This window comes from Ovis canadensis, chromosome 13 (genome assembly GCF_042477335.2).
Source record: "Ovis canadensis isolate MfBH-ARS-UI-01 breed Bighorn chromosome 13, ARS-UI_OviCan_v2, whole genome shotgun sequence".
Classification (NCBI taxonomy): domain Eukaryota; kingdom Metazoa; phylum Chordata; class Mammalia; order Artiodactyla; family Bovidae; genus Ovis; species Ovis canadensis.
The window spans coordinates 52,884,548-53,025,991 of record NC_091257.1 but is presented as its reverse complement, the minus strand read 5'-3'; the positions used below and the strand labels follow the sequence as shown (position 1 = coordinate 53,025,991).

The 141,444-nt window shown below is 49.9% G+C and overlaps 3 protein-coding genes across 5 annotated transcripts; 1 reads left to right on the top strand and 2 right to left on the bottom strand.

The window, feature by feature from the left end:
* Positions 1–38,415: 38,415 nt before the first annotated feature.
* On the top strand, positions 38,416–86,332 carry RRBP1 (ribosome binding protein 1). 2 transcript variants are annotated; one of them, XM_069547761.1, is made up of 24 exons: positions 38,416–39,104; positions 59,242–61,597; positions 70,670–70,818; positions 71,858–71,980; positions 72,534–72,686; positions 73,255–73,373; positions 74,240–74,393; positions 75,797–75,935; positions 77,412–77,581; positions 77,694–77,728; positions 80,252–80,342; positions 80,693–80,785; positions 81,150–81,242; positions 81,326–81,409; positions 81,531–81,620; positions 82,065–82,157; positions 82,497–82,568; positions 83,047–83,142; positions 83,556–83,639; positions 84,129–84,215; positions 84,728–84,811; positions 84,959–85,057; positions 85,384–85,527; positions 85,795–86,332. In XM_069547761.1, exons 2-24 carry the CDS (start codon positions 59,263–59,265, stop codon positions 85,828–85,830), a joined length of 4,623 nt encoding a protein of 1,540 aa, XP_069403862.1. In that variant the 5' UTR covers positions 38,416–39,104; positions 59,242–59,262; the 3' UTR covers positions 85,831–86,332. The 2 variants fall into 2 exon arrangements, with proteins under 2 accessions (XP_069403862.1, XP_069403863.1); XM_069547762.1 differs by lacking the exon at positions 83,047–83,142.
* Positions 38,719–40,141, bottom strand: LOC138416849 (basic salivary proline-rich protein 1-like). Its single transcript, XM_069546339.1, has 2 exons — positions 39,675–40,141; positions 38,719–39,589 (listed from the first exon to the last, which is right to left on the bottom strand). Exons 1-2 carry the CDS (start codon positions 40,139–40,141, stop codon positions 38,719–38,721), a joined length of 1,338 nt encoding a protein of 445 aa, XP_069402440.1.
* Positions 86,333–90,167: 3,835 nt separating the features above from the next.
* Positions 90,168–116,889, bottom strand: DSTN (destrin, actin depolymerizing factor). Of its 2 annotated transcripts, none has more exons than XM_069547759.1 (4): positions 115,973–116,889; positions 95,775–96,082; positions 93,180–93,256; positions 90,168–91,369 (listed from the first exon to the last, which is right to left on the bottom strand). In XM_069547759.1, exons 1-4 carry the CDS (start codon positions 115,973–115,975, stop codon positions 91,260–91,262), a joined length of 498 nt encoding a protein of 165 aa, XP_069403860.1. In that variant the 5' UTR covers positions 115,976–116,889; the 3' UTR covers positions 90,168–91,259. The 2 variants fall into 2 exon arrangements, with proteins under 2 accessions (XP_069403860.1, XP_069403861.1); XM_069547760.1 differs by having other exon boundaries at positions 115,671–115,982.
* Between the last annotated feature and the right edge of the window lie 24,555 nt (positions 116,890–141,444).

The following is a 141,444-nucleotide window of genomic DNA, read 5'->3' as shown; positions in this document are numbered from 1 at the left end:
CTGCTATCCTGCTCCTCAGACTCGGGGCATCTGACCACATCTCTGAGATGGGGAGGCACCCCAGATTTCCTCCTCACCCCACTGCATCCCAGGGGGCATCTTCACAGGAAGGCAAATGCCCCATTTATCAAGCATGACCTCCTTCAGACAAGATTGCTCAGGAGAGACTTGGGAACCTGGGGGCAATGTTCTTCTGGGCCCCCCTATCCTTTCTCTTACTGAGTCACCTGACTTGTCCCTCATGTTCTAACTTTAGTAGGTTACATCCCCTCTTCCCAACCCAACAGGACATGCTCAGGTCACAGGTAGAAAGGCCCTCTCCTAACAAAACTGCATTTTCATCTCTCCGCATTTTCCGATGGACCTCCTTCCCCTGAATGTGAGCCTCCTGGGGTCTCAGTGAGGATGCAGATGTAGCCAGTGTCCTGAGTACCCCATCAGATCTCCAGGGGTCCAGTCTCCATACAGGGTGAAGCGGGCCCACCAGAACCTGCTGCTTTGCTCCACGAGGGTCGCTGTCCTTCTCATTTGAGGGCAGAGAGACACAGCATTTCTGAGCGGGAGGAGGAGCCCAAGAGTGCAGGCCGGGTCAGCCACTTTGCCCAGGGAAAATTCCACTCACTGTCTGCACTGGCCATCTGTTAAGTTAAACATCTCTGCCTATTTAAAGAATACACGGAAAGTACAACATTGTTATCAGAGCCCCAGTGGCACGAAAGAGCCACTGAAGAGCAGCACCTGTGTGTTTGCTTTTTTCGCACACCTGACTCCACTTTGGTCCTCAAGACACTGGCGCATAGGCGGCGGTTTTTACCCTCCCCAGGCTCACTGAGAAAACATCCTTGCATTTGTTAGGGAGCCTTTGTCTGCGACAGGGGTTCTCAACTGGGGGTGAATTGTCTCCTAGCCCAACACTTGGCAACGTGTCTGGAGACGCTGTCACAGCTGAGGGGGAAGCGCCACTGGAGTCTGACGGTAGAGGTCAAGGTTGCTGCCACACACCCTGTAATGCTTGCAGAACCTGTCCACAGCAAAGGATCATCCAGCCCCAAATGTCCACAGCGCCAAGGCTGAGGAACCCTGGGGTGACCTCAAGGGTGACCCTCGTGACCTCAGATGGCCTGTCCCTCCGGCCAGTCTCTGAGCTCGCGCCCACAGAAGCAGAGTGCTACAGCAGTGGCTCTCCTTGACGGTGGCATTGACCCCAAGCCCACTAGGACGTTAACCAGGCAGTGGACACGGGAGATCCACCAACATCCAAAACCGGGGGCTGCCATCTTGTCTGATGCCATCTTGTAGTCTGAGGCTGGGCTACAAGGAGCAGAGAACCCTGACTCGACCATACAATAAGTACATTTCTAATCTCATAACCAAGAAACCCACAGTGAGGTGGACCCAGGCTCTCTTTCTCAAGAACGAGGCTAGCTTGCCCCCGAGGTCCCAGTATGCCTACAGAACTTGCTTGGGACCCTTCCTGACGTGGGAGAATCCAAAGGAAGGAGGGCCGTGTCTGCGTGGATGTCTGTAGCACCTCTGCAGCAAAACTCCCCTTCCTGTTGTTGGCCAGAACCAGACCACATGCCAGCCCTGAACCAGTCACTGGCCAGGGGAGTGGGATCCCAAGAGGGGGATGAGGTCAGCCTCCTGAGCATGTGGCCTCTTAGAAAACACTGGGTTCTCCAGGAAGTAGAGAGGGAGGGACGCAGGTAGACGAATGACCTTGTTGGCTCCATATTTGAAATCCTGGACTAATGGTCACACTAACTAAGGTACACACCAGTCACATGGGGGGTCTTGTTGAGAACTGCAGGTTTGGATGCAGCAGGTCTGGGGTGGATATGAGAGGCTGTATCTCTAACTGGTTCCTGGAAGATGTTGATACAGGGACCCACACATCACACTGAGCAGCAAGGCATGGCGTGATGCCACTTATTCTTTTCATGTTATTTGATGTTTAATTGTGGCAAAATACACAAAGCATAAAATTTACCATCTCAACCATGTTTAAGGGTACAGTTCAGTAGGGTTAAATACGTTTATGTTGTTGTGTGGCCGATCTCCAGAAGTCTCTTATCTTCCAAAACTGAATCCTTTTTTTCTGGGGGAGGGGAGTCTGTTCAAGTTTTATTTCATGTGCAAGTGGGGTGTGCCCATTTCTGCCTTTTGGCTATTGTGTATAACGCTGCTATGAATACAGGTATACAAGCATCTCAAGACCCTGCTTTAGTTCTTTTGGGTATGTCCCCAGAAGTGGTAGTTTTGGATTCCATGGTGATTTTATGTCTAATATTTTGAAGAACCATCATCCTGTCTCCCATGTTGGCTATACCAATGGCATTTATTCTTAAACTTGACAGCACATTAGATCACATTGGGAAATTGACACATTACTGATGTTTGGGTGCCTCCTTCTGCACTTGAGTTAATTAGCATGAAGTGTACCCTGAATATTGGAATTTTTAAAAACTCTGCAGGTGATTTCAGTATGCTGCAAAGTTTGAGAACCACTGCTGCCTTGTCACTGGCTTCTTTCTCATAAAATTATAAGCAGGTTTTCTAGGAGGATGGGGTTCCAGCTAAGAGGCTTTGCCAAGGTCTCTGAATCATCTGTGTCGCTAGATGGCCCAAGAGCGATGACACAATGGCAGTGTCTACACCCTGCCCCGATCACCAGACATCAAATCCTCACTAGCCATCAACAGGAAGATTTAACTGTGACCCTGACAGCTTTGAAGGGCTTCCTCAGTGGCTCAGATGGTAAAGAATCACTTGCAATACAGGAGACCCGGGTTCGATCCCTGGGTCGGACAGGGAATCCCTGGAGACAGAGGATGGCTACCCACTCCAGCATTCTTGCCTGGAGAATTCCATGGACAGAGGAGCCCGGCTGGCTACAGTCCATGGGATCACAAAAAGTTGGACATGACTGAGTGACTTTCACTGATGGCTTTGATGTCAGAGAATTCCAGAGCAAGCAGATCTCAATAATGACCTATGCCCCCCTTTTCAAACTTAGAAAAAGGGGGGGATCTTTACTTCAAAGGAAATTATACCTGGAATCTTTTTTATATACAATGGATCAAGACAGAATTATTCTGTTGACTTGGGAACAAGCCGAGAACACCAATGCTCGCCCCAAATGTGGATCCATGGCCTGGTCCCCTGGTGCTGCCCGCCGGTCCCCCTCTTGTCCAGCCTAAACCCTTCATCTCACTCATGAGAACACGGAGGCCCCAAAATGCATGTAGCCAGCTCGAGACCACGCACCCAGCAGAGCATGGCTGGCTCTGGTCCCCGGAAGAGCATCCCCTTCTAGTCAGTGGTATTTCTGGGCAGTGGGGAGGGGTGGAGGGGGAGGTCAGGAGTGGAGGCTCCAGTAGGGTCTGATTAAGAGCTAGACGGTCATGTGAGAAAACCACTGCAAATGCCTTAACAAAACCCCGTCCCATCAAAGACTCCTGTATTACAGGGTGTTCTTTCCAGTGACTTCATTCTGAATCTCCAAGTGCTTGGGGAGGACACAAGGCGGAAAGGGCTTCCCTGGTGGCTCAGCGGTAAAGAACCTGCGTGCCGAGAAGGAGATGCGCATTCAACCCCTGGATCGGGAATTTCCCCTGGAGAAGGAAATGGCAACCCTCTCTAGTATTCTGCCTAGGAAATCCCATCAACAGAGGAGCCTGGTGGGCTACAGTCCATAGGGTCGCACAAGAGTCAGACATGACTTAGCAACTAAACAAAACATCACCTAGAGAAGCTAGCATGGAATAAAACCTCCCCTCTTCATACATATCTTGTTTGCCTCTTTTACTCAATGCCTCTATTCTCTCTTTCTATGTTTATTTTATTTTTTTGGCTGAATGGCCTGCGGGATCTTAGTTCCCTAACCAGGGATTGAACCTGTGCCCCCTGCAGTGGAAACGCAGAGTCTTAATCCCTAGACCACCAGGGAACTGCCTCTACCTTCATTTAAAAACTCAAATCCAAAGCTCTTACACTCTGTATCAAAAAGCTGTGCAATGCCTGAAAGTTATGGAGAACATAAATAGTTCCTAAATTAAGCAGAATTATGGATAAATTCAGGATCCATCCCTATGTCCTCAAAACATAGCAGCCAATGAAACTAGTGATCACTTTGGCCACAGGGACTGGTTCATAGGTGAGTGCATTCCATAGCTGGAGCCAATTCTTTTTCAATTGCTGGTAAAGAGGCTTCCTTTCTCTGCAACGGTTACTCAGCTGGCAGAATGTCACACCAGAACTGCTGTAACCATCTCTGCCATCACCTGTTCTCAAGAACCTTCCCTTGATGGAGGATGACATATAGGAAAGTCAGATCTGAGATAAGGAGAGAGATTCCCCAGTAATCATTTGCAGGCCTGCATCTAGCCATGCCTAAAGGCAGGAGCCCCTCAACTTTTTAACTACATCGGGCAATATTTTCCACTTTTTAAAATTAGTTTCAGTTGAAATTGTATTTTGTCAGCAAAGAGTCCTAACTAAATTCACCCTCTGGTGTTCATTCCTTCACTCACTCATTCAACAAGCATTTGTGGTGCACTGGGGCTTCCCTGGGGGATCAGATGGTAAGGAATCCGCCTGCAGTGCAGGAGACCTGGGTTCCATCCCTGGGTCAGGAAGATCCCCCCGAGACAGGAATGGCTACCCACTCCAGTCATTCTTATCTGAAGAATTCCACAGACAGAGGAGCCTGGCTGGAAATAGTCTATGGGATTGCAAAAGAGTTGGATATGACTGAGCGACTAGCACTTTCACTTTTTCACTTTACTATGTGCTGCTGCTGCTGCTGCTAAGTCGCTTCAGTCGTGTCCAACCCTGTGTGACCCCATAGACAGCAGCCCACCAGGCTCCTCTGTCCTTGGGATTCTCCAGGCAAGAATACTGGAGTGGGTTGCCATTTTCTTCTCCAATGCGTAAAAGGGAAAAGTGAAAGTGAAGTCTCTCAGCTGTGTCTGACTCTTCGAGACCCCATGGACTGCAGCCTACCAAGCTCCTCCATCCATGGGATTTCCCAGGCAAGAGTACTAGAATGGGGTACCATTGCCTTCTCCTACTATGTGCTATGTACTACTACAGGTATGAAAGCATCTTCATTCTGCCCAGTCTTAGGGCAGAATCAGTCCCATAACTTAGGCATCAGGGATGGAAAGATCATTTTCAATGACCATTAATGTTCATCATTCAAAAATAATGGTGAGGAACTTCCCTGGCGATTCAGTGGTTAAGACTTCGCCCTCCAATGCAGGGGGTGAGGGTTCAATCCCTGGTTGCGGAGCTAAGATCCCACATGCTTTGGGGCAAAAAAACCAACAAAACAAACAGCAGAAGCAATATTATAACAGAAGCAATGTTGTAACAGATTCAATAAAGACCAAATCTTAAAAAAATAAAAGTAAAAAGAGAAAGTCCTCGCCCTTAGCTCCAGTTCTACAATAGCAAACATCTTTGGTGGCTGTCTTACACATGACCTTTTAATTACAGCTCTTTCTCTGGATGGGTCTACCCCTGATGCATACCCAAATAACTTCAATGATTTTGCAGGTCTTTACTGAGCACCATCTGTATGCAAGGCTCTGTGAGCTGTCTATGAACCTGTAGGACAAGTCCTCCCATAGGTGCCTTGCCCAGAGGAAGCCTGACTGGCCCGTCCAATAAGAGAGGCTGTTCCCCGAGGCAAGAGGGCCACTCTTAAAGGAACTAGAAAGGAGGAGGCGGGTTGGCTCCATGGATTGTAGACCCCACTCCAAAGGCAATCTGGGTCTGAAGGCCATGGCTAGCCCCCTGCTGGGCATCCTGGTTGGGTGTCAGAGACTTACTTGAGTCTCAGCCCAGCTCTGCCCATGACTAGCAGTGTGAACCTGGGCAAGAAACTTTCATTTCATATTTATAAAATCAGAATGTTGGGTTCACTGGAACACACCATTCTGGTCCCTTCCAACATGGTGTGTCTTTGTTAATTTACAGTCTGTGGATGGTACGGAATTCACACAGGTTTCCAATCCCTATTCTGCCATTTTCAAATCCAAAATCCAAAAAGCTCTGGAAACCAGATTTTTTTTTTTAAACTTCTTGGCAGCAAAACCTAGTCTGAACTGACATGAGGCTATTTATAGTCTTTATTATGCCACTTGGTGTGAATATTTATACATTTTGCCACAGGCATATTAATGGCTTTGTTTATAGGGTACTGAGCCAGACTCCACTGAGAACGGTCTCGGATGCACAGAATAGGCACTGTATTGCTTTTCTAAAATTAAAAAAAAAAAATCTGAATCCCCCAAAACTTCCACCCCCAGCGGCTCTGAGAAAGGCTTTACAGACCCTGAGCTAAGATCACTGCCTGCAGCCTAGACCACCTGCGACGGTCCCCTGGAGAAGACACCTATCTCCCCTGCTCACCCAGACATCACCTCTCTTGTCCATGACTCTCAGCCTCCTGACCCCCTTTCCCTAAAAATACTTGCCCCTTTGTCTGAAATCCTGTCTGCCACACAGCCTTTGTCTGAGGGTGGTTCTAGCTGGGACTGTTCCTGGCTATACTTTTCTTTCATGAAAATATTTCCTCTTCTTCGGGGGCCTGTTCTTTCCAAAGGATCCAGGGATGATCTAATAAAAAAAAAATCACCTAAGGAATAGATGAGTATATTAACTACCCTCCATAGACAAGACATCTGCTTTGGTTACAGATGCCTTTTTTCCTTCACTTTTAATTTTTAATTATGCTACAAAATTAAGTAAAATTTACCATCCTAGCCAATTTTCAAGTGTACAATTCTGTGATATTAAGTCTACTCACATTGTTCTGTGACCCATTCTCAAATCTTTTTCATATCCATTAAACACCAGCTCCCAGGCCCTGGCAAACACCACGTTAGTTTCTGTCTCTAAGAATGTGACTACTCTAGGGACCTCACAGAAATGGAATTGAACAGTATTTGCGGCTGCCTTAATTCACTTAGCATAATGTCCTTACTGCCCACAAAGGTCCGTCTAGTCAAATCTATGGCTTTTCCAGTAGTCATGTATGGATGTGAGAGCTGGACTATAAAGAAAGCTGAGCGCCGAAGAATTGATGCTTTTGAACTGTGATGTTGGAGAAGACTCTTGAGAGTCTCTTGGACTGAAAGGAGACCAAACCAGTCAATCCTAAAGGAACTCAGTCCTGAATATTCATTGGAAGGACTGATGCTGAAGCTGAAACTCCAACACTTTGGCCACTTCATGCGAAGAGCTGAGTCATTTGAAAAGACCCTGATGTTGGGAAAGATTGAAGGCAGGAGGAGAAGGGGATGACAGAGGATGAGATGGTTGGATGGCATCACCGACTTGATGGACATGAGTTTGAGCAAGCTCTAGCAATTGGTAATAGATAGGGACTGGCATGCTGCAGTCCCTGGGGTCAGAAAGAGTCGGACATGACTGAGTGACTGAACTCAACTCAACTAATGTCCTTAAGTTCATCTATTTGGGTTCCCAGGTGGCTTTAGCAGTAAAGAACTCACCTGCCAATGGACACATAAGAGACTTGATGCCTAGGTCAGGAAGATCCCCTGGAAGAGGGCCTGGAAACCCACTCCAGTATTCTTGCCTGGAGAATCCCATGGACAGGGGAGCCTTGTGGCCTACAGTCCATGGGGTCGCAAAGAGTTGGACACGATTAAAGTGACTTAGCATGTATGCACACATGCTGTATCATGTGTTAGAATTTAACGCTGAATCATAATATTTCATTGTGTGCACGGACCATGTTTTAGAATCATTCACCCGTTGATGGACTTCTGGGTTGATTCCACCTTCAAGCCATTGTGGATAATTCTGCTATGAACATGGGTGTCCTATAACAGACACATTATTTTAACTTCTTAATTTATACAAAGCTTTCAGATTCCTCCTCTCACTGCCACTATAACCCCAGAAAGGAGGGGGCAGCAATGCTGTCTTGGGAGAAGCTTCCCCAGATGTAAGAAGATTCTAGAAAGAGGAAAAAGAGAGCTCACCCCATTATTCACCAGAGGAAACGGGATGTTTGAGAAGCAGGTAATAAGGGACAAAATTCTCAAAGTGGGCAGACACATTGGATTCCAGAGGGAAAGTTCTGGCTCACTGGCTGGGCCATGGTGATACTGCATGAGACCCAGTGGCCTGCTTCCCTGGGCTTCCTAGGTGATGACGAGAACAGGCTCCTGCCAGGGGTGCAGCAGCCAAGAGCAAGGGCTGGGTAGGTGAGCCTGAGCACCAGGCAGAAGATCCTATAAGGGCTGATGGGTGAGCCAAAGCCTGGAGTCAGGATGAAGCAGTCCTAGGATCGGGGACCTAACAACTAGGGCAAATGGCCGAGCCATAGACTACAGCACTGGGTGCCAAAATATCCCTAGAAGACCAGAAGGGGCTGGTCACCCCTGCAGACCTCAGGGGTCAGGCCATCATCCTGCAGATACCACGAGGACTCAGAGCTCCCCGCACCCCCAACCACTGCCATCAAGACCTGTAAGTGTCGTCCCAGCCCCACAGCCCGGAACTCCTTAGGGAGGCTGGCGAGGGGGAGAGGAGTCGTAAGAAGACTGTCTCTGTAAAGAGACCTTTTAAATTGGCCTGGACAGTGGACCGCTCACACTGAAGGGACACAGCCTGAACTTGAACAGAGAATGTGCCTTAGGTGCAGTTGGCGCCAGGCCCAGATCCCCTGGACCGGCCCAGCTGCTAAAAGCGCTGCCTCCAACAATCAGCGGAGGCTCTCCCGGGGTTATCTGCCTGCAGAGGATGTACCACACCCAGAGACGCCTGGGAGGCTGAGGGCAGCAGCGACCCTGACACTGAGTGCAAAGCCCGGTGCCCTCGTCCTGGGGCGGGACCAGCTCGCTGGCGTGGCTCCCACTCCCGGGCTCTTGCGAGGTCAGCCTCCCAGCCCTGCTCACTCCTCCCCCTCCTGCTTCTCTCCTCCCCTGGGCCAGGTGCACCTGCATCCTGGTCTCAGGTCGGCTTCCAGGAACTGACCTCTAGCCTGTGTTTGCCTGGATCCCAGTGCGGAAGAACAAAGTGCATTTTCTTTGAACATCTAGGTGCCGTGGAGTGCGTTTGTGACCGACAGTTCAGTTCAGTCGCTCAGTCGTGTCCAACTCTTGGTGACCCCATGGACTGCAGCACACCAGGCACACGACAATACGGTCACAGTGACCCGGTTAAGGGGTCATAGGCCCTGGGGTGAAGCCCCTGGAGACAGAGACGCTGTCAGGCGGCCGATGACCCTTCTCACCTGCCTCGGACTACAGGGCTAACTGGATGGTTGCTGGGCTGATTTCAAACTCAAACCATCGGTGAGGGTTTGTGCCCCCCTGACGAGGGTGGCCAGGTTTAGGAAACAAAGACACAAGGTGCCCAGTTTAATTTAAATTTCAAATAAACAAATAACTTGTTAGTATAAGCCTGATCAAGAATTTCACAAAGTATACTTACTCTAAAGAACTTATTTGTAGTTTATCTGAAAGTCAGATTCTACCAGTGCCTCCCACATGTCTCCGAGCCGCCCTCTCCCCACCTCTGACTCCACGGAAACCCCTCCATCCACCCACACTCTGGCCCCTGAGCTGCCCAGTGAGCTGCAGAGTCAGGAATTCTTCCAGTTGGGATTTCACTCCTGGCTTGGCCTCCCTCAGGCCAGCATTCTGCCTCCCTCTCTGCATCTGAAAGCCACAGACCACGGAGCTGGAGGGGAAACCAGCTGATAATACAAGGCTGGGGAGATAATTGCGGTTGAGCACACAGATGACCCATCACTTAGAAGTCGCCTCGGAGGCAAACACGAGTCTGGATTTAGCATGTCCTGCTCATCTGGAGAGACGTCAGTGCCAGCCCGGCTCCCCCTGGGGAGGGAACAGAATGTCTGCGGTGGGCAAGTGAGGGACACAGAACCCAGGGACTCACGTTTGCTGGGCACCTGCTGCCTCTTCACGGTCATGGTCACACTTAATCCTCAGAATTAACCTGGCAGCACAAGAGGACTGTTCCCCTTCTGAGCGATGGGGAAACTGCGGCCCAGAGAGGCAAAGAGGGTCACGAAGCCAGTGAAGGGCCACGAGGGGATGTGAGCTGAGGTCTGCTGCTCTAGGGTCGGAATTCGAGTAATCAGAACCATGAAGGCAATTTTCTCAGAGGCAGTCCCTGCCCCACCCACATCCCCTGGGGCTCGAAGCTTCCACCGCAGGGACCTGCAGGTAGATAAACACCCAATTCCTCCCCCATCCTGACCCCCCCAACTCCCGCAGGTGGACAGCCCCAGGCAGCCACCTGCTCTGAACGCAGCTCCACCTTCCATGGGCTTCCCAGTTGGCACTAGCAGTAAAGAATCCATCTGCCAATGCCAGGAGATGCATGTTCAATCCATAAGTCAAGAAGATCCCCTAGAGTAGGAAATAGCCACTTACTCCAGTATTCTTGCCTGAAAAACTCCATGGACAGAGGAGCCTGGCCGGCTACAGTCCATGGGGCCGCAGAGAGTCGCACATGACTGAGCAAGCATACAAGCCTCCCACCCTCCCTTCCCGGGCGCCTCTGCCCCCACCCCCCATCCCCGTATCCCCTCCCAAATGGCTTCTTGCATTTAAGTCAGATTCAGTGACTGCTAACTAACAGCTGGCTTCCAGTGTTTGAAACTCTTCTCCTATATCATCTCATTTAATCTCCTCATCAGGGTGTGGAGGTAGGGTCTACAATGATCCCCTTTTATAGATAAGATTGCATGAACAGGCCCTGGGCACCGAGCGGCCTCAAAGCCGCGTGTGCTCAAGCTAACATCTGGTTCCCAAACACTGAGTCATCAAGAAAGGCTTTTGCTGCATTCCTGGACAGTCACTCTCTCCCCCTCAGCTCTGGACTGAATTCCTCTGCTTGGGTGCAGATAGATACCAGTGAGGTCTGCAGCTGTCAGCCGTGGGACAGGAGAGAAGCAGTGATGTACTGCGCTGGGAGCCGTATAGTCAGTCAGACACACAAAGCCCGTATGTGTGCATCTTCCACTTGCCCTTTGGCAAGATTCCTAGACTCTAGTCCAGGTTCTGGTCTAAGACTCCTCTTTATCCCTTGGCTCACATGAGTGCTCCTGCCCATGTCTGGTCCTCAGCACTGCAGGTCCAGCCCCTTCCAGGGGCTGTGAGCCGGGGGACTATGCTCCTGTGAGTCTCAGTGTGAAATTAGCTGGGAGTGACTCGCTCTATCTTCCCAAATGCAAAGTCCTGCTTAAGACTCAGGGCTTCCCAGGTGGCATTACTGATAAAGAACTTGCAGGAGACTTATGAAACTCGGATTCAATCCCTGGTTTGGGAATATCTGCTGGAGAAGGGCGTGGCAACCCACTTCAGTATTCTTGCCTGGAGGATCCCATGGACAGAGGAGCCTGGTGGGCTATAAGTCCATAGGGTCGCAAAGAGTCAGACACAACTGAAGAAGTGACAGCATGCATGCTTAAGACTCAGAGTCTTGTTAATTCTGGCTTCAGAAAGCTGCTCTCAGCCAGAGAGTTCTGTTCGCTTTCCAATCTGTCCCCTTTCAAAAGTCATAAAGAAAGGATTGCCCAAAGGTTACCATTGGTTTCACTCACTGCTTGATTATCTGAGTAGAACATGAACTACCTGTCTTGTACATAGGACCCTTGCAGAGACTAGTTTCAGGAATTTCTGGACACCTTTGGGTGTTTCGTAGCCATCCCGAGATAAGCCTGCCCGTTTGTAAACACACATTCCTTAAAGGGAAGAGATTCCAAATGCCCTGGCAGGGCTGTAATCTGCACCTACTAAGGGTCAGTCTCCATCCTGGATCAACAGGGAAGAGTTTAGGCTGGAAGCAATCTCAGTTGACCAGACACGATGGGGAGCCTCTATTCCAAGTTCATATTAAGAGGTTACAAAAGCAAAAGCCAGAGGATCCAAGCAAGTGAACATAATAAACCCGTGAGGAAAAACAAGGTAAGAGTGATGGTAAGTGTGGGCTGATGTTTGGGGTTGATCGGGGAGGCCACAGAAGGTGCAGATGCCCCACCAGGGGCCCCGCCCCCACCTCAACCAGGGAGCCCTTCTCAGGGGAGTGGGTCCCAGGTGGCCAGAGCTTGTGAGTTATTTCGAGAGACACCAAAATTTTTATGTACAGGTTCCTAATTTTTAAATGTTGGACCTGAATTCACATAATTGAAACACAGTGTGGACCCAACAAAGCTGAGCCGTGCCACCAGCTTGCCTCTCCTACTATAGACTTTCCTTTCAGAAAAATGCCCCACTCGCACATAGAAAGAAAATTTGATGTCCATTTTCAGGGTTTGGGAACCAGTGCCTCAGACTGGGCACCCCTGCTGCCATGTCGATCTTTCGAGAAAGGCACTCATTTTCAACTTTGGACGTGGCTTCCTGGGGACATGTCTGACCTTCCCCAAGCAGTGTATCCTCAAGCGGGTAACCACCGTGCCTGCCTCTACTCCCTTCCCCACTCAGTGGCTAGATGCTCACAGCACCTCCCCTTCAATCCCACTGGGACTTTCACCCGAAAGCATCCGCCAGTGAAGCCTTGACTTCCTGGGCTTGCAAACCAGGCCTGAAAGGCTAAGGCAAGGTCCCCGGTCCCTTCCCTCTGGGCGGCCTTGAGGGCTGATGGCCAAGCATTAAGCCATGCTTGGCGCTTGGCTCTGCTCTAAGAGGTCAGATACAAACACCCAACTCTGCTCATGACATCTGCTTCCCTGCCTGGCCTTTGGACCAGGTCACTTCAAAGTGACCAGAGACACATATCCCACCCCCTGCACCCTGCCCCGTATAGAGAAGACTCAGACCAGTCCTTTGTCCTTTCTGGGCTCTAAGCCATCGCCATCTTCTAGTGAAGGCTGCTCCTCTCTGAGTAGCCATGCCAGGGCAGGAGGGAGCCACACCAAGGCTTTGGCTGGACCTGGTCTGATCTTGGCTTTGCCCCTTAGCACCTTGGAAGCTGGCCCTGATCCCACCTCTCTGTTCCCGCCATCCCTTCAGGAGCCCTTGCTGTGGATGGACCAAGAGTGTTCCCGTTTCACAGGCGTAATCTTACTAAGGGCTTCCCCCAGGGTTCAGCGGTAAAGAATCTGCCTGCAATGCAGGAGCCTCAGGAAATGCAAGCTCTGTCCCTGGGCCAGGAAGATCTACCCGGAGGAGGGCATGGCAACCCATTCCAGTATTCTTGCCTGGAGACTCTCATGGACAGAGGATCTTGGTGGGCTACAATCCAAATGGTTGTAAAAAGTGTGGCTACAACCGGTGACTTAGCATGCCCGAAATCTTATTGAATCCTCCCAACAAAACTGGGAGGCAGGAATGCATTTCAGCTCCATTTAACAGATGAAGAAACTGAGGCTTAGAGAGTCTACACAGCCGAGATGGTACGCTCAGCAGGGAGTAAAGCGTGGCTCCTTCTTGTGTGGCTAATATTCGTGAGTCCCACCGACTAACCAACGGCTGTGTTCTCTTCTTGATAAACATGAGTCTTGGAGTGGCAGAGAAGGGCCAGGACCAGGTCCTCAACAACAATGTTGTTGTAGCTTTCACGCACGTCAGCGCTCTTTGGCAGTGATGCACAGCCACTTCTGGATTTAGAATGCATGCTTATCTCCTGAGTGCGACCTTCCCTCGGGGTCCTCCTGCCTGGCGCACTTGGCACCGCTGGCGGTGGCCAACTCTTCTACATCTGCCCAGGCATCAAGGCTCTTCAGCCTCACAATGTAGGCATCTTGCAAGTCAGGTGGCCACGGGCTTCCTGCACTTTCTGCAGTCGTCCAGATCTGCAAGGCTAGGGCCGGTCCCAGGCACAGGAGGTCCTCTGGGCGCCTACCGCCCCTCACAGCACCTTTGTGCAGGAATGTCTGGGAGAAAAAAGAACACTCTCCAGTGGAAGGAAAAACCCCAGGGCTGGGGACGGGGCCCCCGAGGTACAAGGTGATGCTTCTATACAGCGTCACTTAGGCCACTGAGATAGCAGCTGGGACTCAGCCTGAAATTAAACAGCGATATGACCTTGTCCAAGTCACTTCCCTTCCTCAGCTGCTTCGTCCATCAGGTGAGAGGGATGGAGTTAGGTTAATTTTCCAAAGTGCGCTTAACAGGACTATGGTATCTAATCTTCCCCCAACCCTTAGAGATTCGCAGTGTCCGCCGGCTTATTCAAGGCCCCGACAAGTCCTGCACAGAGAGAGAGCAGCCGACGTGGCCTAACCCACTGTCTCCTGACTCTCCTGGACCACTCGGCCTTTGAAATAATGTCAGTTAGCATCCCTGTTAACTGTTGGGTTGCGAGGAAACTGCCATGGCTAATTTCCAAGTCTCTTCTGGAGTTTAAGTTCTTCTTTAAATCTGCAGCCCCTCTGAGTCCATGCTGGGAGACAGGAGGCCTGGGTAGTTCTCCAGAACTGATAGGGGGCCTGCCCTCTGCTTCCCCAGCCGTCACAGAACACCTGTCTCTTGCCAACCGTGCTAATGTCTTGGCTTCCCAGCAGTGTTCTCTCCTTTCCAGTTTTCACGAAGAATCTCCCCTTTCCTGCCCTCATTCCACGAGGCTCAAGGGTTCTGGGCCTCACTGCCTGGCTCCAAGGGCCAACATGGAACCCAGGCCTGGTCACGCGGTGACACAGCCTCCTGGCCACGATGATGGGGACCCCATGAGGTCAACCAGAAAGAACTCTAGCACATTAGCCAGAAAGATCAGTGAAGAAGTGGGGCCTCCTTCCTGCTGTGGGTGCAAAGCAGGGCGAGGGGAGGGGGGCATCTCTCCATTACTTTGGAGTCTGCCAGTGAGATCTCAGGAGAGGCAGATCTGAAGATGGGGACAAACAATTTTCTGGCATCTCTGAGGGCCTGGATCCAGCCATTCCTGAAGCCCTTGCCTGTTCCCTGCTGGGCTGTACTCAAAAGAGAGTTTTGCTACTCCCTGTGTGGGTGTGGACCCTCACAGACTTGGCACCTCCTGGGAGTTTGTAGAGGAATGTAGACTTTCAGGACACTCCCTAGACCCACTGGATCAGGATCTGCATTTTAGCAAGACCCCAGGTGGTCTGGGTGCAGATTCCAGCCTACAAAGGCCACATGGGATTATGGCCATGTGGACTCCTCCCTTTTATTCAGGGTGCATCCTGACTTGCTAGGGCCAACAGGATGTGCTGAAAGTGGCGCTGCTGGGCTATGCTTGGCCCTCCAGCGGTCTGGTGGCTTAGCTTCCTCTAGTAGAAGCCAGCTGCAGTGTGGCTGGTGGCTGAGAGGTGGCCACCTTTTCACAGTGCCACAGTTGCCACACACACAAAAAAACCCCACATGGAGAGGAGCCCTGCCCAAAGAGCTGACCCACAGAATCAGGTGAAATAGCTAATTATTGCTCTTGTAAGCCACCAGTCAATCCTAAAGAAAATCAACCCTGAATATTCATTGGAAGGACTGATGCTGAAACTGAAGCTCCAATACTTTGGCCATCTGATGCAAAGAGCTGACTCATTGGAAAAAACTCTAATGCTGGGAAAGTTTGAAGGCAGGAGAAGAAGGGGGTGACAGAGGATGAGATGGTTCAATGGCATCACTGACCCAGTGGACATGTGTTTGAGCAAACTCCGGGAGATAGAGAAGGACATGGAAACCTGGAGTGCTGCAGTCCATGGGGTCAAAAAGAGTCAGACAAAACTGAGCAACTGAACAACAACAGCAAGCCACTAAGTTAAGGATTATTTTGTTATTTAGCTGAGGAATGGCTGCCCAGCCTTCTGAAGGGTTTCTCTTGCTCTAGACACTGTGCTGAGCACTTCCTACTTGCCAGCTGCCATTCCAGGTGCTGTTCCAGATGTAGGGAGGAGAGGTGAGCGCAGATAGCACCCTGCTCTGGCAGGACTGACATTCTTGTCCAGGAACAGCAATAGACAGGAGAACACACAAACCCAATGTAGGGCATCTGGATGTTTGTGTCACCTCCAAATTGACTGGTTGAAATCCTAACCCCATGTGATGGTGTTGGGATGTGGGGCCTCTGGGAGGTGATTAAGGTGTTCAGTTCAGCCGCTCAGTGGTGTCCGACTCTTTGCGATCCCAGGAACCAAAGCACGCCAGGCTTCCCTATCCTTCACCATCTCCTGGAGTTCACTCAAGCTCATACCCACTGGGTCAGCGATGCCATTCAGCCGTCTCATCCTCTGTTATCCCCTCTTCCTCCTGCCTTCAATCTTTCCCAGCATTGGGGTGTTTTCCAATGAGTTGGCTCTTCGAATCAGGTGGCCAAAGTATTGGAGCTTCAGTGTCAGTCCTTCCAATGAATGTTCAGGGTTGATTTCCTTCAGGATTAATTGGTTAGATCTCCTTGCAGTCCAAAGGACTCTCAAGAGTCTTCTCCAGCACCACAATTCGAAAGCATCAGTTCTTCAGCACTTATCCTACCTTATGGTCCAACGCTCACATCTGTACATGACTACTGGAAAACCCATAACTTTGACTATATGGACCTTTGTCGGCAAAGTAATGTTTCTGGAGCCCTTGCAAACAGGATCAGTGCCCTTATCGAGGGAACTCCAGAGAGCTCTCCCCCTCTCTTTCCACCATGTGAGGGTCAGAGAGAAAGTGGGCGCTTGCAACTTGACAACAGATTGTCACCAGACCCTGACCCGGCCAGCACTGCCAGACTTTCAGCCTTGGGAACTGGGAAACATTAATTTCTATTGTTCAGAAGTCACCCAGTCGATGGGATTGTGCTACAACAGCCTGAACTAAGACACATGACGATTTCAGAGGGATAAGCAGTGATTTGGAGAGGCGGGTGGGCATGACTTTGGACAGTGTAGGGAAGGGCCTTTCAAGGGGACACACTTGACCTGAGGTCCCAATATTGAGCCAGAGGAAAGGGGTGTCACTAAGGGATGGGGAACACGCTTAGGCCTGTTTGGGGCAGGGGCAGCTGGTCTGGTAGGTGAATGCAAAGAGAGAGGAAGTTGGGGGTGGGGAGTAGGTCAAGAGATGAAGTCGCAGAAGCTGGCAGGGCTACAGCGGCACTTTACAGTTTAGCGGCCGCTGGGCACACTGGGCTATTCTACTTTGAAGTTAAACTTACATGAAGTGAAGTGAAGTCACTCAGTCGTGACCAACTCTTTGCTACCCCATGGACTGTAGCTTACAAGGATCCTCTGTCCATGGAATTTTCCAGGCAAGAGTACTGGAGTGGGTTGCCATTTCCCTCTCCAAGCTTACATGAAGGTGAAGTATAATCAAAAATGCGGTTCCACAGCCCCACGAGCAACGTTTCAAAAGCTCAACTGTCACGTGTGGCTCGTGGCTACTGAACAGGGTGGCGTGGATGGGAGTGAAATGCACCAAGTCCTACTGGCCGGCACTGGCTATGGAGCAAATCAGTAGTAAGCCAGGGTTCAAGGTCAGACTGGGTGTTCTGGGGCTTGGTACCTCATTATATCCTGTGAGGTTCTGGGTTTCCCTGGGTTTCACTGAGGTTCCTCCAGCTCTGTGACCCCCAGCAAGAGCCAAGCCCACGGATAGCGGAGCCAGGGTGTCACTTGGAGAGCACATTCTAGGCCTTATCCCAGGTAACTGGCAGCAAAGAGGCTGTTTAGTGGCCTTCTTTGCAAGCTCATTTAAGCTGCCAGTTTGGGGCTCCCTGATGTGAAAAAAAAAGAACAGAGTGTGGCTACTATTTCAGGGCAACTAGCAGAAGGGAAATTACCACAATTAGTTGGAGCTGTTTTCGATTAGCCGTATTTTCTTCCTCAGCACAAAACATCTGCTGGGGTCCCATCAGAGCCAGACGCACGGGCAGTGAACCAGGCGGGTCCATGGGGGACCCAACGTCAGCCAGCTCAGAGTTGTGGGCGGGGGCTAAGGCAGCCCTGAGGCAGTTTGTTATTTGGAAGGGTAGGAAGAACCGTGCTTCCTTGCCCAACCTGGGAGGCAGCAGGTGGAGATGCAGGCAGAGAGCAGGCCTTCCCTCGAGTTAAAGGACTGCACGGTCCTTGGTGTCTGTGACGTCTCCACAGCATCACCCCACTCTGGGCAGGCACCCAACCATCCTCATCTGAGAAACACAGTGGGGATGCCCACCCGAAGGACTAGGGGAGGACTGCATGAAATAATCTCTGTGCACACACTTGATATACAGGAGGTGCTCAGTGAGTGTCGGCCGAATCGTGATTAGATAGGCAAGAATCTTAGGAGAGGAGAGTCAGGCTGAGAGATGTTAGATTCATGTGCAGGCTGGTTCCAACCTGGCGCCGTCACTCCTTCATTCATTCAACAAGTATTCATTTTGCAGACTGGCTGCGGCCTCTCCCTTTAACCAGCCTGGGGCCCCGGTTTCCTACCTGAGGCCCAGCAGAGCTGATCCCTCAGGTTCCTTCAAGCTCTCCCCACTAACCATGTTTGCAGCCGCCCTGGGAGGCCTGACCCAGTTGGACTGAAACATGGAAAGTTAGCCAGGTGCTGAGACCCAGATCCTGCATCCAAGATACAGATCAGCCTTTCAAGATCTTTTTGGTCCAGCTCCCAATTGATTACAAGGGTCCCACCCCAGCCCTGCTGGCGGAAGGCACCCAGCTCGTCTAGACGCTTCGAATGGCTGCCTCGCAAAGCAGCTCATTCTATTTTCAGAGCTCTCTAATGCTGGACAGCTCGCCTGTACATGGAGTATATATAAATTCTAGGTTTAAACCCCTCTTAAAACACAGTTCCTGGTTTCTGTGTCTATAAGCTTTACCTTCCTGTTGGCAGGATTTAAGGCAAGGACATGGGGCGGCAGGTCTGATACACAATGGGTGCCTCATACGTGTTTCCGCCCCCCTCTCCAACTGGGGGCTGGCACAGGGGAGGTGGGAGGTGGGGATACAGGTGGCCCCCGGGGCCCTCTGGCCCCTAGACTATACTTCCCATTCGGTGGACCTCGGGTGGAGAAAGCGTTCTCAGCAGACTTGTTGACAACTGACACCTGGGACCCAAGTGTGAGACGTCAACATCAAGATCTGGGTCAGCCATCCCAGGAAGAGGGAGGCGGGATGGCAAAGCCTCAGGGTCAAAGGTCTCTCCATGAACCCTCCTCGCTTACTGCCTGACGCGCTCAGGTAAAGCCAGAAGCCACTGAAAACCACGGGCCCCAGAACAACCGGCCCGTGGGCACCCGTCACAGAAGGCGAGTGGCCGTCTGGATGCCTGAAACTGATGGATGGGCAGGCAGAGTAAAAGCGTGGGGGGTGGCATGGCGAGGCTGGCCCTGCGCCCTGGTGTCCCTGCACGGAGTCCGGCTCTTGGCTGCAGACCATCCTCAGCCAAGGGCTGCTGGCCCAGCTGGAAGAGCCAGGGTCCTCTTGGAGAGGTGGCTCCGGTCCCCATCACCTTCCTCTGATTTGCTTGCTCTCCTGGTGTGCTGAGCCATCCACCCTCTTCCCACCACCGGCTCACATCTCCCTCATTGTCCTGGAAGGGGAGGAGGAGACCTGACACACTGAGGGCTGTGGCGAGTTGGATTTAAAGCCTGCAGAGGGCTTCCCTGGTGGTCCAGTGGTTAAGAATCCGCCTGCCAATGCAGCGGGCCCGGGATCTATCCCTGGTCTGGGAGGAATCCATGTGCCATGGGGCCACTGAGCCTGTGCACCGCAACTACTAAGCCTGTGTCTAGAGCGCACACTCGAAACAAGAGAACAAGAGAAGCCACCCCAGTGAGAAGTCTGTGCATCACAGCTCCCCTCAACTACAGAAAAGTCCTTGAGCAGCAAGGAAGACCTGGTGCAGCCAAGAATAACAAATAAATTAATTAATTAAAAAAAATCAGAGACACAGAGTGTTCAGAGAGGGCTGGCCTTGGTGCATGTTTCTGGAGGGGTGGTGGTTTTGGCACACCCAAGGCTCCATCTGCTCAGCGCCCATGAGGTGTGTCCTCGACCGAAGATGGCCTATGACCTCCGTTCAGCAGGACCAGGAGGTCAGGGGGTGCTGTGGTGGACCTGCCATCTGACAGCCTGCCTCCCTGCCCCTGGTGTCTATCAAGACATTGCTGGCCTTTGCCCAGGGAGCTGGGGCAGGTGGCAGAGTGGCCTGGAGGTAATTAGAATATCACTTCCTGCAGCTGGTAACCCCTCAGGCAGAGGCTGGAAAGGGGCTGAGGGGTTGGGCAAGCAGCTTCCCAGGAAGGGTCCCCAGGCTGGATGATGCTGTCGTGACCCATGAGACCCCCCCAGTGCTTGGCCCACCCTGCCCGCCTGGTACTCACCAAGGGTGCCTGAAACTCGGCGCTGAAGATCAGCGTATCTGGGTTGCCTGGCCTGTAAGCATGGGCCAGCCCTGGGGAGGGTCAGCTTATACCTCATCCCAGGGGCAAGTCAACTCCCAGACCCTGAATGGACTACATTGTGATGTCACACCCTGGGGCAGCCTCCACCCGACCTGCTGTCCCCACTTGTATCAGAGGATTCCCCCCAACCCCACCTAGAACTGAACCTCATCTGGGTGCTGGCCTGGGCCAGCTCTGCTGAGAAGCAGCGAGGTGTCTGCCCCGCAAGCCTGGAAGCAGCTTTAAACCTTCGGATACCAGGTGTTCTCCGGGCCAGGATCAACACAGTTAGACCAATTTCCCAACACGGTTAGACCGTTCGTCCTTTATACATAAAATTTCCCACATAAACTGACTACAGGGGGTACCTCCCACCTTTACCTATTCCCTTTTCATGTCCTGTCTGATTGATTTAAATATACAGAGCCAACTCTGGTTTCTTTCCCCTACTGCCCACCTGGTGTGTTCAGAGGACAAGCAGCGGAATTTAAATATTAGCTCAGGAAGACAAACAGGAGCAGAGGTGTCCCCCACCCTCTCTGTCACTTGTCAAATCAAGCACAGACCTTTAACTTCCATAGTACTAAACCTTCACCGCTTTCCTTTCGAGGTCACTGGTAATCAGGTAAAACTTCTGTCTGATAAGCCCAAAGAGAAAAGGAAAACACACAAAAAAGGGGCCGAAGTCTCCAAGTTTTCTAGTGATACTATCTCCTTCTGCCTCTGCTGCTGGAGGCTGGGAGTGGGGAACAGTCTAACCAAAGGGCAAATGGCCTTGACTTAGAGACTGTCCTGGATGTTAGAGTCTCAAATAGTGGATTTCAAACTGGGGGGCGGGGAGTGGAGTCAAATCAGCTGCAAAGTGAAAGTGAAGTCGGTCAGTCATGTCCAACTCTTTGCGACCCAGTGGACTGTAGCCTACTAGGCTCCTTTCTCCATGGGCTTCTCGAGGCAAGAATACTGGAGTGTGTTGCCATTTCCTTCTGCAGCAGATCTTCCCAACTCAGGGATCAAACCTGAGTCTCCTGCATTGCAGGCAGATGCTTTAACCTCTGAGCCACCAGGGAAGCCCCGGCGGAGGGCTTGTTAAATACAGATTCCTGGGTCCCACCCTTGAGGATCCTGATGCAGCAGGGTTGGGGTAGAGCCGAAGAATCTGCATTTTTAACAAGTTCCTGGGTGTTGCTGGTGGTCCAGGAACTACACTTTGAGAATCAATTGCTCAAAAATGTAAAGGGTACTACTGATCTCCAGGGTCTGGTCCTAAAGGAGTGCTGCTGGCTGCTGGCCATACTGAGGGGCTCCAGGAGAATGGACAGGAGCTATAGCTTTGAGGGGCTTCCCTCGTGGCTCGGCTGCTAAAGAATCTGCCTGCAGTGCAGGAGACCACGGTTCGATTCCTGGGTTGGGAAGATTGCCTGGAGAAAGGGATAGACTGCCCACTCCAGTATTCATGGGCTTCCTGGGCTTCCTTGGTGGCTCAAATGGTAAAAAATCTGCCTGTAATATAGGAGACCTGGGTTCCATCCCTGTGTTGGGAAGATCCCCTGGAGAAGGGAATGGCTACCCACTCCAGTGTTCTGTCCTGGAGAATTCCATAGACAGAGGAGCCTGGTAGGCTACAGTCCATGGAGTCGCAAAGAGTTGGACACGATGGAAAGACTAAGCACAGCACAGCACACGTAGCTTTCAGCCCTCTGGACTCAGCCACCCTGCCCCTGTTCCTCACTGGTGCTGAGCTGTACTAGGGAGGCACAGCACCACGTGGCCTCCTGGTTCTACCCCTTCAGTGCCTGAGGGAGCCTGACCTCCAGCTGCTAGCACCTGTGTCTCTTTGATGGGTGGCTTTCTCCAGCTGCTGGAGTCCACCCTGCCTGCGGGCGGTGCAGCTGCAAGGCCAGGGATTAAAGTCTCCCAGGGGACATTCTCAACCAATGACTGTTGGTGGTTGGCACCCTTCTGCTTAGGTGTGGTCATTTGGAGGACTGCTGTGTACCATCCCCCACAGGTCCCCCAGGACGAAGCCCCTGGTGCCTACAGCCTACAGGGAACCGTTTTGACTATACACCCTGTCTTTTTGCTCCCTCTCCTGGCTCACTTGCACCCTCCCCCATCAGGACCAGCCCCCTAAATAAATGACTTGCCCTTGAATTCTTATTTCAGGGCCTGCTTGAGGGGAACCCAGACTAGAACATCATGAACAAGAAATTGTTTTTGTCCTTGATAAGGTCACGTTTAGAGGAGGAAAGACAAACTGGCTGAGTAGCATCGGGAGTTTTTGGGAATTGCTGGCAGGTGTCGGGTCTCAGGGCAGAGACAGGTGGTCTGCTGGTGGCCCTTTGGGGCGTCATGAGGGTGCCCCAAGGAAGCGCAGGAGCTCAGCTGAGACTCTCCGGGGGAGGCCAGTGGAGACAAGGACTCGGCAACCTGGCCCGAGGCCTTTTTTTCCACCCAGGAGGCCTGAATGTGGTACCCACAGGGGACTGAGTTGCTGTGTAAATTCCTCCTGCTTTCACCTTCCTGGACAATTCTTCCTGAAAGAAGAATTTGGAGGGGGACCTGGAACCATATAAAATATAGCTCTTGTTAGGTTTGGACAGTTTTCGAATGCTTGGAGGGGAGTTGATAAGAGTCTCTGCTGACCTGATGGGATGAATATGCTTTCCCGGGTGCCCACCTCATGTCTACACTGAGGCAGGATCAACTGGCTGTTTTTGCAGGGGGCTGTGGTCCCCCCAGTTCCTTTCTCTCACCCCTCCACATCGTTACCAGTCCTCCCAGGGTCCCCCAAACAAACATGTAGCTTGAATGAAAACACTGTGCCTGGCATCAAAATATCCTTCAAGGCAAGTTCTCACCCCCTCAGTCGAACGCTTCATGTATGGAAATTCTAGAACTGCCACTGAGGAGCCCAATGGCTGTTTGGCTGGGCAACTGCACAGGTGATTCTTAGGAAACGAGGCACCCAGAGTTCTTCTTGTCTCACATTTCCTTGTGGCTGGAGGGAGAATGAAGCCCATTGTACTGCCATGTGAGGTCAATGAGTCCGTACCTTCTCAGCATCACCCAGGATTCAAAATGTAATTGACTTTCTCTTTCTGATACTAGGCCGTAGGTTCATCTACCTCATTGGACTGACTCACATTCTTTTTCTATAGCTGAGTAATATTCCATTGTATATATGTACCAGAAATTCAGTATGCATTCATCTGTCGATGGATGTCTAGGTTCCTCCCATATCCTAGCTATTGTAAAAAGTGCTGTAATGAGCATTGGGATACACATGTCTCTTTCAATTATGGCTTTCTCAGGGTATATGCCCAGCAGTGGGATTGTTGGGTCATATGGTATTTCTATTCCTAGTTTTTAAAGGAATCTTCACACTGTTCTCTACAGCTGGTGGGAATTTGCTGTGTGACACAGGGAGCTTAATCCAGTGCTCTGTGACAACCTAGAAGGCTGGGATGGGGTGGGAGATGGGAGGGAGGTTCAAGAGGGAAGGGACATGTGTATACCTGTGGCTGATTCATGTTGATGTATGGCAGAAATCAGCACAGTATTGTAAAGCAATTATCCTCCAATAAAAAAAATTCTTTAAATTGCCTACAAAGCTGCCATCAGCTCTGCCTTTCTACAGAAGGATTGCATTCATGAAAGGGGCCCCCTTGTGAGACCCCAGCCCAGAGCTGAGATGGGAAGGGGGCTTAGCTTGTGCCTTTGAAGACATTAGTCTTGATGTTCAGACATCAAGTTCAGACATGCTCCCAAAGCCACAAAAATGCCTTGGACCTGGTCATTTTGTTTTGCTATTAATATAAAATAAATAATCTATAATATGGGGGAAATCTATGTACTCATACATTAATTTCAGTGTTATTCAGAAATGTGGGATGCTGGAAGTCCTATAAATGTCTAATAGAAAGTGAAAGTTTCTCAGTTGTGTCCTACTCTTTGTGACCCCATGGACTGTATAGTCCATGGAATTCTCCAGGCCAGAATACTGGAGTGGGTAACCTTTTCCTTCTCCAGGGGATCTTCCCAACCCAGGGATCAAACCCAGGTCTCCCGCATTGCAGGTGGATTCTTTACCAGCTGAGCAACAAAGGAAGCCCAAGAATACTGGAGTGGGTTAGCCTATCCCTTCTCCAGCAGATCTTCCCCACCCAGGAACCGAACTGGGGTCTCCTGCATTGCAGGCAGATTCTTTACCAACTGAGCTATTAGGAAAGCCCATAAATGTCTAAGAGAGGAATGTTTAAATCAGTTATATAGAATTCCCTTGTTGAAAGATTAGAAGCCATTAATGCAGTGATCATGAACACTATAAGGTAGCAGAAAAGCAGCGAACACAAAGAATTACAACTATGAAAACACATGCCTGTGAAATAACGCTCGACGTCATTAGTGATCAGGGAAATGCAAATTAAAACTACCACACACTCCAAGGGGGCTTCCCTTGTAGCTTACTCAGTAAAGAATCCACCTGCAATGCAGGAGACCTGGGTTCGATCCCTGGGTCGGGAAGATCCCCTAGAGAAGGAAATGGCAACCCACTCCAGTATTCTTGTCTGGAGAATTCCACGGACAGAGGAGCCTGGCAGGCTACAGTCCATGGGGTTGCAAGAGTTGGACACGACTTAGCGACTAAACCGGCATCACCATACACTCCAAGAAAGAGCTAAAATCAAAAAGCAGCCATACTAAGTGCTGGTGAGGATGTGGAGCACTTAGATTCCATCCATTGTAGATGCTGCACCAGTTGGAAAATTGTTGGGTAGTTTTCCACAAAGTGATACATACAGACCTACCCTATGTCCACTCCCAGGTATTTCCCCAAGAGGAAGGAAAGCATCACAAAGAGATGCACAAGAAGCTCATAGCTGCTAGATTCAAAATATCTCCAGACCAGAAACCAGAAACAACCCACATGCCCATTAACAGGTGAATGAATGAACAAATTCTTGTGCATTCTTTAAACGGAATGTTAACCAGCAATACAAAGGAATAAACTGCTGGTGCATACATGCTAACATGATAATCCTCAAGAGCACCCTGAGTGACAGAAGCCAGGGACGGAAGAGCACACACTTGACTGCATTTATGTGGAATTCTGGAACAGGCCGAACTAGTTCAAGGCTATAGATGTGAGTCAGTGATTACCCGAAGGAGGGAGGTAGCCCCGGGGGGAATGGGCTAAAGGGTAAAGGGAACTTTGGGGGAAAGGAAAGTCTTTAGCACAGCAGTGGTTACTCAGGTGCACACCTGACAAAGTCAAAACTTATCAACCTGCACACTTAAAATATGTGAATTTTAAAGTACAGAAATTATACATCAATAAAGCTGAGACTATGTGTGTATTTGTACTTGTAGTGTGTGTATATACAACACATATTACATATAATGTGCTTAGACACTCAGTCGTGTCCCACTCTTTGCGATCCCATGGACTGTGACCTGCCAGGCTCCTCTGTCCATGGGATTCTCCAGGTAAGAATATCGCAGTGAGTTGCCATGCTCTCCTCCAGGGGATCTTCCTAACCCAGCGATTGAACTCAGGTCTCCTGCATTGCAGGTGGATTCTTTACCATCTGATGCACCAGGGAAGTCCCTATCACACACACACACACACATACACGCATACATACACACATTCTTATATAGGTATTCTCTCTATATATGTATAAATACATAAATAGACACACACAAATTACTTCCCTGGGCAAAAAAAAAAAACAAACAAAACAGAAGGAACTACACTAAAATGTGAAAAGTAGTTGTTTCATGAATGAGATTATAGATGATTGTTTTCCTCTTCTTAGGTTTGCCAAAATTTTGTCTGTATGGTTCATTTTTCAGTTGATAGAATAATAAATGTTCATTTTTAAAAATTGGCAGCTGCTGGAGACAGGCTCTTGTGATGGTCTACAACAGACCAAGATTTCATTGCATGTTCCTGTGGTGAAGTTGTATGAGTTTTTTTTTTTTTTGCCTATATGTCCACCAATTAAAATCTTCAAACCAGATACAAACCTCACAGCCCCTACCAAATCACTCATAATGTCTTTGCTGGAACAAATACTGTCTATTACCCACTACCTTTTTTTTATGTTCTTTCTCTTCAGCTACATCCTATGCTCATCAAGAGCTAAAATAATATTTTTTATTCTTTGTATTTTCAATAGCATCAGCACAGAAAAAAAAGAACAGAAATTTGGAGAAAATAGACCTGAGCTGACACAGGGTCACAATGCACAGTGGCACAGGCCGTGCACTGCACAAGCTTCAAGCAATGATACAGACGGCTCCCCCGGCTGTGTGGGTAGCGCCCTCTGGAGTTGTGCAAACAGAGTCCTTGGTCAGAATTCTGTCCCACCACTTCCTAGTTAGTGACCTTGAGGATGTTACCCCCTCAGTGTCAGTTTCTTCATGTGTTTGGTAAGGAATATTAATAAGGAAAACGACTGAATGGAGATAGTATATGTTTAAAGCCCTCTGCAAACTGTAACACACTCTACAATGTTAGACGTGACGATTCCTCTAATAAACCTGGTCTCTGCCTGGTGTTCATCACCACCATTTCCTCATCAGCTCTCACTCAGTTCCCTGAAGTTGTCAAACATGTTGCTGCCTCAGGGCCTTTGCACAACCTCTGCCTGGAAAACTGGTGTGCCTGCATCTTCCCTTAGCTGCTCCTTCAGGTGATTCTAATTTTAGTGACAGTGTCACTGGAAGCTTCCACTGAGAATCCTGAGACAAGCTCCCCCCGCACACTCTCATTTTCTGTCTCACTGTCTTGTGCTATTTATTAGTACCTGAAATTATTTTGATTGTTTAATGCCGATGGTCACCCCTGCCATCCCAAACTTCCTTTCACGGAGGGTCTGTGTCTGTTCTGTTCACAGCTATGTCTCCAGCCTCTGGAGCATAGGTGGTGCTCAAAAACCACATGCTGAGAATGAACAAATACTTATTGATAACTAGGCGACATGTCGTGTTTATTCAGTCAGTCTGCCAACTGTTTTCCGAAAACCAAAGACTGTGAGGCAAACATGGCTTTTTCCTCCTCTGCTGAGAGTGGAAACCACCCCAGTGGCTGAAGGAATCTGCCTGAGACGTGCTGGCGGCCGCAGGTCTGAACATTTGCCGGGGAGGCTCCACGTCAGCTGTGGTGATGACCGGGGAATAAGGAGGGCATTGTGCTGCCTGCAGAGACGGATGGTTCCAGAACAGTTTGGGGAAGCACCTCTGTAGCCAGGTGCTTTGTTCCTCTCTCTTTTCTCTCTCCCGACTGTGAGCGAGGAAACCAGGCCAGCCAGCCTTACCTTTGTTCCTCCTGGCTCTCAACGTGGGCTTTCTTTAACGACTTGGTGTTGGTGCGAGCCTTGCCAAGGCCATGGTGAAATTTTCTAACCCAGGCCAAAGATGGAGCTCATTAACTTTCGTGTCTGCAAGAAAACACTTCTTTAGGAATTGGTGGATTTTGCTTTCTGCTAGAGAGTGAGGCATCTCTGCAAGAAAGATGAATCTAGGTTTATAGGTGGGTCATTAGAGGGAAAAACGCAGTGGACCCACAGAGCTCACAGGCTGGCCAGCGCCGGGCATTGTCCACACCAGAGGCTGCAACTGCAGTGGCCTGATGGCCTTGAGCAAGTGCCCACCCAGTGCATTTCCAGAAAGTCCTCTGCCCTCTCTTCCTTCCTCTTCTAAAATGTGCACAGTTCCTGGAAGGCTCACACCTGAGGCCAGGTGAGCCGTCTCCCCTGTCTGGACCTGACACCACTGTGTAAATTGCCAGGATCTTTTTACATAGCAGTAAATAATGTAAAACTTTATCTTATTTATATATAGATGAAATGTATATTATAATGTTAAATATTTAATATGTACTGAAACAAACTGTGTATTCATTAATAGAAAATAGTATAGAAGGGGGCTTCCCTGGGGGCTCAGTGGTAGAAAATCTGCCTGCCAATGCAGGGGACATGGTTTGATCCCTGATCCAGGAAGATCCCCCACATGCCATGGAGTAACTAAGCCCACGCATCATAACTACTGAAGCCCGAGTGCCCTAGAGCCTGGGCCCTGCAACAGGAGAAGCCACTGCAATGAGAAGGCAGTGCACTGCAATGAAGGCCCAGCACTGCCCAAAATAAATAACATAAGTACAATTTTAAAAATAAAAGAAAGTAGCATAGAAGGGAAAAAGTGGACAATGTCACATGGCGAGGGCTGTGTATTCAGGTGATTTTTTTGGGAATTCAGGTGATTTTCTTTTTAATAGAAGTTTCCATTCCTAAGTGCCTAGCTTTACTTTTGATTAATTAATTAATTTAATTTTTGGCAGCACTGGGTCTTCGTTGCTGTGCACGGGCTTCTTGTAGTTGTGGAGAGCGAGGGCTACTCTCTAGTTGAGGTGTGTGGGCTTCTCAATGCAGTGGCTTCTTTTGTCGTGGAGCGCGGGCTCCAGGGTGCCCAGGTTCCTGTAGTGCGGGCACGTGAGCTCATCTGTCCCATGGCATGTGGCATCTTCCCAGATCTGGGATCGAACTCGTGTTCTCTGCATTGGCAGGCAGGTTCTTTACCATTGGACCACTACAGAAGTCTCTTTAGATGATTTTTTAAGCATTCAATGAAATGATATTTTTGTTTAGAAAATCTGCCTTTGTGTATATGTTGTGGAGAAGAAGAATGCAAAAATCACATGGATCTTTAATATAAACTTGAATGCCTTCCTGATGCAGATGGGTTAGAGGCTGGTGCCCCATTCTCACTGCCTGCCTTCACTTTCCTCTGCCTTTAGGGACATTGCATGGTAAGTCAGTAATACTTTAGTGTGAATTACTCTGAGTTCATCTCCTTCTCTTTTTCTCTCTCTCACACTCAGCCATACACTCAGACACACACATACCACAGGTGGCACCCAGAACTCTTGTGAGAGTCTGTGAACTTACAAAGGAAGAAGGAATAAAAGTTGCCTAAAACTGGCTAATGAAATTCTGCTGAGGACTGAATTTTTCTGCCTGCAGTGGCCAGCAGCAGTCTAAAGAAGAGTGTCAATGGGGCCACAGGCTCTGTCCTCATCCCCGCAGATCTAATTTGTCTGCTGCTCACATTCAGATCGGAGACTGGATGCTTGGGCTGATCTGAGACAGTCTGCTTGATCTATTAGCTGGTGGAAGGGCTTGCCAGGCCAGAGGCAGAGAGCTGAGCCCAGTCACCCTCGTAAGCCCTTTCTGGATTTTCTTTTCTTTTTTGCTTCTGGTTTAAAGACGTTCTTCAAAACTCTCACTAATGATTAAAAAAGGAGAAGAAGCTGATTAACAGAGTTCAAGAAGAGCCACGTGATGATTAAGAGATTCAGGAAAAGACACAGGGGAAAAAAGGCTTAAGGAGCTGCAGTTTTTAGGCCTGGAGAAAAGAACCCAGAGAAGGGGATGGAATAATGATTACTAAGTGCCAGGAAGTCACTAATCAACCAATATGCACTCCATGAACACTGAACAGACACTGGAGTCGTGTGGGCATGCCTTAGTTGTGCCCTAAAGCCAAGAGAAATAAGACTTTAGACAAAAGTACACAGGGAAGTAGACAGACACGAGGAAGGACTTCCCAAAGCGAAAAGCAGATCCTTGGCAGAACCAGAAATCACAGAGGATTCAGCAGGACCAATACATGACTTGGGCCTTTTATAAGTTACTAACAGTAAAGATCCCTGTACACAGAATCTCCCAGCAAACTAGTGCTCAGTTGTGTTTGGGCAGCCTCTCCAGGGGGCCAGTGATGGGGGAAAATGTATTCAGAAGTTTGGTGGAGGAACTAGTCCTATGAGCTGTTCAAAGGAAGAGAGAAACCAGAGTTGATCCAGCTCTGCTCCCACCACGAAGCAGGGTCTGGAGAATGCAGTGATGGCTCCAGAATGAAGCAGCAAAGATAGCCGTTGAAAGGGGGCAGGAGGGGAGGGTGTGAGACTGTGCAGAGGCACGGCGTGGGCACAGGTGGCGAGGGGCAGGGCCTACTGAATGTCTGGGGCACCGGGCTATGGGGAATCCATAGCAGTCAGGCAGAGAAAGGAAGACCTGACATCATGAGAACCATCTGAGTCTCCCGAAGGTGAAGCAGGTGTGAGATGGAGACAGTGGTTTTGGAGGGTTGCATTTGCTCAAAGTGAGGGGATTGATTGGAAAGAGAGAGAACACAGTTGGGCCTTTCCTGGCTCTGTACACACTTCATGCTGTTTACTTTGGAGCATCTACCTCAAGCTGGACGTTAGTCTAATGAATTATTGATTGCCTGCCCCACACCTACCACAAGCTCACTGAGCATAGGATCCTGCTTTTCTTGTTCTCCATTGAGTTCTCAGCTCTGAGCATAGACTCTAGTGTGCAGCAGGGCTCCGTAAATGTTTACCAAAGCAACAAAATCAGGTAGCGGGGACGAAGTTCTGACATCCTGAGCTCTTTGTCGCTGGTAATCTTAGAAGAAAAGAGTCAAGGTGTCTAATGAGCTAGGCTAGTTAAGGAGGCTTTCTGCTCAGGGAGAGCCTTTCAACTTGATGGGCCTCAGACTGTGAATCTGCATGTCCAGTGTGAGGCATCTAGTCAAGCCAGGTGACCTCAGAGCCACGAGGTATTGCTTATGATTGGTGCATCCCACCTGAGACGGAGGGGTATGATTCCAGGATTCCTAGGACAACGGACCTGAGCAGCTTGATAGAGCAGTGTCTGCAGTTCACCAAATGCTTGCTGTTACCTGAGGAGCAAGCTTAACGGGGAATGCATGGAATCCCAGATGAATAGTTGACAGGAGGAAGGTTTCATTAATTCATGTAGGGTCTGTTATACCTGCTCATTATCCCCCTGGCTTTTCCACAGCAATAACTTTGTCATTTATAAGTGTAACGTCTTGAGTGAGCTACTTAACACATCTCTGAACACCAGCTGCCTTACTGTAAGCAGGTAGTAATAGTAATGCTTCTTTCTCATGGTTCTAGTAAAGATTGCTTGCAAAGCACTTTGGAAATAGGAAAGTACCAGGCAAACATCATCCATCTATTTCCCCTCCATATTTTCTTTGGGGATTCAGCCGGCATCGGGATAGTCCTCATTTTCACAAAAGCTTCTATCTCTAAGCTCACTTCCAACATCAGCCACACAACAAACCAAACATTTTTGACTCAAGTTATCTTTTACTACCACTAGCCAGCATAAAAATTAGTAATTTGGGATCTCTCTTGCCATCTATTTTCTTTGTGTGAGTTTTCTTTTTCCTTTTGCCAGTTGCTATAATTTATCTACGGGCTTCCCTGGCGGCTCAGCGGTGGCTCAGCAGTCTGCGTGCAATGCAGGAGATGTAAGAGATGCAGGTTTGATCCCTGGGTCGGGAAGATCCCCTGGAGGAAGAAATGGCAACCCACTCCTGTATTCTTGCCTGGAGAATCCCATGGATAGAGGAACCTGGCGGGCTATGGTCCATAGGGTCCAAAGAGTCAGACATGACTGAAGCGACTGAGTATGCACACGTAATCTATCTACTGAGGTTTTTTTGTAAGTGTACAGCAACATTATTCTGATTTTGAGTAATGCTGCTGCAGAATTTAAATCATCTGGGATGTTGTAGGTCCCCCGCTCGAGATTTTGCAAAACTATAAGATAAATGTGCTGACTGTGGAGTGTTACTGTTTCAAAACCTTTAAATCCTAAATTCGTGTTTAAAGGAGCTCATAGGGCCCTACATGCATTTGTTTATTCAAGAAACATTTATCAGTTTTGGATCAACTCAGTTGGTGTGCTGTTCACCTCTCTTCTGCCACTCCTTTGCATATTCACAGCCTCTGATTGCAGACGCCAGCAACCTCTCTCGGGCTTTTCTCTAGGGGCGTGGGCTGGAAACGCCAGGAGCAGTCTTCAACCAGCGACGGCTGGGAGCTGGTGAATAAGTATTCTGGCTTCCTCAGTTCTCAGATTGGGTACCTCTGAGGCATAAAGCTCCCTGTCTCCCAGGGCTCTTCAGCAGGATTAAGCTTCAGCTGCCCATGGTGGAAACTTGCTGGTGACACACCGTTTACTGGCTGTCTTCCTTCACCAGCTCACTTCTCCATACCCTTCCTAGTGATTCCTGGGATCACCTTCCACATAAAATGCTTTCACTCACATCTTCTTAAGGTCTTCTTTAGAGGAAAGCCAACCTAAGGTGTTTTTTTTTTTTTTAAACTAGAATCAAGGCATTGGGTTAGGGGTTCAGGGCACACAAGGATCCATCAGAACAAGCTATTGCCTCCAACAAGTCCACTGTCCAGAGAGGGTGTGAGACGTGTGTTGAAATGTCACCATAAGCACGTGCCATATTTCATTTTCTGACATTTTCAAATCTTGTTGAGTCTGTCTTACACACACACACACACATACCCTCCATTCCAGTCCAGGTGACTCTTCTTTTTCAGATTTTTTGATGTGGACCATTTTTCAAGTCTTTACTGAATTTGTTACAATTTTGCTCTATTGTTTCTGTTATGTTTCTTTTGTGGGGGGGTGCAGGAGGCATGTGGGAATCTTAACTCCCCTACCAGGGGATCAAACCAGCACCCCCTGCATTGGCAGGTGAAGGCTTAACCACTGGATCTCCAGGGAAGTCCCCAGGTTACTGTCATATTTAGTGGTGTGAAGGAGTCAGCTGCCTTGTAAGAGCTGATTGTTGCATTTTCAGGAATTTTTAAAGCAGTTCATTAAATACAGTCACTATTAAACATTTTTATCATATAAACTTACAATGGCATATATTATATTTTAAAAAGTAATAGATACTCATCCTCATCATATCCTAATTATCTGACTGCATTTTACTATTATATCTGCCTTTAAGATGATTTATGAGATTATCTGATGGGAGTATTCACACCCCAGAAACTGCCAAATGCTACAAATTAGGAATGTTCCCCTACCCCCCACCTCCCATTGCCAACTGTTAAATATTTACCAGCACATCAACCGTATCTTGCCTGGAATCTTACAAAAGCCTTCAAACTGGTTCTTGAATCCTCTATCACGCATCCTAACAATTCTGCCCTCCATGGATAAAGTAGATCTTTTTGTTTTTTTTAGAGTGTTTTTGTTTTTTTTTTAATGTGGACCTTTAAAAAAGTCTTTATTGAATTTGTTATGGTATGGCTGCTTCTGTTTTATATTTTGGCTTTTGGTCGAGAGGCACGTGGGACCCTAGCTCCCCAACCAGGGATGGAACCAGCACCCCCCTGCATTGGAAGTGGGGTCTTAACCTCCAGGACTTCGAGGAAAATCCCTTTTAATATGCAGATCAGATGACCTTACTCTTTTGCTCCAGGTTCCCACTCCCCCTGGCTGGATGGATCCTGAGGCCCCTTATCCTATCTAGCACCTTTCTGCCTCCTGGCCTTTGCCTTCCTCTCCCTTCCTCCTTGAGCTTCAGTCACACAGCCTTAAATAAATGTATGTATGTATTTATCTGGCTGCACTGGGTCTTAGTTGTAGCACGTGGGATCTAGTTCCCTAACCAGTGACTGAACCCAGGCCCCCTGTATTGGGAGCACAGAATCTCAGCCTCTGGACCACCAGGGAAGTCCCCACACAGCCTTCTTTTTGTCCCCTGAAACAGCTGCCAAGCTCCTGTTTCAGGGCACAGAACTGGCTTTTTTCACTTATTCTTCCTTCTTTACATAAGATCAGCTTCTTCTCAACTCAACCATCACCTCCCCAGAAGCATTTTCTCTGACCAGCCTCTTGCATCCTCGGCACCCCCACCCCCAAAGGCCCACCCCTCTACTACATGAGCCCCCTCTCCTTCCTTGCAGCCCTTGGCACCATCTTGGTTCACCTTGCTTATTTATCAGTTGTCTTTTTCTTTTCCTACTAGAATGTGGACTCCATGAAAAGAACCCTTTGCTGTATTCAAGGCTGTCTCCCCAGCACCTTGAACAGGACTGACATGTAATAGGTACCGCGTTGAATTCATCTGTTGGATGAATGGATCATGTTTCATCCCCCGTTTCGTTTCTCAGCCCCCACAGTTTGGCGGCCACCTTTTCACCTGCCCCTTCCTCTAAAGCTGTTTTGTGAAGGTCCCTCATGATTCCTGAGTTGCCATGTTTGATACACACTTCAGCCTTCATCTTGCTGAATCTCCAGGCTGCATTAACCATTCTTCACTTTTTAAAACTCTCTCTTCTGCAACCCCTCCCTCTCCTGATTCACCTTTTCCTTGTGTTTCTTGGTCTCAGTGGTAGGTTGCACCAGTGGCACCTTTTCTTCACCCTGTTCGTGTTTATTCCTCCCTTGAACCTGGGTTTGTCCACGTGAGATGCTTTGACCAACAGAATGAGGTAGAAAACAAAACAGCTCTCAGCCTTCCAGGGACCTTGTGTACTCCTGCTTATTTTCTTTTTCTCTTTCTCAGCATCACCATGAGAAGTGAACCCCCCTCTAGCCTCTGATATCCCAAAAAAGGAGTGAGCCAAGTGAAGCAGCATCTGAGATGCTCCAATCAAACCCAGACAAGAGGTGTACCGCTCCCCACAGCCCACCCTACACAGGAACCAGCCAAGATCAGCCAAGCCTCAGCTGACCCATAGACATGTGAGCTCTAATAAGGAACCTGGAGACTTCCCTGGTGGTCCATTAGTTAACAGTCTGCCTGCCAATGCAGGCAGTAAGGGTTCATCCCTGGTCTAGAAAGATCCCACGTGCTGCAGAGCAACAAAGCCCAGGTGCCACAGCTATCGAGCCTGTGTTCTAGAGCCCAGAAATGGCAACTCCTGAAGCCCGAATGCCCTTAGAGACCGTGCTCTGCCGCATTTTTTTTTATTTTTTACATGACATTTTCCTTCTGTTTGTCATTTATCACCCTTTTATAGTTGTTGATAAAGTAAAAACCTTTTTTTACACTGTAAGGTATCTTCTTCTCTTTCTGCCTACTCGTAAAAAAATAATTCCTTGCAAGTTAGAAAGCAAAGCCCTGTGGTGAGTTAATGGGCTGTACAAGGTTATTATTCTTGTATGTTTAGTTTTTCCTAATAAGAATGTTTGTTTTTAATATACAACTAAGATCCAAAAGGACATTTTTTTTTTTCCCTAGAGTTAGGCTGATGGCAGAATAATTTGCTTACAAACCAAATTCACCCTCTTCAGGAGCTCATAATTTGATGGCATAACTGTCACTATCTCCAAGGTGCAGCATGTTTGAATGAGCTCTAAACGGGTCCCTTGGGCCTGTGATGCTCCCTTTTGAGACGCATCTCTCTTGACCCTCTCCTTCACCCTCCAGGCTTTGGCAAAACACCACAGCTCACAAGACCCATCGTGCACTGTGCCAGGCTAGATCACAGGCCTCTGTCCTGTTTTCCCACCTTCTGGTCAGGCTGGCTTTCCGTTCTCTTTCAAGCTACCGCTGTCACCCTCTGCTCTCCTCTGCCTGAGTGCACCTTGACATCTCTCTGACTTGCTTGCACGTGACAGCCCCTCACTGGACTGTCATCCTAGGGGGTAGCAGGGACCTGATTCCTGAGCTCTGGCCTGGTGCTTGCCCTGAGCAGACAGACCCTGGAGGCTGTGCTGTGCAATCGGAACGACTTGATAGTTCTGGGTTTGCTGCAGGGCCTTCTGAGCCTGGGGAAGCCCCTGGCTCCCTCACAAGCACCCCCGTCCATCAAGTCCTGGCTCAGTTCCTGTTTTTCCACAGACATGCCTGGGGCGAGCACTGGGCTGAGATGTACTGCGGAGGCGGGACCAGGCTGAGGCTAGGTCCATGGGCACAGCAGTGGCTGTGAAGGAAGGTCAGGCTGGACGAGGGGTGCATTGGAGGTTGGGGGTGACCTCCTTATGGAGGTTGGACAAGGGGCAGGGACCGAAGAAAGGAGAAGGCAAAGGCCGGGCCACTCGTCCATGCTAAACCATATGTTGCACTGGGGCCAAACCAGGCGTCAATCACAGGAGGGAGCAGACAGAAAGCTCTTTTATTTGTAAATACCCTTGACTCGCAAGGACTTTGTAACCCTGTGGTTCATTTAACAACGTTTATGGAACATGCACTTATGGAGCCCCTCCTCTGTGCAGGCGCTGTGTCAGCCTAGGGGTCACAGCTAGTAGAAGACGCTCGTCTGGACCCCAGATGCCCCAGGCACTCAGACTCTGCCAAGGGCTTCTTGCTGCAAACAGCTGCTTCTCTCTGCTGAAAGGCTGTCTCTGGCTTTAACTCTGGGTGAGTTAAAGTCCCTCCAGAAGAAGCCCTCTACCCACAAGGACTGGTGGGAGTCCCACCCTGTAGATGGGATACCCCTGGGCGAGTTCCACATGGCACCCATGTGCCCAGCTGAGCCCTGCTTGCCTGCAGAGGTCACTTGCTTGACACTGCACTCTTCATCAGCCCTTCCCATCCTGCTGTCCCTACTAGTGTTTCCTGGGATCATCTCCCAGGTGACTCCTTTGCATCCAAACCCTCCCAGTCAGGATCTGCTTCTGGGAAAATCTAAACAGGATGAATGAGTCTTAAGAAGGAGATCTCTGCCCACAGCAAGGCTTCCCAGGGTAATGGGGTCTTTACTGGGTCTGTGTATCACTCCTGGCTGTTTGCCAGCCTGGTAATGAATTCCAGGCACTCAATAAACACCAATGAATGAATGAATGAACAGAAGAATGGAAGAATGAACCTCCAAAACCCAGAGGGGATAGTGATTGTCTTAGAAGATACACCCATGTTCAGAGAGCTTAACTGGTTTACCCATGGTCAACTAGAACTATCTGGTAACATACAACAGCAGGAAACTGGAATTTTTGACTTTTATGTGGAGTGGAGTTCACCACTGGAAAAAAGACTGACTGTCCAAAGCTAATCCAGGTTAATTCCCCTTGATTAATCATTAATATGCTAGGGAACTGCTGAGATTAAAAATAGGAATGAACGGTTTAACTTCAACCCAATCCCTCTTTATTCTCTGATGGCTTACCTTTGCACATCTTTCTAACAACGGGTACAGTACCAGTGACAAAGGGGGAGGGAGTATGTGAAACTGTCCAAGAAACAGATATTGTGAAGAGTATGCGGGGTGGGGAAGGCAGGGGAAGCAGTGAGGGGCAGAACAGCCTGCAGCAGACCTTGGCCTCTCAGAAACCTTAATTTCAAAGAAACTGGCTTTGGCCCAAGTTTAAAGAGTTAGCTTTTAAGCGGCCCTGATATCATGGTTAAACACCAGGCCTAAAATTATCTTAATTGAAAGATTAATTTGGTATGAAGAGAGTGTTTTGGCTTATATGGGGCTGGGAGTGGGGTGGGGGTGGGGCTGGGATGGGGGTCAGGGAGGAAGTCCCAAAAGGAAGCCGATTTGCTCAGTTTTCTGGGAAGTGGGCGAGTTTATTTGGCTCAGACCTCTCTCCTCCCCATAGCTCGGGCGTAAACGTCGTTAAGTTCAGTTCAGTCGCTCAGTTGTGTCCGACTTTGCGACCCCATGGACTGCAGCACGCCAAGCTTCCCTGTCCAGCACCAACTCCCGGAGTTTGCTCAAACTCATGTCCATCGAGTCGGTGATGCCATCCAACCATCTCGTCTGTCGTGCCCTTCTCCTCCTGCCTTCAATCTTTCCCAGCATCAGGGTCTTTTCTAATGAGTCAGTTCTTCACATCAGATGGCCAAGGACTGGAGTTTCAGCTTCAGTATCAGTCCTTCCAATGAATATTCAGGACTGCTTTCCTTTAGGATGAACTGGTTGGATCTCCTTGCAGTCATAAAGAGAACTGCAATTGCGGCCTTGCTGCCAGCTGAGGTCTGGACTGTGCCTCGATGTAACCACTCTGAAAATGGGAGCAAATGAGGCCCGCCCTCCATTTCTCTGCGCGTGGTCTGGACTTTCCGCCCTCGATCCTCCATTTACTCGAGAAAATTCTTTCTGGGGCCAATTGCAATGAACATAGGGACGAGCCCTCTCGGGACTGACCGCCGGCAGGGCTTGTCCTCTCATCCAGCGCCCGGAGGGGGCGCTGCTGCGGGGGTAAGTTAGCTGGTTTTTAGACGAAGCATTTCTCCCTACTGTTCCCGTGTTGCGCAACCATCTGCTCAGGGTGACACCCACCGCCACATCAGCCCGGAGCGGGCCAGGGGCGCGGGCGGAGCGCCGCCTGGATTCGAACCTCCATGGCCCCGCCGGCCCAGAGCCTGGCCCGTGTCGGCGCCCGCGCGCGGGGCCCGCGCCCGGGGTGGGCGGGGCCGGCCGGGGCCCCCTCCCTTGCGCGTGGCCGAGCGTCCCGGCCCCGCCTCGCCCCGGCCCCGCGCAGGGCAGAGCGCCGCACCACGCGGCCCCGCCCCCGCCCCGCCCCCTACCCCGGCCCCGCCCCCGCGGCGCCCCGCAGCTCCTCCCCTCTCCCATTGGCCGAGGCGGAGGCCCGCCTCCTAGCCCAATGGGCGCCGCCGCGGCTCGGCCGCAGGCGCTCTGACTGGCCAGCGGCCGACGGAGTGGCGGGGTGCGAGCCAATGGGGAAAGACGGCTCGATGAATGGCTGGCCCGGGTGGGGAAGGCAGGAGGCGGCGATCCCTGCGGAGGGGGCCGTTCGCCAGCTCCGAGGCAGAAAGTGCCACGACTCCACACGCGCGCACGCAGCCAGCGAGCGGCCGGAGCGGACGGCGGACGGGGCGGGCAGCGTCGGGATCGAGGCGCCTGCTGCTGCTTAGGGGGCGGCTTCTCGGCAGAGGTTTGGCCGGCTCCTCTCTCTCCCGCTTCCGCGGCGGCGGCGGCGGCTCCTGCCCTCTCGCTCTCCCTCCCGCGTCTCCGGCTGCAGGTAAGAAACTTGGCCGGGCCCTGCAGCAGCGGCGGCGGCGCGCGGGCTGGGCCGTCGGGGCGCCGGGGCCGGGCCGGGCCGGGCCGCGCCGGGAGTGACACGTCTCCTTGGCGGCCCCTCCCCCGGCGGCGGTGCCGCCCGCCGTCGCCGCGGTCGCGGACCTGGGCGAGGTGGGGGTCCCGGTGGGCCCCGGGGTGGGGGGTGGCGTGTGCCGGGCCCGAACCCCATGCGGGGGGGCGTCGGCCGAGCGCGCCCGCTGTGTGAACCCCACGTCCTCGCCGTCGGCGGGACCGGCCGCGGCCCCGCGGCGCGACGTGGCCGCCGCTCCCTCCTTCCCTTCGTCTCTGCCTGGCCGTCGGGCCGGCCCGCGAGCTCCGAAGTTGGGCGAAGAAAGTTGGCGGCGGGGCGGGGCGGCGCGCAGCTGGCAGAGGAAGGGGTTAAGCTTCGGGAAGCGGCCGGATGACGTTGCCGGGCTGGAGTCCGGGCTGGGGGTGGGGGGGGCGGAAGGCGGCGGAGGCCGGCGGGGAGAGGGGGCGGGATTGAATGGGGGCCGGGGCTGAGCGCTCCCACTTCGGGCTGCGGCCCCGACTCCGCTGGGCCGATCGGCGCCGACGGGGCGGGGCGGGCGCGGGGCCGCGGAGGTGGGGGTGGCCCGCCGTGCGGGGACCTGGACCGTCCAGGGCCAGACGCCCGGTGGGCCGCGGTGGCAACTTCCCGGAGGGGTGGCAGGCGACTCCCTGCTCCCCCTGGCGGCGGGGCCGGGGAGCGCCGTTTTCCCGATTGGCCGCGCGGACCCGGCGCGAGGGCGCCCGGCCGGGGACGATGAATGGGCCGGCAGTGCCAGGCCCAGAGGAAGCGGCATCCCTGGCGCGGCCGCCCGGCGCTGGCACCCGGTCTGGCTCCTGCCCGGGGCACCCAGCCTCGCTCTGGGCTGGGGAGGGCGGGCTGCGGTCCGTGCTTTCCAGTGCAGCATCTGGGAAGCCTCGGGGAACCCTCCCCCGATGGCAGATAAAAATCGGTAGCTTGGGTGGTATCATGGTCAAGGGGTTGGCTTCCGCAAGCCCGCATGGTGGAGAGTCGGCCAGGCTGTTTAAACTTCGGGGTGCGGGTCCACGTCGGAAAGAGGGGTTGCTGAAGAGAGAAGCCGTGGAGACCCAGCACGCGTGGGAGTGGGCCACAGGTGTGAGAGGTTACTGTTGCATGAGTTTCTAGAGTGTTCAGAGGCCGGGAGGGAGGTGGGGTCTGGTTTTGCCTCAAACCAGCCCGCTGCAGACGCAGCCTTGCCACGTCCCAGAATCTGGGTCCCACCCCGTGCCACGCCACAGACCCTTTGCTCAGGGTTCTCAACCTCTCTGAACTCGGATTTCCTTATCTGTGGCCTGGAGATAGAACCACCCACTCACAATGGGGTCAGTCAGGCTCCTGGTAGGTGCTGTGACATACGGGGACCTTGTGCAAACGAAGGCAGTTTGGCAATAACTCCTGGAGGTCGGAGGTCATCAGCCTAGGAAGCACCAAGGAAATGAAACTTTGCAGGCTCTTGGGAACCTCCCAGGTTTTGCCTGGTGTGCTGAAACTGTCTGGGCATTTTCTGGAGTTGGGGACAGCCAGAGAGCTTAACAGAGCTTTTTGACTGGTGAATGTCCCCACAGACTCAGGTCTTTGGTCTAGCCTTTCCAGAAGGGCAGCTGTGTGCTTTACTCACGACCTACGTGGCTGGGGAGCACCTTGCGTCCCCTGATGCTGTCCTTTGTGCTGGGTCGTCCTGACTTCCATTTAACGCGACACCAGGAAGTCCTGGTGACGTCTTCACTCCTTTGTGAACTCTCCAGAGGTCAGCCCTGCCACAGCCAGCCAGTTCGTGTTCCTTCCAGGAAGAAGCTTCCAGTTCTAAGGTCCTAAACATGCCACATCCCTCTCTATTTAAGTGAAGGAGGAAAGCTGGAGGCAGATGGTGGAGCCATGCAGGGTTTCTGGGCCAGTTGAGATTGGGTTGGGGGGAGGACCAGAGAGGGGGATGAGAAGGGTGTTTCTGGGACTAGAAACTGTGTCCTGTGTGCAGAGCCGGAGGTACCGTGCTGTGACAGAACTCTTTCCTTTCAGAGTTAGGAGTGTGCCTTTGAACATCTCTACAGAGAGTAAGGGATTAGACTGGTATCTTGGTGCATGAGTATTTTTTGGTGATGGGAGAGTTTTAAATAAATCCTGAATCACTGAGTCACATTTGAGCAATTATGCTCTTTGCTAAAGGGGGCCCTAGGTCAATAGGCTATAGTGATGATACAGCACCAAATTCCATGTAAGTGATTGAATGCAAACAATTTGATGATTGGAATACTGGTTTATTTAGTAGCTGGGAGGACACAGCAACCCAGTCCAGTATCCTTGCCTGGAAAATCCCATGGACAGAGGAGCCTGCTGGTCTATACAGTCCATGGGGTCACAAAGAGTAGGACACAACTGAGCAACTAACACTTTGAACATAACAGAATAAATGTGGATGAAATGAGGCAGACCAGCAACCTGGTGCATTTTTTCCAGCTGTCTCACTGGACAACTGAAGCTCAGCCCAACTTGATTTTTAAGGTTTACCATTTAGAAATGGATTCACAACTTTGATCTCCATCTCGGGCGTCCATCCAGTGGGTGAGAATGTGGAGGCCCAGCAGGTCAGGCAGTCATTAGGCTAGTTCCTGCTGCCCAGCTGCTGGGTGATGTGGGCACAGCCTTCTGAATGTTCACCAACAGGCCTTGTAATTCCACACTCCAAGGGAGCACCTCGATCTGGACATGAAGAGTTTCAGTGGAAGGAAGGTGGGGAGTGTGAAGCATGGCAGTGAGTGTGAAGACCATGCTTTCATCTCACATCTTTCTTCACCATCTCCTGTGTGCCGGGCCTTCATACCCTGCAGACGAGTGAATCTCACACGTGTCTGCAAAAGCTCCTGTCTACAACTGTCCAGTAGGGTAGCCACACAGAAGTATTCAAACTTTAATTAAACGGAAGTTCATTTCTTAGTCACAAAGCCACATTTCAGTGCCCAGTGCCACATGGTCAGCGCAGATTTCAATCCGTTCCTCTGCCACAGGGAGTCCTGAACAGCACTGGTCTGAAGGTGGCTGGTGTTCCCTGAACATTGCTGCTGCTGCTAAGTCACGTCAATCGTGTCCGACTCTGTGCAACCCCCTAGACGGCAGCCCACCAGGCTCCTCTGTCCTTGGGATTCTCCAGGCAAGACTACTGGAGTGGGTTGCCATTTCCTTCTCCAATGCATGAAAGTGAAAAATTCAAGTGAAGTCGTTCAGTTGTGTCTGACTCTTCGCGACACCATGGACTGCAGCCTACCAGGCTCCTCCATCCATGGGATTTTCCAGGCAAGAGTACTGGAGTGGGGTGCCAGTGCCTTCTCCCCCCGAACATTGATGCCTCTGTTTTTCCTGATCATTTAGAGACAGTGTTGTGTTGAACCCTGTGAAGTGCCCATTCTGTAGGTCAGGAACAGTTGACTAATGGCAGTTCATGCATGTCCATCTACTGACATGTCACCTTAGAAAGTACTTTTGGACTGACTAGAGTGCAAGAAGCAGGAAGCAGGGTCCTGCTCTGGAGAGATTCCTGCCTAAAAGCAGCACCATCAAAATGGCCCAGTATAACAGACATGGAAAATAGATATTGGGCAGAAAGCATATGGGAAAGTAAATATTTCATTCTAAGTCAGAGAACCTGGGCAAGAGTTCAGTGCCATTTGACATTACCGAAAATTAACCTGGGGACTTCTTGGAGGCTGTTTCCTTAGGCTCAAAAGTTCAAGTGAGTTTCCTGAGACTGGCAGGCTGACTCCCATGGCCAAAGGCCAGGCACATATGGCCTGTTTCCTTTAAGTGCCATGGGTGATGTGTCTCTCCCACCCGCTCAGCAACTCAGAGCAACTGTAATTTATAAAGAAGGTTTTGCAATTTCTACGTTGGATTATTTTAGCAAGGCTGCACTAGCAGTCGGTCTCCGAACCCTGCCTGGTCCAGTGTCCTGATGCTTGGCTGGCATCAGGTGTGCCCTGGCTATTGGCAGCACTTTGTTATATTCCATGTGACTTCGAAAGGATCATTGGTTAGTATTTGGAGAGAATTTTTCTGAGTTAGTGGCCTCATGTCAGTACTGCACGTAGAGCAGCATCAACCCAGTTAACAGAGATAGATCCCAGAGTGACTGGCAGCTGCCTTCGTGTTGGTAGCTGCCTTCATGTTGGTCGGAGAGGCCATGCTGGAAGTGATCAGCTAGCTATTGTGATCGTGAACATCGTCTACTGGCCTCAAAGTTGGAATAAAACCCCATCTTAGACTCAGGGCTTTAATATTGTGCCCTGACCCTGGCTGAGGTGTGAGTGAACCAGGTGTGTTTTGGGCTGACTTGAGACTGGTTCCTGGCTGGGGCCACACCTGCATGGAGGGCACTTGGCCAGCGCATGAGGTTTGTCCAGCCCCATGTTACTAAACCACTGAGCCACCTTTTAAAATTGGAGAAGCTGTTGTTAAAAATCTAGATTTTGAAGCTTTCTTGGGGACAATGGGGATTTCCGGGCCCACTGGATCTGTTTCTTGGTGGCAGCCGTGGACTGCAGTCGCCTCCCTGAGCAGGGCCTGTGCTCTCTTCCCAGCCCCCACCCCTCACTATACCTTGCTTGGGTCCCTGGGGGCACTGTCTGCCCCTCACCTCTGAGAGCTACTCATCTGCCTGTGACCTGAGTAGTCCACCAGGGTCTCCCCCGAGCTGCAGCTTACCACTCTAATCCCCAGAGTAAGTGGTATGACCTTGGACATGACTTTGCCTTCCCGGGGCTTCAGTTTCCTCCTCATGTAAAATGAAACTGGGCCAGGTGGCTTCATCTTCCAGGCCACACACCTTGGTTTATCCTTCACTCCGTGCTTTCTCATATGTGTATCCTTCATGCTGGCAAACCTACCAGCTCCGTCCACTCACCCCGTACCCCCAGGCTGGCTGGGTGTGGAACCCTTATCCCCTGGTGTATTTCACTGGCTCTGGGTGGTCTTCCTGCTCTGTCCTCACCCTCGCCTGCTGGTCTGTTCCCAGGGCAGGTCGTGCCACCCTGCATTAACACGCTCCAAAGCCCCGCCTTCCCTCTGCTTCACTGCTGGCCCCACCCTCCGCTCCGCTCAGGTCACACCACTGCCCTCTTGTTTCCTGGGCGTGCTCTGGCCACCGGGCCTTTGCATGCACTGTGGTTCTCCCAGGGGAACTGGTTCCCAGACGGCCACGTGGCCACTCCACCTACTGTCCTCAGGTCTGTGCAGTGACAGCCCCATGAGCCGTCCCCCTTCTCTGCACAATCACCACCCGATGTGTTGCGTGTGTGACTGACTTTGTCACTTCTATCCCCGGAGCATAAGCTCTCCCAGTGCAGGGATGTGTCTTCTCGGTTTCCCCAGGCAGCCCTGGCGCCTAGAACAGCAGCGCACGGTAGATGCCTGTCCTGCCGGGCTAATGGAGAGGTGATTTTCTAGTGCGCGAGTTTTGTGAGTGTATTATGATTCTGTCTCAAGTAGCCTGGATTCCTCGAGTGTCAAATATAAACACGAAAAATAAAATTCCAAAGCCAAGGGATGGTGGGGTTCCCTTCAGCCTGGCTCCCGCTGGGAGCTGATAGTTCCTCGTGGCCACGCTGCCGCATGTGGGCTGTCCTCTGGTCAGCAGAGCCCAGGGCTCTAGAGTGACCCTCGGCAGTGGGCTCGGGCATCTGCTCTCCCCTCAGCACCCTCGCCCGCAGGCTGTTAGATTGGCCTCGGTGCCACCTGTTCTCTGCTGTTTGTCACCCACGTGGGGCCTCGCTGGACCAGCCTGTTCTGGGAGGAGAATTTGCCATGAGCATCCTTACCTCCCGGCCAAGCTGAGGAGTTAGACTGGCTCCTGGGGCAGCTGAGCATATTGGTGACGCGCCCTTACCAGGAGCCAAAACACTCTCTTTGGTTTGAACAATGTGCTGCCTCCGAAAAGAGGTGGATTTGGTGCTTTGTGAGCAAGAGCGTTCCTTAGTGGCAGGAAGGTAACTGGCATTCCATCCCTGCTCCTTTTAGCCAGACTCTGTGGGGCCGAGGAGCAAGAGGGCTTGATGAGGCTAACCTCCTGCCTCCCCGACCGTGCGTCCTTGAGGTAGGGGCATGGAAGCTGAGAGGTGGGTGCTTGAGCAGGGGGTCTGGCTGGTCGTAGCCCCTTCCAGGCTGAGTCCACAGCCCTCGTCTCTTCCTGCCTTTGCTTTTAGGCAGAGGAACACTCGATCCTACACTCCAACCCCTTCTGATGGGAGGAACTGGCCCAGTCATTTCAGGAAGAACGTGAGAGATCAGGTTCTGGCCCTCAGCCCAGGTGGTACCTTTTCCTGGCACTTTTCATTCAGTGGTTAAAAGGTTCAACTCAACTGTGGCAAAACTGATTTCCTTTTTAATTAAGACTCACCCTGCATAGGAATTAAAGGTAACTTTGTTTCTGTTGAGTATGTTTTCATTTCCTGGGAATTCTAGACCAGTTGTAGTCATAAGAAAGAAAGATAATCCTGTGGGGAATTTTGTAGTAACCACAGTGATCGGGGGAGGGAGTCAGTACAGGAGAGTCACTGGGTGACCAAGGCCGAACCGGCAGTCTCAGCAACATGTCGGGCGTGGACGGGGCGGCAGTACCCATGGCCAGGCCCAGCCACTTCTTCCCTCTTAGGTTGGAAACCCCAAGCCTTGCTCTGAACAGCCTGGTGTCAGAAGCCACCAGGGACCGTGTGGGCTGTGGGGAGTTAAGGCAGGAAGTGCCCGCCCGCAGGACCTTGGTCTCCGCCTCCCCTCTCATGGGAGCCGCGTGGTCAGAGCATGTGAGCAACCTGAGTGGCATAGGAGTGGCTGAGCCGGCACAGACCCGCCAGGCATCACAGATGCTCATTCCAGAGCCACCTGGACTTACTTTCCTACCAAGCTGGCATACGTACATTTATATGCATTAACTCTTTACTGAATTGAAGTCACTCAGTCGTGTCCGATTCTTTGCAACCCCGTGGACTGTAGCCTACCAGATTCCTCCGTCCATGGGATTTTCTAGGCAAGAATACTGGAGTGGGTTGCCATTTCCTTCTCCAGGAGATCTTTCCGACCCAGGGATTGAACCTGGGTCTCCAGTACTGTAGGCAGACGCTTTACTGTCTGAGCTACCAGAAAGTCCTTACTAAAGTAAAACTCTTTACTAAAGTAAAATACAGATATCGCAAAATGTACCATTGTGTCTACAGCTTAGTAAAGGTGCATGGGGGTGGCACCCTGTTTAACCAGCAGACCAAGAAATGTGATCCCCCAGCAGTTCATCTGGTGCCCCTCAGCTGTTGCCCCTCCTGGAGGGTCACTGCCCTCCTGACCTTTAGCTTGCGGGTCCCTCCGACCCCAGGTGAACTTGGGGGGAGTGGACTCACACGCGTGTTGCTCTTTGGGTCTCCACTTGACATTGCATGTGAACGTGAGGTCTGTCCGTGCTCTGGGGCTGTGGTGGGTCATCCCTGTGTTCTGTGTTCTCCACGTGTCGCTCTGGAGGGGCACTCAGGTAGTTTCCAACTTGGGGCTTCTGTTACGATATATAATAAGTTACACTGTAAAGTGTAGTCTTGCCCCTGACTTTGATGACTGACAGCGCGGACTTCTCCCCCCAGCGCTGATCCTCTGTTGTACCCCCGCCAGCGTTGTAGAGCCTGGACTGTAGTCCACAGTGGCTGACTGTAGAAAGGAACCAGGCGAGGCTGAGTTACCACTTCTCCCGCCACCCTCGCCCTGTCCTAGAGGTGGCAGTCCTTGGCTGCCGAGTTCTTCATCAAATATGAGCCTTTGCAAAAGGCTTGTGGAAGGGTCAGATTTTACCAGTGGTGGTGTTTTAGTTGCTAAGTCTTGTCTGACTCTTGCAACCCCCGGGACTGTAGCCTACGAGGCTCCGCTGTCCATGGCATTTCTGCCCACAAGCAAATGCTGTCCCAGCAGAAAGGAAGCCCCTCGCTGTAAATGTGGGAGAAGCTCGCAGAGGAGTTCAACAAAGCCAGAGCTTCATTTTTAAAAAAGATGAGTCATGGTGACACGTATCAAGCAAAATTGGTCATGGAAAGGGAAAATAATATTGAGTGTCAAATGGGACTTCACTACAGATGTGGTGACATTGAAAAGATGAGTGGTTTTCATGAACAACTTGTGCTCAATAAGAGTCTACCAGTGTCCTAAGTGTTTATTAGAACCTGGAGGATCCAGGGGAGGAGGCTGCACCGCACTGTACGTAATAGACATCTTTTTTCATCCCAACGTGGCAATGGTTTTACAACTTTTAGCAACATAAGTCAATTTTTAGGAAAATGTAATTTAACAACACTGAGCTAAGAAGACAACCAAGAACCTGATGAAAGGGGTGACTTCAGGAGCTCTATACTGAGCATCATACTAAACAGCAAGACACTCAGGAATTTCACTTTGAGATGAGAAAGAATGGGGTGCTTGCTGACACTCCTCTCATGCACGGTGTTGGCGGTCCTGCCCTGTGCCAACACTCAAGAACAGTGAAGCTGAAGATAGAAAGATGGGAAAGAAAGGAACAGGATCTACAGGCAATATGCTTACATGTATAGAAAAAATGTTTTAATCTACACTGTTAGTAGAAACAGGCAAGGTTGCCCCGGGGTGGGGGGGGGGGTGGGCAAGAATCACCGAACAAAGATCAATTACTTGTCGGTGTCACCAGCAACAGAGAATGAAACTTAAGAGAGGCAATGTTTGCAATAGTGTAAGAATGGAAAAACCAAGAAAAATACCTTTCCCCAGTAAGACTGCATGGCATGCGTTTTCTTCCTCCACCAAGGTACCTGTGCTTTTGCGATGTGGTATCAATGGTTCCCACCTGACCGATGTTTAGCGGAACTGTTGTAGGAAGGGGGAGGTCCCCCTTCAGGGCCCCAAGAGCCGGCTCTTGTCTGACACTCAGAAAAGAATTGTCCGAGGAGACATGTGCTGACAAAGCAAGAGATTTTATTGGGAAAGGGCACCCGGGTGGAGAGCAGTAGGGTAAGGGAACCCAGGAGAACAGCTCTGCCACAAGGCTCACAGTCTTGGGTTTTGTGGTGATGGGATTAGTTTCTGGGTGGTCTTTGGCCAATCATTGTAATTCCGAGTCTTTCCTGGTGGTGCTTGCATCACTCAGCCAAGATGGGTGCTAGCGAGAGGGATTCTGGGAAGTGGACGGACAGGCGGTGTCTCCTTTTGACCTTTCCCGAACTCTTTTGGATGGTGGTGGCTTATTCGTTCCATATTCCTTACCAGGATCTCCTGTCATAAAACAACTCATGCGAATGGTTACTGAAGGGCCTGGCCAGCATGGGCGGCTTCAGTCAGTGGGCTTCCCCTAACAGAACCTGCATTCAGAGATGCTCAGGAGCAGGGATGTGCTGGGGTCAGACTGAGCGCAGTGGGAAAGCATTGATCCCACTCCCTGGGAGCCCTGTGTCTGCTGCAGGAAGAACTCTGCATGTCTGAATGGCCCGTGTGTGTCTTGAGGAGTCAGGGTTCCTGATTCCTACCTTGTGGGGTATGGTCTTCACTGATGAGGCAAGAAAATTTAGATCTATTTATGTACCTAACTTTTCCAAAGACTATTATTTTGGAGAAACACAAAAACATGTCAGTGGTTTATTTATTTATTTCTTTTTCCTTAGGCAAAGAAATTGAATCTGAAATGGCCAATGAATAAGCCAAGGCTTGGAATAGAGTACATTTCTATTTTTGGTGTTTTAGCTTTCTTTAAAATGAATAGCATTGTTTCTTGAAAATAGGAAGTCAGTTATTTCCATCCTCTTAGAACATGAAATATATTATTTCTGAATATATCTTTCAGTTACCAATTTTTCTCTTAGTTTTTCTGGTTTAAAAAAAAAAGAATTAGAGGTTACCCTTAAAATTTAAGATGAGGTGATCTGAAGATTTCATGTTAGATGGAGTTAATAAGGGAAGTGAAGTTGCTTAGTCACGTATGACTCTTTGCGATCATATTAACTGTAGCCTACCAGGCTCCTTCGTCCATGGAGTTTTCCACACAGGAGTATAGGAGTGGGTTGCCATTTCCTTCTCCAAAAGTGAAAGTCGCTCAGCTGTGTCCGACTCTTCGCGACCCCATGGACTGTGCAGTCCATGGAATTCTCCAGACCGGAATACTGGAGCGGGTAGCTTTTCCCTTCTCTAGGGGATCTTCCCAACCCAGGGATGGAACCCAGGTCTCCCGCTTTGCAGACAGATTCTTTACCAGCTGAGCCACAAGGGAAGCCCAAATAAGCATTCTCTAAAAAATATAGCTGGGCTTGCAGGGTAGTAAAAGAGATTGCCAGAGGCCATAAGCCCCCGGGGAGGGGGGTAAGTGGCAGGGACACAGATGTAAGCTGGCCCTGTGGAGTGGGTGTCACCATCCAGTCTGGGTCTTGGGTCTTTGGCTTTTATGTCCAGGTGGGAGCTGTGTGAAGGGAATGGAATCCCCCTCCATATTCCCATGTAAAACCTGCGCTAAAAGGGCTGCTAGTTGAGGGGCGGGGGGGCATGGAGATGATAAGACTATTTGTCCTGAGGCAGGAGAGGCTGGGAATGTTTGACTGGAGATGATACTGCCTCTAAAAATTTGTCCTCACTGTTGCTTTCTCCTAAGGCCTTGTTGAAGCAGAGATAAAATAGCTCTTTGGAGACAAGCCTGAAATTCAGACCAGACAGGATTGCCACTGATAAAATCCCCCCAGAGTCACTATTAAGAGGTATAAAAGTACTGAAAACCAATAATAGCACCAGGGAAAAAACAAGGCAAACTTGGAAAAAAAAAGAAAAAGAACCTCAAAGGACTGATTGATTACAGAGCTGGTTAGATTCAGCTGAAGAGACAATCGGTGAAGTGGAACACAGGTCTAAGGATCTCTCCTGAGTGGTGGCAGAGGTTGAGGTGCAGTTAGGAGTTACTGCAGAAAAGCAGGAGCATTGCTTCCCAGAACCCATGAAACATGTGAGAAAGCATGGTGAGCCTGAATTAGATGATAAAAATAACTACACACCTAAAAGTTTTGTTGAATCCTCAGAACCCAAAAGATGGATCTTAAAAGTAATGAGATCTTTTTTTTCAAGGTCTTATAAATGATAAATTGACAACAGGCCTTTTAATACTAAGCACTCCTGCCCCACCCCCCCACCAAAAAAAAAAAGAAAAAAGCCAGAGAAATAAAACAGTATCTTCAAAGCAGTGAGAGTAAGTAGCTCTCAGCATGGAATTCTGTACTCAGCTAACCATTCATGCTGAATGACAATGAAGAAAAGAAATCCTTTCAGGGCTGCAAGGACTGAGAATGCTGCTAAGAGGAGATTCTTGCTGAAACAGGTGATCAAGGATGTGCTTTGGGGAGACTCAGAGATGCAGGAGGCCTTCAACGCAGGAAGCAGTGACTGGCAGACAGACGGGGGACCATTTGGGAAATACAAGCATGAGTGTCTGGAACTGCAGAGTACCTGCAGGTGGTCCAGGTGTGTGTGAGGGAGAAGCAGGTGGGGAGGAAAGGAACCCCCCTTCATGGAGGCCCCAGACCCAAGGCTTCTGTGGTTCTTCCTTTGTTGGGAAGTGTCTGCTGTCAGGTGTGTGTGTTAAGAGAATGTAACGGGAAAAGGCATTTTAATCACAATTTTTTTTTGATTAATCACAATTTTTTAAAAAAGCACTTGCACGTAGACGCACAAAAACAGAAGAGTGTAACTTTCAAATGCAGAGGACAAGATGTCTAGTGGAATGCAAAATAAAATAAGAAAATGAGGAATAAGCAAAGAAAAAGTACTGTAAACAAGAATAACAAGATGAGGTGTAAATGAGTCCAAATACATAGGGAATCACAGTAGATGTTGATGAACTGGACCCACCAGTTACAAAGACAAATTGCCATGCTAGTCTTAAAAGAAAATCCAGCTATATGCTATTTTTAAGAGTTCCACTTAAAATATGACCCCAGAAAGGTTGCAAGTGAAGAACAGAAAATGATTCTGGGCCAATATTAACCCCCCCAGAAATTGATGTAACTTTTAAAATAATCAGACAATGAAGTGAAAGAAAATCATTAGGGATAAAGAGGATCACTTTATAATAGAGGATAAAATAGTAGGCACTTTATCAGGAAGATGTTGCAGTTCTGATTTTATATTCTAATAAGATGCCCTCCTGATAGAGCACAGATTGACAGATTCCCAGGAGAAACTGACAAATCCATGCTCATAGAGGGAGATTCTTAAAGCTCTCAATAGCTGTTAGGTTAAATAGACAGAAAATGAATGGGGTTCTACAGAATGTTATGCACCGGAACATGTAGTCTTCAGTCCACAGGGTACATTGTGGTTGTTCAGTCGCTCTCAGTCGTGTCCGACTCTTTGCAACCCCATGGACTGCAGCATGCCAGACCTCCCTGCCCCTCACCATCTCCTGGAGTTTGCCCAAGTTCACATCCATTGAATCGGTGGTGCCATCCAGCCATCTCATCCTCTGCCACCTTCTTCTCCTTCTGCCTGCAATCTCTCCCATAGTACATGTTTGTAAAAGCTGACCACAATCTAGCAAAACACCCCAACATTATAATCCAAGCCAGTGCTTTGTCAGACTGCAGGCCCAGCATGCCGTGACCCTCAAAGTCAATTTAATTTGTTGTGAAAAACTTCAAAAAAATGTTGATGGCTTAGGAGATACCAGTGCAGGACACATGCTAATACTGAGTTACTGTTTCATGAAAGTCTTATTATTTACATGTTCATATACATACTGTTGGAGAAGGAAATGGCAATGCACTCCAGTATTCTTGCCTGGAGAACCCCATGGACAGAGGAACCTAGCAGGCTACAGTCCTTGGGGTTGCAAAGAGTAGGACACAACTGAGCAACTTCACTTTGACTTTCATACATACTGTGCATATAAGAGGGTGCATGTATGTGTCCTGGGTCAAGTTATCTTCCTGGTTCATGGTTACAAGTGTAAAAGCTTCGACCTGTATCACACAGAATAAATCCTCTGATGGACAGTGCAGTTGAATTAGGATTGTTGATGGTAATTCAAAGCCCTCACATGTTAGGAATGTTAAGAATGTTAGGAATGTTGAGTTAACGCTGCCACTGTGTGAGTCAGGTCTTTTGGGAACTGGAAGATACTTCAAACTGAGCACCGATGAAAATAGTGCATTGTAGCTTGGAGGATGAAGCTACAGTAGTACTTCACAGGAAAACTTATTACCTTAAGTATTTGCTGCAAGAAAAAAGAAAAAAAGGCCTGAAAGTTTATAAATGTTCATGTCAAGCAGTTAGAAAGAACAGAATGAACCAATGAAAGTTAGAAGAAGGAGTGATGAAAATTAATTATGTAGATTGAATCACAAACCCATAAACGGGTCCTGGAATCATCACTGAAATTGAAATAGCAGTTAAAGTCAGCTCTCTACCAAAGGGAACCTTCATACACAGTTGGTGGTAATGTCAATTGGTGCAGCCACTGTGGAAAAGAACAGTATGGAGGTTCCTCAAAAAACTAAAAATAGAACAGCCATATGACCCAGAAGTTCTGCTCCTGGGTATGTATCAGAAGGAAAACAAAAGCACTAGTTCAAAAAGATACATGCACCCCAGTGTTCATAGCAACACTAATTACAGTAGTCAAGACGTGGAAACAACATGAATGTCCACAGACAGATGAATGGATAAAGAAGACGTCAGATGCATATATAATATGTATATAGTGAAATACTAATAGAATACTTCTTAGCCATTAAAAAAAGAATGAAATTTTGCCATTTGCGACAACATGGGTGGACCTAGAGGGTATTGTGTGAAGTGAGATAAGTCAGACAGAGAAAGAAAAATACTGCGCGATATCACTTACGTGTGGAATCTAAAAAATACAACAAACTAGTGAATATAACAAAAAAGAAGCAGATTCACAGATAATAGGAAATAAATTAGTGTTTGCCAGTGGGGGGATGGGAAGGGGGAGGGGCTGGACAGGGGAAGGGATTAAGAGGTATAACTGCTACTGCTACGTCACTTCAGTCCTGTCCGACTCTGTGCGACCCCATAGACGGCAGCCCACCAGGCTCCCCCGTCCCTGAGATTCTCCAGGCAAGAACACTGGAGTGGGTTGCCATTTCCTTCTCCAATGCATGAAAGTGCAAAGTGAAAGTGAAGTCGCTTAGTCGTGTCCGACCCTCAGCGACCGCATGGACTGCAGCCTTCCAGGCTCCTCCATCCATGGGATTTTCCAGGCAAGAGTACTGGAGTGGGGTGCCATTGCCTTAACTACAAAAATAAAATGAAATAAAACAAGCCCTAAGAGTATATTGTACAGCATGGGGAGCATAACCAATATTTTATAATAACTATGGACGGAGCAGTTTTATACTTAAAAAACCTTTAAAAATTGTGAATCACTATGTTGTACCTCTGTAACTTATATAATCTCATACAGCACCTATATTTCAACTTTTTAAAGAAAGCAGCTCTATACCCACTCCTCCCCCTCTAGGGACAGATCGCGAAAAACCAGACTCTGATGGTTTTACAGGCCATTTCTTCTGAATCTGGAAAGAACAGAGGGAAAGGGGTGACCCTTAGCTTATGAGACTGAGGCGACCTTGCTGCTGAGACTGTGGAAGCACAGTGTGAGGATGATTCTGCCTCCCCTCACTTGAGAGCTCACAGCCCCGAATCCCCCAGGAAAATGTCAACAGGCCAAATCTAGTGAGAGATTAAGAAGGAAAAGACCCACCATCAAGAAGTGTCTGCACACTCAGAACCATCTGTGAGTTAACACTAGAATGTATGTTATTTTAGTTCAACCTATTTCAGACTAGAGAAAATGTCAACTGATAAAGAAAAAGCACTTGCTCAAACTTAATGCACAGTTATTAAAAAGGAAAGGTAACTAGGAATATAAGACAGCCTAACCTGATACTCATAAAAAGTTTTCTGCCAACATAGCATCTAATAGTGACACATCAGAAATGGAGACTCAGCGACAAGACCAGCAAACCTGTTCAGAGTTCTTGCCCGGCTCAGGGACATGAGAAAAAGAGATGCAATGATACGGCTTAGGAAGCAAGAAACAGCTGGCTTTTTTCATAGGTTAATTTTTTTTTTCTTGAAGAGAATCCGCAAACTCCTGTATTTGAGGAAAGTTTAGCGTAATTATCTGGGTAAACAACACATGTGTAAATATGAATAACTTTGCTGGATGCCTGTAGCTAGAAATAGAAAAAGGTATCTTTTTCTTGTACACCTAAAAATAGCAATAACCTTAACAACAAAAAAAAAGACGTGTAAGACTTTCTATAGAGATCATTAAAGCTCTTTGCAAGTATAATATAAAAGGACATTTAAATAAATGGAGTGCTATACAACTACACACTCTGTTCAGTGACAGTTCCCATGGTGTACAGTCAACTGTCCCCACCTTCATCTGTAAATTCAGTCTGTTTCAAAAATCCCGATGGAATTGGGATTTGGAGGGGATGCGTGGGCCAAAATATGGTATTGATGCTGGGCACAGATAAATATGCGGGTGGGACAGAGTGTAAGTTCATCAAACCTGGTGGCGCAGAGGCAACTGTGCAAGGAGGAGAAGGGAGGAGGGTGGACCAGTTCAGAAGGGGTGCCAGGTAATTTAAGCCGTGAGAGAAGCTGACAGTGTTTCCTGTCATATGCCAGAGTAAATCCCAGGTGATTAAACCGAACTACGAAAAGCTTTCTGGAAGTGTGTGGAAGAAAATAAACAGTAAAGGACTCCTCTCCCAGTGGCTGGGACCTGGGTGGCTAAGACAGGGGTATAGGGAGGTTTTTACCCTGTATCAGCCGTTTTGTGCCTTTTAAGTTTTGACCCCTAGGACTGCGTTGCCTCTTTACACGACTGAGTGATTATTTAGATTGAAAGGAGAGCAAAAGTCTTTTCCTTAAAAGAAAAAGGAAACAGATTACCTTTGACTCTGTGGCTTGTGTGCTAAGTTGCTTCAGTCGTGTACGACTCTTTGTGACCCCATGGACTGTAGCCCACCAGGCTCCCCTGTCCATGGGATTCTCCAGGCAAGAACACTAGAGTGGGTTGCCATGCCCTCCTCCAGGGGCTCTTCCCGACCCAGGAATCGAACCTGAGTCTCTTGCATCTCCTGCACTGGCAGATGGGTTCTTTACCACTAGTGCCACCTGGGCAGTCCCAGACTCTGGGGCAATAGCTGTGATACAAGAAGACACTGTAAAAACAAACAATGGTTGGAAATGAAACCAGAGACTTGCTATTCAGTTGCTAAGTTGTGTTCAACTCTTGGCACAACCCCATGGACTGCAGCATACCAGGCTTCCCTGTCCTTCACCATCTCCTGGAGTTTGCTCAAACTCATGTCCGTTGAGTCAGTTATGCCATCCAACCGTCTCATCCTCTGTCACCGCCATCTCTTCTTGCTCTCAGTCTTTCCTAGCATCAGGGTGTTTCCCAAGGAGTCAGCTCCACAGACTTGGATACATTGAAAACAACAAATGGTTCGTATCCAAGCTATGTAAAGGACAACTGTAAATCAAAGAAAAAGGCAACCCTTCAGAAGACAGGCCAAGCATGTGAGCAGGCTACATCATAGGAGAGGTGTGAAGTGCTCATCTCTGTGGGAGGCCCAGCATCACTGGCATTTGGTGGGAACATGTCCAGAGGGTGAGTAGGGGATGGGGCCTCGTGCTGCCCCAGGGAGCAGTTGGCAGCATCTGGTGGCACAGTGCCCACCCTGGGCCAGTGGTGTGTTCTGGAGGATAAAACATTGCCCAGTGACACTCGCAGGGCTGGTCCCATGCAGCCCTTGCCAGGGTGGTCCTGGGTTTGTCTGGTGGGCACTCATGGCTGAGCATGGGGACACACTGGGTGTTGGTCCTCTGTGGAAGGAAAGATGAGACACTGAATGTTTATCTAAAGTAAATGGGGGAGACTTTTTGATTTGCTGAACCTGGGTGGTGGATAAATGGCTGTTCAGAATGGTTTTCTTAATCTTCTGTATATTTGAAATACTTGATGATGCAGTCATATCTGCTAACGTCCTTATTCTGTTATTCTGTTTTAGTTTTGTGCCTTCCTGGTAAGTCACCTTACACCCAGGAAATGGGGCTGGGTCTCTTTGACACCCCCCTCCCTACCCCCTGCTGTAGTTTCTCAGAGTGCCCTCACATGGCCCCCTGCTGCACAGCTGGGTGTTGACACGACCCAGCCCGAGGAGTGCTGTTGAGAGTCCTTTTGCAAAAACAACCCAAATCCCTGTTGCCGGATTGGACTGACCTCACCAAACTGCACTAGCCTGGTCAGACCGAGTGACTCAGCAGCAGTAGTCCATGCTTGGGGTGTCCACACAACCTCTGTTCCCCAGTCCTTACTCCCAGGAGCAGAAGAAAGCCATGCCCTCAGCACCTCCAAGGTGGGCCCAGAGTTTCAGCCACAGAGCCCCGGAGTGGTTCCTGAGCCTCGGGCCGGCCATCTGCTCCCTGTGCTGGCTGGCCTTCTGCTTCACACTCTAAGCAGATCCGCTGTTGTAAATAAACATGTACATTTCGTAGAAGTTTCTGGGATCGACAGCACAGATTCTCTGTGGTCAGCCCACTCAGGATGCAGTGGCACACAGCAGAGTCTTAAAACCTTGTGGGAGGTTTCTGCCAGGCCTTTGACTGTGTGTGGAGCACCTGGCAGGCTAACCTTGAAGACTGACCTTGAGCGTATTTGGAGGCTTAGGAAGTGATGGCCTCAGATGTCCGTCTGCCCGTGCAGAGGGAAACACTCTCGCAGCTGGCTTCTCTCCACTCTGCGCCCCACAGAGAATATCTTGCATCCTGTGTTTGCCTAACTTGAGAGCCAAAGCCAGCTTTCCATCCATGGCTTTTCTGCCCAAACCACTCGGCTGCAGAATCCATGGTGCTAGAAAGGGGATGAAGTTGGGGGTGCCGGGGGGGAGCTGAGATGGGGCAGGGCAATGCCTGTTCTGGGGGCTGGGGGCCCAGGGCCTCCATGGGACCTGCCCTCCAGGGCACATTGGGGACCCAGGGCTTGCAGAGCTGCAGCCGGGTGCCCCGGGCCCCTGGCCAGGTGCTGCCTCTGGAGAAGGGCATTGCAGAGGGTTTTTGTATCTACTCTTTCTCAGGTTCTTTTCCTGGATATCGAGTAGAGTTTCCTGTGCTGCAGAGTAGGTCGGAGGATTTTGTCACCTGAATAGGATGGATGTCATGATTATGCTATCGCCTTGTACCTGAAACGTGTCTGTGTTGACAGAGTTCTGAGGGGTCCTTGTGAGGACCCAGCATTTCAGTTGTGGATACCGAGCAGCAGGGATTAGAAGGGGATGGTGGAACCTTCCAGCTTCTTGTCCCCACCCTCCCGCCTCCTGGACCCCTCCCTCCAGGCTTTTTGCACTCAACTGTGAGTGTGGTCCTGAAGGCTCCTGACTTCTGTGTGTGTGGCACCCACGGCCAGAGGTCAGAACTTGCTGCCCCAAGACCTGGAGGCTCCATGAGCCCCCTCGGGCTTGCGGACCAGAATGTGGAGTTTGACCCAGAGCTGCAGCCCCCGGCAACAATCTGGGAGAAGTAAGTGTCCAGCTGCCCCTGAGGAAGGTGCTGCCCTGGAGAGCAGGGCATAGTCCGCCCTCCTCCTGCAGGGGTTTTGTAGAAAGACAGCAAAGTCATATGTTTTTCCTATGATCAGAGTGATTTTCCTTAGAATAGGATGCTGAGCTCAGTCCCTCCTCTCAAACCCCCTAATGTCAAAATTTGGATTCCATGGCTGTTTAGAAGCCCCCACTCGTGCAGGAAGAGAAATCTCAAGTTTTAAGCCACTGAGAAGCCTGGGCCTGGCCTACCCCAGCTCCAGAGATTTGGGGGACCACTTAGCTCTCCTCCTTTCCCCATGCCCTCCCCCAGCCTCTCACACACGTGTTCCCATAGCTGCTGCACTGCTGGTCCTCCTGGGGGAGCTGGGCTCTGTCTGTCCCTCCCCAGGTTAGGGGACTGGAACTGCGATAGCAGCAGCAAAATTAGTTGGTAAGCGTTGAGTGTATCCAAGAAATGGACCCCTTGAGTTCCTCACTGAAGTCAAGTGTAGCCCGGCTGACAGCTGTTGGGTGTGGACCTGGCCACCTCCAACCCTGTGGACTTTGGTCCCCAGCCAGCGAGAAGAGTGGTTCATCCTCGTGGTTGGGAGTGTGTCATCAGACAAAGGGTCCTCCCCAGGGTGAGGAGTGGGCCTGGTGGCGCTGTCCCCCTCCCTCACTGCAGCCTCTGGTTGTGGAATTCAGACCCGAGGCCTTACTTGGTCGGCCTCCCAGAACTGATACGTCCTGTTTCCTCATGTGTTTTTCCTCACCACGTGTTGATCACCTTTGGGATTGTAATGCGTAGGTTCTCATCTCTGCCTCTAGGTGGGTACTTGTGTTTATCAGCCCAGGGGAAGAGGGGGCAGCAGAGAAAGAGCGCTCATGAGACCCACTGGCCCGCACACTGAGCGAGAGCCAGCAGCTTTGTTTGATTTGACTCACATGGTATTGTTAATATCAGCCAACTTGAGTTGGGGTGGCGGCGGGGGAAATCTGTCCTGATGTGAGAAAGCAGAAGATACATCAGCCTAGTGCTCCCGTTTCTACAGTCATCCCCTATGACCGGGGGACTCCTGCTCCTGATGTGGTTGGCACTTTTACCCCGTCCTTGCCACTTCCAGTTATCTAACACTGGCCTGTGCTTGTGTTCATGTGCATCTTTGACCCTGCGGTGGGGAACATCTTGACCTGGGGTCAGGCTTCTGAGTTGCATGGGCGCCACATGCCCTGGTCATGGAGCTGCCTGCTGCCGTCTCTCTGTGGCTTCGTGTGTCCCAGCTTGTGTAAAAGTTGCTCGCTTCTGAGGGGGCAGGGAGAACAGGTGACAGCAGAGATTGCCTGGTTTGTTTCTTCTTTGATTTTATCAGTCTGAAGGATTAGTGGAGCCATATGTTAGGTGTTGCGAGTGGGGACGGTGACTGTCAAATGCCTCAGTTTCTACAGAAAGTAATTGCCATGTATGTATTTGGCAGGTGAAAGGAAAACCAGCCAGGATGGATATTTACGACACTCAGACCTTGGGGGTTGTGGTCTTTGGTGGATTCATGGTGGTTTCTGCCATCGGCATCTTCCTGGTCTCAACCTTCTCCATGAAGGAGACGTCATATGAAGAAGCTCTGGCCAACCAGCGCAAGGAAATGGCGAAGACCAGCCACCAGAAAGTGGAGAAGAAGAAGAAGGAGAAGACAGTGGAGAAGAAAGGAAAGACCAAGAAAAAGGAGGAGAAGCCCAACGGGAAAATACCTGACCACGAGCCCACCCCTGGCGTGACCATCGTCCCCAAGGACCCAGTGTGGGCGCCAGCAGTGGCGGTGGCTCCAACCCCAGTCCAGTCCCCTGTGGCCACTGCCCCTGTGGCCACAGCACCAGCCACTCCCCAAGAGAAGCTGGCTTCTTCCCCAAAGGACAAAAAGAAGAAGGAGAAAAAAGTGGCAAAGGTGGAACCAGCAGTCAGCTCTGTAGTGAACTCCATCCAGGTTCTTGCCTCAAAGGCTGCCATCTTGGAAGCTGCTCCCAAGGAGGTGCCTATGGTGGTGGTGTCCCCAGTGGGTGCCAAAGGTAGTGCCCCTGCCACTAGCTCTACACAGGGCAAGAAGGCAGAGGGGGCCCAGAACCAAGGCAAGAAGGCAGAGGGAGCCCAGAACCAAGGCAAGAAATCAGAGGGGACCCCCAACCAGGGCAAGAAGGGAGAGGGGGCCCAGAACCAAGGCAAGAAGGGAGAAGGGGCCCAGAACCAAGGCAAGAAAGCAGAGGGGGCCCAGAACCAAGGCAAGAAATCAGAGGGGGCCCAGAACCAAGGCAAAAAAGCAGAGGGCGCCCAGAACCAAGGCAAAAAAGCAGAGGGGGCCCAGAACCAAGGCAAGAAGGCAGAGGGGGCCCAGAACCAGGGCAAGAAGGCAGACGGGGCCCAGAACCAGAGCAAGAAGGCAGAGGGGGCCCAGAACCAGGGCAAGAAGGCAGAGGGGTCCCAGAACCAGGGCAAGAAGGCAGAGGGGGCCCAGAACCAAGGCAAGAAATCAGAGGGGACCCCCAACCAGGGCAAGAAGATAGAGGGGGCCCAGAACCAAGGCAAGAAGGCAGAGGGGTCCCAGAACCAAGGCAAGAAGGCAGAGGGGTCCCAGAACCAAGGCAAGAAGGCAGAGGGGGCCCAGAACCAAGGCAAGAAGGCAGAGGGGGTGCAGAATCAGGGCAAGAAGGCAGAGGGGGCCCAGAATCAGGGCAAGAAGGCAGAAGGGGCCCAGAACCAGGGCAAGAAATCAGAGGGGTCCCAGAACCAAGGGAAGAAGGCAGAAGGAACGCCCAACCAGGGCAAGAAGGCAGAGGGGGTCCAAAACCAGGGCAAGAAGGCAGAGGGGGCCCAGAACCAGGGCAAGAAGGTAGAGGGGGCCCAGAACCAGGGCAAGAAGGTAGAGGGGGCCCAGAACCAGGGCAAGAAGGTAGAGGGGGCCCAGAACCAGGGCAAGAAGGTAGAGGGGGCCCAGAACCAGGGCAAGAAGGCAGAGGGGGCCCAAAACCAGGGCAAGAAAGCAGAAGGGGCCCAGAACCAGGGAAAGAAATCGGAGGGAACCCCCAACCAGGGCAAGAAGGCAGAGGGGGCCCAGAACCAAGGGAAGAAATCAGAGGGGTCCCAGAACCAGAGCAAAAAGGCAGAGGGGGCCCAGAACCAAGGCAAGAAAGCAGAGGGGGCCCAGAACCAGGGCAAAAAGGCAGAGGGGAACCAGAATCAGGGCAGAAAGGCAGAGGGGAACCAGAATCAGGGCAGGAAAGAACAGAGTACCCTGGACCAGGGCAAAATGGTAGAAGTGGTTCAAAACCAGAGTAAAAAAGCAGACGGGACCCCCAACCAGGGCAAGAAGGCAGAGGGGGCCCAGAACCAGGGCAGGAAGGCAGAAGGGACCCCCGCTCAGGGCAAGAAGGCAGAGGGGGCCCAGAACCAGGGCAAGAAGGCAGAGGGGGCCCAGAACCAGGGCAAGAAGGCAGAGGGGGCCCAGAACCAGGGCAGAAAAGCGGAGGCAGGCCAGAATCAGGGCAAAAAGGCAGATTCAGTTGCTAATCAGGGCACAAAGGTGGAGGGTGTTGCGAACCAGGGGAAAAAAGCAGATGGGACCCCCAATCAAGGGAAAAAGGTAGAGGGAACCTCGAACCAAGGCAAAAAGTCAGAAGGGTCCCCCAACCAGGGCAAGAAGGTGGATGCATCTGCCAATCAGGGTAAAAAGGCAGAGTCAGCTACCCAGGGCAAAAATGCAGACGTGGTCCAGAGCCAGGAAGCACCAAAGCAAGAGGCTCCTGCAAAGAAGAAGTCTGGGTCAAAGAAGAAGGGTGAGCCTGGTAAGTAGCTTTGGTTTCTTTATGAATGTAGAGAGACGAGCTGTCTCTAAGTGGCTTGTAGATTCCCTTTGGGGAAGCCATCTGTATTAGTCAGCTATCGCCACAACAAGGCTGCATAACAAACATCCCAGAACTGAAGGTCCTGCAGCGTCAGTCATTCAAGATCTTGCTCATGTTTCTGTTGATTTGGGTGGAGGTTGACTGGTCTGTGTTACCTCTAACTAGTTTGGCTCCTGCCAGAGGTTGACTCTTGGGTCAACTTCCACGTGTTCATTCTGGGGCCCAGGCCAAGGCATCAGTGACTCTCGAGGGCAGAGGACCTTCTCATGGTTGTGGCAGAGCTGTAAAAAGGCACTTCTCAAACCAGGGTCCTGTTGCCCAGAGCAAGTTGTGAGACTGAGGCTGAGTCAACAAGAGGAAGTCCAGTGGGGAAAGGTGTGAGTTCAGAAGAGGTGATGATTCCTTCCAACACACAGCCGAGAACGGTTCTGTGTCTTGCAGTCTCTCTTGAATGTCTGGCCATGTTCTGTCAACCTGTTCTGCATTCTTGCCTCCCGCGGTGCTTTAGCATAGCTTTGTTCTTTTCTCGATGTTTATTGAGTGAATAACAGCAGGATGCTATTCCTAAGAAGCCGTGGTGTCCACACCCCCTGCCTCCCAGGTTTCCCTCTTTGCTACTTCCCACCCCAGTTGTGGAAGGAAGCATTATAGAACATTAAAATAGATATTATGTATCAGATATACATGTTGTTAGATAATGCATAGAACATGGATTTCCCATTATCTTTTCAGAGCAGATCACTGTAGAAACTCGACCTGTGAGTTCCTGTTTCATGTCCACCCCTCACTTGATAGAGTAGTCCAGTGTTTCCTTGCTCCCTCCATCCCTTTCTCTCTTTTTCTCTTGCTAGATTTCTTTCTTTCTTAGGTTAGCCATTAGTCGACTCGGAAGATTAATTGCATTTGTCTTGGTGAGGCATCTTAGGGGCCTGAAATATTGGGGCCTCTGCCAAGTAGACAGGCCCTCTGTTTGTAGCTGGCTCCCCTCTCTTGTCTTTTTCTGAAGCTGTATCTGCTTTTCTGCTGGGGGAACATTCTCTCAGACCACACTGTGCTCTGTGTGAGGTTCAGGGACCAGCCTACGTTTGCCCCACAGGTCATGACAACCTCTCAGGCCTTTGAAAACCCAGACACTCAGCCTTGGCCCTGGCCCCACGGGTGGAGGGAGCACACCTCCCTGTCTTCAAGGCAATGCTCTACCTGACCCAGGGCCAAGGGCCCTGGAGGCAGACGGCAGGGATGTAGGTGAGAGCCGGTCTGTTTTCTGGCTTCTCCTGTATCAGAGCTTCCTGGGATTGTCATGACCCTATAAGGCCTTAGACATTTGAAATAAGGTATGAAACAGAAACTTCACATTAGAAAGGAAGGCTAAATTGGCAGGTAACAAAAAGCGTTGTTGGGAGGAAGACCTAACTTCCGACCTGTGTGAACCCACAAAGCCGCTCACCTGAGGTGTAGGATAAGAGGAAATTTGAACAGGAAAAAAATACCGCGGTTCAGGACAAGAAAGATTATACGTGATAGAATGATTATCACTCCCTGGTTAACTTAGTAGTTTATTATTCTTCCTGCCAAAATTTCAGTGGGCTTGAAAGTCACCTCTCGAGGGAAAAATAAGTAAGAATACTGAATAGATTTTTAAGTGACTGTTGGAAGGCGGGGTCTGTCTGATATGTGAACACTTTCCCAAACTGTTAGAATGACAATAGGGTGCTGGCCCGAGGCCAGCAGGTCGGGAAGAAGGCTGGTCCTGAGTAGGCTGCGTTGTCGTCCTTGGCCTGAGCGTAACGTAGTGTATTTAAATGCTCTGAAGCAGTGGGCCCTTCTGTTGCTGCTAAAACTAACTGCTGCAGTGACGCCCGTGTCCCACCAGGTGAGGGCCTCCATAGCGTCAGGCCCTAGATGTGTTGCTGCTTCATCAGAAGGCAGGTGTGTTTCTAACTCAGGGAGACAGCCCCGTCCACCTTGCCCACCAAAGGCCTGGCGCGGCAGACGGTCCCCTGGGTGATGAGCCCACGCGAGCATCTCACGTGGCTGTGTGGAGATGGCGGTGACGTTGGAGGCCGTTAGGAACCCAGGTGTGGACGAGGGGAAAACACTTGGTTATGAAACAGAAGATTGGGTTCCCTTCCCAGTGTCTGGAGAAGAGGGAATTCATGGAATCCTTGCGAAGTAGAAATTTCTGGAATTGAAGCTCCCGAGCATTGGCGGCACTGTCCAGGCCTCCCCTGGTTTGCTGTCTTGAGAGTCACTGCAGCCAGCGTCTGCGTTGGTCAGGAAAGCAGCTTCTTGCCCAGGAAATGTGTGGCCGTGGGGGTGCTTTGGGGCCCTCTTAACAGGGCTGTCTCTCCAGCTCCTGGACTCGCGTCCACCTGAACGTGCCGCAGGCCAGGCCCCCTGAACCGGACATGTGGGTTTGGGCTGGACAGGAGGCACCTTCCGAGTTGGGCCTGAGTCCTTATGCTGCCAGGGGGCTTGGTTTGTGGGTGTCACTGAGGCGGGGAGCGGGGCAGGAGGGCGACTGGGCGGCCCTCCTCTTAGACTCGGTGTCCTGGCTTTATGCCAAATGCCATCCATCCTGCAGACTTGGGCCTAAACCTTGGGCCAGAGACCATCCCAGCTGGGCCCCGCCAGCCTCTGGGAGGTGGAGGTGCCCTTAGGCCCCACGATGGCTGAGTCAGATGTGCACAGGTCTACGTGGGGAAAGGCCGTCTTTAGGGGGAGGTCTGTGGGTGACTTTTATTTTCTTCCCTTCACCCTTCTGCACTTTCTAGTTTTTCTATAACATGTATTCTTGTTAGTGGGAGAGAAAAACTCCGCATTTGTCTGTGAGTTGAGGAAACAGGCCCTCATTGGACCACAGTGGAGCTTGCACCCCTTTGCGTGTCAGGAGGCAGCCCAGCCCTACCTCAGGACCCCAAGTGGCCTCTGAGCAGCGAGAGGGCCTCCTGCTTCTTTGGGGGCCCAGGGTGAGGAAGGAAGCAGCGTGTCCTTCTCAGTGTGTCCCCACCCCTGGGCACCCAGCTGATGGTGGGCACTGAGGTCGGATGAGAGAGAAAGGAGGTTTCTGCATCCTGGGGCCGTGAACTCCGTGTTGTGAGAGGTCTCCTGCCACTGCCAGACCCCGAGAAACGCAGGAGTGGAGCCGTGTTCTGTGACCCAGAGTGGCCAGGAGAACATCACGCCGGGTGTGTGTAGTCTGCAGGGCCCCATCTCAGGCTGTATGACTGGACGGGAATTGCACCCCGGGGTCCTGCTGCACCCCAGCCTGGGGTGAGGACAGGCGTCCTTCTATGCGTTTACCCCCCAGCATTCTCTAAGGTGGGCTTGTATCTCTGCCTGTTCTCTGACAGCAGTAACTAGAGTTCAGCTCTGTTTTGAGATTTCCCAGAAGGGGTGGTGGGGGGCGGGGCACCCTGGGCCTGGGTCTCCGTCTGTGCCTGTCCCTCTCCCCAGGAGACGGGGGCCGGTGAGACCATGCTTGAGCCTCTCTTTCAAACTAAACTCGGTTTCTCAGGGTTGGAAGCTCTGAAGAAAACTACCGGCTCATGAGCCTTTATTTAATTCACTTTCTGTGTAAGTTTTTCAAACCCAGCTTTTCCTTTTCTTCTTTTTCAAAAGAACAAAACATCCCCTGGGGAAGAGAGTCTCGAGTCAGTGCAGCACTGTCACGGCTAGAGAAGCCGCTGGAAGACATTCTTCCAGAACTTCCCGGTCACTCCTGGTCAGCCCTCTCACACGTGGCAGCACCGGGTCTCCCGTCGCTGCCGGGACAGGGGCCCAAGGCTGTCGTCCCCCGTCCTTTCTGCCGGCTGTAGGTCAGACCTCATGGCTGTCTCAGGCCCGAGGAAGGATCTTGCCCACAGGCCCTCCAGGGTTGTATTTCTTTAAGAAATACTGTGATGTGTTCTTTTTTTTTTTTTTTCAGATCTAAAATGGATTTTATGAAAATTGGTGTGGGGGGAGCAAAAGTATATAAAGAGAAAAATAAAGTCATTCAATTTGTAGAATTAAAAAAAAAAATCCCATGAGGCATCATTATATGGGCAAGCTCCCAGTCTGTCAACAGATGACTTTTGTCTCTAACCAGATGAGAAGGCCCAACTCAGGAGCCCCGGTAGGATTGTTCTCGACATTGCTTGTGCTTTGCTCCAGTGCCCTCAAGATGCCAGTTGCCTGGGGCCAGCGCACCACCGTGCAGGGCCCTCACCCTGTCGGGGGGCAGACGGCCCGGGCGGTGCTGGGCTCCAGCCTGAGATGGCCTTGCGGTTGACCATCTGTGTGCTGCCCGGGGCCCTCCACTGCTGTAGTCGCAACCCGGCTGGAGCCACAGCTGCGCCTCTGCCACATCTGGGGGCTCTTCCATCGAGGGCCTTGGGGGGACCCCTTTCCCAAAGGCTCAGGAGAATCCTTCACGGCCACTGTCCGTGCTCCTGGGGGTTGGGGGCCGTGGTGGTGCTGGCTCAGGTTCCTGTTTCTGGAGACAGGTGGCCTGCCGGCCACTCTGATTTGGGAGCCGCCCTCTTCCCTTGGGGTCAGCGGGAGTCAGGAGCTTGTCTTGTCTCTGAGTCTGACGATTGCTCGAGAAGTGCTGGCTTCCGGGAGGGCAGGGGGCCCTTCCCAGGGTCCTGGGCCTGTGGCCTGCGTATGGCTCAGGTGACTGGGGATGTCCTGGAGGGCTTCCCGAGGCTGGACTCTGCCCCTGTCCAGGGGACCATGTGTGGCCCCCCACCACACAGTTGGGGTGACAGCTGTGCAGAGGCATTGGGAGCTGGTCTGGATGTCCCCCCGCCCCGAGACTGCACCCTGTGTCCTGCCCTCCAAGCCCCAGGGTTGACACGGGGTCTCTGTCGCCGCCCAGTTCCCTAAGCACACTCAGCCCCTGGCCTGGATTCATCCCTGACCGGCCTGGTCCCCCGGGGTCCTCAGGTGCAGACCCGGCTCACTCCCAAGTGATGCTCCCTTGCCCATGAGGTGACACCTGGACCAGCAGGGCCTCTGACGCCTGGGAGCCCCTGTAGCCCTGCCTGCCTCTGCTCTGCCAGCTTTGGTGCCTGTCTTTGCTGCTCCCTCCCTTCCTGAAGCCCCAGCCCTCGCTGCTCTCTGCCCAGAGCATTTGGCACGAGCATCTCCTGCGATGAAGGCCCTCCCAGTGTTGCTGCCATGGCCGCTCCCAGGGGTCCTTGGGGCTCTGTTGATTCCGTGTCTGGGGTCTCCTTCCTTCTCCTGCCTGGGAGTCCCTCCCACCTGCATTTTGCAGACTGCAGGGTACATAGTTGGTGCATACTTGCGGTCGGGAGACCCCTTAGGCAGGGCTTAAGGAACCTGCAGCAGTGGCCGGCGTGGAGCTGGAACCTCCTGATGCCCATCCTGGGGCCTGGCGACGATCCCGGCTGGATCCCAGCCGTCTGTTGCAAGCGTGATTCCTGGAGCAGCTCCGACGTCACCCTGTCATGGGCTGAGCCGAGCATGAGCAGGGCAGAGCTTCCAGGGACTGAAGCAGCACGGGGAGCCCGCCGAGCGCCCACTGGCTGAGACCATTCACGGGCTTCTCCCCAAGGGACCCCGAGAGGGAAACTCCCATGCCCTCTTTGCAGGACTGGCGTGATGTTGGGTGATTAAGCCTCCAAGCGTGGTCACAGACGGGAGTGCAGTTCTGGAATTTGAGGCTAGCGCATGTTATCCGAACAGTGTGTGCTTCGGGGCTGAGGGCCCGAGGAGACACAGGTTCTTAGCTTTTCTAAACGTGCTGCCCCCGTGACCTTGTGTGCAAGGCAGGGGCTAAAGGGGCACAGGCCATGGGGCTCTGTCCCCGGGAAGGTGCCTGGCGCTGGCTTGGCATGATTTGTCTGTGGCGATCGTGGGGGGACAGAGGAAGGGGACCCCTTCCAATAAGTTCCCTGCTGGGGTGCTGTCTGCTCAGGGAGGGGCTGGGTCTGGGGTGCGCCTGGCCCTGCTCATGGACCCTGTGGTGCTTGCCCTGTGCCCAGTGCCTTGCCATTTAACCTGTCACGTGTCGGGGAGGAGTGATTGTCACCCTGCCTCATGGATGAGGAAATCGGCACAGAGAGGTGAAGCTGCTTGCCCTAGGATGCCCAGCTGGCACGGATTTGAGCTGGAATTCAAGCCCAGGGCTCCAGGGTCCTTGCTCTGACAGGGTGCCCACTGCCTGCAGGCCTGCAGACTGAAACCGGCCCGTGGACAGGCTCAGCCTTGAGCTGACGCCGTGAGACACTGGCCCTGCCTGGCCACCGTGCCCTCCTGCCACCAGCTCCCTCCCTTAGGCCTCCCGGCCTGTCCACACCTGGAATTTCAGACGGACCGTCGTGCGCAAAGCCTTGGCTGCTCCTGTCTTCAGGGAGTTCACGGCCACATGGTCTTGGTGAGGCCTATGGCTTCACAGAACAGATGTTGAGTCTTCGAGAGATTTATCTCAGGGCGTTAAGATTTCCCAGCCCCAAGGATTCTTTCTAGCCTGGGAGTGTTTGCTGGAGGAATGTTAGTCCCATGAGTGGGTCAGTGTGCTGCCCACCGCCCGCCCCCCATACCTGGTCCCCGGCCCCTGTGGGCTTGAGCTTAGGGCTGGGGGTTTGGCCAGAAGACCTTGACACCCAGAAATAAATGCCACTCACGTGGGGCTCAGGTTCCTGCTTCTCGGTTCTTTTCTTTCAGTTTTACCTTCCCTGATGTGGGGAGACTAAAGATGGTACCGTCCTTAACCTTAATGGAGAAATATAACGTGATGTCTCTGAAAATAATTTTGAAGTATTTATATGGTGGTGGAGAAGGCTGTGAAATTTTCTGTTGGGGTGGGCAAGAGGTAGTAAACTTCACTACTGCATAGCTTTACAAGTTTTATATTACTTTGTTTGATTAGGAAGTCTAATACAGTTTAGTGTAATTATGTGAGACGGTTTTAATAGACATGTATCAGGATGACACTCTCCCAGAATACTCTGAGGAATGGTCTGTGCAGCAGGCCCTCCAGAAGAGACGCACGTGTGAGACCCATGGGGTGACACTGTGAAGGGAGGGGTGTTCCTTATGGACACACAGCTGCATCGTCCAGCTGCTGAGTCCCCTTCCCCAGACCACTCCCGGGCCTGGGAGGACAGGCACTCTGGGGCAGGCAGTGCTTGGGGTCCCCAGGGCTGAAACAGAGTAGCTAGTCTGTCCAGTAGAAATACAGCGAGCCACGTTAAGAAAGGCGGATGAAAGACAAGTGGAATTTGCTTTAATAATGTATTTCATGTAACCTAGTTTACCCCAAATGCTGTATCACATCAGCTTGCAATCAGTATGAAAAATTATTGCAGATCCTTGACATTCTTTTCATACCAGGTTTCAGAATCTGGTGTGTGCCCCTCCAGGAACCACTCCTGTTCCCACCACCAGCCCCCTGGCAGGTGCCCACGAGGCTGGTGGCTGCGTGTGGGCAGCACGGGGGCAGGCCTGCCTCTCTGAGTCCAGAGAGCAGGAAGGAGGTCTGAGTGGCTGGCCTCAGCCAGGCCTTTCTGGCAGGTCTGACCCAGCGGGCGCCCTCTTCTGGAGAAACCAGGCAGGAACATCGGGCTTCCAGCTGACTGGATGAGAGGAAGCCCAGAGACCAAAGCGCTGACTGTGGGGTCTTCGTCCGACTGACTGGATGAGAGGAAGCCCAGAGACCAAGGCGCTGACTGTGGGGTCTTCGTCCGTCTGGTTCCTTCTCTCTGGGCTTAGCTGTCCTTGAGCTGTCTCTTAGGTGCAGAGTGAGTGAGTGAAAGGTGCTCAGTCGTGCCCGACTCTTTGCTACCCCATGGACTACTCTACTGTTCATGGGATTCTCCAGGCAGAATACTGGGGTGGGTAGCCTTTCCCTTCTCCAGGAGATCTTCCCAACCCAGGGATCAAACCCAGGTCTCCGCATTGCAGGCGGATTCTTTACCAGCTGAGCCGCAAGGGAAGCCCCTTGGGTGCAGAAGTTCTCCATTAAAGTTATTTAATATGCATATCTCAGTGACAACTGAAGGCTGAAGGGCGCTACCCCGCCTCCCCCCCACCCTCCACCCCCAGTTTTCATGACACCTTGCGCTCTAGGCCTGAACGTTAGCCTGGTTATCTTTCATTCCCGAGCTTTGCGGGTCGAGGAGTTCGAAGTGAAGGTGCTTGTAGCAACCACACCCCCCCACTCCCTCGTCCCCTTTACAAGAGCATCCTGCCAAGTGTTTTCATGTGTGATGAAAATATTGTGACAGGCAGAGAATTTCGTGTTGCCATGGAAACCTCCCCCTCGCTCATCCTCGGCGAGGTGGGCTTGGCGGCAGGTGCTGCTGCGGGCAGCTGCTCTGCTTTGTTTTGGCTTATTTGGGGCCCTCTTTTCCACTGAGGGCAGGTTAGAGCCGCGGTATGAGAACAGGGGCGTCCCTGTTCACTCCGTCTTGCCTTTGGGGCTGCATGAGGGCCTGTGAGAGAGCGGAGCTCTTGTGGGGATGTTGGGGGTATCCAGGGGTGACAGCTGGCTGTTGGCACCTGGCGCTGTGTCCTCTAGCAGGTTAGGTGCTCCTGGCCCAGCAGGTGGCCAGGCCTGGATGAGACTGGCCCAGCCATCCCTCCTGGAACTTGCCTTACTCTGCATCCGGGGAGAGCTGCAAATAGAGGGTCTAGACCGGGACACGTGGGAGGTGGCCTCCCCCTCTTCAATGTGGGGCTGCAGCCATCGGGCTGATGGGCTCGCTGGTCAGTCTGGACCCGAGAGCCACGGGGCTGGGTCTTGGCAGGGCTGTGAGCCTCTCTGGGTGGTGCGAGCCAGAGCTGGACTGGGCTGTTGGCTGGGGAGACTGTACCTTGCCATGTCTGCTCCTGATGATGGAAAGGTCAGGGGTTGTCTCCTCCAGCCCAGGGACACTCAATGTTTCTCTACTGGGGACCATCTCTGCGCTGTCTGGGCAGGACCCCAATTGGCTCCCGTTCCGGGGTATGCTGGGCTTGGCTGTTGTGCCCGTGTGTGACACCCACCCTCCCCTTCATGCACAGGGCCCCCAGATGCCAATGGCACTCTACACCTGCCCTACAAGACGCTGGTCTCCGCTGTTGGAAGCATGGTGCTCAGTGAGGGAGAAGCCCAGCGGCTCATGGAGATCCTGGCCGACAAGGCGGGCATCATGCAGGACACATGGCACAAGGTGGGCCCCTCCGCCATGTTTGGTGCCACTGCGGCTGCGGGTAGCTGGCCAGGGGCCACCCCCACACCCCACCTGGTCCCAGGGCCCCCGCCTCCCTGGGGCTTGCCCAGCTGCACAGAAGGTCCTTGAAACCCCTCCACCTGCCTCCTCGCCGCCCCTTTCTGGGATGGCTGGGTAAATCAGCCCGGCCGCTACTATAGGAGGGGCATCAAGGTGGGTGCAGGAGCTGGCCCGCTGGTTTGTGGCCAGGGCTTGGGGCAGGAGGGAAGGTGCTTGCCTGTCTGGATTTTCCGCCTCTGGTGCAGGGCCATGAGCTGCCCCCAGGAAGTGCTGTGGGGCACATTTGTTCCTTACACAGAGCCTGCATCATAGGTAATTTTGCCAGAGGATTTTGTGGTGCCTCAGAGGTGAGAGATGTCTGGGGAGTGTCCTGAGAGCCAGCCTGGTGGCCCCTGTCCCAAGGCCACTGGGTTCTTTCAGCCCTGGCCCCTGCTGAAGGGGGACGGGCCCTGGGGTCTCAGGAGCTCTTTGCTCAGTGAGCTTCTGTCCGTCTCCTGGGCTTGAGTGGCTGGAGGTCATGCTGACCACACACCCCCATAAGAGAGGCCTGGCCTCAGGCCAGTACACCCAGAATACACCCTCCCCCACCCCCAGCCCGGCCTCCACTCTTCAGCTGGCCCCACACAGCCGCTCAGGGCTGGGCACTGAGCCGGGAACGATGGCCAATGGCCCCCAGCAGGCCAAGGAGAGGCCCTGACCACCATCAACCTGGGTTAGGGAAACACCATGCTCCCCACAACTGCCCCCGGGGTCCAGAGCTTTGGGTTCAAGCAGCTCCTGCACCTGCGGGCCCGAGGCCTGACGGGCCGGGCAGCTGAGGTGGGGCCTCCCCTCCACGTGTGTGTGCAGTCAGCAAGGAACCACTCCCGCACTATCCAGCCAGGGCTTTGCTCGTGGGTCAGGGTTTGAGGGCTGGACTGGGGCTCAAATCCTGTGTCTGCTCACCTCCTGTTAAATGTGGCTCTGTGGGCCTCTCCAGGCCACTCAGAAGGGCGACCCTGTGGTGATTCTGAAACGCCAGCTGGAAGAGAAGGAGAAGCTGCTGGCCACGGAGCAGGAGGACGCGGCCGTTGCCAAGAGCAAGCTGCGGGAGCTCAACAAGGTGGGGCCGGGGTCTGGGCCCAGTGAAGACCCAGGACTCCAGGAGCCTGGGCTGTGCCCATGAGCTCCCGTCTTGGGGGTCCGGGCCACCCCGACATTGGTGGGGGGGTCTTGCTCAGGGGCAGTTGGCACACGGCTGCTCCTGTCACAGCTCATCTGGGGTTTTTTTGCCCTCGTCTCTCCTGGGAAGGAAGCCCGGGTCCCTGAGGGCTGGCGACATCCCTTGTCTTGAGACAGCCGTGCTTTCCCAACAAAGCGCTGTGTGTGCCTGTCGCATCCTCTCTGTGCCCGGCCTCTCTGCGGGGCAGCAGGTGCAGGGAGGTGGCCTGGGCCTCAGGACACCCCTGGCCCTGAGCCCTGGATCCTTTCATTCACGAGGAGTCTGAGTTTCTGTCCTGAGTTAGGGCCTTGGCTCCAAGCCAGGGGGGATGGTGTGTTTGGTGGGGGATGGACGGACAGACAGCTGGAGTGGGGGGCTTATCAAATGCTCTGGGTGGTGCTGGCCTTGGTTTCACCTGATGCACTCCTACCTCCCTGCCCTCTGCTTTCTCCAGGAGCTGGCAGCGGAAAAGGCCAAGGCAGCTGCCGGGGAGGCCAAAGTGAAGAAGCAGCTGGTAGCCCGGGAGCAGGAGATCACGGCCGTGCAGGCGCGCATGCAGGCCAGCTACCGGGAGCACGTGAAGGAGGTGCAGCAGCTGCAGGGCAAGGTGGGCACGGTCACGGGGCGGGGTGGGGGCGGGGCGAGGGGCTGTTCTGTCTGGCTGGCGAGATGTGCGTGTGTTTAAAGAGCACTTTCTGAAAATACTCCAGTCCCAAGTGGTCACGTTGGGACATGACCATCCCTTATTCTAGGGGCCTGTCGGTCAAGTTTGCAGCCTCTCCATGACCCTGGAGTCTTGCTAGCTCTGCCTTCTCCCTACGAGATTGGGAGGACCCAGCAAAACAAGGGGCCTGAAATCTGCACTGTCCCAGTGGAGGGCCTGGCTAGCTCTGCCCTGAGGACTTGGAGCCTTGCTCTCTCTCCTCTACCCCCCGCCCCCGGGGTAGCAGGGGCTGTGCCAAGGGGGTCAGAGAGCAGGAAACAGGCGTCCTTGGGGTGGCTGTGGGCTCTGTGCTGTCTCAGGACCTTGGTCAGCAGCCGAGTGAACCAGCACGCCTGGGCTTTGGGCTGAGCGCTCTGCTTGGGGATTTTGTCTGTGAGCTGTGAGCTTGCCGACCTTGTTCCCGAAGTGGCTGTCCTTGCGAGGTTCTGATGCCCCTCGGATGCCCTTTTAGATCCGGACGCTGCAGGAGCAGCTGGAGAACGGCCCCAGTGCGCAGCTGGCCCGCTTGCAGCAGGAGAACTCCATCCTGAGGGACGCCTTGAACCAGGCCACGAGCCAGGTGGAGAGCAAGTAAGCCCTGCGTGCGCCCCAAGCTGCACTTGGCTCCCAGGGCCCGCCAGCCAGCCTCCCACCCCAGCCCCGGGGGCTGGGGGCCAAGTCTCTGCCCCCCCCGGGGAAGCAGAGCAGAGCTGGTCTTGGCCAGGTTTCTTGCCTCCCAGGGTTGGGGGACGGTTTTGTCTGTCTACTTCACCTGGTCTGGTACTGTCGCTTGGCTGGACAGTCAGTCCTGCCATGAGGAAGTGTCTCTTGTGCCAGGGAAGGAGGTGGCAGGCTGACAACCTCCTTGCGCTAGAAAAGGTGGGCCTGGACCTGCCCCCTCAGCTCTCCTGCCCCCCTGGACTGCCTGCCTGGTCCCGAGAGCCAGCTTCTGTGCAGCACTGAGGGGGTCTCTCCTGTAAAATGGCACAGCCTCCCACTTTATGTGGCCTCCCAGCCTGGTCGTGGTCCCACTGGCTGGTGAGTCCTGTGTGTGGACTCAAGCCTGCCAGCGGCCCTGCCCTCGGGGTGGAGAGGCCTGTCCCCCCGGCTCCCAGGGCTCGTCTGGGCCCAGATCAGCCATGAGGAATCAGTTGTTGCTCTCGGCTCGGTGGGCTGCTTTCAGGCCTGTGTTGCTCTTTGCTCTCACTGAGCCACCCACCCTGCTCGTGAAATACCATTTTCAACAAAACACATCCCACCCCACGTGGCTAACGATACAGAGGGGCTTCAGCGGGGTGGGGTCCAAGACTCGGGCAACGACTTAAGAAAGAGCCGGGGCCCCGGAGGACGGGCTCAGGGTTGCCTGTCCCCAACACCCCAGGCAGCTCTCAGGGTACACAGGAGCCAACTCAGCCCTCTCCTGTCCGTCATTCCGGGGGCTGGTGACTGTCTTGCAGGCAGAATGCAGAGCTGGCCAAGCTCCGGCAGGAGCTGGGCAAGGTCAGCAAGGAGCTGGTGGAGAAGTCGGAGGCTGCGCGGCAGGAGGAGCAGCAGCGCAAGGCCCTGGAAGCCAAGGCGACCGCTGTGGAGAAGCAGGTCCTGCAGCTGCAGGTGAGGGGCGGCGGCCCCCTCATGCCGTGCACCCCGCCCGCCAGGCCTCTCCGCCTGGCCCATCCGGCCACCCGGGGTCGTCTATCCTCAGCTGTGACTGTGGCTGTCGGAGACCCAGGCAGGGCTGGGACTGGAACCCTCAGCCTAGGTCTTGTTACTGGTGATGCCTGGTCAGCATCAAGTGGGCGCCATCTGTGTGCTTGGCATTTGTTCTAAACACGCCCCAGCGTTAATTCTCAGCTAATTTCCCTTGTAACCCCATGGGGTAGATACTGGTATTATGTGCCATTTTTCCAGAAGGGAGCGGGAGGCACAGAGTTAAGCAAGGCCCCCAGTTCACTCAGAGCCAGGACACGAGCCCCCAGGCATCACCCACCCTGTGTCATCACAGGTCCCCACACAGCCTCTGGCTTCAGCACCTGGTGGGGCTTCTTCCTTCTCAGCCCTGAGTGTGGCCGGGAGCTCATAGTTACCCAGGGGGACACCTGTGCCCCGAAGGGAGGAACCCCCACAGGGCACCGGGCAGCTCCCCATCGGCCGAACGAGCCTCACACCCCCCAGCCGGCCTGTCTCAGGGCAGTTGTCACCCGCTGTGTGTGTGACTTCTCGGGAAAACACATGAACCCGGGAGACCCACGCGGCTTGGCTGCTGCTTCTGCTCAGTCACTGGAGCTCAGCTGCAGCACGTCGCACTGTGCCACAGAAAGGGCCAGAAGTCTTTTGAGACTGCTGTGTGCGCAGGGGACCCAGGGCAGGCACAGATAAGCAGGGGGATTGTTTGGGTGGAACTGAGGCAGATAGTTGGATGCAAAGTGGGGTCTGGCCTGAGCAGTGAGATGGGACTAGGCCCTCTGGGGAGGGCCTGGTGCGTGTGCCCCGATGCTTCCAGGGCTGGAGCCACCACTCCCGTACCAAGTTGTCATCATCACTCTCGTCAGGAAGCCCCAGGCTCTGTGCATCTCCTCCCGCTCAGTCTTGCCATCCTCGGTCACACAGAGTCCCCACAGTGTTGACCCTGAGGCCCCGGATTTTCCAGCTGTAACGTGGGTGTGATGGTGGTGCCTGTGTCTTGGGGTGGCCGGGACTCACCACGCTGACACGTGGGCGCCTCGACAGCGCCTTGCCCAGAAATGCTCAGCAGCTGTGACCATTTCCAGGTCCCACTCAAGTGAAAATGGGGTGACTGTTGGTCTCACCTGCAGCGTCTTCCCTGGGTGCCCACTCTTCAGGGCTCAGGATGGCCGCCTGGCCTTGTCTAGGGGGTGAACTGACCTGGATATCCAGGCAGCTTCTCTGCTTTGTCAGTGCGGGGTGGCAGGGAGTGAAGAGCTCTGGATGGCAGAACCAAGAGCCCAGCCTCCCGCCCACACCCTCATGGCCCCCTTCCCTCGGCTGGTCCCCAGGCATCTCACAAGGAGAGCGAGGAGGCCCTGCAGAAGCGCCTGGACGAGGTCAGCCGGGAGCTGTGCCGCGCGCAGAGCAGCCACGCCAGCCTCCGGGCAGATGCCGAGAAGGCCCGGGAGCAGCAGCAGCAGATGGCCGGTGAGGGCGGTGAGGGGCCGGCCCCGCGGGGCAAGAGCACCCAGGACCCTGGACTCCTGCACCTGCTGGGGGACGCACGGGGGTGCTTGGGGTCAGGCCTGGGGTCTGGAGGACTGGCCGTGGGGGCTGGATGTGGGAGGTGGGCTCCGGTAGAAGACACTACCACGAGGGCCGCTGCTGGCCTTCTCCTTCCTCAGTAAGGCCCAGAGCCAGGTCTAGAAGTGGGCCATGGTCCCCCGTGCTCAGGGCACCTGCCCCCCTCAGGAGGTGGTGAAACGCCCAGGGCACTGCGGGCCCCTGGAGAGGCAGGGCAGGCAGTCCATTGACCAGGTCGCACAGCCTTGTGCTCGACAGACTTCCAAGTGGCTGCTGTGACCTGGAGCAGGTCCTAGAAGTGGCCAGCAGCATCTGTGAAGGGCTACGCAGTAGTGATCTCGGCTTTGTAGGGCAGATGGTGTTTGTCACAGCTGCTCAGCTCTGCTGCCACAGTGCCCACACAGCCCAGGACAGACAGGCTTGGCTGTGGGCCGGGAAAGCTCTATTGACAAAAACAGGCTATGGGGCGGGATGGCTCAGGGTTCTAGGCTGCCGCCCTCTGCTGTGATGGGCCTGGTGTGGCTTCAGGTGGTCAGGGGAGGCCTCTGGGGAGAAAGGTCTGGATGACGGGAAGAGGCCTGCCTCACAAAGGCCAGGAAAGGGCAGAAGTGGCTGGCACGGAGCCCCTGAGGAATGGGGACAAACTTGAACTTAGACTGTACAAGAAAGACCGAGGAGGTCGGCGCTCAAGGCTGGAGATGGCATCAGTGGCCAGTGTGGGGGCAGACAGGCGGGCCTGGGTGACTGTCCTGTGGAGTGATGAGGGCTAGGAGCATGGGTGGGGGTGGCGGGACCGACCCCACTTGCCCTTCCGGATGCTCCCGCTCTGGCCCAGGAAAGGACCGAGGGGCAGAGTGGCCCGGGGACCAGGGCTGGGCCAGGCAGCCACAGAGGTGCCCTGGGGGATTGGACCAGCAGTGGGCATGGATCCCCAGGCCTCAGAGATGAGTGAGGGGTGGGCATGAGGAGGAAGCCCTCAGCAGAGCCCCATACGTGTGGGGCGAGCCCCGGGCCAGGGGCTGTGCAGAGTCAGAAGAACGTGGCCGGCGTTCTGAGCCGTGGTGGGATGTTGTGGAAGTCGCCAAGGCAAGAGGACATGCTAGGAGCCCCCGCCCTTGTCTCAGCAACGTGAGCCGGTCTCCCAGGAGCAGGGTTTAGACTCTGCAGCAGACACCCATTCAGATCCCATCATTGCCAAGTGGTGGGGGCGCTTTGTTGTTCCCTGGTGTGCAGAAGCCTGGTGGTGACTCTCCACCAGCTAGCTGGTGGGCTGCCCCGGGTGCAGTGTGTGTCTCGAGCCCACGGGTGTGTGCTGGGCAGCCTGGGAGCATCTGTGCCGGCGACCCCCTATCCCTGACCCACCGGCCGCCCCTTCTGCAGAGCTGCACGGCAAGCTGCAGTCCTCCGAGGCCGAGGTGAGGGGCAAGTGTGAGGAGCTGCGTGGTCTCCATGGGCAGCTAGACGAGGCCCGGGCACAGAACTCGCAGCTCACAGAGAGGATCCGCTCCATCGAGGCCCTGTTGGAGGCCAGCCAGGCCCAGGATGCCCAGGTCAGCACCCCTCTCCTGGGGGCCCTCCACCCACCCCACAGGGCCCCCCACCCGACGACCTACCGTCCGAGGCGTGTGTCCTGGTAACCACGGGTCTCTTTTCTCGTTCCAGGCCAGTCGAGTGGAGGCTGACCAGCAGCAGGCCCGGTAAGAGGGGGCAGGGGCCCAGCCTGGGTATAGGATCCGGGGAGGACCCCTGAGAAGCCCTGTCTTCCCCACCCCTCCTCCAGTGCCTGTGGGGAGCAGGAAAGAGGGCAGGACCCAACCCGTGGGGAGAGTGGCCGGGCCTCCAGCTATCTATCTGTTCATCCTTCCATCCATCTCTGGACGGGAAGGGCTGGCTGGTCGGGGGTTTCTCTCCATGTCTACGGGAGGAGGGATTTTAGGGCTTGAAGTCATAACTCAAACAGAAAATGGGTCACGCACTCCGAGTGGAGAACCTGGGAGGTTGCCCAAACCTCGGCACAGCTCTGGCCGTGGTGCAGGGTCCCAGCTGACCAGATGCGGGGGCTGGTGCTGGGTGATGTTGGCGGCCAGCCCCAGGCTACTGAGACCAGGGGGCTGGATCCCTTGGAGCGACCGTCACCTTCGAGTGTGTGGCCCTCAACAGGTACCTGCCGGCTCACGGGGTGGTCCCGGCTGCTGTAGCCGGGGGCCCTCAGGGCAGCCACGTGGGGTGAGGCCTGGCCATGTCGTCCATCCCTGTGCAGGTGGTCAGCCTTGTCCTGGGCTGTCTGCTGACCAGGCTCCCTTGTTCTGGCTGCTACTGCTGGTGGGTCACCTCCCTGGTTCCTCCAGGCCACGGCCCGCATTCCCGGCTTCAGATCTGAAGGCTGGGGAAGGAAGCTGGCCTCTTGGAGGCCCCACAACGCCTTGTTGGAGACTCAGAAGCAAACCCTCTCCGTGTGGCTTTCCAGACAGCTCAGGGCAGCTTTGTTCCTCTTGGCATTTGTGGGGGTAGAAAGGTTGTGTTTATTTAGCGTTTTGTTCTTGTATTTCAGGATCAGGTTCTTGGACCACACAGCTAATTTATAGGTACTTGGGTCATGTGGCAAATAGGATCAATTCTAGTGTTTTCCATCCTGCAGATGTTTGACAGAATGAGGGGTTTTTAAAAATTTTCTTCTCAGACTGTTTATCTGGAAGTTGTGACTAGGCTAGGCTATCCTATTCTGGGGTGGAGGTGAGTGATCCAACCCCATACATTCTAAAACGTACCTCAGGCAGTAGCCACCAAGCGGGGTGACTGTCAGCATGTCCTCGTCACCCGCTGGCTGTGTCTTCTTCCTTGGGGGCGCTCTTGCAGGGATTTACAGGGGGCCAGCTGCTACAGAATGCTGGCAGCTTGACGGAGAAGCTCTCAGGAGTCCCAGTGGTGCTCTGAGGGTGGGGTCAGGTTCTGTGGCCTGAGACTAGCATCTTAGAAGTCCACACCAGCCATTTTCAAGGCTGGGTGCAAACTGTACTTAGAATGACAGTGAGGGTCAGGGCAGGCAGCACACAGCCCTCCCGAGGGTGTTGAGTCTTCACACACTTCCTTAGGCTGGCAGTCCTGAGCTGTTCACTGTGGCCCTGGTGAGAAAATCAGAACACGTGTTCCCACTGGGGGCGTCCTCGGAGGGACTTCCTTCCTGACCCTGAGCCGTCCTGACTGTGCTACTTCAGGTCAGCGCTAGTGGCTTCCTGTACTGTTCTAAGTTGAGACTCAAAAGATGACATGTTAAAGTGTCCATTTGCAGCCTCTTTCTCAGGACAGCCAGATACGTTCTAGAGCGTCCACCCTGAGCCGTCTGGGTGATGGGGGCAGACAGAACTACGCGGCCTTGAGTCTGGAGAGAAGCGTGAGGAAGTGGGGCTGAGTCCTGCTAGCTCCCCTGGTGTCTGGGGTCTTCTTGGGCCAACGTCTCAGAGCCTGGGTGCAGGACTGAGGGGGAGCCTTCGGGTCCCGGCAGAGCCAGGTTTTGGACACAGGGTGGTCGCGGCAGGAAGCCAGGGCCTGCCGGGCACCGCCAAGAGCAGGAATGTTCCTGATGGGCTGCAGGCGACGGTGCTGCCTAGTGTCCTCCGAGGAGGCCCAGCCGCGTCTCTCAAGGGCAGCTGTGGTCCTATGGAAGGGCCAGGGCCACAGGCTGTGGGACAGAACGGGACCAGGCAGCAGCAGGAGTGAAATGAAAGTCATTCAGTCGTGTCTGACTCTTTGCGACCTCTTGAACTGTACAGTCCATGGAATTCTCCAGACCAGAATACTGGAGTGGGTAGCCTTTCCTTTCTCCAGGGCATCTTCCCGACCCAGGAATAGAACTGGGGTGTCCGGCATTGCAGGTGGATTCTTTACCAACTATTAGGGAAGCCCTTAGCAGAAGAAAGAGCACCCCAAAAAGCAACGGTCCAGGGCCTGTACTGGCACTGGCTAGGCGTCTGCTCTGACCTCTCCTGTCCAAGCAGTTCTGTCCCCAAGTGGGACTCTGGTGGCCTCTGGGCTCTCGGGGAAGGGGCCTAGGCAGTTGCCCAGGCTCCTCTGAAACCTGTGCCTTGTGAGGGAGGGGCCTGACCCTCGTCCCAGACCCCGTGTGTGCCCCTGGGCGCCTGGGACAAGGAGGGGCCCCAAGACAGGCCCTGTGGGGGCTGCAGGCCTTGAGAGCCAGAAAGTGACCTGCTATCTGTCCCCAGCCTCATGGAGCTGGAGTCACAGGTGTGGTGCCTGGAGAAGGAGGCCACAGAGCTCAGGGAGACGGTGGAGCAGCAGAAGGCGAAGAACAACGTGAGTATGGGGCTGGGGCGCCTGCTGTGTAGACAGGGCGCGTCTGCGGGACCTTGGCCGCGTCCCTGGCCAAGGCATCTCCCAGAGCCTCTGCCTATGCCTCCCGAGGCCTGGCTGGGCCAGAGTCGGCCTCCGGGTGGCGGGAAGCTCTTCTCTGAGGAGCCAGTGACTGCCCTCCTCTCCCCACCCCCAGCTCTGCAGACAAGTCTCCCTAAAAGGCACTGGGTCACCCCAAGCCGTCTGGTGCCAGTGCTGCTCAGCATGCCCTGTGGGGTCTGGAGGCAGGTCAGGGAGGTTCGCCTGCCCTGCAGAGACCAGCCTGGCTGTTTACCATGCCCCTCTCCTCCCAGGACCTCCGAGAGAAGAACTGGAAGGCCATGGAGGCTCTGGCCTCGGCTGAGAAGAGCTGCGAGGAGAAGCTGCGGTCCCTGACCCAGGCCAAGGTCAGTGTGGGCTCCAGGCTGGCCTTGGTCAAGCTGGTCAGCAGAGCTTGCAGCCGTGTGAAGGGCAGCCCTGGGCTCAGAGCGGCTCCAGAGTCCACCCGGGGCCCAACCCTGCCTCTTCTTGTGTGCCCTCTGCCCTCCCTCCCGCCTGTTTCCCCTGGAGAAGTGGGGAGCAGTGAGTCCTTTGTGCTGCTTCTCAGCTGGGCCTTGCCCTCCAAGGCCACAGGGGCACCAGGCTTGGTCTGTCTGCGTGGACTTTGTTGGTGTTGCTCTTCTGCCCTGACATCTTGTCCCTGAGCGGTCCCCCTGAGTGCCCAGGCTGACCACCGCACTCCCCTCTTAACCCTGCCCGGACTCCCCACAGGAGGAGTCGGAGAAGCAACTCAGCCTGACGGAGGCCCAGACCAAGGAGGCCCTGCTGGCCCTGCTCCCGGGGCTCCCCACCCCCACCAACCAGGTAGGAGGCGGGGTGCCTCCTCTGGGTGCCTCCCTCCCATGGAGAGGTGTATCCCATCCAACAGCAAAACATTTCCGTTGCAGAGTTACGCTGAGTGGTTGCAGGAGCTCAAAGAGAACGCTTGCATGGAGTTGTTGAAGCAGCCGCAGGCGAGCCCGGAACCCTTGGTGAGCACGGACAGCCATCCAGCCTCACAGCCTGCACTGTCCCCTGGGGGTGCCTGGAGCCGGTCATCAGGCTTTGGCTCACCAGCCTCCCCCACCCCTCCCCTTCTGCCTCCACCCTCAGGACTTGGCTGCCAAGCTGAGGGAGGCGGAGGAGACACAGAGCGGCCTGCAGGCCGAGTGCGACCAGTACCGCAGCATCCTGGCTGAGACGGTGAGGCCCGGCGGGGAAGCCCAGTGGTTGGGGGTCCCGACCGGGTTGCTGGCTCTGTGACCTTGGGTGGGCACGGCCCCGCTCTGGGCCCTGTTCCTGTGGCTGAATGGTGAAGAGGGGTGCTCAGGGCGAAGGTCTGGGGCGAGTCCAAGGCGGGAGGGGAGTGGTTGGCTCTTCTGTGACACCAGGAGTCCAGCCCTTGCCCTGAGGCCGGTTCTTCCTGGGCTGCTCAGGCCCACCTGCTGCAGACCCATCAGAGTCCCGACGGCTTTGTCTTCTGCATGCTGGCCGGGCGGCGGGGGCTGGGGGGGCCTCTCCAGGGCTGCCCTTTCCCCGCTGCATGGCCGGCAAGGCTGGGATCTGAACAGGGTGGCCGCTGGGGTGGGGAGGGAGCTGGGGGATGTATGTGGGGTCTGCAGGCCGTGCTCATGGCTGCCCCAACAGGAGGCCATGCTCAAGGCCCTGCAGAGGAGCGTGGAGGAGGAGGAACAGGTGTGGAAGGCCCGGGTGAGCGCCGCAGAGGAGGAGCTCCGGGAGGTACGCTGCCCGAGGCACCCAGGGTCCGCCTGCCCGTGCCAGGCTGCCAGGGCGGAATGCCTTCAGTGCTGGGGGACGCCCACAGGGTCATCTGGGTCACTTGGGGAGGTCAAGTTTTGGTGACGCCACATGAATTGTGGTTGCAGAAAGACTCGACAGCTGAACCCTGGTCTCCAGGAGACCCCACCCCCAGGAAGAGGGGCGGGTCACTCGGCGGGGCAGGGGCACCATGGGCTTCCTGGGATGGATCCTAGGACAGTTGCGAGGAGCCGCGGCAGCGCGTCCCTGGTCAGATCCCCCAGGCCTCATGCTTGACTGCCCCTTCCTTGTGCTTTGTAGTCACGGGTCACCGTGAAACAACTCGAAGAGGTTGTCGAGAAGCTCAAAGGGGAACTCGAAAGTTCTGATCAGGTGCGTGGGGGCTCTGGGCAGAGAGCGCCGTCCTCTGACGGAGGCTCCTGTGGTCATTTTCTTTCCTGGTCCACATGTCCCTGCTTTTCCTTATTGAGCGGTTGCGACCTCGGGGTGGCTGGAGGCAGCACGCCCAGCGTGGTGCACCGTGGTTTCTGCCGTGGCTTCAGGAACTGTGGGGGGAGGGTGCAGAGTAGCCCCGCCATGCTTGTCCATCCACCCTGACCTTGGAGCAGGTCCCTCAGCACCCACCTTGCAAGTAAATCTCGAGGCCTGAGAGCTCATCCTGTCCCGGGGTGCCTGCGTGTGCCTCCTGCGTGTCCCCGAGGTGCCGAGGAGCCTGGGTGCCTCCTGGAACCGTCAGGCCGCAGAGGCGCCCCCCCCTCAGCCCCTGTCCCTGGGCTGGCCAGCCCTGGTCCTTGTGGTCGTCCTGTTCTCATTCCACCCGTTTGTGCCCTCTGACGCACGTCCTGTCCAGGTGAGGGAGCACACCTGGCGCCTGGAGGCCGAGCTGGAGAAGCACGTGGCGGCTGCCAGCGCCGAGTGCCAGAGCTATGCCCAGGAGGTGGCGGGGGTGAGTCCCGTCCCCGGCAGCCCCGAAGGCAGGGCTGGGTGAGGGCGGCCCGCCTGGCAGCGCGGGAATTCCTCCACCTGGTGCAGCGACACCATCCTCATGGGCAGGCATTGAAACGTGACATTCAGGCAGCAGAGAGGACAAGCTCAGCACCCCAATTCTGATGTGATCTAAGACTTCTGCCTTTGCTTTGTAAGACACTCCGTAAACTTGTGAAGGCCTGGGAGAAGCCATGTCCTGAACGCCATGCTTCCCAAGTCTTAAAAAGAGCAGAAGTTGCCGGAGGCTGCCTCCCCCCTGCCCTCCCCTGCAGGTTCCCAGGGCGGGTGCTTGCATGTGTTGGGTTCCCTGAGAGGTGCTCACAAGAACTGGTCCTCTCTTCTTTCTCCCACCACCTGGCTCCATTTTCTCAGTTGAGGCAGCTGTTATTAGAATCTCAGTCTCAGCTGGATGCAGCCAAAAGCGAAGCCCAGAAACAAAGCGACGAGCTCGCCCTGGTGAGTGGCCATGGTGTGACCGCTTATGCTATGGGGGCCGGGTATGCATGTTCCCACGCCCAGTCGGAGGGGGTGTGGGTGGGGTGCTGGAGGAGCTGCTGGCACGTTTGCTCGACCCTGGGCCTGTGGCTGCTGGGACCACAGTGTGGGCCGGAAGGTCCCCCCCCTCGCTTTGTGCACCTCAGTGCCGCATGTGCCACATTCCCCGGGAGTTGCTGGGCTCCATGCCACTGGCCTTGCAGTGAGTGGAGTGTGTGCACAAGGCCAGTCTGGGCCCCTTGGGGGTCCCTCAGCTGCAGTTTGACTTGGGCAAAGGGTCTTGGTGCTGGCCTCCTGCCCCGCCAAGAACTTGCAGGGGAGCCCACACAGGCCACGCTCATCAGAGCAGGTCCCCCAAGGGGCCGTGGCTGCCGAGAATGCCTGCGGTCCTCCTGGGGAGCTGCGTGTGTCCAGCCATGCCTCAACACAGACCCAGTCTCCCTGTTCCAGGTCAGGCAGCAGCTGCGTGAGATGAAGAGCCACGTGGAGGACGGTGATGTGGCTGAGGCCCCCCGAGCAGAGCAGGACCCTGCCGAGGTTAGAGGGGCGAGCCGGGTATTGGCCACTGACACTGCGCGGGCTCCTCCACCCAGTGCAGGCCGGGGACGGCAGCCCCGACGCCTGATGATCGCCAGCCCCGCTCTGCCCAGACACCCCGCTTCTGAAGAGACGCAGAGTAGAAGGAAGGGCGAGGGCTGGTGTGTCTGGTGGGGCACTCGCCCTCCAGACCCCTGATCCAGCCAGCTATCAACAGCCTCCCCGTGGTGGTGGCGGCCTTAGGGTGGGATGGCCTCCTGGGCCGGGGCTCACATGGGGCTGAGGCTTCTCTGTCCTGGGGTCTCACCAAAGGACCCCATGTCCCATCGGCATCTCTCTCCCATCACCCAGCTCCCTTCCCCAGCGGCTGGGCCCTGCCTCCCCCAGGGGAGTGTCGGACCGGCTATAGCGCCCAGGCCACCCCGTGTGTCCATGGCAAGGGCAGGGTGGGGTTGCCCTGGGTGCTCAAGAGGGTCCCGCCTGCCCCAGATTTCAAACGTGTTTGCCTGCAGCTGAAGACGCAGCTGGAGCGGACGGAAGCCCTGCTGGGGGACGAGCAGACGCGGCGGCAGAAGCTCACAGCCGAGTTTGAGGAGGTCAGGGTGCTGCTCAGCTGATAGTTGTCCATCAGGGCCCTCGTGGGTCAGGGTGGCAGGGCTGGGCCAGCTGCAGTCCACCTGGGGGACTGTCACTCGCTTTCTGTATGGGTCCTGATGCACGGCGCCCCCCCCCCAACCCCCCAGGCTCAGCTCGCGGCAAGTCTGCTGCAGGCGGAGTTGGAGAAGCTCCGTTGCACCAGCGCCCTTGGGTCTTCGGAGGTGGAGGAGGCTGCGCAGCTGAAGGTACTGGGGCACCATCACTCCACGCTCCCTGTCATCCCTGGAGGCCCCCTGGGCATAGTCCACCCTAGTTTAGGGGTGGGTGAGGTGGAGGAGTATTCCTGAGCCTCCAGTAACACAGACAACTGGATCAAGTAGAACTTAAGGCCAGTGTTCAGCAGCCAGTGACCCTGGGGGCTACAGCTTCGAACAGCCCTGTAGAAACGCTCCTGATTGTGGCCAGGAGACCGTGTCCTCCTGGGCCTGGTGTGGCCCCACAGGCACAACCAGGGGGGCGGTCCTGCTGCATGTCATGCGTGGGCTGATCCCCTTCAACCCTCCAACCACAGGAGAGGCTAGAGAAAGAGAAGAAGTTAACCGGTGACCTGGGACGTGCGGCCACCAAGCTGCAGGAGCTTCTGAAGACGACCCAGGAGCAGCTAGCGAAAGAGAAGGACACGGTGCAGAAGCTGCAGGAGCGGCTGGATAGACCAGTGAGTGCCAACCCCATGGGGCAGGGGCTAGGGGTGCCCAGGACCCTGGAGAAGGACAGCAAGGAGACATGGACTCAGGCTGGAGGGGTGAGAACAGAGATTCCTGAAAACTGCCCTTGGTCCCCTGCCAAGCCCTCCATGTCTTCTCCAGCCCCGGGCCACTCTGGTGTTGGGCTGCAGACCGTAGTTAGGGTGGGTTAGGAGCCGGGAGTGAGCGCCCCACCCCCACTCCCTGGCCAGCCTCTCCCCTTCACCCTCTGTCCACAGGAGGACGGCAGCTCAAAAGAAGGCACTTCTGTCTGAGTCTCCTGGAGAGAAAGAAGTTACTGTTCAACTTACCAAAATGCCTTACACATTCCTTACAAATAAACCAACCGACAGCGTTATCCAGGCCCAACTTCGGTAGCTCTGAGAAGCCATAAAGACAAGAGTTTCTTAGCACCAGAAGTAGATCTTCCAGACCCAGTTTGTACAAGAAGAACCTTTGTCACATTCGAGAAACACTATCGCCCTGGCCCGGCCCTGGACCACCAGCCAGCAGACGCCAAAGCCCTCGTCAGCCGTGCCACAGACCCAGGGCTTGTTCTGGGAGGCGGGCCCGGGGTCTGTATATCAATCAGTGCAATTGTATCTTTTGCGGGGTTGGGGGTCGGGTGGTTCTGGTGCTGAGTCCCTAAGGCTGCAGAGCAGACTGGAAAGTCACAGCCAGCGAGGCAGCAGCCCCAGTCCCCGGAAGATGCTGCCCCCAGAACCGACGCGTGACTCCTGGGTGTTAATGCCATTAAAACCCGCGTGTCGCCCGGCACTCCAGTCTCGTCCCATCTTCCTTGGGGGCTCCTTCTGGGAGAGAATGAGTGTGGTTTCTGGTCCCCAGTGCCCACTGGGCAGGGTGAGGGAGCAGGGCCTGAGATACCTGGGGGCCTGATGGATGCATGGACTGGTCCCCACCCTGAGGAACAGGGCTGCAGGTGGCCCAGGCCATGGTGTGAAGTAAGTTCCAGGAATGAACAAGGGATTCTCCATCCTGGCCGGAAACATCCACTCCTCACGAGGGATGGAGACAGGGCGGCCAGCTTAACTTGCCATGATTGTTGGACCCCCATGTTTCCGAGGATCTGAGTCTTTGGTCAAGAGGTGAGTTGGGGGCTTCATAAGGAACCTGGGGTTTAAGCCAAAAGTGTATTTAGAGGCATGGTCATGGGAGTGGTCACATCAACCCAGAAACGGTGAACTGAAGCAGCCCCCAGGGGTCTCGGTGGTACTTCAGCTCAGTCTCAAGACTCAGAAACCTGGGAGAGGGGTCTGACGGACTGAGTGTGGCTGGGGGAAGACAAGCATCTGGATGGCAGGTGCACCCAGATGGGAGGGAGTGGGGGTCTTACCCCTGCCTGAGAGCCTCAGCATCCCATACCTCCAGGCTGGGTTTGACTGCCCTCCAGGATGGTTGTCACCAGCACCTCAAGACCTCAGGGAGGGAAGGTTCTTCTAGCTGCCTTCGGCACCATACACAGGTAGCGGCCAGGGGCTGGGCAGTGCTGACCTCAGGCTGCACAACCAAAACCAGGTGCTGGCTTGCAGAGGGCACTTGGTCCGTGGGCCACCTGACTGCTGAGTGGCACTTACGTGTGGTGACCGTGTTGGGATCATGGTGCTGGAAATTCTCGGATGGTTTTCCAGAGACAGAGCAGGACCTGGAGTTTGCCAGGAGGGAGGAGGGGTCAGGGCCAAGGGGACAGGGGTGCAGAGAAATGGGATGAGGGGCCAGGAGGGTGGGTGAGAGGGCCCCGTGGAGCTGGGTCATGAAGGCAAGGGGTCTGGCCGGCCAGGGCACCAGAGCCACTGAGGTTTCCCAGGAGGGGAGATGAGACCAACCTGTTCCAGACCCCTGCAGGCGGCTTAAGTGGAGAAAGGAAGCCCAGGGCCGGGGGACACAGGCCATGGGTTCTGGGCAGAAGCCTCAGTGGGAAAAAGCTACTGACGATGCCTGACAGGCCACAGGATAGGTTCTCATGTGACATCTCAAGTGCCCGTGGAAGGGGTACCTCCCCCATCCTGCAAAGAATCCCCAGGAAGTGGGAGGAGCTCACCTGGTGAAAGGCAGGGCAAGCTTCTGGCCGCCTGTAATACCTGCTGAGTCTGGAGGCCTGGGGCCTTGCCTTGGCTGGAAGGGAGGCTTGTGACTGTGGAAGCCGTGACCAGCAGCCCCTCACCCCACACCCCTGTGAGCTCCCAACTCAGGGCAGGGCTCATGACTCATCCACACACAGGAACCTTCACCCGAGGGCAGTGGTTCAGGGTCGTTTTCTGGTGAACAGCCGGCCTTGTGTCCTGAACAGGTCACCTGCAGGACCTCCTGCAGGTCCTGCATAGTCTGTGTTTCCACTAAGCTCCCCTCCCCAACCACGCAGCTGAAAAGCTGGGGACCCTTAAGCAGGGGTCCCCTGGTGGCTCCAGCAGTAAAGATTCTGCCTGCAATGGGTGAGACCTGTGTTCAATCCCTGAATCGGGAAAATCCCCTGGAGAAGGGAATGGCAACCCACTCCAGTATTCTTGCCTGGAGAATCCCATGGACAGAGGAGCTTGGCAGGCTACATATAGCCCGTGGAGTCACAAAGAGCTGGATGTGACTGAGTGAATAAACTTAGGCTGGGCAGAAGCTCCTTGAAGGCAAAGGAATGGGGTCACCTCTGGGGAAGGCAGGCTCAAAAGACCCTGGGGGTGCCGAGCTGCTGCCTGTGGGCTTCAGCATCCACGTCTGGGGATGGGCAGGTTGAGGGCCTCGGCCCAAGGGCCCAGCAGCCAGAGGCCTGGCAGCGGCAGCTCCCGGCCAGCAGGGGGAGCCTGTGGACCTTGCTGTCCAGGGGCCAGGTCCACCCTCAGGCCCAGGAAGATGGGGGAGGTGGGGGTAGATGGGGGCATGGAGAGGCAGCCACCTACCCCGGACCCCAGGTGACAGGAGAGCTGGAAGCTCTGAAAACATCTACGTTCCAAGATTCCCAGGGTTGACCTGAAGCTCAGGGTCTCACCGCCCATTAGCAGCCCCTCTAGATCTGGAAGCCCCATTGCAGTTTTTTGGATCACCTCTGGTCACTTGCGTGGAGGGGGGGGGGGGGTCAGTAAAACGCACAACCCCTGGGATGCCTGGCCTTCAGGCAGTGAAACCACCAGACACTCTCCACAAATGCCTAACAGGACTCAGAGCCCAAAAGAAGAGTTGTTTTCCTTCCTGCCTCAAATGGAACAAAATCTAACTCAGAATTCCAGATTTCACAAATAACTCACCAGGGGTGTGATGGGAGTAGCTTGGGGGGCGGGAGGGGCGGGCGGGAAGAGACCCGAGTGCTGTGTGGGCTTGGACAAGTTACCTTCCTGGACTGGCTGAGGCACTGGCTCAGTAAGTCCCCTTCCAATGCCCCTCCCCAACCATGTAGTGACCTTCCAGCCCCAGCCCAGCTGGAACTTGGTCTGGAGGTGGCTTCCACGTTTTGAAAATACCCCAAATCGTGACAAATCAACGTCTGTCCTCAGGCCCATTCAGGCTCTGAGTCCAAAGACAAGCTGGTAAAGAACGGAAGCCACACATGTGCGCGTGGACCAGCCGTACTCTGAGGGGTGAAGGGCTCCAGGAAAGGAACCCACTCGACCAAGGCCCATCTTTCCACCCGAGTCACCGTGTTCATGGTTTTCTCCGAGATTAATATTCTCAGAATAACTAACTTCACAGCCCAGCTCTAAATGTCTGTTAGCTCTAAACGTCAGTGGTGGTATCTGCTGCCGCTTCCTCGGGGCAGAAGAGCAGTCATTCAATGAACCCTGAGTCAGCTTTCCACCCACTCTTCAGCAATGTGTGAACACCTGTAAAAGTGTAATACGTGCTGGAAGCAGAGAATACCTGCAGTTTTATTCCTCACCAGGGTCAGCTGAGGTCTAAGGCTCTCATTTTGCAACAGTTACCTGTAGTGTTGGTGAGCGAGAATCTAGGGCCCCAACCTCAGGAATCCAGAAGCTCCCCGGCAGAAAGATAAGTGACTCTTAGCATTTCCCAATTTCTGGAGCTGAGTGCCGGGAGCTATTTACATGTCACACCCCTGGGCACTGCGCGAAACCTTCCCCACAGCACCCCACACACACACCTGCACGGAGGCAGGTGCTCATACCAGTGGCTCCACACGTCACAAGGTGAAACCACCGAGAAGACGGTCTCCTCCTGAACCTCCTGGCTCTGCCTGCAAGGCTGACTCTTCACCAGGGCTGTCGGGCCTGCAGTGTTTCTCGGGCGCCTGTCAATATTGAGAGCACTGCTCTGCAGCAGAGAAATTCAGGATGAAAGAATGACAAGCAGCCTGTATGTAACCAGTAGCTAGCACTGTTTTCTAGACAATCTGGAAAGAAGTATTTTGATCAAAGCATAACCTTTCTTTGGCTCCCAAACAAGAGATTAACAGCCTGGCATTTAGATAAACATTTGGAATAAGAGAACAGCTTCCAAATATACACCAACCTTTTCATTCAATCAGAGGAGGAGGGAGCTGTGATCTTAACTGTAATTGTCTGAAATAGCCAAGCCTCCCCACCTAACCACACATGTGGAAGGCAAAATCCTTTATTCCCAAGTCACGCATGAATAATTACACAGGAGAGAAGTTACAAATGCTTCCTTTATTACATAAAGCCAGTACTGCTACTTCTAAATTCCACTGTTTGTGCATCTCTAGGTTGTTCAGTGTTATGCCTGTGATGTGAAGGACAGTCACTTCTAGGGGTGCTCAGCGTGGCCTCCCGTGTTGTCCATCATACCTGCTCCCCACTGCATGTACAGCTGCAAGCTACTCTAGGAGAGGAAGAAGTTCTCCCGGGCCCTAGAGTAAAAAACATTCTTCCATACTTTATTATACTAGAAGCAACAGAGTTCTGAAGGAGACATAATTAACTAAAGACAGTACAGAGTCGCAGTCTGTCAATACATCACCCTCACCGTTTTCATTAACAAAGTGGGTTACGCTGGAGCCCAGATCTGCTTTACAATTTGCTGTTACAAGATGGTACACACTCTCCTGAATCCAGGGTGCGAGGCCGCTCTCAGAACAGCCTCCTGACCAGACCTGTGAGTGAGCGGCCCCAGGCTCGGGAGCGGCTTCCTCTGCCAACTACGGGCTGCAACAGTGCTCTGCAAGGCCAGCGCTGGTTTGAAGCCTACACCCTTCAAGGCGGTCTCCACCATGCATCCAGTAGAATCACCAAGTTAGTACTTCAGTGTTACATGTTGTGAGGAGAACTACTTTCCATGATTCAATTTATCTCAAAGGAATAAAGACATTTGGGCCAAAATTACAACCAGATTATGACCAAATCTCTAAGCAAACAAGAAAAAAGTAAATACCTGCTGGGGTTAACAAAGATGCAGTAATTCTCTTCATGTGGCCTTCTACTGGTTTGTGAACTGCACTATTAAATATTAAAAATCATGAGCTTTAACAAAAATGTTTATAACAAGCCAACTCATCCAAACAGGCATTTGGCCAGTAAGAAGTTAATTTCACACCAATAAAGTTTTAGAGTGTAGATTTATTTAGGGCCATTTGCACATGTTCATAGAATAGTTTACCCCCACAAATGACAAGACAGCTCCCCTTCAGTGAGTCCCTAGCCTAAACATTATCTGCTTTACTTATACATAGCAAGAGGATAACATTAAACACGGAAGCTTTCGATTTGTGGCACCAGATGATGGTCTACACAGGGCATCCTTCAAAAGCTACAATTAGGGATCCACCTAGCTTTTCAGCAATACAAGCCCGATTGAGGTCTTCTGGCCCATTTGCTTGACATTCGTGTTTTATGCCTAGGGAGGAAAGAAAACAATCATGTTTAGTTATGGCAGCAGTTTACCTATTTCTTTAACATAGCAAACCGTTTTAAAAGGCCGGTTCAAACAGGGGTGGGACAGCTGTGGCAGAGCAAACCGCGGACGAGTACACAGTGATGAGTCATCTGAAAGCACGGGCACCGGCGAGAGAGACTCGCACGAACCAGTGCTGACAGAGAGGTGCCAGACCTAGCAGCGCACATTCCAGACGCTTCCACTCACACAACAAAACCAGCCAGAACTACTCTATGCTGTTAGGGGCAGCAGTGAGGCTGGGGTGCTGGGCATCAGATCAGGAGACAACCACGCTTCACCTATGCTTTCTATAGGTACGCTGTTTTCAACAAAAAAGTTTAAAAGCAGGAGTAGGAATCCTTTTTCTTGGTTTTGGAAACATACGGAAATACATGAATTTGATACTTTGATTCAGTCGGCTGGATTGAGGAGTAAGAGCACAAAGGGGATCATTCTGCCCAGAAAGCAGCCCTCCGGTGGCTGCACACCCCACGCCCGGGCAGCCCTCTCAGAGACGGCCTAGTGACAGCCTTCTCAGGAGGACAGCGCACGGCACTGCAAGTCCCGTATACAGAGAGGCTCTGGCAACAGCTGCTCGCTTCCAAACAGCTGCCTTGCTTTCTGGTTTTCCGTAGTTTTGAGACCATTTCTTGAGCTGCTTTCAGCACAGCGGGGCAGCTTCGAGACCACGCGGGACTGCCGGGAGAAAGCCAGCGATGCTTTCACTGGGGAGGAGGGCAGGAGGGGGACGCCTCCAAGTCACCAGAGTGCGTCCACGGAGTAGCTCCTCTCTGGGGGGGGACGGCGACACAGAGCTGGGACACACTCCATGCCAAACAAGCACGTGTGGAGCCAGGCAGAGACGCAATGAGGCGGCACCAGGTTTCAGGGAAGGAAGCGAGAATTTTGTTTCCTCACGTAAAACAAGCTAAGGCAAATCTGCTCTACTGCAAGAATATAAAACCAGTCACAGTGAAACCAAATGAACATGACCCTGGGCCAAGCCCTTGTGACCTTGGCTCTCCCAGCGGTTTGGTTTGAAGCCAGTCACAGCAGGAAGGCAGGCGCCTTCCACTCTCAGCTGGGAGGACCCAGGCCCACAGAGGTTATGCGGTCTGGGCCGAGCCACACAGCAGTTAGATGACAAACTTAGCCCTCAGTGGGCTATGGGCACTGGCCCCATGCTCTGTCCATCATACCAGCATCTCCACCTGGTTGAAGACAGTAAGTAGGTCCAGGCCATCTTCTCAGGATCCCTGTGACCTAGCAGCAAGTCACATATAACAGGCCAGCCCTGGCCAGTCTCCTTTGGACACAAGTGAGTCAATAACCTAAAAATCATACCATTCCAAAGAAAAGCCAGCAATAAGAGCGTCTCTTCCCATTTATGAACACGTCCTTTTTGCTACTTGGCTACGTTCAGAGGCAACAGCAGATTTATCACTTACTATGACTGATGTAAACCAATTTGTCTCCACCTGCCCTGAGAGAAACTTGGCAACGTCTGAAACTAGTTTCAAATCGGACAGAACAAGCCACACCCCCACACACAATGTTGAGAGGGCAGTATCAGGTACAGGCCTTCCGGCCCAAGGACCTGCAGGAGGCAGAGACGTGCTAAGAGCCGGCTCTGCCTCCAGGTTTCCTCAGAACAAGCAGTGCCCTTCGCTCTGCGTGGAGGTTTGCCAAGGAGATGAGGCGCCGCTCTGAAACGAAGCCCCGGCTCCTTGGCTTGCCACACCCCTGACACCTGGCGGAGGCTAGACCTTACCTTGGAACTTCTTTTTGATGGCATCCTTGGAGCTCGCATAGATCATTTTACTCTTTAGAGGAGCTAGTTCTGGTGCCCTGGAGAGGAGAGGGGCCCAAAAAGAAGAAAACCAGTTTAGAGAAAGCACAGCTAACATCGCGTTACGCATCTGCATTAGGTGGGGGAGGGCCCTCAACCTTCCGGGAGAACTTTTCTAACTGCAGTTTTCCAGTTCCGCTCCTCTGAGACTGTGCTGGACGTGCATACATAGAGCAACTTGCGTTGACCAAGGAAAAAAGTCAGGGACCAATGATCAGATTCAGTTAATGGGGCAAAAAACACCGGATAATTCACTGTATTATCAACTGTCTTCTTGAAAATAACTTTTTATCATTTGTATCAATTAAGGATTGAGTTTAGGCTTAATAACCACCATCTTCGTGAGAGGTTTTTTAATAATTTCTGGTGGGAAAAACTTTCAAAGTACAGGAAAGTATAGAGAATAATCTGTAAATCAAGAATCTGCCACTCAGAATTAAGAAATGCTCCCAGTTTTTGTTTCAGGTTGTTTTCAGGAGAAGAATGTCAGTGAAGCCCAAGCCCCCGCACTGCCCTCCCGGCCAGCCTCGCACCCAGGCCCACTCCAGCAGCAAACTCTGACCATGCGCACCTGTTTTCCATCTCGGTCTAGCATCACAAGACACAGCACAAAGATTTCTTGTTCTAAGCTTAATGGAAGTTCAGTGATAATGACGTCTTGCTAATATTACTATTACGTTACATTCACAAACTTTTCAGTGCCGCCCCCTCTTGAAAAAATACGGCATACACTTTACCACATTTGTTAGCAGCAATACTGAAAAATAGATATATTAACAACGCACAGAAAAATCTCATCTCCTCAAATTGCACATCCACACGTGCATTATTTCTCACTGCACCACCAAACCTCAGGCCCGCCTGCATTCTACACCACACGACACCAAAGGGTAAAAGGAGGGTAGTTAAACACTTTTAAGCACTTAACAACTCCATTTAGTGGCCACATTTCCAGGACATCAACAGTCATGAACACCATGGACCTGTGTGGCCCTCACCTAGTCTGATGCCCGCCAACAGTAGGTGAAGTCTGTTCTTGGGAACAAAATGTGCATTCCTCCCAACTCTAGGGTCCAAGGAGGGTGGCAAAGCCACAACGTGCACCTCAGATACACAAGTGACAAAATTAAGTGGGTACTTTTCTTATGCAAAATAGGTCAGGGACAAAAAAAGCTTTAGCTGTTCTCATTTTACTCTAACCAGATCTTTAAAATACTTGAAGAGCCATTCCCTGGGCCCTAAACAGAGTCTTTTATAGGAAACTCCTAAGATAAGGTTTTATCTTTTAAAAAGTAACAATGCAAAATAAAACACAGCACTAACACTGGAATTTTCTCTTCTCCATTCATTTCCCAAATGTTCTTTAATGAGAATGTATCATTTTCTTAGCGGGGAAAAGAAGGGATAAAAAACCAGGATAAAAATAGTGCAAATAAAGGAAATATTCACCAATATAAAAGCTTAAACGTTTACCTGCTGTATCTGCGGCTCAGAGTAAATTCCAGAGAGGCCAGGGCTCTCCCTGCTTTTTTCACAACTACTTTCCCAGCCCTAACACAACACCTGGCATGTAGCAGAAATAAAAGTTTAACAGATGCACTTTCATTCAACATGCTTGGTTTAAGACTCAGTATTATCTTTAAGCATGTGTCTGTGGCTACCAGGCCTGTTCCACAGTAAGAGCCCAATATGACCTCACATCTGTAACCCCAAGGCATCTCTGCAACCCCATGGCATCTTTGTTCCCCCAGGTGCAGCCAAGGGCCGCAGGGGACTAGGGGTGGCCTAGAGTCACATTCCTTGAAACCAGAATGCTCTGATCTCCCAGTTCCCTGGCGCACAGCTAAGAGCTAAACCCCTGCTTGCCTTGCCCAGCTCAGGCCAAAGGATCAAGAGGACCCACAGGGCCCACCCCTGCTCCTCAAATCACAGGCCATTACCACCTGCCCCTTTAGAAGCTAGAGAGATTCTCACTACGTGGCAATTCCATATCATGGTATGTACAGTAATATGATTAAGTGAGGATCAGGGTGATGTTCAAGTCAAACTTAATCTCAAGTATGAACTTACTTGAAAAGACCGGAATAATTTAAACAGCCTTTCAGGAAAAAGGCCATGTAAATGGCTTTACAGTTCTTTTCCACTGTGTAAAGCAGCACTGTTGACAGAGCTTTCTGCAGTGACAGGAATGTTCTGTCTCAGTGCTGCCTAACGAGGTGACCACTCATCACATGTGACTACGGGGCATCTGAAATGTGGCGACTCAAACTAAAGCCGAACTTCTGATTTTGTCTCATGTCAATAGCCCTAAGAGGCCAGCAGCTACCCTCCTGGAGAGTGTGGACAAAGAAGAAATCCCAATCAGAGATGACGACCGCACCCACTTCAAAAGCACAAATCAACTGGAAGAGGGCTGGCTCTGGGCACAGTGTGTTGAAGACTCTGGAGAGGAGCTAAGCTGACAACAAGAGATTAACTCCGAGTTTATGAAAGCTTGATATTTTTAACAATGCTTACCACAGGAAAAACATCAACTCCTCTTTTCTGGATTCCTTTGTTTCAAAGCTTGCATCATATAGAGCATAGCGACAATCTTTTTCAGGAAGCATCCCCACAAAATGCTTGAAAGGATCGGTTATGGTGACACCAACATCTCCCACCAAAATCTCCTTGCCTTCCTCCACGATGATGCACTTTTTATCTGCACTGAGACAGAAGATGACAGCCTTCTTTCTTTTCTTGATTTCTTCTGGCGTGGAGCACTTCCGAACTTTCATGTCATAAAAAATGCGACATACTTCATCGGCAACTTGCACTCCTGAGGCCTAGAGTGAGAAGAGAAGAATGCCATAAAGGTGTACAACTTTTATCACGCCAAATAAAAAACACTATGGCTTCTGGTTATAGACTGGTATGCACTTACATGTCACCTACTAGGAAGACTAGAAAATCTGAGCTGCAAACACTCTCTGTCATTAAACTTTAAAAAGATGACATGTACAAAGCTGTTCATCACATTACGTGGGAGTAAGGGAAGATGTGGCCACAGCGGCTCCTCTGACCCCAGAACCTGGAGACAGGGCTTCCTGGGGTGCTAGACTAGCTTCTTCTCACAGAGGTTGCTCAGAGCCCAGACTGTGGGTAGTTATCTCTCCAGTTCAGGCGTTAACACCCCCTCCCAAATTCTTTTCATAATGAATAACAGACGGTCACAGTGGCTGGGTTGGGAAAACTCCACTTCTACAGCACACCCTTTGCTAATATAAGAATATTTTAAAGGTTTTTGTTCTATTCACATGCCAAAATTATGATTAATATCCAGTAATGTATCAGTCACATACCTTTAAAATTTCACTTAAAAAATCACCAAGTTTTAAATTAAAATTAGAATGAGTAAGACTGCTAGGAGACTAGACCTCAGTTATTTACACCGCGAGTAAAGAGGTATTTATGTGATGTGGCACAGGTCTTAGCTAGCTGACAGTGATGACTGTATCGCAGCACACAAACACATCAAAACCAACACCCTGGAGGCCCTAAGCTTGCATGGTACATGTCAATGCTATCTTAATCAAAAGTAGATATTCACTGCTATAACAAAGAGGCCAGCTTAATTCGGGATTCTATGACCAGAATAAAATAAAAACGCACACACAACCTTTTATCATATTATATACTTGTCATCCCCAAATGAAGAAGTGGTCACACAAGATGTTGGTAAGAGAAGATTTAAAACTAGGTTTTGACCTTTTCATCTTAAGGAATGTGCTATTCTCATTAACTTTATTTACAATTTTTCATGCTTCATTAACTACTTTGGTTTGCATGTTAGCTTTTCTAAAACAAGAACTGTAAACTTAATGGAATTTAACTACTGAACAATACCAATTGTTAATGATACCCAAAATTAACATCAAGTTTTTTAAGAAGTTAAAATGCATGTGAAATGAAAAAATAACCTGCACACTATGAAAAAAATATTTGCAAATGATACATCCAATAAGAAATTTGTATGTAGAATATAAAAAGAAACCTTATAACCGCAGTTAAAAAAAAAAAGCCCAATTTAAAAATAGACAAACGATCTGAATAGACATTTCTTTAAAGAAAATTTAAAAATGGCCAAGAAGCACTTGGAAAAAATGTTCAACATTACTAGTCATTGGGAAAGTGCATATCAAAACCATAATGAAAAAATACTGCACACACACTAGGATGGCTGTTAACAAAAAAGATGACAACGACAAATTTTCGTGAGGCTGTTGAGAAAATAGGGCCCTTAAACACTGCTGAAAGAACCTGTTAAACAGCACAGATGCTTCAGGAAACCATCTTGCAGTTCCTCAAAACATTAAACATGGAGTTAACACCCAGCAATGCCACTCTCAGTTGTATATACAAAGGAAATGAATGTCCATACAAAAATCTGTACTTGAAAGTTCATGGCAGCATTATTCCTAACAGCCAAAAAGTAGAAAGAACCCAATGTTTATCAGCTGGTGAACAGATAAACAAAACGTGGCAAATCCATACAATGCAAATCACTCACCATAACAATGAGATGCTGACACCTGCTACACTTCAAACTGTACCTTGAAAACCATTATGCTAAGTGAAAGACTGAACTGGGTGCTGAAGAAGACTCTTTAGAGTCCCTTGGACACCAAGGAGATCAAACTAATCAGTCCTAAAGGAAATCAACCCTGAATATTCACTGGAAGGATTGATATTAAAGCTCCAATACTTTGGCCCCCTGACGTGACGAGTTGAGTCGACTCATTGGAAAAGACACTGATGCTGCGAAAAATTGAGGGCAGGAGGAGAAGGGGACGACAGAGGATGAGATGGTTGGATGACATCACTCCATAGACATGAGTCTGAGCAAATTCCGGGAGATAGTGAAGGACAGGGAAGCCAGGCATGATGCAGTCCATGGGGTTGCAAATCATCAGACACGACTTAAGCCAACTGAACAAGTGAAAGACCAGATGTAAGAGGCCACACATCTCACAATTCTATTTTCATAAAATGTTCAGAGCAGGCAAATCCATGGACAGTAGATGAGCGGTTGGAGAGGGAATGGAGAGTGACTACGGCGCCTCCTTCTGTAGAGACAGAATGTTCTGGAATTTGACAGTGGTGATGGGTGCACAACTCTGGAGATAAACTGAAAATCTGTGAATTGTACTTTACGATCTATGGACTGAATCTCAGTAAAGCTGTTACTTAAAACTGCATGTAAGAATGCTGGGGGTTAAAATACACAAAGATCCTAGCAGTTACTTAGTATGTATTAAGGTAACTGGGCCATTTAATCATTCATTCATTATAAGAGTCAGACATGGCTGAGCGACTGAACCACAATCCCACCTAATCTAATCCATATCCAATCACTAAAGTTAACGTTGTCAGTCGCTCAGTTGTGTCCCACGCTTTGTGGCCCCATGGACTGTAGCCCACCAAGCTCTTTTGTCCATGAGATTCTCCCAGTAAGAATACTGGAGTAAGTAGCCATTCCCCTCTCCAAGGGGATCTTCCCAATTTAGGGATCGAACCCAGGTCTCCTGCATCACAGGCGGATTCTTTACTGTCTGAGCCACCTGGGAAGCCATAATTCACCTCCAATCTCACCTCATCTAATCCAAATCTAATCATACTCACTTCAATCCTAACTAATCTAATCCACATAGATACAGAAAATTAAGGCCAGAAAACTACCTCAAAAGTTGCAAGTATCACTTTCCCACTTCTGAAAACTACTTTCTTAAACCTTCTGTTACTGCTTTAGGAGAAATATTGTTCCAGTCGTCACAGTCATCTATGTAAAGCAAGTTAAGAATCTTTATTTTGATTTTTTTATCCTTCTCTGCCTCATTCACTCTTTATACCTCAGATTAATTCTCTCAAACCAAGTTGAGTTAAAACCACTACCACATACTTCCATGTGTCTCTAACCCATGACACTCACTACAGTTTCAAGTCTTGTCTGTAAGATTATTTGACTGTCTCCCCAAAGGGGTGGTAAGTGCCTTAACACTCTTAAGTCTTGTTCACTTTTATATTCCCTTGAATTGAAAGATGAATCAGATTCTCAAGGACATGCACTGATGGAGAAGGCGAAGACAGGGGTAAAACACTCATTATTCCTTGATAAACTCCAACAGAAGGGCGTTTATAGAAGGCAAACTGGGGGCGAGGTGGGCACACAGGAAAGTCACAGAGCGTTTCCACTCTTTCGAGTCACTCTTTCTGAGGGACTGGAAGGATGAAAAGACAGTTCCTGACTAACAGGACCCAGCGTGCACAACACGAGAAGAGGGGACTGAAATGAGGATGGGTGGGGGGGAGGGGAGAGGCACTGGATATTTTCAACATAAAGTAAAGGTGACCAGAGTTGTGCTTTTGGAAAATAATGAAATGACGCATAAAACAACCAAGCAGGAAGAGAACTGTGGCAAGACCGTCACCTGCAAGGCTGATTTTGTCAGCAAGGCAAAAGCTGATGAAGACCTCATCAGGGAAAGGGGAAGCGCACACAGAGGAGGACAGTCACCTGTGCACCACACCCTGGCTGGGAAGGGAGGGTCGGAAGAAGTGAGTCAGGATCAAGTGTTCAGTCAGCAGGAGGCTGACTAACATCATGAAACACTCATCTTCTCTAACCTGACACTGCTGCTGCTGCTGCTGCTAAGTCGCTTCAGTCGTGTCCGACTCTGTGTGACCCCGTAGATGGCAGCCCACCAGGCTTCCCCGTCCCTGGGATTCTCCAGGCAAGAACACTGGAGTGGGTTGCCATTTCCTTCTCCAATGCATGAAAGTGAAAAGTCAAAGTGAAGTCGCTCAGTCCTGTCTGACTCCGCGATCCCATGGACTGCAGCCTACCATGCTCCTCCGTCCATGGGATTTTCCAGGCAAGAGTACTGGAGTGGGGTGCCATTGCCTTACAACCTCTTTGTGACGCTGTAACACCAACTTCTGCCCTTGAAAGTAATTTAAAAAATGCACAAGGCAACGTGTTTATTAGATTCAATCGTAATGAATAAGATATGCTTCAATGTGTTAGACTTTGGTTTACTTAGCATATACTTGCAATATATTTGGTATGGAAGATTAGACAACTGGTCCCTAGACCCCTGATAATGACTCTTATGAAGCTGAACTAAAACAAAAGCCGCAAGGGCCAACTGAGAAGGCAAGGGAACCACTCCTCCAGCCCAACCAGCTCTGCCCGCGCCCTCCACCTGCACTCCCCACGGCCTCGGGGCACCAGCACGGCTCTTCTTCCGCCTTCCATCAGCAGACAACAGGGAGCCAACTGCAAAGCTGGGGTAAAGACTGGTGGGATGGAAAAAAGGAAAACTAATCCTTAAGTAACTCTAGTTTACTAACTTTTTAGAGGCCAAAAGAAGCTAACTTGAAGTTAAAGTACCAGAACGATGAGAGCAACAGGCCCACCCAAGCTTCCCCACGAACCAGCTGTGTCACCTGGGGCATGCCATTCAACATCCCCAAAGTAAATGAGTCCCTCAGCTGACTTATTCAGGGGCGAGCACTAGATCAGTATCATTACCTGGGGATCCTGTTAAAATGCAGACTGTGCAGATTCTGATTCACTGTATCTGGGGCAGACTCTGAGATTCTTACATGTCCAATAAACTCCAGGCGAAGATCGCTACACTGTTGCTTTAAGTTTCAAGAAACATGATAAAATCTTAGCACTCATTGCTATTTTACTTCTCTGCCTACAAGTTTAATTTTTATAATGAAGCAGTAGCAATAAGAGTACATTACAAAAACTAATAGGCCCAAAGTCAAAGCATTTTTGGGAACACAGTCTCTTTGTAAAGCCTAAAGGGGTCTCTTCTCAACATGGTGTTGCAAACAGAAGACACAGCAGTAAAGAAGCCAGTTATTCTAAAATATGGCTCATCTATCATAATGATTAAGAATTTCTGTAACTAGTAAGTCCTGTGGATTTGGTACCCCAAAAAGACATTACAAGGAATTTTCAAAACAGGTGTAACCCTGATACACACAATCTCTTGTTTACTGTGTTTTTACCTAACAGAAAAGATCCTCTCCCATAAGTATCAGTTTTCAGTACTTTTCTAAAATGTTAATTATTAACATATTAACTGCTCAGCTGTCAAAAAAAATCCAAAGTCTATTTTTTTTTAAAGGAAAACCAAGCTCAGTTGGGATTCTAAATTAATTTCTCTGGTGGTTCAGGGGTTAAGACTCTGTGCTTCCACTGCAGGGAGTACCGGTTCAATCCCTGGTTGGGGAACTAAGATTCCACATGATGTCCAGCAAGGCCAAAAAAAAAAAAAGGGAAATTTATTTCTAGAGTTATTTTTATTCAACTGCAAAGTTTTAACAATAAAGACCTTTAAAGGATACTCTGAAATAGGACCAAAATCTGCTGCAGTTAGGAAAGAAAATCTTGAGAGCAAAAATAGATCTGCTATTACAAGAGCCTTGTGATTACCTTAAAAAGATATGTTATCCACGATTTGAGTTTCTCTCTGTTCTGTATCAGTGACCACTGGAGAATTAGCAGTTGCTCTTAGAACTCCACCCCCATGTCAAAATAGTTGCTGTTAAGTGATTAACTTCACTGTATTTTATCTCACGTGGCTACCAGTTTTAACTTGTTCTTGAAGCATGGGAGTGCTTAGCCTGCCAAGCTCCTCTGTACATAGGGATTCTCCAGGCAAGGATATTGGAGTGACTTGCCATGCCCTCCTCCAGAGGATCTTCCCAATCCAGGGATTGAACCCAGGTCTCCTGCATTGCAGGTGGATTCTTTACCAACTGAAACGGATCTCAAACCTGAGTCATCTCTAGAAGAGCTTCTGTAAAACACTGATTCAGAGACTAGATGAATACATGGAGGCACTGCCTTTTACACTCAACATTCACTCAGTGTACACTTCTTTTTAAAACTTATCTTTACTAACAGAGAGGGAAGGAAAAGCTACAAAGACTGTGAAACATTGGGTATTTTAAAGTTGCAGATGAGTGAACACATTTAAAACATCAATTCTCTCCATTCTAGTGGAGGGGTGGTAAGCTTCGAAAGAAGCTCAAGTTTCTGATTCAATTACTGTAAACAACTGAACCAGCTAAAATGTGATGGTTCACAGCAGCCCATCTTTCCCCAAAATATCACAGTGGTCTATGCCTACACCACCAAACGCAAGGAGGATGCCTGACTGGCTCCAAACTTGATGTCAGCTGTGCCTAACAAGAGCCCTCACTCACTGGAGAAAACAGGAATGAGAGCTACTGTCCTACCTCCGAAAATTACTGTATTAAAAAAAAATTATTTCTCTAAGCTCAGAGTCTGAAATATTTGAAAGTAGGATACTGCACAGCAGACAAATACAATTTCAAATTTACAAAATCCTGGCAGAAAAAAAGGCATTAATTACGTCCTTTCTCAACCTGCCAACTCTTAACACCCAGCATAAATGCTAATCAAAGGAATTGGGGAGTTTTAAAATGAGTCCATGAATATCCTTTACCTACACTATCCTTGCACAAGGGCCAGGAGAAACAGAAAATTACCGACTACAAAATATTTAGGCGTCTGCCTACTACAACCAGTGCCTCAGAGCAATAATGTTGAGATAACAAATCAGAGTGACAAGTATGTCAGGGACATTTTTACATGTAAGGTTTAAAAGCCTCACAGATTCTGGGTCAAGAAGGGTGCTGAACACATACATCTATCTCCCTACCAAAATGCCACTGAATGTTCAAATAAATATGAATGAAAGTCTGAGAAGCACTTAGGTCCTCAGGTCTCCTCCTGAACGCCACTCTGCCGCCACCCCACATTCCAGGAATTCTGGCGAGGGTCAACAGAAGAGTCTTTCTGGCTCAGTTATCACGCTGAAAACAAGAAAATAGGTGGCCGTGTGTACGTGTCACTCTACCACCAGGCCCTGAAGCCTGACCACGCATCTCTAACTCTGCAGTCCACTGTTCCAGAGAGCCATGCTGAGCCACAGCACCTTCTGTGATGACACAAATGTTCTCCATCTGCACTGTTCAACGCAGCAGCCACTAACCACATGGGGTGACTGAGCGTGTGAACTACAGCTGATGCAACTGAGGACTTTAAATAGCTTAATATAAAACAACATACAAAAATTAACTCGATATGTACTAAAACAGTACACTTCGGGTAAACAAACTTATAAAGCCTATTATGTCATTTTCTGTCTGGGAAAAACTATTTAGCTTTATAGATGCCTCCTGTCATCAGGAACCTCAGTTACTCTACTAGGCAGTAAAATAATGCCTCCAAAGGTCAGGATTTCAACTGGAGTTCAGTAATTATAGCCAACTAGCTGGAGGTGAGGTGGCAATCTCGGGGGCGGGGGCGGAATTTAGATAATAGACTCTCTGAGAGGGGTGTATTCTTTGTGTTAATTTGGAAAAAGTCAAAACCACCAGATAGTTTAAAACTTACAAACCTGACCTGCAGCAATAAACCACAATTCACAATGGTGAAAACTTGGACCTGTGGGGTGAGCTAACAGTTTCTGTCCTACAGTCTGTCCCTGCCCAGTAAGTATCGATCAGACCAGCAAACACACAGCATCCTCTATCCCTTGATCCCTTGTTAAGTCCAAACTGTCCAGAGCTGCCGAGGATGGTTTTATATATTGTGCCTTGCTCAAGGGGGCCTGACCAAGGGCGCAAGGAGGAGCTAATTAAGTTCCTGCCCCACTAGCCAAGATAGGTAGGTGTCCACAGGACCTCGATGTGGGAGAGCCTGTCTCCCAAGGCCACCCCACCCCAAGGGATGGCCATTCTGTCATTTAAACAGTCACTACACAAACTATCAGTGATCCAGAAAACGTTCCAAGTTAACTCCCTGCCCTAACTCACTGCTTCATTCCCCCAAACCAGGGCGACCAAACAGCGTTAAGTTGATTACCACTTGTACAAGTCCTTCTTCAGCTTACAGCAAAACACAAGCCATGTCCTTGAGACAGTCTATGGAGATCAAACAGCAACTCTACCAGCCATATGGCAAAGTCCAGAGGTGCACAAAAATGAGTTTATGGGTACACCTTACTTTGTTGGGGGAAAAAAAAACCCTCTCCTTCAAAAACCTAAATTTTCTGAACCACCAGCCATAACCCCACCAGAAGAAAAACAAATTTTACAGAAAAATTATTTCAACATCCAAAGTAGACTAATCATAATAAAAGCCCAGTTGCTAAAAGACAGTCTCTCTTACTCGGATTGCCTGCACTCATACAGACAATCTGACTAGGTTTAACAGGTTCCTCACCCCACCTGGGAGGCAGGGAGTCAGAGAGGGTGGGGAGAACAATAACAAACCGGACAGAGAAATAAAACCTAACAATAATAAAATAAATATAATTAACAAAAACTTTAACCAAAAACAACACTAAAAAACAGTAACAATAAACCTGACAGAGAAAATAAAAGTCCCCATTCCCCCTCCTACCCACTCCCAAAATGTAGACAGGTGAGCGGGAGTGGGGAACACCAAGCAGCAGCGAGCACACGGGCAAACAGTCCTGGGGCTTTCCTGCTCTCTTTCAAGCGTCTGATTTCCGTCAGGATAAGCCCACGCCACGCCAAGTCCTCTATGCCGCATCTTTCCAGTCTCCTTTCCCACCTCTCCCGGACACCTACCCCATAACTGCAGTCGGGCGCAACTGTGACTCCCTGGATGCATCGCACGCACCAGTGGTGCTTCACTTTCCTCCTCTCCTCTGGCAAAGCCCCCAGGGCTCAGCTCAGGCATCTCCTCTGGGAAGTAAAGGCTTACCTGGTCCCTCAACCACCATCTGAACCTGAGTGACTCAAGGCTTCCATGTGCCAACGCAGAGGATTATCATTCCTAGCACAGCATCACCAAGGAAGGGATCAACTTTCTCCAGACTGCACTCCTTAAGGGGAAGAACTAACTATTCTACCTAAGCAATATCATCTACTTGATTAGGTTCTGGAAAACGATTATTCCATTTTCATGAAATGCCCTTCAAGATGTTTTTCTCCATCCTTTATAGTACAGTTCTTACACCAATGAAAAGACTGTATCTCAAAACTTTAGGGTCTCCTGAAGGAAAAAAGAAAAGCAAAAAACTTGTAAGCAGAACTTCAGGGGTCCAGAGGCTGAGACTCTCCACTCCCAACGCAGGGAGTCTGGGTTCCATGCCCGGTCAGGGAACTAGAGCCTACCTGCCGCACCTTGGACCCAGAGCAGCCAAATAAATAATTTTTGTTTTAAATTTCCTTTTAAAAAAGGAATTTCCTTTCTAAATTTCCTTTTCCCTGGTGGCTCAGATGGTAAAAAGTCTGCTTGCAGTGTGGGAGACCCGGGTTTGATCCCTGGGTTGGGAAGATCTCCTGGAGAAGGAAATGGCAACCTACTCCAGTATTCTTGTCTAGAAAATCCCATGGCTGGGGGAGCCTGGCGGGCTACAGTCTCTGGCGGGCTACAGTCGCAGAGAGTCAAAGACGACTGAGTGACTTCACTTTCACTTTAAGAACACTTCTAGCAATTTCTGTTCATCTCCCTTAGACTGTTTTTTTTCCTGATGAGACATGCTATTCTTGCCTTTTTCCTAAAGACACGAAACTTCAGTCCTCTGAATGCTGTTTGCAAAATTTTATGTTTTTGAGGTTCCTCATAACTGATTGACCAAAAAAACAAAAAGTTTTAAAGAAGGAAAAATTTCACATTACTTCATTTTATAAGTGACAACTCACTGCGCATCACATCAAGGATCCATGAAAGTACTTGTAAAGATGGTGAAACTGAAAGGTTTTTTGCACTATAACAGATAAACTGGTTAATTTCAGGTGTACAGCACAATGTGATGATTCAGTATTTGTATTCACTGTGAAACAGTCACCGCAAGTCTGGTTGACTTCCATCAACATAAACTTACAGTCTTCCGTCTTGTGACAAGAACTTTTAAAGATTTATTCTTTTAGCAACTTTCAAATATTCAGTAAGTATTATTAATTACAGTCACCAAGCTGTCCATGACATCCCAGGGACACTGGAGGTTTGTGTCTTTAGATCACCTTCATCCATTTCGCTCACCATCCTCTCTGGCAACCATCAGCTTGCTCTCTTATCTGTGAGTGTGGGTTTTTTCTTTAGACTCCTTACATAATTGAGATCATATGGTATTTGTCTTTCTCTGTTTGACTTACTTCACTTAACTTGTTGCCTTCAAGCTCCATCCATGTTGTTGCAAGTGGTAAAACATCTTTTTTATGGCTAAATAATATTACACTTATGTATTTATAAGTGCACATATATATGCCACATTTTCTTTATCCACTCATCCATCAATGAACACAGGCAGCTTCTATGTCTTGTCTATTGTAAAGAATGCTGCAATGAACAAGGGCTTGTATACATCTTTTATTCCTTTGGATAAATACCCAGAAGTGGATCACATGGTAGTTCTTTTTGAACTTTTGGAGGAATCTCCACATTGATTTCCATAATGAAAAAAATAAAAGAAAGAAAGAAAGTGAAGTCTCTCAGTCGTGTCCAACTCTTTGCAACCCCATGGACTATAACCTCCCAGGCTCCTCCGTCCATGGGATTCTCCAGGCCAGAATACTGGAGTGGTTTGCCATCTCCTTCTTGAGGGGATCTTCCTGACCCAGGGACCTAACCCGCATGGCACGCAGATGCTTTACCGTCTGAGCTACCAGGGAAGCCTGATTTCCATAATGATTGCACCAATTTGTATTCCCAGCAACAGTACACAAGGGTTCCCTTTTCTTCACATCCTCACCAACATTTGTTATTAACATTTTTTTCTTATAATTGATATTCTAATGTATATATGGTCAATTAATTTACCTCAAAAGAACCAAGAATATACAGTTGACCCTTGAATATCTTGGGAGTTAGGGGGCCCGACCCTCGGTGCAGCTGAAAAGCAGCATATAATTTTGCAGTCAGCCCTCTGAATCCGTTGTTTCACACTGGTGGATGCAACCAACCGCACATTGTGTAGTGTGGCAGCACAAATCTATTGAAAAACATCTGTGGCTAAGTGGACCCAAACTGGTGCTATTCAAGGGTCACCTGTACAATGGGAAAGGACAGTGCTTTAACAAATGGTGCTGGGAAAAGCAGACAGTCATGTGCAAAAGAATCTTACAACATAAGGAAAGTGACTCAAAAAATGGATTAAAGACTTGAATGTAAGATGTGAAATGGTGACTCTCCTAAAAGAAAACACAGATGGCGAACTCTTTGACAAAGGTCTTGGTGATGATTGTTTGGATCTGACTACAAGAAAAAAAGCAACAAAAGCAAAAAATAGTGGAACTATATCAATGAAGAGACTTCTGCACAACAAAGGAAACCATCCAACTGAACTCTTGGGAGAAAACATTTGCAAATCATGTACCTGATAAAGGGTTAGTATCTAAAATATGTAAAGAACTCACTCATACAATTCAGGAACAACAAAAAATTCAATTAAAAAATGGGCAGAGGCTCTGAATACACGTTTTTTCCAAAGACATACAAATGGCCAAGAGGCACATGAACAGGTGTTCAACATCAGGGAAACAAAACCACAATGACACACCACCTTAACTCTGGTATTTCTGTCAATGTCCTCTGCCTAACACAATCCCCCTCTACCCACGACAGTATCCTAAGTGCTGAGGTCAGTTCTTGGCATATAATTTCTCAAGTATTTACTGAATAAACTGTTGATGTTGTAAACCTTGGGGCTTCCCTGATGGCTCAGATGGTAAGAGTCTGCCTGGTATGCGGGACACCTGGGTTCAATCCCTGGGTCGGGAAGATCTCCTGGAGGAGGGCATGGCAACCCACTCCAGTATTCTTGCTTGGAGAATCCCACAGACAGAGGAGCCTGCTGGGCTACGGTCCACAGGATTGCTAAGAGCTGGGTATGACTGCGCAACGAACACTGCCACTTCCATTGTAAACCTTGAGGGCCAAGAAGAACTGTGTTTCAATCTCCATTAATTACTTCAGGAAAAATATGAGTGGAAGACAAGATTTTTTATATTTAGAATCAAAGTCACCTGAAAAGTCAAATTAAAAAGTTGATTATAAAAAAAGATCATGTATAATGATTCCAAGTTTTTTATATTTAGAATCAAAGTCACCTGAAAAGTCAAATAAAAAAGTTGATTATAAAAAAATGATCATGTATAATGATTCCAAGTAAAATAACATGAATTTAAATAATTAAAAAGACTATGTTTTAATGCACTCACCCACTGTTTGCATTTTATCTACAATTACTTAAGTATGCACTAGTGTAATCAGAATATAAAGAAATGAGACTATCCGTGTATTTGAATCAAAGGTGGTTTAATATGACTATTTTAGCCAATGCTGATAAGCAGCACTTAACCATGTGCCAGGTATGCTTTAGTTTATTACATACACACCTCACCCAGAATGCTGTGATGGCAGGTACTATCACCATCCCCATCTGGGAGCATGATGAACTGGAGACACAGCACAGTCCGTCATGTGTCTAAGGTCATATAGTTAATAAGTGGCAAGAGTCAAAACACCTAGACAGCCAGAACCGGTGTAGTCTCACAGCTATGATACAATACCCCTTCCCTGGGCTGCTGTAAGGATGAGTGAGATACAGTAACACAATGCCCGACACACAGTAAATACTTATAAGTTATCTGAGACAGCATTACTTCTCGTTCTTTCATTTGGTAAGCTTTCAAGTGCTTTTCTATGGTTCCAGATGCCTCAGTGAGCATCAAATATCATTTCATTTTTAAGAGAAGGGAACTGGCACCGCTGAGGGGGTTTCTGTATGCCAGAATTATTTCAAAGCTGCCACTCTGACAATACTTGCCTTATCTCAAAGGATTTTCACATTAGACTCAAATTACATTATAACACTATACAAAGAGAAGGTACTTAAAACTCAATTTCGACTGTATTTTTTTAAAAAAGGTAAGGAAGAATATAAAGTATAAAAATTAAAGCAGTCCATCTCTATGGGAACCTGCCCCATCATAACGAAGAATTCCTCTTGTTCACTTTCATTCAGCAACATCTGTTGTGGGCCTACTAGCAAAGACTTCATGCTATTGAAATACACAAATCTTATCTTATGGAGCTCAACAGTCCAGTTCCACAAAAAATCTTAACAAGTCCCATAAAACAGTGCAATCAGTAACAGTGCTATCTCAGCACAGTCATATGCAAACATGCAGAGAATTAACAAAATTGCTGGTATCCACATTAACTTCCCCTTACAAATTAAACAAGCCAATCCACAAAGTCTGACGCTGGTCCATCAAGGTAGCCGCTAACCATACGTGGTTTATTGAGTCCATTAAACGTGGCCAGTGTGGTAAGGAACTGCATTTCTAATCGTATTTCACTTTAATTAACTTAGGGACTTCCCTGGTGGCTCAGACGTTAAGAAGTCTGCCAGCAATGCAGGAGACCTGGGTTCGATACCTGGGTCGTGAACATCCCCTGAAGAAGGAAATGGCAACCTACTCCAGTACTCTTGCCTGGAAAATCCCATGGACAGAGGAGAGTGGCAGGCTACAGTCCATGGGGTCGCAAAGAGTCAGACAAAAAAGAGTGACTTCACTTTTACTTTAACTTAAAATTTAAAATCAATTATCCATTCCATTACTGGAAAACTAAATATGCTTGGGGCAACTTAGGTATGTGAATCTACTTTTTCAACTGTAAAGTTTATATCTAAATATATACCAAATGTGTCCAGTGAAAACTGAGGGTCTGAATTGAGATGTGTTGAGTATAAAAATATATACTGGATTTCAAACAATTTGTATGAGAAAAGAATGTAAAATGTCTCATTTTTACATTGATTAAATGTTGACATATTTCAGATATATTTCATCTTCCCTTTTTATTTTTCTAATGGAGGTACTGGAAAATTTAAATTCACATTTTATTTATGTAAGTAACTCACATTTTATTTCTATTCAACAACACTGGTCTAAAGATGACTTAAAACATTCTCAACACAGTGATTTGAGAATTCCTCAGAGCTTCGACAACTGACTTGCATGATTGCTCCCTAGCAACCTAGAGAAGTTTTACCCATATTTGCCTATGCTTTACTTTCAGCTCTATTACTACCAAAAAAAACAACTATGAGCAAAAATGGGCTACATGAAACAATTTAAAAATAAACACTAATTACATTTACAAGTTGGCAATCTCCTGAAAGCAGATCAAGATAGAAATATAGGTAGAAAATTCTTCTTTCTTTCCTATGATAAGACAAAGAGGAGCAACAACTCATAAAGCAACACAAAAATGTTGAAAGGAGTAAACAGTCTTCCCTTAACGTGGTCCAAAAGCACAAACACAAAGATAAATTAGTTTTAAATTAGGTTTCCTGCTATAGTATGCACTGAAGTTTCTACCTTTCAAGCACTCATCCTCAACCTTGCTGTAACAGTGTAAGAGTTCTTTGATGGTCCCTTGTCAAGTCAAAAATAAATAAAGCCAAAGTCTCATTATTTCATAATACAAACTAAAATATGAATTTTAAGAATTTTGATTGCATTTTTACTGAAATCAGCTATTTTTTAAAGATCTACCAAAAAATAGATTCTTCAATTTTAACACAGCAGACACATCATGAAATAGGGTAAAGAGCACATAAGCGTTACAATGTCAGCTACTAGAAGGCAATCTTAAGAGAGTTAACTCTATGGGGTCCCTTGTACAGAAGAGTCCATGATGAATTAAGCAACAAGTTTGTCAAAGCATTACTGAGATGGACCAATCTGACGTCTCTTCTTCTATGCTTCTCCCAATGTAAAATTTCAAGCAAGATGAATAGGGGACAGCTTTGAGAAGGACAATTCCAAGTGAAAACTCACTTGTAACACTGAGGCAAGGAGGTAGGGACAGAAGAAAAACGAATTAAAATATTTCTGAGTGCAACGTATAATACACATCTTTGGGCATGTCTCTCATGGACAACCTGGAGAGGAATATTATGCTATGTGGGTAGGAAGCTCAAGATGCTGAAATGATAAGCATTATTTAGGTATGCAAATACCAGAGTCCAGCAGAGACTAGACCTGGCTATTCAGACTAGAGCCTTACTCTGTAGATAAAAACAACGTACATTTTAAAACAACAGTTTTTAAGGAGTTTCAACTTTTTTTTCAAATTTCAAATTGAGTTCAGCTCAATTATTACTGAAAGAAAATAGCTAGACGTCACAAAAACACAAATGTTTAGCCTTCCTATATACTAAAAACATCATTTTGACTTAAACCAGTTCTATTTGTGAAAAATGATAATGGTTATTTTTGCTTTACTTGTTTTTAATAAACTTTTTAAGAGACATTTTAGGTTCACAGCAAAATTGAGCAGAAAGTACAGATTTTCCATCTATCCCCATGTTTGTTTTCTTTCTTCCTTTTAAAATATCTTGGCTAAATATACTGCTTAGGAAAAAAGAAAGAAAAGGATACGGATAAAGCAGAGGATGTTAATCTCCACATCCAGTCAAACATGGAACTCTCTTCTAGATCACTCTACCACTACCAGAGCCTCACAAGGGCAGCTGGCTAGAATTAAGAGTATTGAGCTTAAAGCAGGTGCCAGAGATGAGGGACATCAGTCTTCATTACGCAGGTCTGGTTCTGACACTCTCTCATTAATATTCTTTTAAGGTTGGATTTACTTTATGGATCCACAAATGAGCTGAGATGAAGACATGAGGAGTATTTAAACAATGTCAGCCTCACTGAGAATGTATGCATGTAAAAAATGAAAATATACTCAACTATTGCTAATGAGAGGAATGCAAATTAAAAGATTGAGAACCCATTTCACACCTACTGGATTGGTTTTCAAAGTCACATAATGCCAAGTAATGAAAAGAAATAGAGAAACTGGCTGATGGGATGCAAACTAGAACTAAACCTCACAAAGCTTTTTCTCAAAGTTGCAAAAGGATGCGTGAAGCATGGTAACATTTATATAAAAACTAAAAATACATCAAGGAAACATAATACAGATACACATATGTACAGCTCAAAGTGTGGAACATCAATGAGAATCAAATGAATCAGCTGCAGGTGACTATGTTGAACTGTACCTGAGCCCTGTGCTCCTGGAAAGCAGAGACGATTAAGAAATCCACTCCCATCATTTTGTGTTCAGGGTAACAAAATGACCCTGCCCTTGCTTACCCCGAGATTAAGACCCACCCCCAGGCTTTCTCAAGACTCCTCAGTTTATCAGCCCCAGGTTTCTTTCTTTTTGCAGACGTTCCTCATTTTAATTAATGTTCTCAATTGCAATAGCCTGCAAAAATCATCTCCTTAATTGGCCAGTAAGTGTATTACTTCTTTGACAAGGAGACGTTACCTCTAGGGAGGGAAGAAAATGGGATGAAGAAGATGTATAATTTACCTAACATAAAAACCTGAAATATGGCAAAAAGTTAATCTTTTTTTGTACAAGGGAACCTGTTAATTCTGTGTACCTTCCTGCTTAAAATGTTTCAAAATTAATTTTTAAATTATTTTAAAACCAGATATGGAGCAGAAAAGGCCCCAAGTCAATTAATCCTTTACAGACTGTTTTCAAATATGTTAAATAGGCATAGGAATAATACATGACCAGCCTTTTCTACTGGACGGCTGTAAGTAAAAACGTTTTTGCTAATCATCAGGTGGCAGGATACACTTATAATTCATTCTGAGCCAACAGCTCAGTTTGTTAGAGCCGAGTTCTGAGAAGGGTGAGGTTAAGGAAGAATTGATGCTTCTGAACTGTGGTTTTGGAGAAGACTCTAGAGAGTCCCTTTGGACTGTTTAAGGAGATCCAACCAGTCCATCCTAAAGGAAATCAGTCCCGAATATTCACTGGAAGGACTGATGCTGCAGCTGAAACTCCAATACTTTGGCCACCTGACGTGAAGAACTGACTCATTTGAAAAGACCCTGATGCTGGGAAAGATTGAAGGCAGGAGAAGGGGACGACAGAGGATGAGATGGTTGGATGGCATCGCGGACTCAATGGACATGACTTTGAGTCAACTCCGGGTGGTGATAGACAGGGAGGCTTGGCGAGCTGCATGCAGTCCATGGGGTTGCAAAGAGTCAGACACAACTAAGCGACTGAAGGGTGCGATTATCACACAGACCTTTACTGTTTTGGAGGCAAGACTACACTGACTCCCCAGAGAGCCACACAGCTATGCTGCAAATGCATTTACACTATCATAAGAGTAGCTGGGCCAGTCTCCTGTGATGTGTCGATCCATACCCAACAGGAAGAACTACTCAGCAGATAACCCTAGGAATTTGATGGTAGGCGGGTAAATAATCTTCGTATGAGGAAGCTGGCACACCCAGTACACACGCACACCAAAGTTTTGTTTGGAGTGTGTATATGGTTCCTGTGAAGGGTAGGCTTATGGGGTGTTTTTTGTTTCTTTTTTTTTGGCACCGTAATGTGAGACTATGCAAACATGAAATCCCATTTTAAAGTGCCCAGGGTGATTTTTGGAGTTGATTTCAAGTTACTTTATTCCCAAGTGCTTCTAGAAGTTAGTGAGTAACAGGAAGCGATTTTGTTAATGTAGAACAAACTCATCAGCAGTTAATATTTAATCCTTAAAAAAAAAAAAGCTAAGAAACTTGGAAGCAAGCATCTAATCAACAGATCTAAATAGTTTCAAACACAGAGGTAAAGTGCTATAGTCTGGAATAACTTTCAATCTTTTCAATCTTCACTATATTCTTTAACAGGGAGGATGCTCTTGTGCTCATAAGGCTAAACAGAAGAGTAACCTTTAAAAATAGTCATCTACACAAATGAACTTATCTACAGAAGAGTCTCAGGCACAGAGAACAAATTCAGCTCATGGTTGTGAAGGGGGAGGGGGTTAGGGGAGGGATGGAGCGGGAGTTTGGGACTAGCAGATGGAAACTACTATATAGAGAATGGATAACCAACTAGGTCCTACTGTATAGCAAAAGAAATCATATTCAAATATCCTGTGACAAACCACAATGGAAAAGAATATTTAAAAAGAGAATGTATACGTGTGTATGTATATATATATATATGTACAACTGAAGCACTTTTCTGGGCAGCAGAAATTAACAGACTGTAAATCAACTACACATCAATTAAAAAAAAAGAAATGGTCATCTGCATTCTGAACTCACATTGAAAGCATCAAAACAAGAGTAGCTCATAAATTCTTCCTAAGTTTGAAATGTATTCAGACTCCACCCATCTTGATTGATTTTTATTTCTCCTCCTCCTGAGCCATAAATAAAACCGACTGTTCATTTTATTTGAATGTACAGAAATAAAGAAGCTTTAAAATTCAAGCATTTAACTAAAGTAAAAAGGCTTGATTCTTTTTTCAAACAGAAAATGAAATTATGTCACTTCGAAAGGCACTAAAGCAGGCTCCAATCTGATTCAAAGCACTTTCACTGGAGTGGATGGTCTTAAACTGATGAAAGCTCAAAGCCGTTGGATGAAGTCTTTCAGTGTAGAGTAATATATAAAGTAGTATAATCTTAAAGCAGTTAAAAAGTTGCAAGATGCTGATCCTCTCTGTAGCTCACAGAATTAAACCAAAGAAGATTCAAAAATCGAACAGCAAATTCTTACTCCGTATTCTCAGTCATCATGAAACTACAGATTAATCTTTTTTCTTCCACTAATGAGCCAGTCGGCATAACTATGAAAGAATACCTTAAGAAAACCCAAACTGTTACTCAGTGAAAACATTTGTATGCAGATGAACTGGTACTAGCAGCTTTCAGGCAGACAGATGCAGTAACAGTGTAATATTTCTAGCAAAGTCTGGTAAGCCTTCGCCTGCAAATCACTGACCAAAAATGGTAACAGTGTGCGCGGACTAAAGAAATTGACTAAATGTTCTTCTTGGTTGTCCAGTTAATACCACGGTTCTACAGCAAACTAGAATGCTACTTTGGAGGGGAAAATAGGTACATTAAGCAAAAGGTCCAACATCTAGAATATGCGGAACATCTGTTTACTCTTAAGCAACTCGGATAACTTGATAGACTTGACAAAGCTTTTTCGTTTATTTTTATTAGCATCCCAGCGTCAGGGCCACCCTGCTGTACGCCAAGGGCTGGCAGAGCCAACCTGTCTGCAGGTAAAAGAAAATCTGTGACCACACGGGGAGGCCAGACAGGCCACCGCCCGGCCGGACGGGAGAGATTGCGGACCGAACCGCCGGGGGCGGCAGTCAAGTGCCACAGGCCAGGTTCGGAATCGCCCGGGTCAGGCCGGGTGGTCATCCCGCGCCCCCCTCCCCGGCCCCAGGTGGCTCAATCAAGGCCTCCTTCCTTTCCCTAGGTGCACAGACCTACCGGGCCGAAACCACCCGAGTCGCTGACCGCCCGCGCCCGGCCTCGGCCAAATCAGCGCCGACGAGGCCCCCACTGGAGGGAGGGCAGGCGGGCCCTGGCGGCGAAGCCGGGGCGCCGGGGGATCGGCCCCGGCTGGGCTGCCGAGGCCGCGAGGGAGGCCTCGCGGCGGCGGCGACAGCGAGAATGTGGCGGCCGGCGACTCGCCCCGGGGCGCGGCCCAGTGGGTCGCGGCGGCGGAAGCCGGGGTCCCTTCTTCCCTTCCCTGCCGCCCTGACCTGGCGGAGCCCCAGAACCCCGCTCACCATGTTCGCCGCGGCGGTCGCAGAGCGCGGAAAGGGAGCCGGCTGGCGCCGAGTCTACGGAGCGTCCTCTTCACCGCAGCCCGGGCGAGCCTCCCGGGGGTGGGCGGGCGCCGCGGGCCCCTACGCGGCTGCGCACGTCACGCGCTGCCCACCGTTGCTAGGCAACCGGACTGCCTGGCAACGCCCCGACCCCGCGGACCCGCCGCACTCCTCCACCTCCATCCCCCACCCTCCTCTGACTCCGGGCAGGCTGGGTCCTCCTCAGTTTCCGGAGACGGGGGAGTGGACCCAGTACCCCTCATCAGTTAGGGGCGCGGACCAGGTCCTCCACAAGCTCGGACGAGGAGGCGGAGCTTGAGCGAGGGGCGGGGCACGTGGCGCCCCGCCCACTGCGCTGCCGTTGTCCTTACATGGAAGTAGCCACCTGGCCAGGTGTGCGCTGCGGCGAGGGCCGAGGCCTGGGGGTGCCGAGGAGGGCCGAGGGGCGGGGCCTGAGGGCGGAGGAAGGCGGAGGGGCGGGGCCCGCGGCAGAGGAGACTGCAGGGAGGGCCCGCTGAAGCCCGGCGCCAGCCTCGCGGGGGGCGCATCCCACATTTTTTACCTACTTTGGTGCGATTCCCGCCAACCTCCAGTGATTGGCCCAGCCTCGGCATGTCAGGCCCTCGGGCGAGGGGAAAAGTCTGCGCATTTTTCCTCCTTCCCAAGGCGACTGTGGCAGCCCTGAGTGCTCTGAGTCACCGCTAATTTCAGGTCTGGAAAAAAAAAAAAAAACAAGGAGCGATTTATTTATCTTCGGGAACAGCGCGGGGAAGGAAGGCCTTGCCGCCCTCAGGGTGAGGCTGGAAACTGCCTGCTCGCCTAGGGAGGGTGGCGCCGGCCCCGCTGCCCGGCTTTGGGGGTTTTTAATTTGGGATTGCGTTTGTTTCATGGGCGGTTGCATCAGAAACACACTTTCAGAGGGCCAGCAGGAATCTCAACGTTTTTTTCTGAGGGCGTTTCAGTGGAGGATAAAGGGAACAGAGAATTTACAACCGGCATGATGACGTTTTACTTAATTTAGGCTCCCCAGAGCATAACACGCCTATCCTTTGTGCTTTGTGCTCAGTCGCCACCGACTGTTTGCGACCCCATGGACTTTAGCCCAACAGCCTCTTCTGTCCATGGGCTTCTCCAGGCAAGAATACTGGAGGGGGTAGCCATTGCCATCGCCAGGGGATCTTCCTGACCCAGGGATTGAACCCAGGTCTCCTGCGTTGCAGGCGTAGTCTTCACCATCTAAGCCACCAGGGAAGCTATGTGCTGTGCTATGCTTAGTCGTAACAACCCGAGGCTCCCGCACGTCTTGCATTGGCATGCAGATTCTTTATCATTGAGCTACAAGAGAAGCCCCAGCAGGCCTCTACCGGAACTATTTTAATTCTCCCCATGTTAGGCTTTTGGACGAGATAATCAATACGCTTTTTGTTTTTCCTGGGCACTATAGAAGGTCTAGATTACATGTGGTTTTTTATTCTGGCCACTCGGCATAGAAACCCATTTCTCATTACTGTTCTGTTTTTTTCTTTGTTTCGTTTTTAAGGAAAAGTTTTTAAAAGTGGCAATTTTTAAGCCTTAGCATCGACTGCAGAATTTTTGGCAGGTTAGAGCAGTGGTTTTCAACGTGAACGAGAACTTAAAATCAGATTTGTGTACCCTACCCCAGAGTTTCTTGATAGTATATCTCAGGTGAGACCCAGGAATTTCTAAGGATTCTTGGGTGATGCTGATGTGGCTGTTGGGTATTAGCACTTTGAGATGAAAGAACCCACCTGTATCCACCTGCAACTGGAGCCTGTGTCTAGAACCGTGTTGGCCTGGGACTTGTAGTCACCCTCCACCTTTGAGTCCTCAAAGACTTCCTTTCTAGTCCCAAACGGAATCATTTAAGGACACAAGTCAGGCCTGCTCCGGCCTCTCTTACGTCTTTCGTCCTCCACGCTGCCACCAGAGTTCGGTCCAGAAATAAGAATCTGATCCTGTTTCTTTAGTGCTTAAAATTTTCTATGACTTCCTTCAGAAATCTCAGCAGGTCAGTCCGGCCCTCCTGCCTCTGGCTTCAGCCTACCTTTTCTGTCCTGTCTCCCACATCTTGCAAAGTTCCCGATTTCCTTCCCAACTAAACTTCTCATTCCAGAACTCTTCTTATTCTGTCATGATCACGGGCCTGCCAGTCTCATCCTGGAATGTTTCTAGGAGTCTGGAGATCTCTGACCACTTTCCAAGGGATCAAGAGTGGGTCCTTCTTAAGTGATACAAATGAACTTACTTACAAAACAGAAAGAGACTCACAGACTTAGAAAATGAACTTATGGTTGCCAGTGGGAAGGGATAGTTAGGGATTTGGGGACGGTCATGGACATACGGCTATATTTAAAATGGATAACCAGCAAAGACCTACTGTATAGCACAGGGAACTCTGCTCAATGTGATGATGTGCCTGCCTGGATGGGTGGGGGGTTTGGGGGAGAAAGGATACACATATACATATTGCAGAGTCCCTTCGCTATTTGCCTGAAACATTCTTAATTGGCTATGCCCCAACACAAAATGTTTTTTGGTGTTAAAAGATTAAAATTTTAAAAAAGAGGGTCCTTCCTTAGTACCACCGTTCATCACTTCTCAAATCTTGATAAGCATCCAGACCACCTGAAGATATTGTTAAAATGCAAGTTCAGGTGTTTAGAAGTGGGGTCTCATATGGATTCACATGGAACTGGTCCTCAGAAGACACACAGTGAGGTCTTCTTTCAAGTAAAGTCACACCCCTTGACAGATAGTGGGAGCACCTGGCACTAACAACCCTGCTGCCCTTTGCCTCTTATATTGTTCCTGTGATTCATCTCATCTGTATATACTCACAGATAGGCATGCGTATAATATATACAAAAGCATGTTTAATTGAATACATTGTTGCTATTATTTCAGACGATCATTAGATCAAATTAAGAATAAGAAAAATAAAACCTTTTATTTTTCCCTTCACTTACTTCTCTGATGTTCTTTTTTCATATAGATCCAAGTTTCTGACCTCTATTCTATTCCTTCTCTTTAAAGAATTTCTTGTAACATTTCTTTCAAGGCAGGTCTACTGGAAACAGGTTCTCTTAAATTCTGTTAGCCTGAGAAAGTCTATTTCTCCTTAACTTTTTTTCTTTCTTTTTTATTGGCTGTGTCTCATGGCTTGCAAGGAGAAGGCAATGGCACCCCACTCCAGTACTCTTGCCTGGAAAATCTCATGGATGGAGGAGCCTGGTAGGCTGCAGTCCATGGGGTCGCTAAGAGTTAGGCATAACTGAACGACTTCACTTTCACTTTTCACTTCCATGGATTGGAGAAGGAAATGGCAACCCACTTCAGTGTTCTTGCCTGGAGAATCCCAGGGACAGAGGAGCCTGGTGGGCTGCCGTCTATGGGATCACACAGAGTCGGACATGACTGACTGAAGTGACTTAGCAGCAGCAGCATGGCTTGCAGGCTTAGTTCTCTAACCAGGGATTGAACCCAGACCCTCAGCAGTGAAAAAGTGCAGAATCTTAACCACTGGACTGCCAGGGAATCCCTTCCCTTTCCCTTTTGAAGGATGATTTTGCAAGGTACAGAATTTGAGATTGGTGGGCTTTTTTCTCTCAACACTTACATATTTCCCTTTACCCTCTTTTTGCCTGAATGAGTTTTGTGGAAAAAGTAATTCTTATCTTTCTTCCTCTATAGATCAGATTTATCCTCCTTGCTTCTTTCAGTGGTTTTTTTTTTTTTTTTTTTTTTGTCTTTGATATTCGGTAAGTTGAAAATGATAGACCTAGATGTAGGTTTTTGTTTTTTGTTGTTGTTATTCACCCCACTTGGTGTTTTCTTAGCTTTCTGGGTCTGTGGTTTGGTGAAAATACTTAGGGGAAATTCTCAGTCTCCATTCTTTCTTCTGTTCCTTTCTCTTTTTCTTCTCCTGGTTTTTCCCATTACCTGTATGTCACCTTTTGCTGTTGTCCCTCTGTCCTTGAATTATCTGTTCTGTATTTTCCAGTCTTAGTTCTTTTTCCTTTTTGTTTTTGAGGATTTTGTTGCTATGTTCTCTAGCTTAACTGTGTCCAGTTAGGTATTTCCCTAACCCAGAGGAGTTAGGCTTCAGTACAATCCTGATTGGTTGGGCTCTGGTTAACTAGTTTACCCTGAGGGTAGGCCTTGTTAAGAAAAACAAAGTGGGACTTCCCTGGTGGTCCATTGGTTAGAAATCTATCTTCCAGTGCAGGGGACTTGGATTCGATCCCTGGTCAGGGAACTGGAATCCCACATGCCGCAAGGCAACTAGAGAGAAGCCCCTGCGCTGCATGCTGCAAATAAGACCCAGTGCAGCCAAATGAATAAGTATTTTAAAAAAGAAGAACAAAATGCTCTTGAGCAAGGGTCTGCTCCAACCTTGGGGAATCTAATGCCTGATGATCTGAGGTGGAGCTGATGTAATAATAGTAGAAATAAATAAATTTATCACACGATAAATGTAGTGTGCTGAAGCATCCTCAAATCTCCCCAGTCCATGGAAAAAAATTGCCTTTCATGAAACTGGTCCCTGGTGCCCAAAAGGTCGGAGACCGCTGCTCTGAAAAATTTCAGAGTGGCTCCTTTCCCCATCCCCAACTGCAAGCAGGAGGGAATTTCTCTCTGGTATTTATTGTGGGAATCTGGTGGAGCTCCAGGAGGTAAACAGAGGGTGCGGTAGTCCCCCTGCGACTGTTTCTTTGGAGTTTTTCACTGTCAGACTTGTCCACCCTGAGCCTCCAGCAACGTGGCCATCACAGTTCAGAGTTTCCCACCAGGCACTGGTTCCCACGGTGGTTTCCCCTTGTGAGTTTCTGATCTGGAAGCCGCAGCTCCCTGTGTTTTCTGTCTGTCTCCACATTGAGGGGCAGCGGTTTGCCCTGAGTTCTCTCTCTTACGGATCCAAGGAGAGTAGTCTGTTCAGCTTCTGACTTGTGGTTAGGACAGAGTGGCAGCCTCCAGGCTCCTTAGGGCAGAAGTAGAAATGTGACATCTACCTCTGCCTTCTAAAGAAACTTCCCAGAAGTGCCAGGCGGGGCTTCTCCTTTTATCTCACCAACGAGAACTCAGTCGTATGGCTACAAGGGAGTCTGGAAGTGTGGTCTTTTCTTTTAGCAGCAATGCGCTCGGGTAAGAACCTGGGATTCCTTTCCTGAGGAAGAAGGGAACATGGCTATTGGGAGGTGACAGTGGTGATGAGCACAGGTAGAAACAATTGTTAGTCCTGTTCTACCGATGTGATGAGGGAAGGAGATGGTCTTTAGGAGCCCAGAGGAGTAAGTCGTCTGCTTATTATCATCAGGCCACATGACATCACTCACAGTGGTGCCAGCAAGAGAACTGGGGACCCTTTGCTGCTGCAAGGAGATCCAACCAGTCCATTCTGAAGGAGATCAGCCCTGGGTGTTCTTTGGAAGGAATGATGCTAAAGCTGAAACTCCAGTACTTTGGCCACCTCATGCGAAGAATTGACTCATTGGAAAAGACTCTGATGCTGGGAGGGATTGGGGGCAGGAGGAGAAGGGGACGACAGAGGATGAGATGGCTGGATGGCATCACGGACTCGATGGACGTGAGTTTGAGTGAACGGACTCGATGGACGTGAGTTTGAGTGAACTTCAGGAGTTGGTGATGGACAGGGAGGCCTGGTGTGCTGCAACTCATGGGGTCACAAAGAGTCGGACACGACTGAGCGACTGAACTGAACTGAAATACCGCAGCAGGTGGTAGGTATACAAACCAAGGCAAATGGCATTCTGGGCATTCCTTTATCGTAGCCTAGTTCTGCGGGTCCAGGCAGCCCCAAGGGCCTATTTTAGAAAAGCGCTAAATATATTGTAGTGTATTCATGAGAACAGAATAGTCCCACATGGTAACACTATCAATTTCTCTGTTAATCCTTAAAGTCATATATTGCTATATAACATAAAATTTGAACACCTATGGCATGTATTTTTCAGGTGATAGTGTACTACTAGAGAAAATGGGGTAGAATGTCACACAATTATTCTGACCAGTGAGTTTTCATCCCTCTTGGCCTATACATTCCCTTCAAGAGTCTGCTGCTGCTGCTAAGTCGCTTCAGTCTTGTCCGACTCTATGTGACCCCATAGACAGCAGCCCACCAGGCTCCTCTGTCCCTGGGATTCTCCAGGCGAGAACACTGGAGTGGGTTGCCATTTCCTTCTCCAATGCATGAAAGTGAAAAGTGAAAGTGAAGTCGCTCAGTCGTGTAGGACTCTTCGTGACCCCATGGACTGCAGCCTACCAGGCTCCTCCATCCATGGGATTTTCCAGGCAAGAGTACTGGAGTGGGGTGCCATTGCCTTCTCCATTCAAGAGTCTGGTGAAAAGTAAAAAGCAATGTATCTGCAGTTATATTCTTTTTACTTCTGTAAGTCTAAACAAAGAAAATGGGCAGCACTCAACTACCTCTGACTTACAAAAACAGGACTTTCTTATGGCTCAGTCTAATACACACCAACCAAATAGGAGTCCTAGCAGCCTGGCCTTTTGAAAGGATGTTTGCACCATCCCATCTGTTTTCACCACCCGAATTTCTCATATGAAAAAGAGGTATTAAAAAATGAAAGTTTTTGTTTGGAAGCAAAACATTGCATTCACAGCAGGACACCACTTTGCAATTTTTTTTCAGTTAGATTTGACAGCTGGATCCTACTCTTTGCCAGCTGTGGCTGTGTTGCCACCAGGAACAAGAAGATGAATAAGTCATGGGCCCTGCCACAAGGAGATCACGAGTGTGAACCGATCGATGCCAAGATAAACTCCGCCCAGGATCTCTTGGGAATTCTCAAGCTCCCACTGATGGGGCAGATCATAGCAGGGAGATGTTACTGGAGCTTAATGAGTGAGGCATCAGGAGAGAGACGAAGAAAGCATTTGTTCCCAACATGATTTCTTACTGAGGTTAGGGAACACGAGTCCAGAGGGGACGCTCAGAGATTGATGTTTGGAAGGAAAGAACACCAAGCCTTTCTACCAAAATGTTAGATTCCACAGACCAAGATACCTAGATAGATAGAAATGTGACTTTTTCCCCCTCTGAGGGGATGCTCTGCTGTGCTTCCTAGTTTTCCCTTCCTTTGGGGATGGGAGGAAGGATGCCAGATGATAATTCAGCCAAAGATACCCAGGTCTGCCCAACGAGGAGCTTGTGGCAGGCTCTATGACAGCTCCCACACGGGAAACAGCCGAGGGACCGTGGTTGTGATGTGAAATTCGAGGGCCTTTTACTGTAAGACACCAGTCTTTCTGCCATCAGTCTCTCAATGAGGTGTTTGATACCACTGTCACCAGCTCCAGCTGTGACCAGCCGTGTAACCCCTTGCACAGTGCCCCTCTCCAGGCCTCCTTGTCCTCACCTGCAAACTGAAGGTATTGATTAGTTTAACTTATTTAGCTCAAAAATGTGATACCTGCACTAAACAGAAGATTTATTGAGCATCTGGTGCAGTATCAGCCATTTGTAGAGCATCCTGTTCTAGTGTTACTAAGGCAGACCCTTGAATTTTGGTTGAGAAACTCTGGGCCTTGAGCTCTTGACACAGGGCCTATTTTTACAGCAAAATCAATAAATTGTTATAATTGTCCAGGCTCATGGGCCTCTCTCAGGCAGCCACACCTGGGGGGAAGGAGCTGATTGGCACGAAGGGAGAAAATAGCATTAATGTCCACATACTCATCCATGTCAGTGAGAGGCTGACATGTCACATCGTACAGTCATTTGTTTACTTTTATTTTTTTGGTCAGTAAATTCAGGCTCAGTCTTTGAGAGGTGGTCCCCTGGCAAGGTTTTCCACCCTGGAGCTGGAAGGAATCACTTGCTCATTTGTATTTCTCGTGCTGTGAGCCAGTGAGTCACTTCCTGGCTTCAAACTTCAGCTTCCTCTGTTTCCAAGCCCCAGCCTGGCCCCCTTCCCTCCCACCAATCTCTCCCCCCCAACCCCTGAGCCAGGGCTCTGAACTGGTGAGCAGGAAGGGTCCAGGCAGCAGGCCGCACACCTTAAATGGCTTTGACGTCTCAGAGAAGGACCCTCAATGCAGAAGAAAGTGTGTATATGGTCTGGTAAATGCTGTGTTGGATTCCAGCATTTTCTTTTTATTTTAAATAATTCTAGCAAAGAAATACCCATAGAAGGTACAGTGGAGTTTGGGTTTATTTTATGACTCACGGAAATTTCTAAAATGATAAATATTGGCTCAGCAGGAGCCTTGACAGAAGAAACACTCAACCAAACCAGACGCTATGGTTACAAGAAACAAGAACAGTGTAGCCAACAAATAAACTGGGACTTCTCTTCCAAGCTTTCAGAGAAAAAAAAGAGTCAGCCCTCTTGTGAGGTGGCCTTCCTGGCCAGCCACGACCTCGTGTGTTTTTCCTGAGTCCAGAAACTGAGCTGTTGCGATACCTTCCTGACTAGGAAGCCATTTCAGATACCTTTGGTTTTGTACTTTAGGCATGACTGTTTCTGACTAATATAATGAAAATACGTTACCAACCATAAAAATTGATGTGGGTACAGTTGGAAATATTTTCCTCTCAGAAAAAAAAGAAAAATATTTTCCTTCCTGAGTAAAAATTCCTCCATCTCTCAGTGTAGAAGCAGCGAAGCATTCTGGGAAGAATGTTGGGAATCCAGAATACCAACTCGTTTCAGGGAAAACTTAGAAAGTCTGAGCCATAAATAACGGTTGGACTCCCCCTGAGTAGGATTTTCATTTCTCGTGAAACAAAGTCAGCATTATGTAACTTCCATCAGCTGATTGGATCTACAGTGTTAGTCCCTCAGTTGTGTCGGACTCCGCGATCCTGTGGACTGAACCCCACCAGGCTCCTCTGTCCGTGGGATTCTTCAGGCAAGAACACTGGAGCGGGTAGTAATTCCCTTCTCCGTATTTTCTAAAGAAAGTATACAAATATTCATACCCAGTGCAAAGGCTGATGTCACAGCTTACCAAAACCTGGTAATAAGTAGCCTAAATCTTCCTTTCAGCTGCTTTATCCTATAGGACCAAAGTAAGTTTATTAACAGAGCAGCTTTACTTACTAATAGTGTTCTTCAGGGAGGCTTCTCTGGTGGTTCAGTGGTAAACAATCTGCCTGCAGTGCAGGACATGCAGGAGCCTCGGGTTTGATCCCTGGGTTGGGAAGATCCCCGGAGAAGAAAATGGCAACCCACTCTAGTATACTTGCCTGGGAAATCCCATGGACAGAGGAGCCTGGTGGGCTGCAGTCCATGGCGTCACAAAGAGTCAGACACAATTTAGAGACTAAAAACAAGAACAACAACAGTGTTATTCAGAACTGGCTTTCCACATACACACATACTTTACAGTCTGGAGTCATCATAAATCCATAATAAGGAGGAGCTATGTTCTTGCGCGGAGAATCCCAGGGACAGGGGAGCCCGGTGGGCTGCCGTCTATGGGGTCGCATAGAGTCGGACACGACTGAAGCGACTTAGCATAGCATAGCATAGCATAGCATGAAGAAATAAAGTGAAGCCATGTGGTGCTGCCAAAGTTAAAAACAGTGAGAAAAAGCTCAGGCTACATTTCCATGCCTCAGAGAAAATGGACTAATGACTGTCAAGCATGTGAGTGTCCTGAGCCAGGGACCCAGGACAAGGCCACAGATCTGAAAAGATGTCTGTGTCCATCTGCAAGGCCAGCACGAAGGCTTCCTTGGGAAGAGTAGACCATGGTGGGATTGATGCGGACCTGCAGGACAGAGAACCTGGAGCAGTTTGTAAGGGAGGTCGGAGGTCAGAGGGCAGAGAGACAATGAAGTGACTCTATCTGTGCTCTGGTAGGGAAGCCATTGACCGGCCTGGACCACGGCAAGAGGGCAGCCAAACACTGCATCTGACTGCCCTTTGCCCCGGTGTCCAGGAAGTTTATCTCCAGTTTCCCGGAGGGAGGGAAGCTGTGAGAACCAGGTTATCAGGCACATGAGCCCCGGGCTGGGTATGGGTGCTGAAGATCTGGGACTTTGCCTTCCGGAGGCCCAGCCCATTGCATTCTTTCTCCCTTTGCGTCTCCATCATCTTATATTAATAAGTGTTGTCACCTGCTGGGGGGAAGCTCTTTCCACCCTTGAGGCTGTGGCAGGAGTGCCCGTAGCTAGCCATGGTGATGCTGGCCACACAGAGCCAGACGTTGTGGGAGGGAGGCAGTCTGATAAGAGCTTCCCTGGGTCATCTGCTGGCTGGGCCAAAAGACTGTAAAAATAATTACAGGTCAGAAATCACCTTGTTGCATTTTTTTCCTGATTGTTTAAAAATGCAGGCTTACTTTTTTAGTTCTGAAAATGTATTAGAAAATGTTCCCCACTCATTGCCCCATTGCCTTAAGCCAGTAATTTTAGAAGGTGATTTTTTAAAAAATTTAATTATACAAATTACCTGGAGTAGTTTCTCTCATTAAAAAAAAAAAAAAAACACACACACACACAGAAAATTTCAATTTCTCTCTCCTGCAGTTCTTTGCCCCTTACCAAGATGAGGCCCTCACATTGGTTTGGAATGTATCTTCCAGTTTGTACACTTACACAACCACACACACACGACTGATCTTTCGATAGATATAGTTTTGCATTCCTATGATTTTTCAAAACCACGACCAGCATCATATTCTATCATCAGCGAGTACCCCAGTACAGGGGAGACCCCCGATCCTTGCCTATCACTTCTCTCAGTTCTCAGCTAAGATGTCACCTCCTCCGAAAGGCCTTCCCTGACTACCCTGTCTGAAGTTACCACGCGTACCCCAGCCTTCCTGTCCCCTCTGCTTTTTAATTTTTTTTTCCATTTTAATATTATTTAATTCTACAGAAAAAACACATTTTATTATCCTTTTTTAAAATGGGCGAAAACTGTACGAGAAGCATGTCCGCACACCTCTGTGAGAGCTGGTTAATACTGATCTAACTGCCTGGGAGTCTCTCTAGTCACGTCCAAGAAATTATGTCCAAGGTCCATGTGAAGGGAAGGAGCTCTGGATAGGCAAAAGGACTCAGGTAAAAACCTTCAGAGGATTGTAGGGAGATGGGTCTTGCTGCTTAAACAATGAGGTTGAGCTCTGAGCATCTCCATTTCTTAACACACCTTCTAAACCATTCACTGGGAGTGGTTTTACCCACTTTGGAGGGCTTTGATAAATTCAGAGATAAAAATATATACATATAAAAAGAGTAGAGAGTACTGAAGGCTTTAGCTGCTAAGTCACTTCAGTCGTGTCCGACTCTGTGCGACCCCATAGATGGCAGCCCACCAGGCTCCCCCGTCCCTGGGATTCTCCAGGCAAGAACACTGGAGTGGGTTGCCATTTCCTTCTCCAGTGCATGAAACTGAAAAGTGAAGTCGGTCAGTCGTGTCCGACCCTCAGCGACCCCATGGACTGCAGCCTTCCAGGCTCCTCCATCCATGGGATTTTCCAGGCAAGAGTACTGGAGTGGGGTGCCATTGAGCAAGGCTAAAAGAGACCCAGTATGGCTAAATAGGTTCCCCCAAAAATGTTGGGTCCGCTCCACCCCTAAACCTGTGTGTGACAGGTGAAAATGAACAGCAAGAAGCCGCAGTTCCGTTTTATTTTTCTCCATATTACCTGCCCCCATCTGACACAGGGCAGGTTTCATCAGTTTATCTTCTTTACTTTCTGTTTCCCTCATTTGAACATAAGCTCCCCAAGAACGAGGATCATTATATATTTTTTCACTTCTGTCATCTCAGTGCCAGGAGAGTGTTGGCACATCGTAGGTTGTGAAGAACACCTGTTGAGTAAATAAATGAATCTGATTCCAAAGAGTTGGTAGGGAGACACTGCTGGTGTAGACCCTGTGGGTGCAGACACTGCTAGAGGGCAGCAGGTATCTTGTGAGCATGGGCACCAGAGCCACAAACCCAGGTCAGCACAATGAGAGTGGGAAGGAATTGGGGTCCACCAAGCCAGCCCTAAACTGCCTGCTTCTACACCCCACTGTATTTGGTTAAGCTATTGTTGGGTGCCTGTTCCATCTATCCGGATGCAAGAGCTCCGGTAATTCAAAGACGTGAATTTGAAGAGGATATCTTCAAGAGGCCAAGAAGGAGTAAAGAAATGGGAAGTCCAGAAGCACGTGGTATCTTGGACCCAAGAAAGAGTGGTTCATGAAGCAAGCTAGATGTCCATGGACAGAGGAATGGATGAAGAAAATGTGGCACATATAGGCAGTGGAATACTACTCAGCCATGAAAAAGAGTGCAGTAACGCCATTTACAGCAAGACGAATGGACCCAGAAATTATCATACTGAGTGAAGACAAAGACAGATATCATGTGATATCACTTTTGTGGACTCTATTAAAAGGGTACAAATGAACTTATCTACAAAGCAGAAATAGAGTTGCAGATGTAAAAAACAAACTTACGGTTACCAGGGGGTCAGGGGGAAGAGAGAAACTGGAGATTGGATTGGCGTATACACACTACTATATATACAATAGATAACTAATAAGGACCTACTGTATAGCACAGGGAACTCTACTCAATACTCTGTAATGACCTAAAAAAGAGTAGATAAATGTACATGTGTAACTGACTCGCTGTACTGTATACCTGAGACTATTAATAACACAACGTTGTAAGTCAACTATATTCCATTAAAAATTAAAAAGAAAAAAAGTAAGGGCATGTGGTCAACACCCAAATTTTAGTGAGGAGACACAAGAAGGGAAAATGGGGTGTTGAACTAAGAGCATCTTTTGTTGACTCCTATTAATCTGTGAAGTCAGTCTTGACCATCTGCGATGGTTAACTTTATGTGTCTCTGAGGCTCGGCTGTGGTGCCCAGTTGCTTGTTCAATACTCGTGTATTGAAGGTGTAGATGTGAAGGTATTTTGTAGATATAACATATAATAAAATAATGTGGTTAACACTTGTAATCAGTTGGCTCTGAGTAAAGCAGATTACTGATTTGGATGGACCTTATCAGCTAAAGGCTATAACATCAAAAACTGAGGTTTCTGGAGAAGGAATTCACCTCAAGGCTGTAACGGTAGCAATCCTTCCCGAATTGCCAGCCTACTGACCTGCCTTGATGGATTTCAAACTCAAGACTGCACTTCAACTCTTAGGTGAATTGCCAGCCTTCCAGCCCTCACAACGGCATAAGCCAGTTCCTTAAAATAGATCCATCTCTCTCTCTCTAAACATATATATATATATATATATATATATATATATATATATATATATATATATATATATATATATATAATATTAGTTCTGTTTCTCTGAAAAGCCCTGACTGACACAGCATCTGTTGAGAATATGCTCAGACATTTGTCCAATTATTTCCTTAGGCTGAATTCCTGTGAGTAGAATTTGCTAGGTTGAAATTCCTGAGCTATCTAAAGAAATATGAAGCGTGTTGTCAGTTTGCCATCTAGAACTGTTACATTCCTAGGAACAGTGTAAGGATGTCTGGGTCCCTGTCCCCACTTCAGTGTTAGGTAGGTCTCAATGATCTTTCTAACCTTCACCAATTTGTTGGGAGGTGCCACTTTCTCATTTTAAATTTGCAATATTTGATGAATAATGAGCTTGAACATCTTTTCATATTTTTGACCATGCACCTTCCTCCTTATACTTTAACATTCCATATCAAACTCTATACTTATTTCCTTTAGAAACCTAGGCCATTTATATATGATTTTCCTTTTCATTCGAAAATATCACAAATGGTCAGACTCTGTAACAGAAAAAATTCTCAACTGCTTTTGATCTTTGTCTACTTTTCTATTAGATATTTGTCCTTTTCGATTGATTTGTAATCTTTATATAATACTTTGTCATTTATCTACTATGCAAACTTTCCCCCTTTTGATTAGCCCCTAAACATTGTTTTGGGGTTGTTGCCGTTAGGTTTTTTGCTTGGGTGTTTTTTGGGTTTTCTGTAGCACAAAAGAGTATATTTTATGTGGCCAAATCATTCATTCTTTTTCTCTGAGGCAGTTATTTATTTTGGAAATGTCAGCTACTTTCCTCTTTTCACATGGAAAAGACACAAATGATCAGATTATGTAACATAAATTTCTCAGTTTAGGAATGGAGTTCATAAGTGTTAATTATCACTCTAGTATCTGAACCTTTTCCTGGATGCATGGGAAAGTTTTTTTGTTTTTTTTTTTAAGATTTTTTGATGTGGGCCATTTTTAAAGTTTCTATTGAATTTGTTACAAAATTACCTCTGTTTTATGTTTTGGGTTTTTTGGCCCCCCGAGGCATGTGGGATCCTAGCTCCCTGAACAGGGATTGAACACTCACCCCTTGCATTGGAAGGCAAAGTCTTAACCGCTAGAACACCAGGGAAGTCCTGGGAACTTATGTTATTTTTCCTAAAAACTTGAGTGGTTTCAGTTACTGGGGAAGCATGTTATTGCAGCAGCAGCAAAGCTTGGTGATTTGGGGGGGAAAGAGGGATTTTTTTTTCTTTTTCATGAAAACTTAGCTATTCCCCAGCAATGTGAAAAAATATTAGCCACACTTTCTAGCTTCAGGTGATAAGTACTGAGGAAATGTTAAGCGATTCAAGGCAGAGTTGGAGTTTAAACTCCACATATTATTCTCAATGCTGCATTGACTTGATGGAAACTTGTACATGTTTTTAAGCTACATAATTTATTTCCTGTTTAGAATCTCCATTAAAACCAGCAGAGAATGAACACAGTTGTTTTGTTGCATTCTTATCGCTATAGGATCAACCCACTGAATATGTAGAGGAACTTCAGCTCATTTAATGATCAGAAAACAAGGATGCGGATTCCAGAAGCTCTGCCAGGCCCCCCCGCCCCCACCCCTGCCTCGCGTGTCCCTAAACTTGTTCCTCTAAACCTGAAGGCTGCCCTCAGGAGCAGCCTTCAACCAGAGACAGGGAGTTGGTGGGTAAGAACCCAACCCCCTCACCCCTCGGTGGGGTGTCTTTCTGGGGGTCCTGCTCAGTCTCCTGGAGCACAGTCACACTGAGCTCCAGTTGTCCTCCGTGGTCACTGTGGGAACATCCCTGTAACTTGCTGCCTTCTCTCTTTATCCCCCTTCTTCAGAAGCATCTACTGGTGCCTCAGGACCCTCTCCCCAGTATACTACAGTCACCCCTCAATATACATGGTGGGGGCAGTTCCAGGACCCCCTTCCCCAAACACTCAAGTCTTTATAAAATGGTGTCGTATTTGCATACAAGCTATGCACCTTCTCTCTTACACTCTCTATCATCCCCAGATTACTTATAGTAGCTAATAGAATGCTATGTAAATAGTGGTAAATACAATACAAATGCTATGTAAATAATTGCCTGAACGTGGACAAATTCAAGATTTGCTCTTTGGAACTTTCTGGAACTTTTTTCATATATATGTAAATTTTTTCTATACAAATATGTATAATTTTTCATGATATACATGGCAAGGCTTTTAGGATCTTAGTTCCCCAACCAGGGATTGAGCTGGCCCCCTGCAATAGTGAAAGCACAAAATATTAACCACTTGGACCACCAGGGAATTCCTTCCAATTTTTCCCCCAAATATTTTTAATTTGCAGTTGGTGGAGCCCGTGGACGCAGAATGCCAATGATACTTGTATTTGAATCCTTGCCTCAGGGTCTGCTTTTGGGGGGCTCCAAGATGGGGAAACAGTGGAAACAGTGTCAGACTTTATTTTTTTGGGCTCCAAAATCACTGCAGATGGTGACTGCAGCCATGAAATAAAAAGACGCTTACTCCTTGGAAGAAAAGTTATGACCAACCTAGATAGCATATTCAAAAGCAGAGACATTACTTTGCCGACTAAGGTCTGTCTAGTCAAGGCTATGGTTTTTCCAGTGGTCATGTATGGATGCGAGAGTTGGACTATGAAGAAGGCTGAGCGCCGAAAAATTGATGCTTTTGAACTGTGGTGTTGGAGAAGACTCTTGAGAGTCCCTTGGACTGCAAGGAGATCCAACCAGTCCATTCTAAAGGAGGTCAGTCCTGGGATTTCTTTGGAAGAAATGCTGCTAAAGCTGAAACTCCAGTACTTTGGCCACCTCATGCGAAGAAATGACTCATTGGAAAAGACTTTGATGCTGGGAGGGATTGGGGGCAGGAGGAGAAGGGACGACAGAGGGTGAGATGGCTGGATGGCATCACTGACTTGATGGACGTGAGTCTGAGTAAACTCCGGGGGTTGGTGATGGACAGGGAGGCCTGGCGTGCTACAATTCATGGGGTCGCAAAGAGTCAGACACAACTGAGCAACTAAACTGAACTGAACTGAAGCCAAGACAAATGCTTAAAGTAAGTCAGCTACATGCAAACAATAATGGCTAATATTTATTAAGAACTTACCATTGTAAGCACAAAACGGCTTCCCTAGTGGGTCAGTGGCAAAGAATCTACCTGCAACATAGGAGATACAGGTTCAATCCCTGGGTCGGGAATATCTCCTGGAGAAGGAAATGGCAACCTACTCCAGTACTCTTGCCTGGGGAATCCCATGAACAGAGAAGGCTGGCAGGCTGCAGTCCATGTGGGTTGCAAAGAGGTGGGCATGACCTAGCCACTAAACAGTAACAACAATTGTAAGCATATCACTTAACCCTAACAACATCTTTTGGGAGCTAATATCGTCTCCAGCTTAGGGATGAAGCACGTGAGTACTCAATCAGCTTTGGGAGGGCATTTTGCTGATAGATGAGCTGATACAGTTCGTGTTTTTACACTCTCTTACCATCCAACTGAAATCTGAGTCACTGCAAGCTGCTTTTTTTTTCCCCCAACCACAACAATAAATTTTCTCCTGGTTTTTCTAAAACATGTCTGTTTTTTTAGCTAATCACCATTCCTGCTGTTTTTGTCGAAGCTAGCTACCAAGCTTACAATTTATCATATGATAAGGGTTTCCATTTATGCCCTAATAACCAGTTCAATGGACCCAGGATGTTAGCTGGTTGTGTGAGGCATGTTCATTACTGGTTTGAAAGACAACGTTTCACAGGCTTCGGATGACCTTTATTTGAACTGAAATATTCTTCCAGCCACTGATCTTATTAACGTTTTTCTTTGTTTCAAGGCAAAATACTATGCTCTCTTCTCAGTCCCTCTGTTGGTCTTCAGAAAGAGTAAAACAAATGTTGTGTGTTTTCTAGAAAATGTTATCAAATTGTTTCCCAAGTTAGGTCATTGCAGCTGCAAAATTCTTGTTTGGTTAGAAAATCTGGCCAAAAACAACAGAGTCAATGGTCCGCCATTATTTCAGGGGGGAAAAAAATCCTGAGATTAGCTAAGGATCGCTATCTACCATTCCACTAAAATAGAGACTGATTCCTCCAGCTGGGCCTGCATTATTTTTGAGATTATCTTTTTCTTCCTTTATAGAGCTACACTTTAATTTACTGGCTGACTCCCCCAGTTTTTTTTAATGGCCCCATAACATTTTGGAAGCTGTTTTAACTCTATAAGGCAATTTACTGTAAATTAATTTTCAGAAACTTCTTGAGCCAACTTGACATGAAAACAAGCCATTTTCTCAGGCTATATACTCTGGTCTAATTGTTTCTTAAACTGAGCATTTCAAGTTAGGGTACCACTTTACATACTTGGGAAGACTGATTCTCTTCTTTGAGTTGGCAGAGCCAGAAGAAAGGACATTAAAAATTTCTCCCCATGAATTTCTGCCACTGGAGAGCTGGGTCTGTATTATTTCACAGGTAATGTGATAGAGTAAATGTGGAACACCTGACTTTCAGGGGGCACGTGCTTTGAGTGTCTTTATGGTGTTGGTCAGTTCCTGTGCATCATGGTCTGTGAGTGGGTTGGAAAAGAATTTCCAGACACAGAGTATTTCAGAATAGAGTTTATTGGAGCGAGAGACGCTGTTAGTACAGCGGGCTGGCTCAAGCGAGAGCCAACGACTTTTATGGGTTGGTAACCAATTTTTACGGCCTCAAGACAAAATTCCTGCTGGAAGGGTGGCATTAGGTGACTGGTTAGGATGCTATAGGTGGATAATAAGATGGGTATTTTTACCTAAGATGGAATCAGGGAGCTGACTGGTTTAGGTGGGGAGGGATTCATGGCAACAGTTGCTATGGGGCTCAGTCCAGAGTTGACCTTGATACAAGGCTTTACACCCATGACCTTGGTATAGGGTTCCACACTGTGGTGTAAACACTCCCATCTGGCTAATTTCAGTCTACTAATGAGGTGTCCCCCTGCTCCTCAAATTCCTGAAAATCTGACAGTTGGGTCTTATTAGCTCTTAAGAGGCAGCCTCAAATGCATGCTTGGGACCACTTGCTTGTTAGCTCTGAGGTGTCCTGGAATTGGTCTTAGAGGTCTCTCGACTTCACGTAGCAAATCCTGGCAAAGTGGCATCTTCAGGTCCACTATGTGTGTGTTCCCTTTAAACTCAGGTTGCCTGGAAAAAAGCAATGTGCCCTGGGAGGACTGCGACCCAAGTTAGGGTCATCAAGGACAGTCCAAGGCATGTTAGAGACCAGGGCAGCCAGCAGCTCTGTGGCTGGAGTTTAAACTGCCGTGTTCAGCAGAGACTGACCGCAGAACAAAATAAGTAACCGGAATGTGGCCTGGATGCCACCCTTGGTGATGGGTTTTGTTTCAAGTTTACATCTGAAAACCCACAGCCTTGGAGGAGCCTGGGAAGTGTCTTCATTATGTATCACTTGAGGACATCTCTTCTTTTTTTTTATCCTCTTAAAATAGAAAGCTCTTTTCCAAGGAATTAATTTTTCCTTTGAATGTGTCTTGTAACTGCAGTCATTCTGCTGACTGGTGCACTGTTTTCTTCCACAAGTAATGTATTTTTGTTTTGTCCTTGTGTATTTCCTGAGATGAAAGTTTAAACAGAACCATCACAGGGGAGAGCTGCTACTAAATCTGACTTTGAAACAGCCTTTGAAACAGCCCCATCAGCAAATGTGGGGTGAAAGGGCCAGGCCTTAGGTCCAGCAGTTGGTCAGAGCTTCGTGCTTCATTGTTGAATACCCAGAAATACTCAGCTTTCCCATTTTGAGCTTTTCAACATGAACCTCCCAACATTCAAAAAATGTGTCTTTCATGTCCAGTTTCTATCTAAGATTCATTTGCTCTTTAACTGGTTTTTATCACACACCTACTTTGAATCAGAAGCTCTACTAGTTGATGAATGAGATACCCATCAGGGTTCTTCTCTATCTAGCAGGAAATAATGGCACAAACAGTCTAGCTAGAGAGGATTTAATCAAGGGACAACTTCTAGAGTTCTGGGCAGGGTTAAGGGTATCAATCCACCAAGCATGGTGAGGGACCCAGGAACTGGCAGGAACAGGTGGGGGTCATGGTTGAAGAGGGAGGTAGGAAAGGAGTCTCCCTGACCTCCTGCTGGTGACTCCTGTTTGCCAAACTGCACAGGAAATCAGAAGACATGGAAGATAGGCGATGCAACCCTGGAGGCCCAGCCCTTTGGGGTTTAGAGCAGCCTGGAGAAGCGTGGAAGGCGGGTCTCTGGGACAGTCCTCTGGCGGTGATGGTCTTTGGAGAATGAACAGCATTGACATCATTGGCTCCGCCCTCAAAGAGCTGCTGGTAGCCAGGACGGCAGAGAGAGAGGTGGAGCCTTAGCCAGAAGATATCTCGGCTCAGCCATAGGGGCTTGGGTGTGAAGACCTGTCTTGACATCCATGTTCATGAATTAATATGCTTGAGCCGAGGTGTAAGAGATGCAAAGGAACATATTGGTATCCAAACAAAGAGATGTAGACAGATGAAGAAAAGGATGGTATCTACAGGGTGAGAAGGAAAGCCAGATGACACAAGTTTGAAATTAATGAAGCAGTGGGAGTCAGCTGAAATCAAATGGGAGCAGGAAGCAGAGGGTGGAGCAGTAGGAACACCCATATCACTCAGAGCCTTATCCAGATGAACCAACAAGTCACATGGTTGCGATCGGTCGTTCTCTGGATTTGGGCCAAAGCTATTGTAAAAGAGAACAGACCTGACTCCATATTGGATCAATTCCTTCAGCTCTAAGTTTCGTTCTCTACTGTTGGGGCTTAGTCTTGTAGGCTCTGCACTTTTGGTAAAAGAATATTGACTGTAGCCTGGAATATACCCAAGAGCCCATTCTTAAGACTCCGATCTTCCAATGTATAATGTTTTCCCATTCACATAGAGGACACAATCTTTAACCCCTTACTGGGGATGAAGAGTACAAGAGAGCCTTTGAAACAATAAAAACGAAGTTAATCTCAGCCCACGCTTTTGGACTACCACATCTGAAGAAAATTTTCAGGTTATGTGTCTGTGAAAGACCAGGGTAAGCCTCGGGTGTTAGTTCAGGTTCTGGGAAACATCCCTCAGCCTGTCACCTACTTCTCAAAGCAGCTAGATCATTCTGGTAAAGGGTGGTCCCTTTGCCTTCAAGCTGTAGGTGCTACTTGTGACAGACTTCAGGAAGCTGAGAAATTTACCCTGGGGCAGCCCCTCACTATGTACGTCCCTCACCCTGTGCTTTCTTTACTGAAATGAAAAGGGGGCTATTGGCTGACCTCCAGGAAAATGGGAAAGTACCAAGCCATTCTCTTTAGACAATCCCAGTGTAAGACGGCAGGTCCCTTCAGCCCTGAATCCAGCCACATTGCTCCTGATGGGAGCCACACAACCCCCAGAGCATCACTGCCCACACAACACGGAGCTGGTGTCCTTTAGCAGACCGGACTTAACAGACCAACCCTGGACTGAGCCGGAGTTGGAGGTATTCACTGATGGGAGCAGCTTCACGGACCAGGCAGGTGATGCGCTGGGTACACAGAAATACCCCAGAGAGGACTGTTGAGGTGAAACCTGTCCCCAGGGAGCTCAGCCCAGAAGGCAGATATCATTGCTCTAACAAGAACTGTCTCTGCTGCTGAAGGGAAGTGGGTAAACATATATCAGACCCTCACTCTTCATTCTTTACAGTATATGTACATGAGGCAATCTGGAAAGAGAGGGGCTTCCTTACTTCAAATACTAAAGACACAAATCACACTGCTGAAATCCTGTCACTGTCAGAGGCAGCCCATAAGCCCTCACAAGTGGCTGTAATGCCCCTCCCAGGACACCAAAGAGGCAAAACTCATGCAGTAAAAGGCAGACAGCTGACCACGCTGCAAAGAAGGCAGTCATCACGCCCTGAGAGGGTCACATCTTCCTCAGCTCTGTCAAAATCCCAGCCAGTGTACTAGAAAAGGACCAGGGAGGGGTTGAAGAAAGGAATTCACTCTTGATCACACCTCGCCAGGCTGGAAATACAGTGCAGAAGGAATTGTTTTGATCCCTGAGGCGTGGATACTCTCCGGAGGCACCTTCATAATAAAACCCATGACGGGAGAGATGCCACCTTACCAAGGATTCCGAAGCATATAATGGGCCCTAATCTGCAAAGGACCATCCAGCGAGTCACTCAGAATTGCATGATTTGTGCTAAAAAATAATCCAAAGCCTGCTCTAGACACCCCCTTGCCCCTTGGGAACTCAGTCCTAGAGAGGAACCTGCCCCACTGAGGACTGGCAAGCAGAGGGGCTGCGGGAAACTTCAGATGCTTCTTAGTGTTTGTGGACACTTTTGCAGGATGGATAAAAGCATATTTCACCTGGACAAAGAAACTCTGAGGTAGTTAAAGTTCTCCTTAAGGGAACTGTTTTCCAATCTGGAGGCCTAACAGCTTTCAAAGTGATAAGGAGCCCACTTTGTCTCCAGTATAACCAATGACTAAAACATTGGATGTTGATTGAAACTGTATTCATCCTGGAGACCACCATCAATAGGAAAAATGGAAAAAAATGAATCATATTTTAAAAGAACATTGCTGGGACTTCCCTAGTGGTCCAGTGGTTAAGACACTGTGAGGCTACTGGAGTGGGTATGGGTTCCACTCCTGGTTGAGGGAACTAAAGGTCCCTCAGGCTGTGTGTGTGGCCAAAAAATTAAGTTTATAAGAGTAATAAATAAAGATATAACTTGGAATAGCATCCCTCCCAATTACAGGTCAAAGGTAAGTTGGTACACTTTGAAAGATAAAGTATCTTCTCTTGTGAAATAGCTCAATCAGTTCCTCTTGTTATCCATAAGAAAGCAGTATGGACCCGTAGAAACAATGGATACACCAGATGTAGGCTTAAATCTGCGACTGTGTATTCCTAATAGAAATGCCTTCATGGATGTTTGTGTCTAATTCCTTGGGATCCATTTCCTAAGTGGTGCGAATCGGGGTCTGGAACAGCTTCCTTTTAGGGCAAAGTGAGCACTCCATTTGGCCAACTGTGGCTTGATGATACATCAAACCACTGGACAATCTATCCCTAGGAGAGAAGAGGGTGGTTCAGATGTACCCTGACCCAACTTGAATGTGGCAGTAGGTCCATTTAATGATATCTTGAAGAGAAGTACAGAGCAGAAATATGAACAGCATGGCTGGATTGAAGTCCACAAGAAATTATAACTGAAAGAGACATCTCCAAACTTGGTCCTGAGAATGCTGCCTGTTGGGACAATGACTCATTGCTCCATCCCTGGGCTCAAGGATACGGCCACTTCTGACACATAACCAGAGTGATGACGCATAAGTAGGTGTGACAAGGTCTCGACCACGTTCCATGGCTGTGCCCCATCGTCTGGTGCTCAGGGAAGGTGAGCTTAGGTATATTTCAAAACCCCTTCATCATTCGTGCGTTAAACTCCTACCATGAAATCCTGGTGAATCAAACCATGCTACCACCTGGTGAATCAAAGGAGCATTTTTGTATTTTAGTTCTATCATTATGAAGCATCTGCTCTCAGCACACATTTCCCAGAGGTGTTTGGGATTTTGGAAGGCAGCTTTCTCTCTCTTTTTTTTTATGATTTCAAACTTACAGAAAAGTTGCAGAAATGGTACAGGGTTCTCCTACTATACCCCTTACTTAAATCCACTAATTATTTACATTTTTCTCCATTTGTTTTACTATTCTACGAATTGATTTATATTTGTGTATCATATATTGTGCTCAGTTGCTCAGTCATGTCCGACTCTTTGTGACCCCATGGATTGTACCTGGCCAGGCTCCTCTGTCCATGAGGATTCTCCAGACAAGAATACTGGAGTGGGTTGCCATGCCCTCCTGTATCGTATATACACGTATATATTATTTGTTTTCTGAAACACTGCCAGTAAGTTAGATATTGTGCCTAATTATTCCTTAAACCAGCATGTGTTTACTGAGAACAAGGTCCCTTTCTCATATGCCATTGAATGATTATTAAAATTAGGCAGCTTAACACATACTATTACTATCTAATCCATTTTTCCATACTTGAATTTCATCAAGCATCACAGTAATCTTTCGTGGTAGCGCTTCTGTTTTTTCTGGTCTAGAATCCCATTCAAGTTCATGCACTGAACCTAGTTGTCATAGTTTTCAGTCCCATCAGTCCAAACCCACAAGGAATACACCTGTCAGCACACTGAATATTTGCTTCGGTGTCTGTACTGAGGAGAAGGCAACGGCACTCCACTCCAGCACTCTTGCCTGGAAAATCCCATGGACGGAGGAGCCTGGTAGGCTGCAGTCCATGGAGTCGCTAAGAGTCGGACATGACTGAGAGACTTCACTTTCACTTTTCACTTTCATGCACTGGAGAAGGAAATGGCAACCCACTCCAGTGTTCTTGCCTTGAGAGTCCCAGGGACGGGGGAGCCTGGTGGGCTGCCGTCTATGGGCTCACACAGTCGGACACAACTGAAGCGACTTAGCAGCTGTACTGAACCCAAAGGAAAGCAGGTAGATGCTTAGCGCCCTCCTGGCTTTGACCGTGAGAGAACCTGTGGCTTCACTTTCTGGAAAGCCTGTACCATCCACAGTGTGTGTGCAGTTGGAGAGAGAGCCTTGCTTTTGAATGTCTTTCTCCCTCCGTTGTCACCTTTCACCGTGACACATCACTTATATGGCAGCCGAGCTTGCTCTACAGCTGATGGGGAGGCCAGTCTAAGGAGCAGGGCCTGGGAATCAGAGGTTTGCCCTTTCACTCTGGGGTTGTTGGCCACTTTACTCAGTAAGAGCTTCTCCTGCAGGACCTGTTGTTCCAGTTTGGTGGCAAGGCTTCAAGCTGTGCATCTGTGTTCCCAGCCTCCCGCCACCCCCACCCGCTGCTGACTGCAATTGCCCTCGGGGCCAGGAGGCAGGTGTCCACTCTCAGGGCAGCGTGGCCCTCTTGTGGCACACATCTCTCTGTCCTGGGAAAGGATAGACTATCAAAGGAGACCGTATAGAATCAGAATGCTCCCACAGCCTCTTAGACTATCAGGGCTGCCATAACAAAGTCCCACAGACCTGGGGCTCCAACAATAGTAATTCATTTTCTCATAGTTCTGCAGGTTAGAAGTCTGAGATCAAGGTGTTAGTAGGGTGGTTTCTTCTGAGGCCTCTTTCCTTGGCTTGTAGATGGCTGTTTTTCTCCTTGTTTCTTCACCAGGTGTTCCCTCTCTGTTCCTGTCTGGGCTTCCCAGGTGGCTCAGCTGGTACAGAATCTGCCTGCAATGTGGGAGACCTGGGTTCAATCACTGGCTTGGGAAGATCAAGGGGATGGCTGCCCACTCCAGTATTCTGGCCTGGAGAATTCCACGACTGAGCGACTTTCACTATTCCTGTTTGTGTCCTAATCTCCTCTTCTTATCAGGACATCAGTCATATTTCATCAGGGCCAACCCACATGACCTCATTTCTCCTGAGTTACCTCTTCAAAGGCCTTGTCTCCAAAATACAGTCACATTCTGAGGAACCAGAGGGTGAGAACTTCAGCCTATGAGTTTTAGAGGATACAAGTCAGCCCATAACAAGCAGGAAGCTTATAGAGACACCTTAGCTCAGATCCATCAATTCAGAAAATGGGTTAATGGAATCATTCAAGGCCATACAACTATCAGACAGCAGGGAACCCCCCGTACCCTTTATGTTTATAAAAAGCCCAGAGCAAACTCAGAATGTATCTTAACTGAAAGGGAAGGTTTAAAACTCTATGGAGTATGAAACTGACTAAAAGACAAACCATCTCTGCCTAGTTTTTGTATTTGTTCAGTGGATAAACATGTTAATCAAATTTTTTAAAAAAATACCATGTATTGAAGAAAGTTAAAATGGCAATAAAAAGATGTGATGAACATAAAGCCTGGTAGATTAAACTAATTTCTAATTACATATATTTTTATATGACCGAAATCACCATGTATGCGGCTTTTTGTTTTATCTCCTCCTGTTCATGTTTGTTAAAAACATTTCACTGATGTCATCACATATTTCACATGATTAAAATTGGTCTATGGTTACAGACCATTTTCTCCTATTGTTCTTGCA

What these genes read in the sequence shown, in the direction of transcription:
- LOC138416849 (XM_069546339.1), bottom strand. Translation starts at nt 40,141, where the DNA reads ATGATACCACCCAAGCTACCGATTTTTATCTGCCATCGGGGGAGGGTT. An exon ending in AGTCGGGGCCGCAGCCCGAA is followed by an intron (nt 39,590 to 39,674) that starts GTGGGAGCGCTC and finishes CCCCACCCCCAG; the next exon opens with CCCGGACTCCAGCCCGGCAA.
- RRBP1 (XM_069547761.1), top strand. Translation starts at nt 59,263, where the DNA reads ATGGATATTTACGACACTCAGACCTTGGGGGTTGTGGTCTTTGGTGGA. An exon ending in TGCAGCAGCTGCAGGGCAAG is followed by an intron (nt 72,687 to 73,254) that starts GTGGGCACGGTC and finishes ATGCCCTTTTAG; the next exon opens with ATCCGGACGCTGCAGGAGCA. An exon ending in AGCAGGTCCTGCAGCTGCAG is followed by an intron (nt 74,394 to 75,796) that starts GTGAGGGGCGGC and finishes GCTGGTCCCCAG; the next exon opens with GCATCTCACAAGGAGAGCGA.
- DSTN (XM_069547759.1), bottom strand. An exon ending in GAGTTGATGTTTTTCCTGTG is followed by an intron (nt 93,257 to 95,774) that starts GTAAGCATTGTT and finishes TCTCCTCTCCAG; the next exon opens with GGCACCAGAACTAGCTCCTC. An exon ending in CATCAAAAAGAAGTTCCAAG is followed by an intron (nt 91,370 to 93,179) that starts GTAAGGTCTAGC and finishes TTTCCTCCCTAG; the next exon opens with GCATAAAACACGAATGTCAA.